This window comes from Petromyzon marinus, chromosome 66 (assembly GCF_048934315.1).
Source record: "Petromyzon marinus isolate PM22_M1 ecotype Great Lakes invasive population chromosome 66, UKy_Petmar_22M1.pri1.0, whole genome shotgun sequence".
NCBI lineage: Eukaryota > Metazoa > Chordata > Hyperoartia > Petromyzontiformes > Petromyzontidae > Petromyzon > Petromyzon marinus.
This window is the reverse complement of record NC_133732.1, coordinates 2,815,167-2,931,772: the sequence shown is the minus strand read 5'-3', so window position 1 is coordinate 2,931,772 and position 116,606 is coordinate 2,815,167. Positions and strand designations below refer to the sequence as shown.

Here is a 116,606-nt window from a genome sequence, read left to right as displayed (position 1 = left end):
ACGTGTCCAAGTCCCTCGTCACGTGTCCCAGTCTCTCCCTCACGTGTCCCAGTCTCTCGTCACGTGTCCCAGTCCCTCCCCCACGTGTCCCAGTCCCTCCCCCACGTGTCCCAGTCTCTCGTCACGTGTCCCAGTCCCACGTCACGTGTCCCAGTCTCTCGTCACGTGTCCCAGTCCCTCCCCACGTGTCCCAGTCTCTCGTCACGTGTCTCAGTCTCTCGTCACGTGTCCCAGCCCCTCGTCACGTGTCCCAGTCTCTCCCCCACGTGTCCCAGTCCCTCGTCACGTGTCCCAGTCCCTCGTCACGTGTCCCAGTCCCTCGTCACGTGTCCTAGTCTCTCGTCACGTGTCCAAGTATCTCCCCACGTGTCCCAGTCTCTCGTCACGTGTCCCAGTCCCTCGTCACGTGTCCCAGTCTCTCGTCACGTCTCCCAGTCCTTCGTCACGTGTCCTAGTCTCTCGTCACGTGTCCCAGTCTCTCGTCACGTGTCCCAGTCTCTCCCCTACGTGTCCCAGTCTCTCGTCACGTGTCCCAGCCTCTCCCCCACGTGTCCCAGCCTCTCCCCCACGTGTCCCAGTCTCACGTCACGTGTCCCAGTCCCTCCCCCGTGTCCCAGTCCCTCGTCACGTGTCCCAGTCCCACGTCACGTGTCCCAGTCTCTCGTCACGTGTCCCAGTCCCTCGTCACGTGTCTCAGTCTCTCGTCACGTGTCCCAGTCTCTCGTCACGTGTCCCAGTCTCTCGTCACGTCTCCCAGTCCCTCGTCACGTGTCCCAGTCTCTTGTCACGTGTCCCAGTCTCTCGTCACGTGTCCCAGTCTCTCGTCACGTGTCCCAGTCTCTCCCCTACGTGTCCCAGTCTCTCGTCACGTGTCCCAGTCTCTCGTCACGTGTCCCAGTCCCTCCCCCACGTGTCCCAGTCTCTCGTCACGTGTCCCAGTCCCACGTCACGTGTCCCAGTCTCTCGTCACGTGTCCCAGTCCCTCCCCACGTGTCCCAGTCTCTCGTCACGTGTCTCAGTCTCTCGTCACGTGTCCCAGCCCCTCGTCACGTGTCCCAGTCTCTCCCCCACGTGTCCCAGTCCCTCGTCACGTGTCCCAGTCCCTCGTCACGTGTCCCAGTCCCTCGTCACGTGTCCTAGTCTCTCGTCACGTGTCCAAGTCTCTCCCCACGTGTCCCAGTCTCTCGTCACGTGTCCCAGTCTCTCGTCACGTGTCCCAGTCCCTCGTCACGTGTCCCAGTCTCTCGTCACGTCTCCCAGTCCCTCGTCACGTGTCCCAGTCTCTCGTCACGTGTCCCAGTCTCTCGTCACGTGTCCCTGTCTCTCCCCTACGTGTCCCAGTCTCTCGTCACGTGTCCCAGCCTCTCCCCCACGTGTCCCAGCCTCTCCCCCACGTGTCCCAGTCTCACGTCACGTGTCCCAGTCCCTCCCCCTTGTCCCAGTCCCTCGTCACGTGTCCCAGTCCCACGTCACGTGTCCCAGTCTCTCGTCACGTGTCCCAGTCCCTCGTCACGTGTCTCAGTCTCTCGTCACGTGTCCCAGTCCCTCGTCACGTGTCCCAGTCTCTCGTCACGTGTCCCAGTCTCTCGTCACGTCTCCCAGTCCCTCGTCACGTGTCCCAGTCTCTCGTCACGTGTCCCAGTCTCTCGTCACGTGTCCCAGTCTCTCGTCACGTGTCCCAGTCTCTCCCCTACGTGTCCCAGTCTCTCGTCACGTGTCCCAGTCTCTCGTCACGTGTTCCAGTCCCTTCCCCACGTGTCCCAGTCCCTCGTCACGTGTCCCAGTCTCTCGTCACGTGTCCCAGTCTCTCGTCACGTGTCCCAGTCTCTCGTCACGTGTCCCAGTCTCTCGTCACGTGTCCCAGTCCCTCCCCACGTGTCCCAGCCCCTCGTCACGTGTCCCAGTATCTCGTCACGTGTCCCAGTCCCTCCCCACGTGTCCCAGTCTCTCGTCACGTGTCCCAGTCTCTCGTCACGTGTCCCAGTCTCTCGTCACGTGTCCCAGTCTCTCGTCACGTGTCCCAGTCCCTCCCCCACGCGTCTCAGTCTCTCGTCACGTGTCCCAGTCCCTCCCCACGTGTCCCAGTCTCTCGTCACGTGTCCCAGTCCCTCCCCACGTGTCCCAGTCCCTCCCCACGTGTCCCAGTCTCTCGTCACGTGTCCCAGTCTCTCGTCACGTGTCCCAGTCTCTCCCCCACCTGTCCCAGTCCTTCATCACGTGTCCCAGTCCCTCGTCACGTGTCCCAGTCTCTCCCCCACGTGTCCCAGTCCCTCGTCACGTGTCTCAGTCTCTCGTCACGTGTCCCAGTCTCTCCCCCACGTGTCCCAGTCTCTCGTCACGTGTCCCAGTCTCTCCCCCACGTGTCCCAGTCTCTCGTCACGTGTCCCAGTCTCTCGTCACGTGTCCCAGTCCCTCGTCACGTGTCCCAGTCCCTCGTCACGTGTCCCAGTCTCTCCCCCACGTGTCCCAGCCCCTCGTCACGTGTCCCAGTCCCTCGTCACGTGTCCCAGTCTCTCCCCACGTGTCCCAGTCCCTCGTCACGTGTCCCAGTCCCTCGTCACGTGTCCCAGTCTCTCCCCCACGTGTCCCAGTCTCTCGTCACGTGTCCCAGTCTCTCCCCCACGTGTCCCAGTCTCTCGTCACGTGTCCCAGTCCCTCGTCACGTGTCCCAGTCTCTCCCCACGTGTCCCAGTCCCTCGTCACGTGTCCCAGTCCCTCGTCACGTGTCCCAGTCTCTCCCCCACGTGTCCCAGTCTCTCGTCACGTGTCCCAGTCCCTCGTCACGTGTCCCAGTCTCTCGTCACGTGTCCCAGTCTCTCCCCCACGTGTCCCAGTCTCTCGTCACGTGTCCCAGTCCCTCGTCACGTGTCCCAGTCACTACCCCACAACCCTACCAGGCCTTTGCGTCGGCTCAGGCCAGGGGTTGGAGGGCCGACGATCGCCCGCGACAACGCGGCTCGCGGCAGCGGGGACGCACAGTCCTCGTCGCCTGCTCCAGCTGCGGTCTACGGAGACGCGCGTCTTCGGGCTGCCTGGCACCTCGACGTCAGGTCTCCGGGCCACGGCCTCCGGCTCCCCGATCACCCTCGGCGGACTCGGGCGAGTCGAGGCACCGCACACTGGGCCCTTGCTCTCACCTCGTGCACCTCGTCACGTCGCACATTCGCCGCGCATCGGGTGAAGGGGGGCCCGGAATGTCTCGAGACCGACTGGGCGCTCCGACCGGTTCAGCGGTCGGAGTTGGCCCATAGAGTTGTTGCTGCTGCCGCGGGGCCTCAGTCATTATTGGATCCATCGAGGGGGAGGGTCGCTTTTCGAACGCCGGTCGACACAGGGGCATCGGCAACCATCATTTCGGAACTTATTTACAATATTTTACCTACGAAATGCCGCTCCCTGTATCCGACTGACGTGCCATGTTTCGCCGCGAACAGAGGGTCGTTGGGCATAGTTGGCCAGATTAATGCCCAGATTCGTATCGGTGACGTGAAATTGACACGGCCCCCCATTCTAGTTTCCTCGTCCCTCGCCGTTCCGTGCTTGCTGGGAACAGATTTCTTGGGTAAAATGCCTATCAAAATTCTCATCGACCAGGGCTGCATCGAACTCCCCTCCGGCTGGCATTCCTGCCTTGCCTGCCCCCACTCGGTTGAGCACGGCCTGGGCTACCGTTCAGGCGTTGGCGTCCCGAACGGTGCGCATTCCTCCGGGTGCGTAGATGTTGGTTCCCCTTTCGGCTACGGAAACCTCTCGATTTCGGGGGCGACGGCGGGGGGTGTCCTGCCGGGTCCTTCAAACACTGTGGTTCGGGGGTTGGAGCTGGTCGGAGCACAGACTCTGGTGTCTTGCGACGGGGATCCATTCATCCAGGTCTTGAATGCCGGGTTGCGAACGACCGTCATACCGCAGGGTACCACCGCGCTCGCTCAGGCGATGCCAGCGCTCCAGGGGGATTCGGCCGCAGGCCACGTCGGAGCTGCGCCTCGGTCGCAACCGCGCTCGGACAAGGCCTGGCTCCATTGCCCCCCAGGTGCCTTTGACGACGTCACAACAAAAGTCGCTCGGGCCCTGTCGACATCGTCAATGGTCGTCCGCCCCCGGTGTGTTAAAGCTCGGTGGGGCAGGCGGTGTTGGAACGTCCACCCGTCGCGCGTCAAAACTCTTCACCGCGCCGCGCACTTCCACTTCACGCCACGCGCCGCGGTGGGGCCGGGTGCGTGATGTGTCCGACGAGCCGGGTTGCGTGCCCACGGTGCTCAACCCTCGGCACAGTCGTGCCGTGGCACCCCCAGGTGCCGCAGGAATGAAGTCTCCGCGGCCGTCCACGCCGGCTGCTCGCCCGCCCGGCCGGATTGTCCCCCCCCCCCATGCTGGGCCGGCCTCTGCCGAACCACCACGGAAGTCCCCCCGACGCTCACGGTGGCCCTGCGACGGGCACCCGGCTCTAAGACTCCGCGGTTTTCGTGACCCCCCCCCACCCCCACCCCCACACTCTCAGACGCACCACACCGAGAGCTTACCTTCGCGTCCGGCGGATCATCTCGGTCGGTGGCCTTCCTTACCTTTATCTTGCCTACGGGTTGGACGCGTTGTCGTTGCTATGGCTTGTGCGTGTGCTGGGGGGGGGAGGGGAGATGTGTGTGGTCGCGCGTGCACCATTTTGTGTATATATATAGTGTCAATTTTGTACAGGTGGGCTGGGGTATTTATGTTGGGATCTTGTTGTTGCTGTTTTTGAGGCACACGTACTTTCATTGTTTATTGCAATGTTCTTGGGGGGAGAGTTGGCAGCCGGGACAGCTGGGTGCTACGAGGGGGGGGGGGGGGGGGGTGATGTAGTGGCATTGTTGAGCGCGATCACCACAACTCTTAGCCTCCCCACCAGGCAGAGAGGCCGAGCCGGATAGTGAGATGAAGTCGGGCCGTTGAGCCGAGGTAATCCCCAGGGAGCATCGTGACCAGGGGTGCAGACCCCAGACCCCAAGGAGGGGGCTGGGTGATGACGTCACACTCCAGGAGGTCCCTCGGGAAGGTTTCAGAAGGAAGGCGTGGCTAGGGACAAAGTTGGCTGGGACTGTGTATAGAAGCCGGACCACCCCCTGAACGGGCCCGGCAGATGTCGTCCACTCGAAGATTCGAAGAAGCCACCCTGAAGACCTGGAACCGGGGCCGGACCCGAAGACCTTGGCTAGGTCGGGTCAGAATAGCCTCGCTAGGTTCCACTAGCCGGAGGACCCTTAGTGAGCGACTCTCCCAGCGTGTAGGGCATGCCAGTGTGGAGGACATACCTCCCTAGGAGATCCGGTGGAGGGGGCCGTAACCCCTTTTGTGCTAAGCTGTTATTGTTAAATGAACGTGTTGCCTCCAGAGAAGTCTCCATCTGTTTATACCCACTACATTAGTATACTACACTACACTGTGCACTATACATTACACAATACACTATACACTAGTGCTGTACTAGTATACTATACACTACAGAAGCGCCGACTAGTATACTACACTATACACTACACTGTACACGACTGTAGTGCTGTACTAGTATACTACACTATACACTAGTGCTGTACTAGTATACTACACTATACACTACACTAGTGCTGTACTAGTATACTACACTATACACTACACTATACACTAGTGCTGTACTATTATACTACACTATACACTAGTGCTGTACTAGTATACTACACTATACACTACACACTAGTGCTGTACTAGTATACTACACTATACACTACACTAGTGCTGTACTAGTATACTACACTATACACTACACTAGTGCTGTACTAGTATACTACACTATACACTACAGTAGTGCTGTACTAGTATACTACACTATACACTACAGTAGTGCTGTACTAGTACACTACACTATACACTACACTAGTGCTGTACTAGTATACTACACTAAACACTACACTAGTGCTGTACTAGTATACTACACTATACACTACACTGTACACGACTGTAGTGCTGTACTAGTATACTACACTATACACCACACTATACACTAGTGCTGTACTATTATACTACACTATACACTACACTAGTGCTGTACTAGTATACTACACTATACACTACACTATACACTACACTAGTGCTGTACTAGTATACTACACTATACACTACACTAGTGCTGTACTAGTATACTACACTATACACTACACTAGTGCTGTACTAGTATACTACACTAAACACTACACTAGTGCTGTACTAGTATACTACACTATACACTACACTATACACTAGTGCTGTACTAGTATACTACACTATACACTACACTGTACACGACTGTAGTGCTGTACTAGTATACTACACTATACACTACACACTACTGTAGTGCTGTACTAGTAACGAATCGGCCACGTTCTGTTCACGTGACAGGCCCCTTACTGGTCTGGCCGTGTCGGGTGGTGGCGGGTTTAACGACACGGGTACGGATGACATCGTTAAAGCACGCACTACCTGTTACGCTATGGGGGGTGGGGGGTGGGATCTACGTCTCTTGTTCTGTCGCTGTTGTTGTCGTGAGAGTAACGAGAGAGATGCCAGGCGACGAACATGCGACCGTTGTTTTTAATGTCCATAATGGATGGGGGGGGGGGGGTGGGGGGGGCAAACCACAGGTAGACAATGCAGCAACTCGCTATAAGGGGGGGGGGTGAGCCCCCCACACACAGACGTGGGGGGGGGGGGTGGGTGGGGGGCGGGAGGGGTCCGCGGCAAACCACAACCCCGTACCGTTACCGCGCGCAGTCCTACCCCTGGATAGACTCGGGGGCCCCCCCCAAAAAAATAAACAACAACCCCCCCCACCCACCCACCCACCTCTTGCTCCACACACAAAACCAGACACGTGACTACCCCCTCTTCTCGATCGGGCAGTTTTACATTCACGGCCGTGACGTCGTAGCGAGCGCATGCATAAACGTGACGTCACAATGGGAGCACGTGCCTGGGGGACAGGAGGGCGGGGTGTGGGCGGGGTGTGGGTGGGGTGTGGGCGGGGGGTGGGCGGGGGGGGGGCGAGGTCACATGACCCTCCACCCTGACGTCACAAAGGGAGCACGTGCCTGGGGAAAGGGTGAGGTGTCACATGACCAAACCCAGGAAGCGCCTAACCCACCCCACCATGCCACCCACCCACCATGCCACCCACCCACCCACCATGCACCCAGCCAGCCAGCCAGCCACCCACCATGTCACCATGGCTACTATACAGAAATTGTAAGTTTCGTTCTAACCCCGCGTCAAACTACTTTTAGCCAACCCATGCAGCCTATCGTTTGTGAATGATTTGTGTCGTTATCACCACTGCCTTGTCTCTGGCTCTCCTCACTCTCCTCTCCTCACTCTCTCTCCTCTCTCTCTCCTCACTCTCACTTCTCTTTCTCTCCTCACTCTCCCTCTCCTCACTCTCCCTCTCCTCACTCTCCCTCTTCTCACTCTCCTCTCTCCTCTCTCTCTCCTCACTCTCACTCCTCTCCCTCTCCTCACTCTCTCTCCTCACTCCCTCTCCTCTCTCTCTCCTCACTCTCACTCCTCTCCCTCTCCTCACTCTCTCTCCCCTCACTCTCCCTCCCCTCACTCCCTCCCCTCACTCTCACCACTCTCCCTCTCCCCTCACTCTCCCTCTCCTCACTCTCCCTCTCCTCACTCTCCCTCCCCTCAATCTCTCCCTCTCCTCACTCTCTCTCTCCTCACACTCTCTCTCCTCACACTCTCCCTCCTCACACTCTCCCTCCTCACACTCTCCCTCCTCACACTCTCCCTCCTCCCTCTCTCTCTCCTCTCTCTCTCCTCACTCTCTCCTCACTCTCTCCTCACTCTCTCCTCACCCTCTCCTCACTCTCCCTCTCCTCACTCTCTCTCCTCACTCCCTCCTCACTCTCTCTCTCCTCACTCTCTCTCTCCTCACTCTCTCTCTCCTCACTCTCTCTCTCCTCACTCTCCCTCCCCACTCTCTCTCTCCTCACTCTCTCTCTCCTCACTCTCTCTCTCCTCACTCTCTCTCTCCTCACTCTCTCTCTCTCCTCACTCTCTCTCTCCTCACTCTCTCTCTCCTCACTCTCTCTCTCCTCACTCTCTCTCTCCTCACTCTCTCTCTCCTCACTCTCTCTCTCCTCACTCTCTCTCTCCTCACTCTCTCTCTCCTCACTCTCTCTCTCCTCACTCTCTCTCTCCTCACTCTCTCTCTCCTCACTCTCTCTCTCCTCACTCTCTCTCTCCTCACTCTCTCTCTCTTCACTCTCTCTCTCCTCACTCTCTCTCTCCTCACTCTCTCTCTCCTCACTCTCTCTCTCCTCACTCTCTCTCTCTCCTCACTCTCTCTCTCTCCTCACTCTCTCTCTCTCCTCACTCTCTCTCTCTCCTCACTCTCTCTCTCTCCTCACTCTCTCTCTCTCCTCACTCTCTCTCTCCTCACTCTCTCTCTCCTCACTCTCTCTCTCCTCACTCTCCCTCTCCTCACTCTCCCTCTCCTCACTCTCCCTCTCCTCACTCTCCCTCTCCTCACTCTCCCTCTCCTCACTCTCCCTCTCCTCACTCTCCTCACTCTCCCTCTCCTCTTTCTCTCCTCTCTCTCTCCTATCTTCACTCTACTCCCTTTCTGTCTTTCCCTCTCTACGCTCTTCTGCCAAGGTGTAACAGGAGATCCTCCTCATCCAGAGCTCGCTACGGAACTTAATTTTTCTTTCTTTTCCAGAAGCTGACACATGGGGGCATCATTGCAAACCCTGAAATACAGCGAGATGGAGTGGCGGACTAAAGTCACTCATCATCACATTGAGACCCACAGACTCGCGCAGAGACTCACACTCACGTAGAGAGCCATAGACTCACGTAGAGAGCCATAGACTCGAACAGAGAGTGAGACCGTGCTAGTTCGTGAGTCTCTGTGTGAGTCCGTGGGTCTCTGGGCGAGTCTGAGTCTCTGCGTGAGTCTGAGTCTCTGCGTGAGTCTGAGTCTCTGCGTGAGTCTGAGTCTCTACGTGAGTCTGTGAGTCTCTGTGTTAGTCCGTGGGTCTCTATGTGAGTCCGTGGGTCTTTGTGTGAGTCCGTGGGTCTCTGTGTGAGTCCGTGGGCCTCTGCGTGGTGAGTCTGTGGGTCTCTGTGCGAGTCTGTGGGTCTCTGTGCGAGTCTGTGGGTCTCTGCGTGAGTCTGTGGGTCTCTGCGTGAGTCTGTGGGTCTCTGCGTGAGTCTGTGGGTCTCTGCGTGAGTCTGTGGGTCTCTGCGTGAGTCTGTGGGTCTCTGCGTGAGTCTGTGGGTCTCTGCGTGAGTCTGTGGGTCTCTGCGTGAGTCTGTGGGTCTCTGCGTGAGTCTGTGGGTCTCTGCGTGAGTCTGTGGGTCTCTGCGTGAGTCTGTGGGTCTCTGCGTGAGTCTGTGGGTCTCTGCGTGAGTCTGTGGGTCTCTGCGTGAGTCTATGGGTCTCTATGTGAGTCCGTGGGTCTCTGCATGAGTCTGTGGGTCTCTGTGTGATGAGTCTGTGGGTCTCTGCGTGAGTGAGTCTGTGGGTCTCTGCGTGAGTGAGTCTGTGGATCTCTGTGTGATGAGTCTGTGGGTCTCTGTGTGATGAGTCTGTGGGTCTCTGTGTGATGAGTCTGTGGGTCTCTGTGTGATGAGTCTGTGGGTCTCTGTGTGATGAGTCTGTGGGTCTCTGTGTGATGAGTCTGTGGGTCTCTGCGTGAGTCTGTGGGTCTCTGCGTGAGTCTGTGGGTCTCTGTGTGAGTCTGTGGGTCTCTGCGTGAGTCTGTGGGTCTCTGCGTGAGTCTGTGGGTCTCTGCGTGAGTCTGTGGGTCTCTGCGTGAGTCTGTGGGTCTCTGCGTGAGTCTGTGGGTCTCTGTGTGAGTGTGGGTCTCTGTGTGAGTGTGGGTCTCTGTGTGAGTGTGGGTCTCTGTGTGATGACTCTGTGGGTCTCTGTGTGATGAGTCTGTGGGTCTCTGTGTGATGAGTCTGTGGGTCTCTGTGTGGTGAGTCTGTGGGTCTCTGCGTGATGAGTCTGTGGGTCTCTGTGTGATGAGTCTGTGGGTCTCTGTGTGAGTGTGGGTCTCTGTGTGATGACTCTGTGGGTCTCTGTGTGATGAGTCTGTGGGTCTCTGTGTGATGACTCTGTGGGTCTCTGCGTGATGAGTCTGTGGGTCTCGACGCGAGAGACTTGTAGACACACATCAGCGCTCAATTTCTGGCTGAACATTCCGCATTGCTTGGGTAGCCTCCAGTAGGTGGACACGTGACTAGTTGTAGTCGTGGCTCTTTAATACGAGCCAGTAGTTGTAGTTCGTTACAGCTAGTGGTTTGCAATAGCTCGTCGTTATAGCTAGTTGTTAAACCTAATCGTTATAGGTAGTCGTTACAGTGAGTCGGTGCGTGTGGTGTGGAAGACGACAGGGACGAGGAGATGAAGGGGGGAGGTTTGCTACGGCAGAGACATCGAGAGGAGAGAGAGAGATGAGACAGAGAAAGAGGAGAGCAGAGAGAGATAAGAGAGAGATAAGAGAGAGATGAGAGAGAGATGAGAGAGAGATGAGAGAGAGATGAGAGAGAGATGAGAGAGAGATGAGAGAGAGATGAGAGAGAGATGAGAGAGAGATGAGAGAGAGATGAGAGAGAGATGAGAGAGAGATGAGAGAGAGATGAGAGAGAGATGAGAGAGAGATGAGAGAGAGATGAGAGAGAGATGAGAGAGAGATACGAGAGAGATACGAGAGAGATACGAGAGAGATACGAGAGAGATACGAGAGAGATACGAGAGAGATAAGAGAGAGATAAGAGAGAGACAAGAGAGAGACAAGAGAGAGACAAGAGAGAGATAAGAGAGAGACAAGAGAGAGACAAGAGAGAGATAAGAGAGAGATCAGAGAGAGATAAGAGAGAGATAAGAGAGATAAGAGAGAGCAGAGAGAGATAAGAGAGAGATAAGAGAGAGATAAGAGAGAGATAAGAGAGATAAGAGAGATACGAGAGAGATAAGAGAGATAAACTAACATCAGGAGGCATCAGGATCAGTGTTGTTACAAAAATCCTAGAAAAACAAAACTGTGGGTTTTCCTTTTTGCATTTGGGGGGGGGGGGGGGGACCCCCATTCTGGATTCCGAGCCGACTTTGCAGATACACCTTGCAGATGAAGAGACAACTTGGGCTGTTTTATAGATTTATAGATCCAGAGAATTGTGGATTTTAAAATTTAGGGGGGGGGGGAGGGAGTAAATATCACTACACTGCTGTGAAATCCCAGGGAAATGTGGACAAAAAATAATAATGATGAGTCGTGGTGATGATGATTGTGGTGATAACATTGATGACCATGGCGGTGATGATGCTGAAGATGGTATGACCATGGTGACGTTGAAAATGGTATGACCATGGTGATGATGTTGAAGATGGTATGACCATGGTGGAGGTGACGATGTTGAAGATGGTATGACCATGCTGATGGTGACGATGCTGAAGATGGTATGACCATGCTGACGATACTGAAGATGGTATGACCATGCTGGTGATGCTGACGATGGTATGACCATGCTGACGATGCTGAAGTTGGTATGACCATGGTGATGGTGACGATGTTGAAGATGGTATGACCATGCTGATGGTGACGATACTGAAGATGGTATGACCATGCTGACGATGCTGAAGATGGTATGACCATGGTGATGGTGATGATGCTGAAGATGGTATGACCATGGTGATGGTGACGATGTTGAAGATGGTATGACCATGCTGATGGTGATGATGCTGAAGATGGTATGACCATGCTGATGATGCTGAAGATGGTATGACCATGCTGACGATGCTGAAGATGGTATGACCATGGTGATGGTGACGATGCTGAATATGGTATGACCATGCTGATGGTGACGATGCTGAAGATGGTATGACCATGGTGATGGTGATGATGCTGAAGATGGTATGACCATGGTGATGGTGACGATGCTGAAGATGGTATGACCATGCTGACGATGCTGACGATGGTATGACCATGCTGATGATGACGATGCTGAAGATGGTATGACCATGGTGATGGTGACGATGCTGAAGATGGTATGACCATGGTGATGGTGACGATGCTGAAGATGGTATGACCATGCTGATGATGACGATGCTGAAGATGGTATGACCATGCTGACGATGCTGAAGATGGTATGACCATGCTGATGGTGACGATGCTGAAGATGGTATGACCATGGTGATGGTGACGATGCTGAAGATGGTATGACCATGGTGATGGTGACAATGCTGAAAATGGTATGACCATGCTGACGGTGACAATGCTGAAAATGGTATGACCATGCTGACGATGCTGAAGATGGTATGACCATGGTGATGGTGATGATGCTGAAGATGGTATGACCATGGTGATGATGGTGACGATGCTGAAGATGGTATGACCATGGTGATGGTGATGATGCTGAAGATGGTATGACCATGGTGATGGTGACGATGCTGAAAATGGTATGACCATGCTGATGATGCTGAAGATGGTATGACCATGCTGATGGTGACGATGCTGAAGATGGTATGACCATGGTGATGATGCTGAAGATGGTATGACCATGGTGATGCTGAACATGGTATGACCATAGTGCTGAAGATGCTGAAGATGGTATGACCATGCTGATGATGCTGAAGATGGTATGACCATGCTGATGGTGACGATGCTGAAGATGGTATGACCATGCTGACGATGCTGAAGATGGTATGACCATGCTGACAATGCTGAAGATGGTATGACCATGCTGATGGTGACGATGCTGAAGATGGTATGACCATGCTGATGGTGACGATGCTGAAGATGGTATGACCATGCTGATGGTGACGATGCTGAAGATGGTATGACCATGGTGATGATGCTGAAGATGGTATGACCATGGTGACGTTGAAAATGGTATGACCATGCTGACGATGCTGAAGACGGTATGACCATGCTGATTATAATCATGCTGGTGGGGGTGATGATAACGATGTTGACGATGGTAACAGTGCCGGTGATGACGAACGCGGTGGTGACGGTGGAGGAACCGGCGGTGACGGCGGAGGAACCGGTGGTGACGGTGGTGACGGTGGAGGAATCGGCGGTGACGGTGGAGGAACCGGTGGTGACGGTGGAGGAACCGGTGGTGACGGTGGAGGAACCGGTGGTGACGGTGGAGGAACCGGTGGTGACGGTGGAGGAACCGGCGGTGACGGTGGAGGAACCGGTGGTGACGGTGGAGGAACCGGTGGTGACGGTGGTGACGGTGGAGGAATCGGCGGTGACGGTGGGGGAACCGGTGGTGACGGTGGAGGAACCGGTGGTGACGGTGGAGGAACCGGTGGTGACGGTGGAGGAACCGGTGGTGACGGTGGAGGAACCGGTGATGACGGTGGAGGAATCGGCGGTGACGGTGGAGGAACCGGTGGTGACGGTGGAGGAACCGGTGGTGACGGTGGAGGAACCGGTGGTGACGGTGGAGGAACCGGGAGTGACGCTGGGGGAACCGGTGGTGACGGTGGAGGAACCGGTGGTGACGGTGGAGGAACCGGTGATGACGGTGGAGGAATCGGCGGTGACGGTGGAGGAACCGGTGGTGACGGTGGAGGAACCGGTGGTGACGGTGGAGGAACCGGTGGTGACGGTGGAGGAACCGGGAGTGACGCTGGGGGAACCGGTGGTGACGGTGGAGGAATCGGCGGTGACGGTGGAGGAACCGGTGGTGACAGTGGAGGAACCGGTGGTGACGGTGGAGGAATCGGTGGTGACGGTGGTGACGGTGGAGGAACCGGTGGTGACGGTGGTGAAACCGGTGGTGACGGTGGGGGAACCGGTGGTGACGGTGGTGAAACCGGCGGTGACGGCGGAGGAATCGGCGGTGACGGTGGAGGAACCGGTGGTGACAGTGGAGGAACCGGTGGTGACGGTGGAGGAATCGGCCGTGACGGCGGTGACGGTGGGGGAACCGGCGGTGACGCTGTGGGAATCGGCGACTCCCAAGCGGTGCAATGGCGTTGTCCTCTCGTGGTCCAACCAGGTTTCTGGACGCATCCTGACTGGCGGGGAATGGCGCAAGAGAATTTACGTGATAATCATCATCATCATCATCGTCATCATCATCGTCGTCGTCATCATCGTCATCATCATCATCATCATCGTCGTCGTCATCAACATCGTCGTCATCATCGCCATTGTTGTCATCATCATCATCATCGTCGTAGTAGTGTGGTGTTTGTTGTAGTTGTAGTAGTGTGGTTGTTGTTGTAGTAGTGTGGTTGTTGTAGTGTGGTTGTTGTAGTAGTGTGGTTGTTGTTGTTGTAATGTGGTTGTTGTTGTTGTTGTAGTAGTGTGGTTGTTGTTGTAGTTTGGTTGTTGTTGTAGTAGTTTGGTTGTTGTTGTAGTAGTGTGGTTGTTGTAATAGTGTGGTTGTTGTTGTTGTTGCAATAGTGTGGTTGTAGTTGTGGAAGTGTGGTTGTTGCCGTAGTAGTGTGGTTGTTGTTGTAGTAGTGTGGTTGTTGTAGTAGTGTGGTTGTGGTTGTTGTGGTAGTGTGGTTGTTGTTGTGGTAGTGTGGTTGTTGTTGTAGTAGTGTGGTTGTTGTAGTAGTGTGGTTGTGGTTGTTGTAGTAGTGTGGTTGTGGTTGTTGTAGTAGTGTGGTTGTGGTTGTTGTGGTAGTGTGGTTGTGGTTGTTGTGGTAGTGTGGTTGTTGTTGTGGTAGTGTGGTTGTTGTTGTAGTAGTGTGGTTGTAGTAGTGTGGTTGTAGTAGTGTGGTTGTTGTAGTAGTGTGGTTGTTGTTGTAGTAGCTGTGATTGTTGTAGTAGTGTGGTTGTTGTTGTAGTAGTGTGGTTGATGTTGTAGTAGTGTGGTTGTTGTTGTAGTAGTGTGGTTGTGGTTGTAGTAGTGTGGTTGTGGTTGTTGTAGTAGTGTGGTTGTGGTTGTAGTAGTGCGGTTGTTGTTGTAGTAGTGTGGTTGTTGTTGTAGTAGTGTGGTTGTTGTTGTAGTAGTGTGGTTGTTGTTGTAGTAGTGTGGTTGTTGTAGTAGTAGTGTGGTTGTAGTAGTGTGGTTGTGGTTGTAGTAGTGTGGTTGTTGTAGTAGTGTGGTTGTTGTTGTAGTAGTGTGGTTGTTGTAGTAGTGTGGTTGTTGTAGTAGTGTGGTTGTTGTTGTAGTAGTGTGGTTGTTGTAGTAGTGTGGTTGTGGTTGTCGTAGTGTGGTTGTTGTTGTCGTAGTGTGGTTGTAGTAGTGTGGTTGTTGTTGTAGTAGTGTGGTTGTGGTTGTCGTAGTGTGGTTGTGGTAGTGTGGTTGTCTGGTTGTGGTTGTTGCTGCTTCGCTTGCCATTTATGTTGTTGTTGTTGTTGCTATCCCTGCTGCGTCAAGGACGGCTGCAGTTGCAGCTGCAACTGGTGGTGGTGATGATGGTGGTGGTGGTTGTTGTTGTTGTTGGTTGTTGTCTCGTCGTTGTTGTTGGCCGTGTCAAAGTTGTTGCCACCGCCAGCCTTGGTGGTTGGGTTGTTGACCACGCGATCGGTTGTTGTTGCAGCTGGTGCTGCTACAGCTGGTGCTGCTGCAGCTGCTCTTGCTGCAACTGCTGTTGCAGCTGCTGGTGCAACTGCTGCAACTGCTGTTGCTGCTGCTGGTGCAACTGCTGTTGCTGCAACTGCTGTTGCTGCAACTGCTGTTGCAGCTGGTGCTGCAACTGCTGCAGCTGCTGTTGCAGCTGGTGCTGCAACTGCTGTTGCAGGTGGTGCTGCAACTGCTGTTGCAGCTGGTGCTGCAACTGCTGTTGCAGCTGGTGCTGCAACTGCTGTTGCAGCTGGTGCTGCAACTGTTGTTGCTGCAACTGCTGTTGTGGCTGCTGGTGCTGCTGCAACTGCTGTTGCTGCTGCTGGTGCAACTGCTGCAACTGCTGTTGCTGCAACTGCTGTTGCTGCAACTGCTGTTGCTGCAACTGCTGTTGCTGCAACTGCTGTTGTTGCTGCAACTGCTGTTGTGGCTGCTGTTGCTGCTGCTGGTGCTGTTGTTGCTGCTGGTGCTGCTGCAACTGTTGGTGCTGCAACTGTTGCCGCTTCGACTGTTGTTGCTGCTGTTGCCGTGGTGGTGGTGGTGGTGTTGCGGGTGAAGCTGCAGAATGACAGGCTGTAGTGGTTCGTGAACTGGGCGAGCTGACGAGTCAGCAGCTCGAAGCCGGCAACGGCCGGGGACGAGGCGGCAGACACGCGGCACGGAGATGTCTACACAACAACCACAACAACCACAACAACGGCAACAACAACCACAACAACGTCAACAACGTCAACAACAACAACCACAACAACAACCACAACGTCAACAACAACCACAACAACAACGTCAATAACAACCACGACACCCAAAACGTCTACACAACAACCACAACAACAACAACCACAACAACGGCAACAACAACCACAACAACGTCAACAACGTCAACAACAACAACCACAACAACAACCACAACGTCAACAACAACCACAACAACAACGTCAATAACAACCACGACACCCAAAACGTCTACACAACAACCACAACAACAACAACCACAACAACGTCAACAACAACCACAACAACGTCAACAACGTCAACAACAACCACAACAACAACCACAACAACGTCAACAACAACAACCACAACAATGTCAACCACGACACCCAAAACGTCTACACAACAACAACCACAACAACAATGTCAACAACAACCACTACACCCACGTCAACGACAACCACTACACCCACGTCAACGACAACCACTACACCCACGTCAACAACCACTACACCCACGTCAACAACCACTACACCCACATCAACCACAATCACAACAACCACAACAATGTCAATAACAACAACCACGACACCCACAACGTCAACAACAACCACCACAGCGAAAACGTCAACAACCACAACAACAACCACCACCATAGCCACAACCACCACCACCGCCACAACCACAACCACCACAACAACCACGTCAACAACAACCACAACAACAACCACCACAGCCACATCAACAGCCATCACCAAGCAGCAACGATGTTACTCAACAACAACTGCAACCACTGCAAGGTCAACAATGTCAACCACCACAGCCACAACGTCAACAACAACAACCACAACAACAACCACCACCACCACCACAGCCACAACCACAACAACCACCACAGCCACAACAACAACCACAACAACCAGCAATGATGTTAAACAACAACCACAACAACCACGACGTCAACAACCAAAAGGTCAACAAGCACCACAACGTCAACAACCACAACAACCACCACAGCCACGTCAACAACAACCACAACAACCACCACAGCCACCATCACGTTACTAACCAACCACAACAACCACCACCACCACAACAACCACAACAGCGTCAACAACCACCATTACAACTACAACCACCACCACCACGAGGTTACCCAACAACAATGGGACGATCAGCAACCACAATCAACGAGCTGCAACATCACTCAGTCAGTGAGTGTGTGAGTGTGTTTGTGAGTGAGTGTGTGTGTGAGTGTGTGTGAGTGAGTGTGTGTGAGTGTGTGTGTGTGAGTGTGTGTGTGTGAGTGTGTGTGTGTGAGTGTGTGAGTGAGTGTGTGAGTGAGAGTGTGTGAGAGTGTGTGAGTGTGAGTGTGTGTGAGTGTGTGGGTGAGTGTGAGAGTGTGTGTGTGAGTGAGTGAGAGTGTGAGTGAGTGTGTGTGTGAGTGAGTGTGTGAGTGTGTGTGTGTGAGTGTGTGAGTGAGTGAGTGTGTGTGAGTGTGAGTGAATGTGTGTGTGTGTGAGTGAGTGTGTGTGTGAGTGAGTGTGTGAGTGAGTGTGTGTGAGTGAGTGTGTGTGAGTGAGTGTGGGTAAGTGTGAGTGTGTTGGAGTGAGTGAGAGTGTGAGTGTGTGTGAGTGTGAGAGTGAGTGAGTGTGTGAGTGAGAGTGTGTGAGTGTGTGGGTGTGTGGGTGAGTGGGTGAGTGAGTGTGTGGGTGAGTGAGCGAGCGAGCGAGTGATTGAGTGTGCGAGTGTGTGTGTGAATGTGAGTGAGAGTGTGTGAGTGTGTGGGTGTGTGGGCGAGTGGGTGTGTGAGTGTGTGAGTGAGTGTGTGTGTGAGTGTAAGTGAGAGTGAGTGAGAGTGTGAGTGTGTGTGAGTGTGAGAGTGAGTGTGTGAGTGAGAGTGTGTGAGTGTGTGAGTGTGTGGGTGTGTGGGTGAGTGGGTGAGTGAGTGTGTGGGTGAGTGAGCGAGCGAGCGAGTGATTGAGTGTGCGAGTGTGTGTGTGAGTGAGAGTGTGTGAGTGTGTGGGTGTGTGGGCGAGTGGGTGTGTGAGTGTGTGAGTGAGTGTGTGTGTGAGTGTAAGTGAGAGTGTGTGAGTGTGTGAGTGAGTGTGTGAGTGAGTGAGTGTGTGAGTGAGTGTGTGAGTGAGAGTGTGTGAGTGTGTGGGTGTGTGGGTGTGTGGGCGAGTGGGTGAGTGAGGGTGTGGGTGAGTGAGTGAGCGAGCGAGTGATTGAGTGTGCGAGTGTGTGTGTGAATGAGGGAGTGTGCGAGTGAGTGACCTCGTTAAAGAAGAGGGTGGTGATGAAGCGACCGGGCTGGAAGACACGCGTCACGTGAGCGACGAGGTCGTCGTAGGAGTCCAGGGCGACGTTCGTCTCAAAGCTGACGTAGGAGAAGCCGGACTCAGGGGTGACGTGGATAGTCCAATACACACCCTAACACATACACACACACACGGTGACACACACACACACACGGTGACACACACACACACGGTGACACACACCCACACACACGGTGACACACACCCACACACACGGTGACGCACACACACACGGTGACACACACACGGGTGACACACACACACACACACGGTGACACACACGGTGACACAACAACAACAACAACCGCCATTCGCCACTAAGTGGCGGTGACGTCACCACGACGCTTGTGCCAGGCTATGTGCACCCTGAGGCCACGTGAAGTGTCGAACGCCCGCTGGCAGGAGGTCACGGGGCAGACCCAGGTGCCACGGGTCGACTGAGATGACTGGCTGATGCACCACCTGTGCCCCCTACTGTGCCAACCTGCTGTGCTTTAGCCACCCGGCGCTCCGCTCGCTGTTGTGAGCGTCGCTCCTCCCCCTCCGTTATTGTTGGAGGGCGACTGCCTCCAACTGCCCAGTAGCAGCGTCCTTCACGAGCCTCCTCCACAGAGGCCGATCTTGACACCGCTGGTACCAGTCATCGGCAAGTCCACTCAGCTCCACGTCCTCCTGTACCACATCACTCCATCTCTTCTCTAGCCCGTGCCGCGTCCGCTTTGCCCCCTCAATCCGGCCGAACAAAAGCTGTTTCGGCATGCGGTGGCTGGGCATGTGGGCTACATGACCCAGCCATCGCAGCCTTGCCTGCCGGAGCTCACCGATGGGACGTTGTCCAGATCTATCGAGGATTTGTGAGCTCCTCGCACAATCCAGCCTGGTTAAACCCAGGATGGATCGTAGGCAGGTCAGCCTAAATGTTTCTAACCGGCGAAGATGTTCCATTAGGGGGGTCCACGTTTCGCAAGCGTAGATAAGAGAGGGAATGACCGTGGCCGAGAAGACCTGAAGCTTAGTGCCGAGCGACAGACCAAGTAGCTTCCACACAGCGATACGCAACCGCTGAAAAGATATTGCCGCTCGACTGATTCGGAGCCGGCCATGAGCACACTGCCCAGGTATGGGAAACTCTCCACTCTATCCACAACTGCCCCATCACCAATTGTGGGTGAAGTGTCTGATGGTGCAAATACCCAGGCAGGTGCTTAGTTTTAGTGGGGCTGATGGTAAGGCCCCACCTCTTAGTGGCAAGCTCCAAGTTCAGCAGCAGCACCTCCAACTCCTCCTCTGAGGTAGTGGCAAATACCAGATCGGCATACATAACGTGGTTGACCAATAGGGAGCCATCCCTTGACCGCACCCGGGCATCAATCAGCCTCCCATTGTATCTGTACCAGATGGAAATTCCTCTGGTCGAGCCATCAAAAGCTTCCCAAACTACGTGGTCAAAGATGACATTAAATAATGTGGGAGCCAGAGGACATCCCTGTCGCACCCCAAGGTGTACAGGGAATGGCTCCGACTCCCTGCCTCATAGTTTTACCCGAGCCCGCTCACCATCATGAAGGTCCTTAATGATTGAGCAGAGTCTGGGACTCCGAAAGCATGAAGAACCCAGAGCCCAGGCCTACTGATGGTATCATAGGCCTTGACCAGGTCAATAAAGCAGAGATGTAGGTCTTGTTGGAATTCCCTACATCTCTGCTGTAGCAGACGGACAGAAAATATGGCATCTGTGCAGGACCGCCCTTTCCTGAAACCACATTGGGGCTCCGCAAGCCTCTCCTCAGCGTGCCTGGCAAGGCGATGTTGAATAATCCTTGCCAGGACCTTTCCCGGCACACTTAAGAGTGAGATGCCCCTGTAGTTGTTACAGTCTGTGCAGTCCCCCTTCTTAAAGAGGGGGACCACCAGGGCATCCTTCAAATCCTGCGGAACCCGTCCAGTGATGCAGACTGTTGTTATGATGTCATGTAGGGCTGTCCGTGCACAAATGCCACCCTCCCTCAGCATTCGCTTGGGAGATCATCTCTACCCAGTGCCTTTCCTGGTCTCAGACTCCGGATCGCCTTCAGTACTTCCTCAACAGATGGCACCTCAGCCAGCCGCTCACAGGGGGTGACTTCTTCCAATATTTGAGGCACTGCAGCCTCAGCAGGGTCATCCCCACTTTGTGCCATGATGTTTTCCAGGCTGAAGGATTTCCCCTCCCTCAGGACCTCAAATAAATGCTCAGCAAATCTGCAAACCTGTTCCTGGGGGTCGGAGATTGGATCATCATTCTTTCCCCTAATGAAGGTAATAGGTATGGTGCTGCAATTTACTTTTTGATGGAATTAAAGAGCGATTTGTGATCGCGGGCCACTGAGGCAGAATCCATCTAATCAGCAACCCGCGACCACCACCCTTGTAATGCCTCACAGCTCTCCGAACCTTCGAGCGAAGGCTGCGGTAAGCTTCCGCATTCTCTGACGTGGGATGCTGTAGATGAGTGGGCCTGTTGCTTTTTCTCAGCCAGCTTGAACACATCCTCTGTCAGCCAGGATCTCTGGGGAGGTCTGGACTGTGTACCCAAGGCAGCTATTGCAGCTGCCTGAGCCACAGTACTAAACTTCGCCCATTTCCCCTCGACATCAGGAGTGGGGGACGATGCCAACCCCAGCCGCTAGTGATGGTGAAATTCTCGTTTGAAACTTTCCTCAGCGAGCTGATACCAGGCCACTAAGGGTTTGCATGGGGTCCTGGGTCTACACCCACCACTGGAGTGGAAGAATGGCAGGTGCATCTTACAGATGACAAGTCGATGGTCAGTGGGCAGATCAGCTCCACGGTAGGTCCTGGTGTCAAGGACATGGGCTCGCATCCGCTGTTCCGTCACTATGTAGTCCAGCAGATGTTCTTGCTTGGACCCGGCATGCATCCACGATGTTGTGCGGATTGCGCCGATGCCGGAACAGCGTGTTGGTAATTACAAGCCCATGTACTGCACACAAATCTAGCAGCCTCCTGCCGTTGTTATAGAGCTGATCTGGCCCATGCCCTCCAATCACTCCAGACCAGGTGCCAGCATCATGACCAACTCGGGCATTGAAGTCACCCAACAAGATGACTATCCCGAGGGGCCACTTTAGCACGCACCTGTGACAGGAGGTCATCGGCCTTGCCTGCATCCCTCCACGGATGTTCATCTTCGCCTCTGGTTGATGGGAAGGCGAGCCCACAGTAGCCTGGGGCTTACAGCTTCCCACACCGCCACGCTCCCACCCCCCCCTTCATTCTTTTGTTCAAAAGAAGTGCCACTCCCTGTTGTGTGGAAGTCTCCTGCCCTGAGTAGAGGACTGTCCACCCCTCATGGTGACACACACGGTGAGATACACACACGGTGACACACACACACACACAAAACAATCAGTATTTATACTGCAAGAGGAATCCGATGAGCTTTAAAGCCCTGTCACAGATGTCACACACTCTGTACAACAGGGGGAGATCACACGCCTCCCCCAGCGTCTTCCTCCCTCTCCCCGTGTCTCTCTCTCCCTCCCCGTGTCTCTCTCCCTCCCTCTCCCCGTGTCTCCCTCTCCCCCCGTGTCTCCCTCTATCCCCGTGTCTCTCTCTCTCTCCCCGTGTCTCTCCCTCCCTCTCCCCGTGTCTCCCTCTCCCCCCGTGTCTCCCTCTATCCCCGTGTCTCTCTCTCTCCCCGTGTCTCTCTCTCTCTCTCCCCGTGTCTCTCCCTCTATCCCCGTGTCTCTCTCTCCCCGTGTCTCTCTCTCTCTCCCCGTGTCTCTCTCTCTCTCCCCGTGTGTGTCTCTCTCTCTCTCCCCGTGTCTCTCTCTCTCTCCCCGTGTCTCTCTCTCTCTCTCTCTCTCCCCGTGTCTCTCTCTCCCCGTGTCCCTCTCTCTCTCCCCGTGTCTCTCTCTCTCCCCGTGTCCCTCTCTCTCCCCGTGTCCCTCTCTCTCCCCGTGTCCCTCTCTCTCCCCGTGTCCCTCTCTCTCCGCGTCTCTCTCTCTCTCCCCGTGTCTCTCTCTCTCGCTCCCCGTGTCTCTCTCTCTCTCTCCGTACGTTGTCCGTGAGTCCGTTCATCGAGTATCCACATGGATCAAATAGAACTTCATCGATGATGGATCCGGGAATGAGGTCTGCGATTCCACTCATCTGCACAGAAACAAGACAGATCACTGGGTCACGCGTGCAGCACACGCATCGCACACGCGTCACACATCACACACAAACACCGTATAGCCTTAACAGACTGTAGGGGCAAGTGCTGTTAGCGAGTAGCAGCACTTATGAAGGCCGGCACGGCACACGAGGCGGTGGGTGGCCAGCACCACGCCCGGCCACCTTTGTCTCCCCAGTGGTAGCGATGTTTACTACACACTGCACCAGGCGCTCATTTGAGGCTGAGTCGACCTAGGGGAGGCCCAGGACCGGATCAGATAATCGTCAGTGCGTGTTGGCCGTGAGTGAGTCGCCAGGTTCGTAGCGCAGCGTAGCGCTAACCGCTGCACCACTACTCCCACACACACACAGTTACACACATACACAGCACGCCACACACACACTCAGCACGCTACACACAGCATGCTACACACAACAACAACCGCCATTCGCTACTAAGTGGCGGTGACGTCACCACGACGCTTGTGCCAGGCTATGTACACATTGAGGCCACGTGAAGTGTTGAATGCCCGCTGGCAGGAGGTCACGGGGCAGACCCAAGTGCCACGGGTCGACTGACTGAGATGACTGGCCGATGCAAACACAGCACGCGACACACACAGCATGCCACGCCACACACACAGTTACACACACACCACACTACTCACACAGAGCACACACACACCACACTACTCACACAGAGCACACACACACCACACTACTCACAGAGCACACACACACCACACTACTCACAGAGCACACACACACCACACTACTCACAGAGCACACACACACCACACTACTCACAGAGCACACACACACACCACACTACTCACAGAGCACACACACACACCACACTACTCACACAGAGCACACACACACATCACACTACTCACACAAAGCACACACACATCACACTACTCACACAGAGCACACACACACCACACTACTCACACAGAGCACACCACACACACAGCACGCTACACACACACACCACACTACTCACACAGAGCACGCACACACCACACTACTCACACAGAGCACACACACACACACCACACTACTCACACAGAGCACACACACACCACACTACTCACAAAAAGCACACCACACACCACACTACTCACACAGAGCACACCACACACACACCACACTACTCACAAAAAGCACACCACACACCACACTACTCACACAGAGCACACCACACACACCACACTACACACACAGAGCACACCACACACCACACTACTCACAAAAAGCACACCACACTACTCACAAAGAGCACACCACACACCACACTACTCACACAGAGCACACACACACACCACACTACTCACACAGAGCACACACACACCACACTACTCACACAGAGCACACCACACACACACAGCACGCTACACACACACCACACTACTCACACAGTTACACACACACCACACTACTCACACAGAGCACACACACACCACACCACTCACACAGAGCACACACACACACCACACTACTCACACAGAGCACACACACACTACACACTACTCACACAGAGCACACACACACCACACCACACTACTCACACAGAGCACACCACACACACACACCACACTACTCACACATACCACACACACCACACTACTCACACAGAGCACATACACACCACACTACTCACACAGAGCACACACACACCACACTACTCACACAGAGCACACACACACACACCACACTACTCACACAGAGCACACCACACACACACACCACACTACTCACACAGAGCACACACACACCACACTACTCACACAGAGCGCACACACACACCACACTACTCACACAGAGCACACCACACACACAGCACGCTACACACACACACCACACTACTCGAGCACACCACACACACACACACCACACTACTCACACACACCACACACACACACCACACTACTCACACACACCACACACACACACCACACTACTCACACAGAGCACACACACACCACACTACTCACACAGAGCACACACACACCACACTACTCACAGAGCACACACACACACCACACTACTCACAGAGCACACACACACACCACACTACTCACAGAGCACACACAGAGCACACCACACTACTCACAGAGCACACACAGAGCACACCACACTACTCACAGAGCACACACAGAGCACACCACACTACTCACACAGAGCACACACACACACACACACTACTCACACAGAGCACACACACACCACACTACTCACACAGAGCACACCCACACCACACTACTCACACAGAGCACACCACACACACACACACAGCACGCTACACACAGAGCACACCACACACACACACAGCACACTACACACACCACACTACTCGCACAGAGCACACCACACACACACACCACAACACACACACACCACACTACTCACACACACCACACTACTCACACACACCACACACACCACACTACTCACACACACCACACACACTCACTCACTGTGTGTGTGTGTGGGGGCGGTGTGTGACCTGGGTGACGTGCTGTGCCGTGATGCCCTTGCGCTGGAAGAAGAGGCTCATCACGGCCGGGTCCAGCTCGCTCATCAGCACCTCCAGCGTCTGGTCCGGAGCTCGCAGATGAGGAGATGCGGGGAGCGAGCGGTCCAGAGTGTACAGGTACCTGGAGACACGGAGACACAGAGACACAGAGTGTACAGGTACCTGGAGACACGAAGACACAGAGACACAGAGACTACAGGTACCTAGAGACACAGACACAGAGTGTACAGGTACCTGGAGACACGGAGACACAGAGACAGAGTGTACAGGTACCTGGAGACACGGAGACACAGAGACTACAGGTACGTAGAGACACAGACACAGAGTGTACATGTACCTGGAGACACGGAGACACAGAGTGTACAGGTACCTGGAGACACGGAGACACAGAGACACGGAGACAGAGACACAGAGTGTACAGGTACCTGGAGACACGGAGACACAGAGACAGAGTATACAGGTACCTGGAGACAGAGACACAGAGACACAGAGTGTACAGGTACCTGGAGACACGGAGACACAGAGACACAGAGACTACAGGTACCTAGAGACACAGAAACAGAGAGTACAGGTACCTGGAGACACGGAGACAGAGACACAGAGTGTACATGTACCTGGAGACACGGAGACAAAGAGTGTAAAGGTACCTGGAGACACGGAGACACAGAGACACGGAGACAGAGACACAGAGTGTACAGGTACCTGGAGACACGGAGACACAGAGACACGGAGACAGAGACACAGAGTGTACAGGTACCTGGAGACAGAGACACAGAGTGTACAGGTACCTGGAGACACGGAGACACGGAGACACAGAGACACAGAGTATACAGGTACCTGGAGACACGGAGACACAGAGACACAGAGTATACAGGTACCTGGAGACAGAGAGACACAGAGTGTACAGGTACCTGGAGACACAGAGACACAGAGTGTACAGGTACCTGGAGACACGGAGACACAGAGTGTACAGGTACCTGGAGACACAGAGACAGAGTATACAGGTACCTGGAGACACAGAGACACAGAGTGTACAGGTACCTGGAGACACAGAGACAGAGTAAACAGGTACCTGGAGACACAGAGTGTACAGGTACCTGCAGACACGGAGACACAGAGTGTACAGGTACCTGGAGACAAGGAGACACAGAGACAGAGTGTACAGGTACCTGGAGACACGGAGACACAGACACACAGAGTGTACAGGTACCTGGAGACACAGACACACAGAGTGTACAGGTACCTGGAGACACGGAGACACAGAGACAGAGTATACAGGTACCTGGAGACAGAGACACAGAGACAGAGTATACAGGTACCTGGAGACAGAGACACAGACTGTACAGGTACCTGGAGACACGGAGACACAGAGTATACAGGTCACTGGAGACACAGACTGAGACACAGAGACAGAGAGACACAGAGACACAGAGGCAGTGTACAGTTACCTGGACAAAGACACAGAGAAACGGGGGACGTGGACCCCCCTAATGGAGCATCTTCCCCGGTTAGAAACATTCAGGCTGGCCCTGCCTAGGATCCATCCTGGGTTTAACCTGCAGGCTGGATTGTGCGAGGAGCTCACAAATCCTTGAAAGATCTGGACACAGTCCCATCGGCGAGCTCCTCCGGCAGGCAAGGCTGCGTTGGCTGGGTCATGTAGCCCGCATGCCCAGCCACCGCATGCCTAAAATATATTTTGTTTGGCCGGAGAGAGTACGTGGAGCTGAGTGGACTTGCCGATGACTGGTACCAGCGGTGTCAAGATCGGCTTCGGTGGAGGAGGCTCGTGAAGGACGCTGCTACTTGGCAGTGCCAGGCTAGGTGCACCTTCAGGCTACTGGGGAGTTGGAGGCAGTCGCCCTCCAGCAACAACGGAGGGGCAGAGAAGCGACGCTCACAACAATGAGCGGAGCGCCTCGTGACTAAGAGACAGCAAGTTGGCACAGTAGGTGGGGGGGTATATAGGTGGTGCATCTCAGTCTGTCGACCCATGGCACCTGCTGGGTCTGTCCCGTGCCCTCCTGCCAGCGGGCGTTCGACACTTAAAGTGGCCTCAACGTGCACATAGCCTAGCACAAGTGCCGTGGCGACGTCACCGCCACTTAGTGGCGAATGGCGGTTGTTGTTGAACGTGAGTGTGCGTGCGTGTGTGCGCGAGTGTGTGCGTGAGTGTGTGCGTGCGTGTGTGCGTGTGTGAGTGTGCATGAGAAAGTGTGCGTGAGAGAGTGTGCGTGTGTGTGTGTGTGTGGGTGAGTGTGTGTGCATGTGTGTGTGGCCGTGTGTGTGGCCGTGTGTGTGTGCGTGAGTGTGTGAGAGTGTGTGCGTGAGAGTGTGGGTGAGTGTGTGGGTGAGAGTGTGTGCGTGAGAGTGTGGGTGTGTGTGCATGTGTGTGCGTGCGTGAGTGTGTGTGCGTGTGTGCACGTGAGAGTGTGGGCGAGAGTGTGCGCGTAAGTGTATGCGTGAGTGTGTGTGGGTGAGTGTGTGTGCGTGAGAGTGTGCGCGAGAGAGTGTGTGCGAGTGTGTGTGCGAGAATGTGTGCGTGTGTGCATGTGTGTGCATGCGTGTGTGTGGTGAGTGTGTGTGTGTGCATGTGTGTGTGCGTGTGTGAGTGTGCGTGAGAAAGTGTGCGTGAGAAAGTGTGCGTGAGAAAGTGTGCGTGAGAAAGTGTGCGTGAGAAAGTGTGCTTGAGAAAGTGTGCGTGAGAAAGTGTGCGTGAGAGTGTGTGCGCGTGAGTGTGTGCGCGCGAGTGTGTGTGCGTGAGTGTGTGTGCGTGAGTGTGTGTGGGTGAGTGTGTGTGGGTGAGTGTGTGTGGGTGAGTGTGTGCGCGTGAGTGTGTGTGCGCGAGTGTGTGCGCGAGTGTGTGCGTGAGTGTTTGCGCGAGAGAGTGTGGGTGAGTGTGTGTGCGTGAGTGAGTGTGTGTGCGTGTGTGTGGGTGAGTGTGTGTGCGTGAGTGTGGGTGAGTGTGTGTGGGTGAGTGTGTGTGCGTGAGTGTGTGTGCGTGAGTGTGTGAGTGTGTGTGCGTGTGTGTGGGTGAGTGTGTGTGCGTGAGTGTGGGTGAGTGTGTGTGGGTGAGTGTGTGTGCGTGAGTGTGTGTGCGTGTGTGTGGGCGAGTGTGTGCGCGTGAGTGAGTGTGTGTGCGTGAGTGTGTGTGGGTGTGAGTGTGTGTGTGGGTGTGTGCGCGAGTGTGCCAGCGCGCGTGACCGTGTGCGTGTGAAGGATCTCACCAGCAGTCCTTGTTCATCGGTCCCATACAGTAGGAGGCTCCTCCTGATCCAGACAAAGACACAGACACACACAGTTATGCACACAAACAGTTGCACAACAACAACAACCGCCATTCGACACTAAGTGGCGGTGACGTCACCACGACGCTTGTGCCAGGCTATGTGCACCTTGAGACCACGTGAAGTGTCGATCGCCCGCTGGCAGGAGGTCACGGGGCAGACCCAGGTGCCACGGGTCGACTGACTGAGATGACTGGCTGATGCACCACCTGTGCCCCCTACTGTGCCAACTTGCTGTGCTTTAGCCACCCGGCGCTCCGCTCGTTGTTGTGAGCGTCGCTCCTCCGCCCTCCGTTGTTGTTGGAGGGCGACTGCCTCCAACTGCCCAGTAGCGTCCTTCACGAGCCTCCTCCACAGAGGCCGATCTTGACACCGCTAGTACCAGTCATCGGCAAGTCCACTCAGCTCCACGTCCTCCTGTACCACATAACTCCATCTCTTCTCTAGCCCGTACCGCGCCCGTTTAACCCCCTCGATCCGGCCGAACAAAAGCTGTTTCGGCATGCGGTGGCTGGGCATGCGGGCTACATGACTCAGCCAACGCAGCCTTGCCTGCCGGAGGAGCGCACCGATACTCACCCCGACGCTCACCCCCACCGCACACCCCCACCGCACACCCCCACCGCACACCCCCACCGCACACCCCCACCGCACACCCCCACCGCACACCCCCACCGCACACACCCACTGCACACCCCACACACCTCACACCCCCACACACACCCAGAAGCCCTCCCTGCGCCTAGGGCCTCCAGGCGACTGCAGCCAATTGTAGCGCCGGCACCCAGAGCAGACACAGACCCCCCCAACCACCCCTAAGGGGTTTGTGGTGGTCACTTAAATGTCAATGTCAAGCCACCCGCCCGGGGTGAGCGGCACCAACCGGTTACAAATGTCAGGAATCCCTGAAAGAATTTACAGTGTCAGTAATGATGTGTGGGTCTCTGTGTGGTGAGTCTGTGGGCCTGTGTGGTGAGTCTATGGGTCTCTGTGTGGTGAGTCTGTGGGTCTCTGTGTGATGAGTCTGTGGGTCTCTGTGTGGCGAGTCTGTGGGTCTCTGTGTGGCGAGTCTGTGGGTCTCTGTGTGGTGAGTCTGTGGGTCTCTGTGTGGTGAGTCTGTGGGTCTCTGTGTGGCGAGTCTGTGGGTCTCTGTGTGGTGAGTCTGTGGGTCTCTGTGTGGTGAGTCTGTGGGCCTCTGTGTGGTGAGTCTGTGGGCCTCTGTGTGGTGAGTCTGTGGGCCTCTGTGTGACGAGTCTGTGGGCCTCTGTGTGACGAGTCTGTGGGCCTCTGTGTGACGAGTCTGTGGGCCTCTGTGTGACGAGATTGTGGGTCTCTGTGTGGTGAGTCTGTGGGCCTCCGTGTGATGAGTCTGTGGGCCTCCGTGTGACGAGTCTGTTGGTCTCTGTGTGTGTGCGTCAGCGTGCGTGCCAGCGCGCGTGTCAGCGCGCGTGTCAGCGCGCGTGTGTGTCAGCGCGTGTGTGTCAGCGCGTGTGTGTCAGCGCGTGTGTGTCAGCGCGTGTGTGTCAGCGCGTGTGTGTCAGCGCGTGTGTGTCAGCGCGTGCGTCTGCGTGCGTGCGTGCGCGTCTGCGTGTGCGTGTGTCTGCGTGTGCGTGTGTCTGCGGGTGTCTGCGTGTGCGGGTGTCTGCGTGTGCGGGTGTCTGTGTGTGCCTGTGTGAGTACCAGGCAGAATGTGCTCCAGGAATGCGGCTTCCTCCTGGAAGCTACGGTGAGGGAACTGCTGTGAGCTTGGCTTCAAGAAGTTCTTACGCGAGTAGAAGATCTCCTGACAGTGAGAACCCACACACACAGACACACACACAATGAACACACACACACACACAATAAACACACACACACACAATAAACACACACACACAATAAACACACACACACACACACGCAGACACACTCACAATCAACACACACACAGACAACAACAACAACAACAACAACCGCCATTCGCCACTAAGTGGCGGTGACGTCACCACGACGCTTGTGCCAGGCTATGTGCACCCTGAGGCCACGTGAAGTGTCGAACGCCCGCTGGCAGGAGGTCACGGGGCAGACCCAGGTGCCACGGGTCGACTGACTGAGATGACTGGCTGATGCACCACCTGTGCCCCCTACTGTGCCAACCTGCTGTGCTTTAGCCACCCGGCGCTCCGCTCGTTGTTCTGAGCGTCGCTCCTCCGCCCTCCGTTGTTGTTGGAGGGCAACTGCCTCCAATGCTCAGTAGCATCCTTCACGAGCCTCCTCCACAGAGGCCGATCTTGACACCGCTGGTACCAGTCATCGGCAAGTCCACTCAGCTCCACGTCCTCCTGTACCACATCACTCCATCTCTTCTCTAGCCCGTGCCGCGCCCGCTTAGCCCCCTCAATCCGGCCAAACAAAAGCTGTTTCGGCATGCGGTGGCTGGGCATGCGGGCTACATGACCCAGCCATCGCAGCCTTGCCTGCCGGAGGAGCTCACCGATGGGACCCTGCCCAGATCTTTCAAGGATTTGTGAGCTCCTCACACAATCCAGTCTGGTTAAACCCAGGATGGATCGTAGGCAGGCCAGCCTAAATGTTTCTAACCGGCGAAGATGTTCCATTAGGGGGGTCCACGTTTCGCAAGCATAGAGAAGGGAGGGAATGACCGTGGCCGAGAAGACCTGAAGCTTAGTGCGGAGCGACAGACCAGGTAGCTTCCACACAGCGTTACGCAACCGATGAAAAGATATTGCCGCTCGACTGATTCGGAGTGAGACCTCTGCTGTTAAACTGGAGCCAGTCATAAGCACACTGCCCAGGTATGGCAAACTCTCCACTTTCTCCACAACTGCCCCATCACCGATTGGGAGTTGTGGGGGTGGAGTGTCCGATGGTACAAAATACCCAGGCAGGTGCTTAGTTTTGGTGGGGCTGATGGTAAGGCCCCACCTCTTAGTGGCACGCTCCAGTCTCAGCAGCAGCGTCTCCAACTCCTCCTCTGACTGAGCAGCTATTATCAAATCATCAGCACACATAACGTGGTTGAGCAATAGGGAGCCATCCCTTGACCGCACCAGGGCATCGATCAGCCTCCCATTATATCTGTACCATATGGAGATTCGCCTGGTACAGCTATTGAAGGCTTCACGAACTACATGGTCAAAATAGATGTTAAATAATGTGGGAGCCAGAGGACATCCCTGTCGCACCCCAAGGTGTACAGGGAATGGCTCTGACCTGCTCACCATCATGAAGGTCCTTAATGATCGTGAGCAGAGGGTCAGGTACTCCAAAAGCACGAAGAACGACCCAGAGCCCAGGCCTCCTGATGGTATCATAGGCCTTGACCAGGTCAATAAAGCAGAGATGTAGGTCTTGTTGGAATTCCCTACACCTCTGCTGTAGCAGACGGACAGAAAATATGGCATCTGTGCAGGACCGCCCTTTCCTGAAACCGCATTGGGGCTCCGCAAGCCTCTCCTCAGCGTGCCTGGCAAGGCGATGCTGAATAATCCTTGCCAGGACCTTTCCCGGCACACTGAGGAGTGAGATGCCCCTGTAGTTGTTACAGTCTGTGCGGTCCCCCTTCTTAAAAAGGGGGACCACCAGGGCATCCTTCCAATCCTGCGGAACCCGTCCAGTGGTCCAGACTGTTGTTATGATGTCATATAGGGCAGTCTGTGCACAAACGACACCCTCCCTCAGCATTTCGCTTGGGAGATCATCTCTGCCCGCTGCCTTTCCTGGTCTCAGACTCCGGATCGCCTTCAATACTTCCTCAGCAGATGGAACCTCAGCCAGCCACTCACAGGGGGTGACTTCATCCAATATTTGAGGCACCGCAGCCTCAGCACGGTCATCCTCACTTTGTGCCACGATGTTTTCCTGGCCGAGGGATTTTCCCTCCCCCAGGACCTCACAGAAATGCTCAGCAAATCTGCGAACCTGTTCCTGGGGGTCGGAAATTGGATCACCGTTTTTTCCCCTAATGATGGTAATAGGTGTGGCGCTGCAGGTTACTTTTTTGATGGAGTTAAATAGAGATTTGTGATCACGGGCCACTGAGGCAGACTCCATCTCCTCAGCAACCCGCGACCACCACCCATCCTTGCAGCGCCTCACGGCTCTCCGAACCTCCGAGCGAAGGCTGCGGTAAGCCTCCTCATTCTCTGACGTGGGATTCTGTAGCCGATGACAGTGGGCCTGTCGCTTTTTCTCAACCATCCTGAACAACTCCTCTGTCATCCAGGGTGTCTGGGGAGGTCTGGACCGCGTACCCAGAGCAGCCATTGCAGCTGCATGAGTCACAGTCCTAAACCTCGCCCATTTACCCTCGACATCAGGAGGAGTCGGGGACGATGCCAATCCCAGCCGCAAGCGATGATGAAATTCTCGCTTGCAACTTTCATCAGATAACTGAGACCAGGCCACTTTAGGTTGGAATGGGGTCCTGGGTGTACACCCACCACCGGAGTGGAAGAATGGCAGGCGCATCTTACAGATGACTAGTCGATGGTCAGAGGGCAGATCAGCTCCACGGTAGGTCCTGGTGTCAAGGACATGGGCTCGCATTCGCTGGTCCGTCACTATGTAGTCCAGCAGATGTTCTTGCTTGGACCCGGCATGCATCCATGATGTTGTGTGGATGCGCCGATGCCGGAACAGCGTGTTGGTAATTACAAGCCCATGGGCTGCACAAAAATCTAGCAGCCTCCTACCGTTGTTATTGAGCTGATCTGGCCCATGCCCTCCAATCACTCCAGACCAGGTGCCAGTATCATGACCAACTCGGGCATTGAAGTCACCCAACATGATGACTCTATCCCGAGGGGCCACTTTAGCCAGCACCTGTGACAGGAGGTCATAGAAGGCATCTGACTCATCGGCTTTGCCTGCATCCCTCCACGGATGTTCATCTTCGGTGGGGGCATAAGTAACCACGACCACCACCACTCAACACACACACACACCGACACACACAGACACACCGAAACACACAGACGTGGCGCTAGTTGGTGGCGGCACTAGTCGGCGGCCCTAGTTAGTGCTAGTTAGTAGTAGTTAGTGCTAGTTAGTAGTAGTTAGTGCTAGTTGGTAGTAGTTAGTGCTAGTTAGTAGTAGTTAGTGCTAGTTGGTAGTAGTTAGTGCTATTTAGTAGTTAGTGCTATTTAGTAGTGCTAGTGAGTAGTAGTAAGTGCTAGTGAGTAGTAGTAGTTAGTGCTAGTTAGTAGTAGTTAGTGCTAGTTAGTAGTAGTTAGGGCTATTTAGTAGTTAGTGCTATTTAGTAGTGCTAGTGAGTAGTAGTTAGTGCTAGTGAGTAGTAGTTAGTGCTAGTTAGTACTAGTGAGTAGTAGTTAGTGATAGTACTAGTTGGTGCTAGTGAGTAGTAGTTAGTAGTGGTTAGTAGTAGTTAGTGCTAGTGAGTAGTAGTTAGTGCTAGTGAGTAGTAGTTAGCAGTAGTTAGTTAGTACTGAGTAGTAGTTAGTAGTAGTTAATAGTAGTTAGTGCTAGTTAGTGCTAGTGAGTGCTAGTTAGTGCTAGTGAGTAGTAGTTAGTGCTAGTGAGTAGTAGTTAGTGCTAGTGAGTAGTAGTTAGTGCTAGTGAGTAGTAGTTAGTGCTAGTGAGTAGTAGTTAGTGCTAGTTAAGTGCTAGTTAGTGCTAGTGAGTAGTTAGTTAGTGCTAGTTAGTAGTAGTTTGTGCTAGTTAGTGCTAGTTAGTGCTAGTGAGTAGTAGTTAGTGCTAGTGAGTAGTTAGTTAGTGCTAGTTAGTAGTAATAGTTTGTGATAGTGAAGTGCTAGTTAGTGCTAGTGAGTTAGTAGTTAGTGCTAGTGCTAGCTAGGTGCTGCTAGCTAGGTGCTAGTTGGTAGTTAGTCCTAGTTAAGTGCTAGTTAGTAGTAGTTAGTGCTAGTTAGAGCTAGTTAAGTGTTTGTAGGCCGACCTCGATGTGCGTGAGCCCCGCGTGGCTCTCGGCCAGCTGGAGCAGCGGGCCGAGGGCTCGGAGCAGCAGAGTGGAGCCACAGGTCTTGAGGATCACTCGCCGTGACGACACAAACAAGCTGCTCTCACTGTCAACAACAACAACAACCTGTCAACAACAACCTGTCAACAACAACCTGTCAACAACAACAACCTGTCAACAAAAACAACCTGTCAACAACAACAACACGCCGAGGGCTCGGAGCAGCAGAGTGGAGCCACAGGTCTTGAGGATCACTCGCCGTGACGACACAAACAAGCTGCTCTCACTGTCAACAACAACAACAACCTGTCAACAACAACAACCTGTCACTGTCAACAACAACCTGTCAACAACAACAACAACCTGTCAACAACAACAACAAGTCAACAACAACAACCTGCCAACAACAACAACAACCTGCCAACAACAACAACCTGTCAACAACAACAACAAGTCAACAACAACCTGCTGTCAACAACAACCTGTCAACAACAACAACCTCTCACTGTCAACAACAACACGCCGAGAGCTCGGAGCAGCAGAGTGGAGCCACAGGTCTTGAGGATCACTCGCCGTGACGACACAAACAAGCTGCTCTCACTGTCAACAACAACAACCTGTCAACAACAACAACCTGTCAACAACAACAACCTGTCAACAACAACAACCTGTCAACAACAACAACAACAACCTGTCAACAACAACAACCTGTCAACAACAACAACCTGTCAACAACAACAACAACCTGTCAACAACAACAACCTGTCAACAACAACAACAACAACCTGTCAACAACAACAACAACAACCTCTCAACAACAACAACAACCTCTCAACAACAACAACAACCTCTCACTGTCAACAACAACAACAACAACCTCTCACTGTCAACAACAACAACAACCTCTCACTGTCAACAACAACAACAACCTCTCACTGTCAACAACAACAACAACAACCTGTCAACAACAACAACCTGTCAACAACAACAACCTCTCACTATCAACAACAACAACAACAACAAGCTGCTCTCACTGTCAACAACAACAAGCTGCTTTTACTGTCAACAACAACAACAAGCTGCTCTCACTGTCAACAACAACAACCTGCTGTCAACAACAACAACAACATGCTGCTCTCTGTCAACAAAAACAACCACCTCTCACTGTCAACAACAACAACAACAACCTGCTGCTCTCACTGTCAACAACAACAACCTGCTGTCAACAACAACAACAACACGCTGCTCTCTGTCAACAAAAACAACCACCTCTCACTGTCAACAACAACCTGCTGCTCTCACTGTCAACAACAACCTGCTGTCAACAACAACCTGCTGTCAACAACAACCTCTCACTGTCAACAACAACAACAACAACATGCTGCTCACTGTCAACAACAACAAGCTGCTTTTACTGTCAACAACAACAACAAGCTGCTCTCACTGTCAACAACAACAACCTGCTGTCAACAACAACCTGCTGTCAACAACAACCTCTCACTGTCAACAACAACAAGCTGCTTTTACTGTCAACAACAACAACAACAAGCTGCTCTCACTGTCAATAACAACCTGCTGTCAACAACAAGCTGCTCACTGTCAACAAAAACAACCACCTCTCACTGTCAACAACAACACAGACACTGCTGGTGTAGCGGCTGCAGAAGTGGTAGTGGTAGTTGTAGTAGTGGTGGTGGCAGTAGTGGTGGTTGCAGTAGTGATAGTGGTGGTGGTGGTTGCAGTAGTGATAGTGGTGGTGGCGGTTGCAGTAGTGGTGGTGGTGGCAGCTGCAGTAGTGGTGGTGGTAGTAGTGGTGGTGGTGGTTGTAGTGGTGGTGGTGGTTGTAGTAGTGGTGGTTTCAGTAGTGGTAGTGGTTGTAGTAGTGGTAGTGGTTGTAGTAGTGGTAGTGGTGGTTGTAGTAGTGGTGGTTGCAGTAGTGGTGGTGGTGGTTGCAGTAGTGGTGGCAGCTGCAGTAGTGGTGGTGGTAGTAGTGGTGGTGGTGGTTGTAGTAGTAGTAGTGGTGGTGGTTGTAGTAGTGGTGGTTTCAGTAGTGGTAGTGGTAGTGGTTGTAGTAGTGGTGGTTGTAGTAGTGGTGGTGGTTGTAGTAGTGGTCGTTGTAGTAGTAGTGGTGGTTGCAGTAGTGGTAGTGGTGGTTGTAGTAGTGGTTGTAGTAGTGGTGGTGGTTGTAGTAGTGGTGGTGGTTGTAGCAGTGGTGGTGGTAGTGGTAGTGGTTGTAGTAGTGGTGGTGGTTGTAGTAGTGGTGGTTGTAGTAGTGGTGGTTGCAGTAGTGGTGGTTGCAGTAGCGGTAGTGGTTGTAGTAGTGGTAGTGATGGTGCTTGTAGTAGTGGTAGTGGCGGTTGTAGTAGTAGTGGTGGTAGTAGTGGTGGTGGCGGTTGTAGTAGTGGTAGTAGTGGTGGTGGTTGCAGTGGTGGTAGTAGTGGTTGTGGTTGTAGTGGTGGTAGTAGTGGTGGTGGTTGTAGTGGTGGTTGTAGTAGTGGTGGTGGTATTAGTGGTGGTAGTGGTGGTGGTAGTAGTAGTGGTAGTAGTAGTAGGGGTGGTTATAGTGGTGGTGGTTGTGGTGGTTGTAGTGGTGATAATAGCTGTAGTAGTAGTGGTGGTGGTTGTAGTGGTGGTGGTTGTAGTGGTGGTGGTTGTAGTGGTGGTGGTGGTAGTCCGGCAAAAACAACCCCCACCTCCTCGTGGTGCCGGACGGCAACGCTGTGGTGGGCAGTGCCGTGGGCGGAGGGCCAATTTAGATTTTTGGACATTCCCCTCATGGCGTTTGTGACCACCACAGCGGCCAAATAGGGGCTCTGGATTGATGCGAGGGGCTGGCAACCCCTCCACCTTCAATTAACGACCTTCGCTCGGAGGTTCGGAGAGCCGTGAGGCGCTGCAAGGATGGGTGGTGGTCGCGGGTTGCTGATGAGATGGATTCTGCCTCAGTGGCCCGCGATCACAAATCGCTCTTTAATTCCATCTAAGTAACCTGCAGCGCCACACCTATTACCATCATTAGGGGAAAGAATGGCGATCCAATCTCCGACCCCTAGGAACAGGTTTGCAGATTTGCTGAGCATTTCTGTGAGGTCCTGGGGGAGGGGAAATCCCTCAGGCTGGAAAACGTCATGGGGCAAAGTGGGGATGACCTTGCTGAGGCTCAAATATTGGAGGAGGAAGTCACCCCCTGTGAGTGGCTGGCTGAGGTGCCATCTGTTGAGGAAGTACTGAAGGCGATCCAGAGTCTGAGACCAGGAAAAGCCCCAGGTAGAGATGATCTCCCAAGCCTAATTCTGAGGGAGGGCAGCGTTTGTGCACAGACTGTCCTACATGGCATCATAACAACAATCTGGACCACTGGACGTTTCCGCAGGATTGGAAGGATGCCCTGGTGGTCCCCCTCTTTAAGAAGGGGGACCGCACAGACTAACAACTACAGGGGTATCTCACTCCTCAGTGTGCCGGAAAAGGTCCTGGCAAGGATTATTCAACATCGCCTCGCCAGGCACGCTGTGGAGAGGTTTGCGGAGCCCCAAATGTGGTTTCAGGCCAGGGCGGTCCTGCACAGATGCCATATTTTCGGTCCGTCTGCTACAGCAGAGATGTAGGGAATTCCAACAAGACCTACATCTGCTTTATTGACCTGGTCAAGGCCTATGATGCCATCAGTAGGCCTGGGCTCAGGGTTGTTCTTCATGCTTTCGGAGTCCCTGACTCTCTGGTAACGATCATCAAGGACCTTCATGATAGTGAGTGGGCCCGGGTAAAACTACGTGGCCAGGAGTCTAAGCCATTCCCTGTTCACCTTGGGGTGCGACAGGGATGTCCTCTGGCTCCAACATTATTTAACATCCGTTTCGACCACGTAGTTTGTGAAGCCTTCGATTGCTGTACTGTAGGAATTTACATCTGGAACAGATATAATGGGAGGCTGATCGATGCCAGGGTGCGGTCAAGGGATGGCTCCCTATTGCTCAACCACGTTATGTATGCCGATGATCTGGTGATTGCTGCTCATTCAGAGGAAGAGTTGGAGGCGCTGCTGCTGAACCTGGAGGAGCTTGCCACTAAGAGGTGGGGCCTAACCATCAGCCCCACCAAAACTAAGCACCTGCCAGGGTATTTTGCACCATTGGACACTCCATCCCCACAACTCCCAATTGGTGATAGGGCAGTTGTGTGTGGAGAGAGTGGAGAGTTTCCCTCCATACCTGGGCAGTGTGCTCATGACCGGCTCCGGTTTGACAGCAGAAGTCTCACTTCGAATCAGTCGAGCGGCATTATCTATTCATCGGTTGCATAACGCCGCTGTGTGGAAGCTACCTGGTCTGTCGCTCCGCACGAAGCTTCAGGTCTTCTTGGCCATGGTCATTCCCTCCCTTATCTGGTGGTTGTAGCTGTAGTGGTGGTAGTGGTTGTGGTGGTTGTGGTGGTAGTGGTTGTAGCTGTAGTGATGGTTGTGGTTGTAGTGGTTGTAGCTGTAGTGATGGTTGTGGTTGTAGTGGTGGTGGTTGTAGCTGTAGTGATGGTTGTGGTTGTAGTGGTTGTGGTTGTAGCTGTAGTGATGGTTGTGGTTGTAGTGGTTGTGGTTGTAGTGGTGGTGGTTGTAGCTGTAGTGATGGTTGTGGTTGTAGTGGTGGTGGTTGTAGTGGTGGTGGTTGTAGCTGTAGTGATGGTTGTGGTTGTAGTGGTGGTTGTAGTGGTGGTGGTTGTAGCTGTAGTGATGGTTGTGGTTGTAGTGGTGGTGGTTGTAGCTGTAGTGATGGTTGTGGTTGTAGTGGTGGTGGTTGTAGCTGTAGTGATGGTGGTGGTTGTAGTGGTGGTGGTTGTAGCTGTAGTGATGGTTGTGGTTGTAGTGGTGGTGGTTGTAGCTGTAGTGATGGTTGTGGTGGTGGTTGTAGCTGTAGCGATGGTTGTAGTGGTGGTGGTAGTGGTTGTGATTGTGGTAGTGATTGTCGTGGTGGTATTGGTGTTTTGTATTGGTTGTGGTTGTATTGGTTGTGGTGGTAGCGGTGGCCATGGTGGTCGTGGTGGTTGTAGCGATTGTTGTAGTGGTGGTGGTTGTGATTGTGGTGGTGGTTGTGATTGTGGTAGTGGTTGTGGTGGCGGTTGCTGACCTCAGAATGTAGGCGTCGTGCTGGTCAGTGTGGCTCTCACTCATGATGAGGCAGTGGATCGTCTTCATCAGCTCATCCAGACGGTGCCTAGACAACGCAGACCAAGACAAAGATCCCCCGTGTAGCCTTAACAGACTGTTGGAGCAAGTGGCTGTTACACATATACACACACACACACACCAACAACTGCCATTCGCCACTAAGTGGGGTGACGTCACCACGTCGCTTGTGCCAGGCCATGTGCACCCTGAGGCCACGTGAAGTGTTGAACGCCCGCCGGCAGGAGGTCACGGGGCAGACCCAGCAGGTGCCACGGGCCGGTACAGCCATAATGTAGGAGCCAGAGGACATCCCTGTCGCACCCAAAGGTGAACAGGGAATCGCTTCAACTCCCGAGCACGTAGTTTTACCCGGGCCCACTCACCATCATGAATGATCATGAGCAGAGAGTCAGGGACTCCGAAAGCACGAAAAACAACCCAGAGTCCAGGCCTACTGATGGTATCATAGGCCTTGACCAGGTTAATAAAGCAAAGATGTAGGTCTTGTTGGAATTTCCTACACCTCTGCTGTAGCAGACGGACAGAAAATGGCATCTGTGCAGGACCATCCTTTCCTGAAACCGCATTGAGGCTCCGCAAGCCTCTCCTCAGCGTGCCTAGGAAGACGATGTTGAATAATCCTTGCCAGGACCTTTCCCGGCACACTGAGGAGTGAGATGCCCCTGTAGTTGTTACAGTCTGTGCAGTCCCCCTTCTTAAAGAGGAGGACCACCAGGGCATCCTTCCAGTCCTTCGGAACCCGTCCAGTGGCCCAGACTGTTGTTATGATGTCATGTAGGGCAGTCTGTGCACAAACGCCACCCTCCCTCAGCATTTCGCTTGGGAGATCATCTCTGCCCGGTGCCTTTCCTGGTCTCAGACTCTGGATCGCCTTCTGTACTTCCTCAACAGATGGCACCTCAGCCAGCCACTCACAGGGGGTGACTTCCTCCTCCAATATTTGAGCCTCAGCAAGGTCATCCCCACTTTGCCCCATGACGTTTTCCAGCCTGAGGGATTTCCCCTCCCCCAAGACCTCACAGAAATGCTCGGCAAGTCTGCAAACCTGTTACTGGGGGTCGGAGATTGGATCGCCATTCTTTCCACTCATAATGGTATTAGGTGTGGCCGCTGCAGGTTACTTTTTTGACACAGTTCAAAGGTGATTTGTCATCATGGGCCACCGAGGCAGATTCCATCTCCTCAGCAACCCGCGACCACCACCCATCCTTGCAGCACCTCACGGCTCTCCAAACCTCCGAGCGAAGGGTGTGGTAAGCCTCCGCATTCTCTGACGTGGGATGCTGTAGACGATGAGAGTGGGCCTGTCGCTTTTTCTCAGCCATCCTGAACACCTCCTCCGTCAGCCAGGGTCTCTGGGGAGGTCTGGACTGTGTACCCAAAGCAGCCATTGCAGCTGCATGAGCCACAGTCCTAAACCTCGCCCATTTACCCTCGACATCAGGAGGAAGGAGGGAACGGGACGATGCCAGCCCCCAGCTGTAAGCGACGATTAAATTATTGCTGGCAACTTTCGTCAGCTAGCTGAAACCAGGCCATTGTGGGTTTGAATGGGGTCCTGGATGTACACCCACCACAAATACGCACAGACACACACCAAACACTAAGAAAAAAGGTCCCCCGTGTAGCCTGTGACAGACTGTAGGTGAAAGTGCTGTTAGTGAGTAGCAGTGCCTATGACGGCTACCGGCACTGTGGCAACACACAGAGGGGGTGGGTGGCTAGCACCACCACGCCCGGCCGCCTTTGTCTCTCCCCCAGCGCTAGCGATGTTCACTACACCACCACCGCTACATCACCACCACCACACCACTACTACACCACCACCGCTACACCACCACACCACTACTACACCACACCATTACTACACCACGACCACTACCACTACTACACCACCACCACACCACTACTACACCACCACCAAACCACTACTACACCACCACCAAACCACTACTACACCACCGCTACACCACTGCTACACCACCACCACCACACCACTGCTACACCACCACCACCACACCACTGCTACACCACCACCACACCACCGCTACACCACCACCACCACCACACCACTGCTACACCACCACCACCACCACACCACTGCTACACCACCACCACCACACCACTGCTACACCACCACCACCACACCACTGCTACACCACCACCACCACACCACTGCTACACCACCACCACCACACCACTGCTACACCACCACCACCACCACACCACTGCTACACCACCACCACCACCACACCACTGCTACACCACCACCACACCACTGCTACACCACCACCACACCACTGCTACACCACCACCACTACCACACCACTGCTACACCACCACTACTACACCACCACACCACTACTACACCACCACCGCTACACCAGGGTACTCATTTGATGCCGAGTCTACCTAGGGGAGGAGGCCCAGGGGTCTCTGCTGGGTTCGTAGCGCAGCGTGGCGCTGACCGCTGCGCCACCGCTCCTCGTCCACGACAACAAGACCCAGGATGTTTACGTCTTCACACACACACGGCAAAATAAACTAAACTATTTAAATTTTACCAGGGTATAAGCCCCCCGCTGAGCTGCCGTGTAGCTACTTTTTCAGAAGCGGCCTGGCCATCACAAACGATGGTAGCTCAAGCGAGTGGCGGCTTTTCATCATCAATCATCATCATCATGTGGACGTCTACAGCAGCAGACAAATGCGCGTGGTGACGCCGATTCTAAAATGTGTAGGGGGAAAAACATCGGAGGACCTGGACAAATATTCACGTGACCATCACGTGGAGAGTGAGAGAGTGAGATGCAGACGCCAAATATACAGCAGCAGCAGGCGGCATGGTCAGGGTCGGGATCGAACCTACAACCTCCTGTGTACCAGGCGAGGTAGTTAACATCTCCTAGCCACCATGGCGTCAGGGTCGGGGTGAGTGGGTGGGTGGGGGAGTGAGTGGTTTGGTGGGGGAGTGAGTGGGTGGGTGGGGGAGTGACTGGTTGGGTGGGGGAGTGAGTGGTTGGGTGGGGAGTGAGTGGGTGGGTGGTAAGGTGAGTGGGTGGTAAGGTGAGTGTGTGTGGTAAGGTGAGTGGGTGTGCGGTAAGGTGACTGGGTGTGTGTGTGGTAAGGTGAGTGGGTGAGTGTGTGTGGTAAGGTGAGTGGGTGAGTGTGTGGTAAGGTGAGTGGGTGAGTGTGTGGTAAGGTGAGTGGCTGAATGTGTGGTAAGGTGAGTGGGTAAGTGTGTAGTCAGGCAAGTTGGTTTTAAGGTGAGTGAGTGGGTGGTTTGGTGGTCAGGTGAGTGGATGGGTGGCAAGTTGAGTAGGTAGGTGGTTAGGTGAGTGTGTGATAAGGTGAGTGGTTAGGTGGTTCGGTGAGTGGTAAGGTGAGTGGGTGGGTGTATGGTAAGATGAGTAGGTGGGTGTGTAGTAAGATGAGTGGGTGAGCTGTTTATAGATGTCAGGTGCCCCAGGGATATGCAGGTGGGTAATTGGACAGACCAACAACAACCACACCCCATGTACACAAAGAAATATCCCCCTCGTGTAGCTTGTAACAGGCTGTTGGGGCAAGTGCTGTTAGCGAGCACCTATGAAGGCTACCGGCTCCGTGGCACACGAGGGGGTGGGTGGCCAGCACCACGCCCGGCCGCCTTTGTCTCCCCAGTGGTGATGTTTACTACACACCGCACCAGGTACTCATTTGAGGCCGGGGGAGGCCCAGGACGGGTTCGGATAATCGTCGCTGGTGGTGTTGGCCATGAGCGAGAATCGAACTCGGGTCGCCGGGTTCGTAACGCAGCGTAGCGCTAACCGCTACTACACTACCGCTCCCCACGCACACACACACACGTGCACACACACAGATACATAGAGACCCGTAGCCTAAACTAACCTCGGAGATCGAACGCACCAGAACTCGAACAAATCGGTGTTTCCGAACAATTTTGTTGCCCCGGTACACCGAACGAGAATCGGAGGGTCCCACGGGCAATCGCGTCCTGAAAGAACCCATTAGGCTGAGACTCGCGGTGGCCCAACAGCGTGCAAGACGCTGGCCCAGACAATAACACCACCACCACCACCACCACCTCATCACCACCTCATCACCACCTTACACTCAAGCCATCAACTCTCCTTACTACAGGTAAAGTGAAGTTCAATGTTCACTTATTTCATTTATTTATTGCGTTTCTTGTTTTTTTGCGTGATCTTACACGTGCAAGTACTGCGAACTTCGTGTAAAAATATTCTTGGTTCTTTCGGTAAAGTCACCACGTAGAAGGGAAACAATACGATAAGAAAAATATAAAACAATAAAATTCTCACGACGTTTCGACTGCAGCGCAAGCAATCATCATCAGGTGCGAAAACCACAGCAAGAAAATTTGAAAAAAAGTGGCGGTCATTTTTAACGTCGCGAGAATTTTATTGTTTTATATTTTTATTATTGTATCGTTTCCCTTCTACGTGGTGACTTTACCGAAAGAACCAAGAATATGAACCCCTGCAGTCACGAGAGCTTTAAATAAAAAAATAATTCGCGTAAAAATGCTTTATAAATGAGAGTTTACTTGTTCCTGGAACCAATTAATGTCATGTACATTAATTCTTATGGGGGGGGGGGATTAAATCGGTGTTCGAACGGCCTTCTGGAACGAATTAAATTCGATCTCCAGGCTACCACTAATTTTTACTTTACAAGGTAGGGCCCCAGACAAAGCTGCTGTTGAGCTCTCTTCAGAAGCGAGCTGCCCATCACAGACAATAGCAGCTCAACCGCTCAGCGTCGTCATCACGTGGACATTGATAGCAGCAGCCAAAATAATCTAAACGCATAGACACCCACAGAGATACACAGAGACCCATAGAGATACACAGAGACACACAGAGATACACAGAGACCCATAGAGATACACAGAGACCCATAGAGATACACAGAGACCCATAGAGATACATAGAGACGCATAGAGATACAGACCCATAGAGATACAGACCCATAGAGATACACAGAGATACACAGACGTACAGAGATACACAGAGACCCATAGAGATACACAGAGACCCACAGAGACCCACAGAGATACATAGAGACCCACAGAGATACATAGAGACCCATAGAGATACATAGAGACCCATAGAGATACACAGAGACCCATAGAGATACATAGAGACCCATAGAGATACACAGACCCATAGAGATACATAGACCCATAGAGATACATAGAGACCCATAGAGATACACAGACCCATAGAGATACACAGAGACACATAGAGATACATAGAGACCCATAGAGATACAGAGACGCATAGAGATACATAGAGACCCATAGAGATACACAGAGACGAATAGAGATACATAGAGACCCATAGAGATACATAGAGACGCATAGAGATACATAGAGATACACAGAGACGCGTAGAGATACATAGAGACCCATAGAGATACACAGACGCTTAGAGGTACAGAGACACATTAACTCAGTGTCTGTTGTTGTCGTTGATGTATCCTCAAATCTTGTAACTCAATGTTAACCCACTTCCCAATGTGGTATCGACTGCATACAAGGTATACTTATGTCATACCGATGACAGTACTATATTCTATCATTAAAAAAATATATATTTTTAAACATTCTTTTTTATATGCTATGTTTCGGCTTGGGTCTAATTGTCCACGCTCAACTGACGTTGGCTGTAAATCACCACAGTCCCTTACGTTGTGGCAAGCTTCGGGCCACTTCCTGGAGTCGTGGAGTTCTGCCATTACTAGGAGGGTACATTTCATTAAAGAGTTTAACACGTAGGCTTTCGCGACCAATATTATTCATAATAAAGGTTTTTGGGTTAGATCGCGTTATTTATAAACGTGTCGTAACCCTCCACCACCCGACACAGCCAAACAGTAAGAAGTGTAAATTTTGATTTAAAGCTTTCGTGACTGCAGTAATTCATATTCTTAGTTTTTTCGGTAAAGTCACGTTGAAGAGAAACAACAAAATAATAAAATATATATAAAACAATAAAAAATTCTCACGACGTTTCGACCATAACTCAAACGGTCATCTTCAGGTGTGTTGGTTTGCATAAATTTATTCTTAAAGGGCGCATTTATTTATTTATAAAAAACGTTAGCGCCACGCGCAGCGATTTGGCAGTTTACCCAGGACCAGTCCATCTATATTCTGAAAAGAGGAGGGGGGAGACGAAATTTTTTTAAAAAATAGAATATAGATGGACTAGTCCTGGGTAAACTGCCAAATCGCTGCGCGTGGCGCAAACGTTTTTTTAAATAAATAAATAAATAAGCCGTTTAAAAATAAATGTATGCAAACCAACACACCTGAAGATGACCGTTTGAGTTATGGTCGAAACGTCGTGAGAATTTATTGTTTTATATATATTTTATTATTTTGTTGTTTCTCTTCAACGTGACTTTACCGAAAAAACTAAGATTATAATAGTAAGAAGTGTGTCACGTTGGTTTTAAGGTGAGTGGGTGGTTTGGTGGTCAGGTGAGTGGATGGGTGGCAAGGTGAGTAGGTAGGTGGTTAGGTGAGTGTGTGATAAGGTGAGTGGTTAGGTGGTTTCGGTGTGTGGTAAGGTGAGTGGGTGAGTGTGTGGTAAGGTGAGTGGGTGAGTGTGTGGTAAGGTGAGTGGGTGAGTGTGTGGTAAGGTGAGTAGGTGGGTGGGTGGTAAGGCGAGTGGGTGTGTGGTAAGGTGAGTGGGTGAGTGTGTGGTAAGGTGAGTGGGTGAGTGTGTGGTAAGGTGAGTAGGTGGGTGGGTGGTAAGGCGAGTGGGTGTGTGGTAAGGTGAGTGGGTGAGTGTGGGTGGTAAGGTGAGTAGGTGGGTGGGTGGTAAGGTGAGTGGGTGAGTGTGTGTGGTAAGGTGAGTAGGTGGGTGGGTGGTAAGGTGAGTGGGTGAGTGTGTGGTAAGGTGAGTGGGTGAGTGGGTGGTAAGGTGAGTGGGTGAGTGTGTGGTAAGGTGAGTGGGTGAGTGTGTAGTCAGGCAAGTTGGTTTTAAGGTGAGTGGGTGGGTGGTTTGGTGGTCAGGTGAGTGGATGGGTGGCAAGGTGAGTAGGTAGGTGGTTAGGCGAGTGTGTGATAAGGTGAGTGGTTAGGTGTGTAGTAAGATGAGTGGGTGAGTACAACTAATTACTAATCTACAACTCATTACTAATCATAACCATTGACTGATTACCAATCGATTATATAATTACAATACCCCCCCTCCCGCCTCAAATCACTGCACCTGCATGAGTTAAATGATGACGTCACCTTGCTGCTGCTCTATTTCAGACCGGGAGTAAGTGGAGAGGGCTTTACCATTCTGGAGAATTGCCCGATGATGCTGGATGTAATTACCAGCGAAACGTCATACTCAAATTTTAAATTATGTTGATTCACTCTTCAACACACCGGTGGGCTAAAGTAGTGAACTATTTGTCCTTTGTAAATGTGACACTTTTTACTGTTTTGCCGTGTCGGGTGGTGGAGGGTTACGACACATTTAAAAATAATGCGACCTAACCCACAAACATTTATTATCATTAAAGAGTGTTTAAAAAAAGTTTCTTTAAATATTACTTTTTACTTTACCAGGTAACTACACACGGACCTAAGCAGTTAATTTACAGAGGCGAGTTGGCCAACATGTCCACGTGCTGCTCATCATCGCCACGTGGACATTTTAGCAGCCAAATCATCAACATAATCTAGGAAAAGTTACCAAACTTTAAAGTTCAATATTTTTTATTTTACCAGATAAGGCCCTGCTGAGCTGCTATGTAGGAGCTCAGTGAGTTCAAAATTATTGCAGCTCAACCTCGTAGCTGATAATGATCATCATAGTACAGAATATAGTAGTGTATAGTAGTGTACAGTAGTGTAGTGTATAGTAGTGTAGTGTATAGTGTCGTGTATAGTAGTGTAGTGTATACAGTGAGGGGAAAAAAGTATTTGATCCCCTGCTGATTTTGTACGTTTGCCCACTGACAAAGAAATGATCAGTCTATAATTTTAATGGTAGGTTTATTTGAACAGTGAGAGACAGAATAACAACAAAATCCGGAAAAACGCATGTCAAAAATGTTATAAATTGATTTGCATTTTAATGAGGGAAATAAGTATTTGACCCCCTCTCAATCAGAAAGATTTCTGGCTCCCATGTGTCTTTTATACAGGTAACAAGCTGAGTTTAGGAGCACTCTTAAAGGGAGTGCTCCTAATATCAGCTTGCCACGTGAACTCCGGGATAAAAAGGCTCAACTAATCGAGTCTCTCACCTTTCTGAAGAGATGCCGCGACTCTAAGGTAATACCAACCGCATTTACACTAACCTCTGCTGCTGCAACTTCTCTCAATGCCAATCACTCAGCCATTTCAATGATAAATTATATGCTAATTCCTTTGTCAAGGCGCTTTGTTTCTTCTCACACAGCTTAAAGGTCGCGATCTGAGCGTGGCTTTTTCACTCCAGCGCTGTCCTCCAGACAGTCTCGTCCCTTCACCTGATGAAGGCCGCTTGTGTTGTGGCCGAAACGTCGTGAGAATATTATTGTGTTATTTTATTTTATCAATTTATTATTTTATTCTCATTCTACGTGACTTTACCGAAAGAACCAAAGAAGATGGATCCTTGCAGTCACGAAAGCTTTAAATCGAGACTTGGAGATCTGCAAAGAGGAGTGGGACAAAATCCCTCCTGAGGTGTGTGCAAACCTGGTGGCCAACTATAAGAAAACTCTGACCTCTGTGATTGGCAACAAGGGTTTTGCCACCAAGTACTAAGTCATATTTTGCAGAGGGGTCAAATACTTATTTCCCTCGTTAAAATGCAAATCAATTTATAACATTTTTGACATGCGTTTTTCTGGATTTTTGTTGTTGTTATTCTGTCTCTCACCGTTCAAATAAACCTACCATTAAAATTATAGACTGATCATTTTTTTGTCAGTGGGCAAACGCAGTGTAATGTATAGTAGCGTAGTGTATATAGTAGCGTAGTGTATATAGTAGCGTAGTGTATATAGTAGCGTAGTGTATATAGTAGCGTAGTGTATACAGTAGTGTAGTGTCTAGCATAGTGTATAGCGTAGTGTATATAGTAGCGTAGCGTAGTGCATAGTGTATAGCGTAGTGTGTAGTGTATAGCGTAGTGTGTAGCGTATAGTAGCGTTGTCTATAGTAGTATATTGAATCGCGTAGTGTATAATAGCGTAGTGTATAGTAACATAGTAGAGTGCATAGCGTAGTGTATAGCGTAGTGAATAGTAGCGTTGTGTACAGTAGAATATTAAATAGCGTAGTGTATAATGTAGCATATAGTAGCGTAGCTTATCGGAGTGTCGCATCTGAAAGCGATGCGCAATGATGCAATGACCACCGCCTTTTTTCAATGGCTGAGCAAAAAGCCGATGCTATTGAAATATGACGTCTGCATTAGGTGGAGCTGTGTGTGTGTCTGTATGTCCGTGTGTGTGTCCGTCTGTGTGTCTGTGTGAGAGTATTAAAAATGTATGCGGCCAGGCATCCGCACGTGCGTGTGTGTGTGTGACTGTGTCAGAGAGCGTCTTAATTATTCATGCGTGTGCATTATGTGTGTGTAGGTGTCCGTCCGTGTGTGCTAAGTGTGGAACTTTTAGCGTGAGTGTTGTATGTGTGTCTGTGTGTGTTGTCTGTGTGTGTGTGTTGTCTGTGCATGTGTGTTGTCTGTGCATGTGTGTTGTCTGTGCATGTGTGTTGTCTGTGCATGTGTGTTGTCTGTGCGTGTGTGTGTTGGTCATGATGCTGGCACCTGGTCTGGAGTGATTGGAGGGCATGGGCCAGATCAGCTCAATAACAACGGCAGGAGGCTGCTAGATTTTTGTGCAGCCCATGGGCTTGTAATTACCAACACGCTTTTCTGGCATCGGCACATCCACACAGCATCATGGATGCATGCCGGATCCAAGCAAGAACATCTGCTGGACTACATAGTGACGGACCAGCGGATGCGAGCCCATGTCCTTGACACCGGGACCTACCGTGGAGCTGATATGCCCTCTGACCATCGACTAGTAATCTGTAAGATGCGCCTGCCATTCTTCCACTCCGGTGGTGGGTGTACACCCAGGACCCCATTCCAACCTAAAGTGGCCTGGTCTCAGTTATCTGATGAAAGTTGCAAGCAAGAATTTCATCATCGTATGCGGCTGGGGTTGGCATCGTCCCCCACTCCTCTTGTAGTCGAGGGTAAATGGGTGAGGTTTAGGACTGACTCATGCAGCTGCAATGGCTGCTTTGGGTACGCGGTCCAGACCTCCCCAGAGATCCTGGCTGACAGAGGAGGTGTTCAGGATGGTTGAGAAAAAGCGACAGGCCCACTGTCATCGGCTACAGAATCCCACGTCAGAGAATGAGGAGGCATACCGCAGCCTTCGCTCGGAAGTTCGGAGTGCCGTGAGGCGCTGCAAGGATGGGTGGTGGTCGTGGGTTGCTGAGGAGATGAGTCTGCCACAGTGGCCCGCGATCACAAATCTCTATTTAACTCCATCAAAAAAGTAACCTGCAGCGCCACACCTATTACCATCATTAGGGGAAAAAACGGTGATTCAATCTCCGACCCCCATGAACAGGTTTGCAGATTTGCTGAGCATTTCTGTGAGGTCCTGGGGGAGGGAAAAATCCCTCAGCCGGGAAAACATTATGGCACAAAGTGAGGATGACCCTGCTGAGTCTGCGGTGCCTCAAATATTGGAAGAAGTCACCCCCTGTGAGTGGCTGGCTGAGGTGCCATCTGTTGAGGAAGTACTGAAGGCGATCCGGAGTCTGAGACCAGGAAAGGCACCGGGTAGAGATGATCTCCCAAGCGAATGCTGAGGGAGGGTGGCGTTTGTGCACAGACTGCCCTATAGGACATCATAACAACAGTCTGGATCACTGGACAGGTTCCGTAAGATTGGAAGGATGCCCTGGTGGTCCCCCTCTTTAAGAAGGGGGACTGCACAGACTGTAACAACTACAGGGGCATTTCACGCCTCAGTGTGCCAGGAAAGGTCCTGGCAAGGATTATTCAACATCGCCTTGCCAGGCACGCTGACGAGAGGCTTGCGGAGCCCCAATGTGGTTTCAGGAAAGGGCGGTCCTGCACAGATGCCATATTTTCTGTCCGTCTGCTACAGCAGAGGTGTAGGGAATTCCAACAAGACCTACAACTCTGCATTATTGATCTGGTCAAGGCCTATGATACCATCAGTAGGCCTGGGCTCCGGGTTGTTCTTCGTGCTTTTGGAGTCCCTGACCCTCTGCTCACGATCATTAAGGACCTTCATGATGGTCAGCGGGCCCAGCTAAATCTACGTGGCTGGGAGTCAGAGCCATTCCCTGTACACCTTGGGGTGCGACAGGGATGTCCTCTGGCTCCCACATTATTTAACATCTATTTTGACCACGTAGTTCGTGAAGCCTTCAATAGCTGTACCAGGGGAATCTCCATTTGGTACAGATATAATGGGAGGCTGATCGATGCCCGGGTGCGGTTCAAGGGATGGCTCCTTATTACTCAACCACGTTATGTATGCCGATGATCTGGTAATAGCTGCTCATTCAGAGGAGGAGTTGGAGACGCTGCTGCTGAGACTGGAGTATGCCACTAAGAGATGGGGCCTTACCATCAGCCCCACCAAAACTAAGCACCTGCCTGGGTATTTTATACCATCGGACACAACCCCCACAACTCCCAATCGGTGATGGGGCAGTTGAGGAGAGAGTGGAGATTTTCCCATACCTGGGCAGTGTGCTTATGACCGGCTCCAGTTTAACAGCAGAGGTCTCACTCCGAATCAGTCGAGCGGCAAGATCTTTTCATCGGTTGCGTAACGCTATGTGGAAGCTACCTGGTCTGTCGCTCCGCACTAAGCTTCAGGTCTTCTCAGCCACGGTCATTCCCTCCCTTCTCTACGCTTGCGAAACGTGGACCCCCGTAATGGAACATCTTCGCCGGTTAGAAACATTTAGGCTAGCCTGCCTACGATCCATCCTGGGTTTAACCAGGCTGGATTGTGTGAGGAGCTCACAAATCCTTGAAAGATCCGGGCAAGGTCCCATCGGTGAGCTCCTCTGGCAGGCAAGGCTGCGTTGGCTGGGTCATGTAGCCCGCATGCCCAGCCACCGCATGCTGAAACAGCTTTTGTTCGGCCGGATCGAGGGGGCTAAACGGTACGGTACGGGCTAGAGAAGAGATGGAGTGATGTGGTACATGAGGACGTGGAGCTGAGTGGACTTGCCGATGACTGGTACCAGCGGTGTCAAGATCGACCTCTGTGGAGGAGGCTCGTGAAGGACGCTACTGGGCAGTTGGAGGCAGTCGCCCTCCACAACGGAGGGTGGAGGAGCGACGCTCACAACAACGAGCGGAGCGCTGGGTGGCTAAAGCACAGCAGGTTGGCACAGTAGGGGGCACAGGTGGTGCATCAGCCAGTCATCTCAGTCAGTCGACCCGTGGCACCTGGGTCTGCCCCGTGACCTCCTGCCAGCGGGCGTTCGACACTTCCCGTGGCCTCAAGGTGCACATGGCCTGGCACAAGCGTCGTGGTGATGTCACCGCCACTCAGTGGCGAATGGCGGTTGTTGTTGTTATGGTAGTGTATAGTAGTGTAGTGTATATTATCGTAGTGTCCTACTACTGCCTGTGCTTTTGTATCCCGAGTTTGTTGTTGTAACGTTCGGATACCCGCGAAGCCCCTAAACGGAGACCTGTAAATAACTGGACGCAGATTCCAAATACACAAAAGCAGGCGTCGTCATGATCAGGATCAAACCCATGACGATGTACCAAGCTAAGCAGACAACATCTCCTAGCCACCGACGTTCGAGAATTGTTATAAGTGGCTTGCTGCGCGGTGTTGCAGAGATAAAACGCTCGTTTATTTCACCAGGCCAAGCCCCAATGAGCTCCTCTTTTTACACGCTTTCATATAAACGCCGTTGTATCCTCAAATCTTGTAACTCAATTTTAACCCACTTCCCAATGTGGTATCGACTGCAAACTTGGTATACTTATGTCACACTGATGACAATACTAGATTCTATCATTAAAAATAATGTATATATTTTTAAACATTCTTATTTATATGTTATGTTTCGGCTTGGCTCTAATTTTCCACGCTCAACTGACGTTGGCTGTAAATCACCACGGCCCCTTACGTTGTGGCAAAGCTTCGGGGCCACTTCCTGGAGTTGTGGAGTTCTGCCATTACGAGTACGGTACATTTTATTAAAGCGTGTTTTTTAAAAAAGTATTTTAAAATATTACTTATTTGTAGAAGCGACCTGGTTTTCACAATGCCAAGCATCACAGCACTTACAGCTTGGGTTTAAGCAGCTAGCCATCTATCTACAGGAAACAAAGTTGCCAGTAATTTTTTTTATGAAAAACAAGGAATAGGTTTTATACCCTGACTTAAAGCTTTCGTGACTGCAGGAATTCAAAATCTTTGGGTCTTTTGGTAAAGTCACGTAGCTATAATCATAATGTAATCCACGCATTGTGAACCGCAAGTACAGTGTGGCTAATGGCGAACCACAAATACTGTGTGTGGTTGATGCAAACTTGATTTGTTTGAACATCTAAGGGTAAGAGTTATTCTTATTTTTTCATACTTTTATACTGGCAAGAAAGGTAACCCCATGTTACACACACACACATCTATCGCAACAAATCATCATGCACCGCATTAACCACACCACACAGGACTTGGGGCAGAAAGCATGCAAACAAAACACGCTCTGATAATAATGCGTGCACCCGTCTTTGAAAGCGATTGCCCTACACCAGAGATAAGCCTTCTTGTATGGCCTAGCATCTCTGCACCACCGGTGTTTTGTCAGGCCAGAGACCGAGCCAAAAAAGGTGAACATCGACCAAGACGATGCCAAGAATCAAGGCGCTTATAGCTCGCGCTCGAGCAGTTAATAGTGCCGAGTGGTCAACGCAGACTTTTTAATGACGTCTTGAACGAGCCGTTGTTCATTTGGCGTTTTAACATCTTAAAAAAAAACCACAACGTTATATTGCCACGGAGAAAGGCGGGGTAAGTGATAAAAGCCTAACTGTGATGTTTCATCATTGTTGATTACTGCCGGCTAAGAAGGGTCACACCGCAGATACAACCATGCACGCGACGTGTGGTCAAACGCAGGCTCGATGACGCTTTTTGCAACAGACACGTATATTTGGCGTTTGAACATCTCAGAAAACACGCAGCTCCCCTTGTATTAATGCCACAGAGAAAGGTGGAGTAAGTGATAAAAGCCGGTTGGTCATCGTTCACCGTTAATGATTGCTGCTGGCCAAAAAGGGTAACCGCAGCTAGGATTAATGCTCCCGATTGGTCATTCTCGCCTGCCGAGGAGAGAGGCTGCACCACGCAGGGAAGAGCGGTCCCAGAGGCTGATAGCCAAAGCAAAGTGCCGCAGGGAAACAGAGAGGGCATCCAGAGCTAACCTCTGAGGTGTGCAGGCTGCTTTAATGCTAAACGATGTGACCAGGCGTAAGAAGGCCCTGCGCTGAACTGCTATGTGGACAGGGACTCCTCGACTCACGAACTTTCAGAGATACAAACGAACCCGGTCACCCAATGTCCAGTTGCCTGTTCTGAACCGAGAGTCGCAAGTTCAACAGCGGCGCAATAGATGGCGGTGGTGGTTGTTCGGCGTTCGTTACCCAGCATTCCCAGCATTCTCGACTGGGCAGAAATCCTGGGCATGTATCTACATCTACAGAACATGAAGAACCAGAGGTATCTACATCTGCAGAACGTGAAGAACCAGTGACATCTACAGAACATGAAGAACCAGTGATATCTACATCTGCAGAACGTGAAGAACCAGTGGCATCCACATCTGCAGACCGTGAAGAACCAGTAACATCTACATCTGCAGAACGTGAAGAACCTGTAACATCTACATCTGCAGAACGTGAAGAACCTGTGACATCAACATCTGCAGAACGTGAAGAACCAGTAACATCTACATCTGCAGAACGTGAAGAACCAGTGACATCTACATCTGCAGAACGTGAAGAACCAGTGGTATCTACATCTGCAGAACATGAAGAACCAGTGGTATCTACATCTACAGAACATGAAGAACCAGAGGTATCTACATCTACAGAACGTGAAGAACCAGAGGTATCTACATCTGCAGAACGTGAAGAACCAGTGGCATCTACAGAACATGAAGAACCAGAGGTATCTACATCTACAGAACATGAAGAACCAGTCACATCTACATCTACAGAACATGAAGAACCAGTGGCATCTACATCTGCAGAAGGTGAAGAACCAGGCACATCTACATCTGTAGAACATGAAGAAACAGTGGCATCTACATCTACAGAACGTGAAGAACCAGTGGCATCTACATCTACAGAACGTGAAGAACCAGAGGTATCTACATCTACAGAACGTGAAGAACCAGTGGCATCTACGTCTGCAGAACATGAAGAACCAGTGGCATCTACATCTGCAGAAGGTGAAGAACCAGTGGCATGTACATCTGCAGAAGGTGAAGAACCAGTGGCATCTACATCTGTAGAACGTGAAGAACCAGCGGCATCTACATCTGTAGAACATGAAGAACCAGTGACATCTACATCTGCAGAACGTGAAGAACCAGTGGCATCTACATCTACAGAACATGAAGAACCAGTAGCATCTACATCTGTAGAACATGAAGAACCAGTGGCATCTACAGAACATGAAGAACCAGTAGCATCTACATCTACAGAACGTTAAGAACCAGTGACATCTACATCTACAGAACGTTAAGGACCAGTGGCATCTACATCTACAGAACATGAAGAACCAGTAGCATCTACATCTACAGAAGGTTAAGAACCAGTGGCATCTACATCTGTAGAACATGAAGAACCAGTAGCATCTACATCTACAGAACGTTAAGAACCAGTAACATCTACATCTACAGAACGTTAAGAACCAGTGGCATCTACATCTACAAAACGTTAAGAACCAGTGGCATCTACATCTACAGAACGTGAAGAACCAGCGGCATCTACATCTGCAGAACGTTAAGAACCAGTAGCATCTACATCTACAGAACGTTGAGAACCAGTGGCATCTACATCTGTAGAACATGAAGATACAGTGGCATCTACATCTGTAGAACATGAAGAACCAGTGACATCTACATCTGTAGAAAATGAAGAACCAGTAGCATCTACATCTGTAGAACGTGAAGAACCAGCGGCATCTACATCTGTAGAACATGAAGAACCAGTGACATCTACATCTGCAGAACGTGAAGAACCAGTGGCATCTACATCTACAGAACATGAAGAACCAGTAGCATCTACATCTGTAGAACATGAAGAACCAGTGGCATCTACATCTACAGAACATGAAGAACCAGTAGCATCTGCATCTACAGAACGTTAAGAACCAGTGGCATCTACATCTGTAGAACATGAAGAACCAGTAGCATCTACATCTACAGAACGTTAAGAACCAGTGGCATCTACATCTACAGAACGTTAAGAACCAGTGGCATCTACATCTACAGAACGTGAAGAACCAGCGGCATCTACATCTGCAGAACGTTAAGAACCAGTAGCATCTACATCTACAGAACGTTAAGAACCAGTGGCATCTACATCTGTAGAACATGAAGATACAGTGGCATCTACATCTGTAGAATGTGAAGAACCAGCGACATCTACATCTGTAGAACATGAAGAACCAGTGGCATCTACATCTACAGAACGTTAAGAACCAGTGGCATCTACATCTGTAGAACGTGAAGAACCAGTAGCATCTACATCTGTAGAACATGAAGAACCAGTAGCATCTACATCTACAGAACGTTAAGAACCAGTGACATCTACATCTACAGAACGTGAAGAACCAGTGACATCTACATCTGTAGAACATGAATAACCAGTGGCATCTACATCTACAGAACGTGAAGAACCAGTGACATCTACAGGAGATTCGACAACTTTTGAAGCCATTCCGCGTGCTTAGTGTACATGCCGTAGTACAACGCGTTTGTAATCGACGGGAGTGAAGTTTCGACTTGCCAACACAGAACCTCTGGAACCTGACTTGGTTGTAAGTAGAGAAACCTCGGACTCACGCAGAAACCCACAGACTCACGCAGAGACCCACAGACTCACCCAGAGACCCACAGACTCACACAGAGACCCAGACTCACACAGAGACCCAGACTCACACAGAGACCCATACTCACAGAGACCCACAGACTCACACAGAGACCCACAGACTCACCTAGAGACCCACAGACTCACAAAGAGACCCACAGACTCACGCAGAGACCCACAGACGCACACAGAGACCCACAGACTCACACAGAGACCCGCAGTTTGTTGTCATTCCCACCGCACCTCCGATCAGTGCGGTTGGCTGCATACAGCGCCAGAGGTTCAACACGCGTACATACGAATGGCGGCTGTTGTTGTTGTGTGTACACAGCAGACGTACAGGTGTGCTTGTGTGTGTGTGTGCATACACAGAACATGACTGGGGAGCGGTGGTGTCGTGGTTAGCGCCACACTGCGCTACGAACCCGGCGACCCGAGTTCGATTCCTGCCCATGGCCACCAACGCCGGTGGCAACGATCATCTGAAGCGGTCCTCGGCCTCCCCTAGGTCGACTCAGCCTCGAACGAGAACCATGATGTAGCGATGCGTGGTAAACATCGCCGCTGGGGGAAGCAAAGGTGGCCGGGCGTGGTGCTGGCCACCCCCCGCCCCTCTGCGTGTGCCACAGTGCCGATGGCCTTCCTAGGTGCTGCTTGCGAACAGCACTTACCCCAACAGTCCGTTCAGGTTTAACGTGCGGTGGCTTTCGCGGCCGGTATCATCGACAACAAAGGCGTTTTACGTTAGATCGCGTAAATGTATCGTTAATTTCGTAATCGTTGAGGCTCTGCTCTGCAACACACTACCGGCGTGGTGCCGTAGCAGGTGACGAATTGGCCACGCACGTTCTGTTCACGTGGCAGACCCCTCGCCGATTGGCTGTGCCAGGCGGTGGCGGGTTGAACGACACAACATTTACGTACGTACGCGATCTACACACCAAAAAAACTGTGGTATCATGGAGTCTGATCAGGCTATATGTGGGGGGGGGTCTTTCTCTGTATACACAGTGTGAGTGCAGGTGTGTTGTTGTGCGTGTGTATGTGTAGATTGGTTTGTAATGTACAGCATTGGGCAACGCTGCGTGCGTGGGCTTTGTACCCTGAAGACTAATTCCAATCCGGGGGATGATTTCGTCCGAAAATAACTTAAATTATTACACGGCCACCAACCCACACACACGCCAAGCAAAAAAACGACAAATATCCCCCGTGTAGCCTTCGGCAGACTGTTTGGGGCAAGTGCTGTTAGCGAGCAGCGCCTATGAAGGCCGGCACGGCACACGAGGAAGTGGTTGGCCGGCACCACGCCCGGCCGCCTTTGTCTCCCCAGTGGCGATGTCAACTACACCGCTACACCAGGTACTCATTTCAGGCCGAGTCGACCTAGGGGAGGAGGCCCAGGGATCTGTTCAGATAAATGGCCATCACCGCCGGTGTTGGTGTAAAGCCGTGAGCGGGAATCAAACTGGGGTCTCTGCAAGGGTCGTGGCGGTAACCGATGCACCACCGCACCCCTACGCTCGTCACGCACTCAAAGTGTCATTCCACACTCCAATAGACCCACGGACCAACACAGACTCGCGTAGAGACCCATAGACTCACGCAGAGACCCACAGACTCACGCAGAGACCCACAGACTCACGCAGAGCCCCACAGACTCGCGCAGAGCCCCACAGACTCATCACACAGACCAACACAGACTCGCGCAGAGACCCACAGACTCACGCAGAGACCCACAGACTCACGCAGAGCCCCACAGACTCGCGCAGAGCCCCACAGACTCATCACACAGACCAACACAGACTCGCGCAGAGACCCACAGACTTGCGCAGAAAACCACAGACTCACGCAGACCCACAGACTCACGCAGAGACCCACAGACTATCATGGAGACCCACAGACTAAACTATTTTAATTTTCTCTTTTTCATAAGCGATCTGGCCCTCACAAATGATCGCAGCTCAACCAAGTGGCCGCTTATCATCATCATCATCACGTGGAAATGCATAGCAGCAAGCAAAATACGCTGTGACGTCGGTTTTAAACGAGGGGAAAAAACGGAGGAAAAAAGAGAAAAATACACGAGACTACGGAGAGACATCAGGGTCTGGATCGAACCCACGACCTCCTGCGCACCAGGTGAGGTAGTTAACATCTCCTAGCCACCGTGACGTCAGGGTCGGGATCGAACCCACGACCTCCTGCGCACCAGGTGAGTAGACACTACACACACTACGGGAGTGCTGTACTAGTCGCGAATTGCCCACGCTGTGTCACGTAACACAAACCCCCATCACTAACTGGCTGTGTGTCCGGTGGTGGCGGCGGAGGTGGTGTTGGTGGTGGCGGTGTTTGTGGTGTTGGTGGTGGCGGTGGCTGTGTTGATGGTGGTGTTGGTGGTGGCGGTGTTTGTGGTGGCGGCGTTGGTGGTGGCGGCGTTGGCGGTGGCGGTAACGGTGTTGGTGACGGCGGCGGTGTTTGTGGTGATGGCGGCGTTGGTGGTGGCGGCGTTGGTGGTGGCGGTGTTCAACCGACAACGCGTTTCACGTTCACTCGGTTGGACCCAGCACAAAAAAAAAACCCCCATCACGGGTCAACACAGCCTTCGGAGCGGATTTGCCGGACCGGCGCAATCGACGACGACGATCAGCCGCATGTACACCTTTGTTGTGGTGGTGGTGGTGGTTATTCTTAGAGTGGGGGCTTCGTTGAAACGAGGTGTGAGGAGGGGGGTGGGGTGCATCGCCTGACCCCCACAATCTTTATTTAACCAGCCAGCTTTGTACCACGTGCCTCTCTCTCTCTGCCTCTTTCAAATCTGTCAACCCCTCAGACCAACTCAGAGCTTATTGGTCCACCCCATGCCCCCCTTATAAATCTCAACGTTCATCCTACAAAGTCCCATCACAAGGGAGACACACAAAACAAAAAGACAACATTCTTTGTTGTGTCGGTATTGAAACGGCTGTACGCCGTATGGATCTGAAAACTCACTTCCCTGTACAAGAATACGGGGAAAACCGTATGGGTTGACATGTGGGTGAGTGTGTATAGGTGGGTGAGTGGGTGAATGACTGTTTTTGTGAGTGTCTGTATGTGGGTGAGTGGGCGAGTGAGTGGGCGAGTGAATGAGTGGGTTGGTCTATGTGGGTGATTGGGTGAGTACGTGGGTGGGTGTTTTAGTGAGAGTGTGAGTGGATGAGTGAATGAGTGGGTGGGTGGGTGAGTGGGTGAATGAGTGTTTTTGTGAGTGTCTCTATGTGGGTGAGTAGGCGAGTGTCTGTATGTGGGTGAGTGGGTGGGTGAGTGGGTGTTTTAGTGAAAGTGTGAGTGGGTGGGTGAGCGAGTGGGTGTGTGGTAAGGTGAGTGGGTGTGTGGTAAGGTGAGTGGATAAGTGTGGCTAACTGCGTGGGTGTAGGTGAGTGGGAAGACAAAGGCGGCCGGGCAGGCATGATCCCTGGCCTCCCACCCCCTCGTGTTGCCACAGTGCAGTGACCTTCATAGGCGCTGCTGCTACTCGCTACGAACAGCCAATTGCCCCAACAGTCTGTTACAGGCTACAAGCGGGGGGGTGGTCTCTGTCTCGGTATAAACGCAAAGCAGCCACTGGACGGCTACGAGAGTGGGAAGCGGTGCTAGTAGAGATATGCTGCTGTGGAGGAGGCTCGTGAAGGACGCTGCTGCTACTGGGCAGTTGGAGGCAGTCGCCCTCCAACAACAACGGAGGGCAGAGAGGAGCGACGCTGAAAACAACGAGCGGAGCGCCGGGCGGCTGAAACGCAGCAAGTTGGCACAGTAGGGGGTCACAGGTGGTGCATCGGCCACTCATCTCAGTCAGTCGACCCCGTGGCACCTGCTGGGTCCGTCACGTGACCTCCGGTCCGTGAGCCTTCGACACTTAAGATGGCCTCAAAGTGCACATGGCCTGGCACGAGCGTCGTGGCGACGTCGCCGCCACTTAGTGGCGAATGGCGGTTGTTGTTATTGATGATGATAGAGATGATGGTGGTGGAAATGGTGGCGGAGATGATGATAGCCGGTGGTGATGATTATATGTGACCGTGTGCTATTTGTATCATTGTGTCTGTGTGTTTATCTGTGTGCCTGTTCGTGTGGTCATATAGCAGTTCGTGTACTGTTGCTGCTGCACATTTGGAGTCTGCGTCTCTCTCTCTCCGTGGTCGCGTGGATTTTTATCGGGGTCCTCCGGTTTTCCCTCCACGTTTAAAGACGTTCGTTTAGAGTGTTTGGTTGCTGCGATACATTTTCACGTGATGATGATGATGAGACACTTTGTTGAGCTGTCATTTGTGATGGCCACCAGGTCGCTTCTGAAAGAGCTACACAGCACCTCAGTGGGGCCTTACACCTTGGTAAAATAAAAAAACATTGTTGCGATTGTTAAATCGTCTCCCTCCCCGCGTCTCCCTCCCCGCGTCTCCCTCCCCGCGTCTCCCTCCCCGCGTCTCCCTCCCCGCGTCTCCCTCCCCGCGTCTCCCTCCCCGCGTCTCCCTCCCCGCGTCTCCCTCCCCGCGTCTCCCTCCCCGCGTCTCCCTCCCCGCGTCTCCCTCCCCGCGTCTCCCTCCCCGCGTCTCCCTCCCCGCGTCTCCCTCCCCGCGTCTCCCTCCCCGCGTCTCCCTCCCCGCGTCTCCCTCCCCGCGTCTCCCTCCCCGCGTCTCCCTCCCCGCGTCTCCCTCCCCGCGTCTCCCTCCCCGCGTCTCCCTCCCCGCGTCTCCCTCCCCGCGTCTCCCTCCCCGCGTCTCCCTCCCCGCGTCTCCCTCCCCGCGTCTCCCTCCCCGCGTCTCCCTCCCCGCGTCTCCCTCCCCGCGTCTCCCTCCCCGCGTCTCCCTCCCCGCGTCTCCCTCCCCGCGTCTCCCTCCCCGCGTCTCCCTCCCCGCGTCTCCCTCCCCGCGTCTCCCTCCCCGCGTCTCCCTCCCCGCGTCTCCCTCCCCGCGTCTCCCTCCCCGCGTCTCCCTCCCCGCGTCTCCCTCCCCGCGTCTCCCTCCCCGCGTCTCCCTCCCCGCGTCTCCCTCCCCGCGTCTCCCTCCCCGCGTCTCCCTCCCCGCGTCTCCCTCCCCGCGTCTCCCTCCCCGCGTCTCCCTCCCCGCGTCTCCCTCCCCGCGTCTCCCTCCCCGCGTCTCCCTCCCCGCGTCTCCCTCCCCGCGTCTCCCTCCCCGCGTCTCCCTCCCCGCGTCTCCCTCCCCGCGTCTCCCTCCCCGCGTCTCCCTCCCCGCGTCTCCCTCCCCGCGTCTCCCTCCCCGCGTCTTCCTCCCCGCGTCTCCCTCCCCGCGTCTCCCTCCCCGCGTCTCCCTCCCCGCGTCTCCCTCCCCGCGTCTCCCTCCCCGCGTCTCCCTCCCCGCGTCTCCCTCCCCGCGTCTCCCTCCCCGCGTCTCACCTGGGGATTTGTCTCAGGTCTCCGCTCTCCGAGTCTCCGCTGAACCAGATCTCCAGGAGCTTCTCAGTCCCCTCGAAGAAGTGGCTGCCATCACCTCCTCCTCCTCCATCACAGTCACCTCCTCCTCCTCCTCCCGCGTGATGGTGATGGGAAGGCGTGGGAGCGGGGGGAGCGGGGCTAACCTCGTGATGTTCCTGCATGCTGATGATGGTGGTGGTAGTGCTGGCGATGTGATACCGATGCCCTACCGATGGTGTTGTTGATGATGGTGGTATCGTTGGTGATGTGATAGCAATGCCCTACCGATGATGTTGATGATGGTAGTGCTGGTGATGTGATAGCAATGTCCTACCAATGGTGTTGATGACGGTGTTGATGATGGTGATGTGATCCCGATGCCCTACCGATGGTGTTGATGATGGTGTTGATGATGATGGTGATGATGATGGTGATGTGATACCGATGCCCTACCAATGGTATTGATGATGGTGATGATGACGGTGGTATTGCCGGTGCTGTGATGTCGTACTGATGGAGCCGATGATGGTGCTATTGCAGGCGATGCCTTACTGATGGCGCACTAATTTTTACGTTGATATTGATGGTGGTGGTGATATTCAGTTGCCGATTTTAATGATCCTGGCTACTGCAGTTTACAATGCCAATGATGATGCTGATGATTCAGCTGATTGGTTTGTTTTTCGCTTGCCGATTGCAGCCGATGTTACTGCTGCCGACGACGACGATGACGATCGTCAACCTATGATGGCACCCCGGGAGGAGAGCTTTCAGAGATTTCCGCTCTCTTAAATCGACAAACTTTGGTGGTACCGGGGAACTGACGAATGTCGGGGGGGGAGGGGGGTGGGGACTTTAATCGCTGGTGAGAGAACGAGAGAATCGAAAATTAATTGCAGGCTATCGAATGTTAAAACAGGTACAATTTTACACAAACTATATATGTGTGTAATGGGTTATACGTTGGCAACGGTAGGCTTAACGCAACGATGTTATTGCGGCCTTATACGCGGGTATCCAACTATAGGGTTGTTGTTATTGTTGTTAAAGGCCATCTTTAAATCATCTAAAGTATAAAAGGTGGTGGTGGTGGGTGGCACAATGTGGATGTCGAGTTTTGAAATGGGTACCCTGTCGAAATGAAGAATTGTAAAAAAAATAAAACTATAATAGAATTTTGATTTAAAGCTTTCGGTGACTGCAGGGACTCATTCTTGGTTCTTTCGGTAAAGTCACCACGTAGAAGGGAAACAATAAAATAATAAAAATATAAAACAATAACATTCTCACGACGTTTCGGGAGCAACACAAGCATCCATCATCAGGTGGGAAAGCATGGTCCGCTGCTGAGGCAGATTGTTTTAAAAGGTTTGAAATGGGTGTAGCCCAAGGGTCAAAAAGTGGCCGGTGCTAGTGATGTTAATATGAGCATGAGAGTGCATCCAAAAGAAATGTGAGCATGAGAGTGCAATCCAAAGGCATGAGAGTGCAATGCAACGGACATGTGAGCATGAGAGGTCTAAGAGAGAGGCATAGAGAGAGAGACACACAGAGGGTCGAAATAACAGCTGACATAGGCAGGTTGGATGGAAACACCACAGTCAGTAAAGACTATACCTGATTAATAACGTCCTTCCAATTATTGCTCAGTTTGTACCCATCCTCTCGGTTTAAGTTGTGTCTGTGTTTATATATCTGGATGGCTTCATGAACAAATCTCTGAAGGTAGCCAGTAGGTTTGCAGAGTACCTCCGCCTTGGAAAATTAAATTTCGCGTGAGCCCACTGCGTTAAAACAATGATCGGCAACGGCAGAGGTATTGGTCCTACCGTGTTTCAGATCTGCCTTGTGTTCACGGACACGGTCCGAGACATGTCGTTTCGTTTCCCCAATGTCACTGCTGCTGCAACCACAGCTCAGTTTGTAGACACCAGGGTATTGCATGTCAGGAATCACATCTTTTACAGATGGGATTAAATCACAGATTTTGTGTACTGTATTGAAACGAACCTGGATCTTGTGTGTTTAAAGATTTTGGAAATCTTTTTGGTAACCCCCTGCTATGTACGGTAAAGTGATGGTTTTGGTTGGATCCTCAGAAGGTTGTCCCCGCATGGCTGGGGAGACAGCTTTGCGGATTGTACGGTCCGAGTATCCGTTCATCCTGAGGGCTTGGTGTACGTGCTCCAACTCACTGGCTAGGTGGTGCTGGTCAGAGATGCAACAGGCCCTATGGTGTAGTGTGTTTTGATGAGGGAATTCTTCTGGGCTGGATGGTGGTGAGAGTCAAGCTTTAGATCGGCATCCATGTGGGTGGCTTTCCTGGAGACCGAATGTCCCAACGAGCCATCAGGTCTCTTCTCAATCAAAACATCCAGGAATGGAAGCTTGACATCTTTTTCCACTTCCATGGTGAATTTGATAGACGGGTGTATGGAACTGATGTGGTTGAGGAATTGATTCAGTGCTGGCAGGCCATGTGGCCTAATGACAAACGTGTTATCTACGTATCTCTTCCACAAGGGAGGACGTAGGGTGGATGTCTGGATGGCATCTGTCTCAAATTTTTCCATTAAAACATTCGCAAACCATTGGGGTAGCCTCATTTTGTCTGTAGAATGTACCATTCCAGGTGAAGTATGTGTTGGTAAGACAGTGCCTGACCAAAGTTGGTACATCTGGATTCAGTCCTTGTTGGACCAAGGCTTCAATGATTGCAATGGTGTCAAGTACAGGTACATTGGTGAACAGAGAGACTACGTCGAAACTGACAAGCAAATCATCCGGAGACAGTGAGATGTCCTTGATTAGAGAAACCAAGTGAGCCGAGTTAAGTACAGCTGAGGTGCACTTGCCAGTGAAAGGAAGCAGTCTCAGACAGAAATCGGGCCAGTTTGTAGGTGGGCGAGTTAATCGTGGAGACGATAGAATGGAGCGGGGTACCTATTTTGTGGATTTTTGGAAGGCCATAAAATCTGGGTGGTCTAGCAGCTGAAGGTTTTAGGGAGCTCTGCTTGGTCTGATCGATTAGAGAAGTCGATTGAGTGATGGGATCTCTGTTGATTTTGGTATAGCTGCCATCATTAAGGTCCTGAATTTTGTTGTTGTAAGTGGTTTTATCCATGATGACAGTGGTGTTGCTCTTGTCGGCTGAGAGGATGACAATTTAATCTGTTTTTTTTTTACATTTAGAGAGTTCAAAACGCTCGTCCTTGCTGATGTTGCTAATGGGTTTCTTAGCGTTTGAGGATAGCAGCGATTTCAGATCTAGCAACTTCACTTCTGTGCCCTCGTCTAGGAGGCCGCTTTCCTAGCTTACATTTACAAGCTAATTTCTCACATTAACATCAATAGCCCCGGCCACTTCTTTTTGACCCTTGAGCTACACCCATTTCAAACCTTTTAAAACAGTCTGCCTCAGCAGCAGACCCACGCTTTCCCACCTGATGATGGACGCCCATGTTGCGCCCGAAGCGTCACGATTCCTTTTATTCTATACCTACGTGACTTTACCGAAAGAACCAAAGAGTATGGATTCCTGCAGTCAGGAAAGCTTCAAATACATTTTATATATTCGGTAATTGCGGACCACACACAATGGCTTACTCTTGCGAATAACATCGGGGGGTGGGGGCGATCTTTAACGTGTCCACTGTAAAGCAGATGGCACGGGTACCGCAATATTAACCAGGGCGGCCGCTGGATTCAAACCACGAACCTCTCTGCAACAGGGGGCCATCGTACTGCGAGGGCCACGTCGCTGTGCAGTGTAAGGTGTCACCGAGTACCCAGGTATCGCTGGTCTACAACTTTTTAGATGTCTGCTTCAGAGATGAAATGTGCTGCGTATTATGTATTTTCACGTGCTAAATTCAAATATGAAAATAACTGATTGGCTACTGTTCACAAGATATTTAAGTTTTTACATTTTACGTCTATATTTAGTGTAGATAGAAGAGTTTTACTCATAAATTTTAAACCTAGGTCTTTTCATGTGTTTATGGTTGCTTTACATAATAACATGTCACCTGTCGTGTTTATGTAACACTTTAAAAATGAGCAAAAAGGTTATATGAATAAAATGTATTATGAAACAAAAGGCAAAAAACTATTATGTATAAATAAGTACATAGTTTAGTCCTTATTCAGTGTCTACTTGGCACTTCTTGGCTTGTCTCTTGTATTCATTACATGGAGCATCTCTTGTCACTGTCCAGCAATAGCCTGCTAGCATTGATGGGCTCCATTTGCCCTGATAGCGTTTCTCCATTGTTGCAATGTCCTGGGTGAAATCGCTCGCCATGCTCGTCGCTCACTCCTCCGCAGTTCGGTGGGAAAAAAATCTAGATGAGTGCAAAAAAATGAATCTTTAGTGACATGTTGCAACCAAGGATTTTGTTTGCCTTGGGGAAGTTTTCCACCAACTCCCTGTAGTTGTCTGCGTTGTTTTTTTCCCGAGAAAATTTGTTGCCACTAACTGGAAGGCTTCTCATGCCGTCTTTCCTTGCCACGCAGTTTACTGTCAAATGCATCATCTCGAAGAAGTTCACGAATCTGAGGACCAACAAAGACACCTTCCTTTATCTCAGCTTCACTTAACCTTGGACATTTTTCACAGAGGTACTTGAAAGCTGCTTGTGACAAAGTTCTTCATCAGACCCAGCTTGATGTGTAAGGGTGGTAACAAAATCTTCCTTGATTCAACAAGTGGCGGACGCTGAACACATTTCCTCCCAGGCTCCAATGACTGTCGGAGTGGCCAATCTATCTTGGTGTAGTGGGAATCTCTCGCACGACTATCCCATTTGCAGAGAGAACAGCGGCACTGTGTATCCAGTCTGCAGGCCAAGCAAGAGAGCAACAACCTTCAAATTGCCACAAAGCTGCCACTGATGTTGGTCAGAGTTTATGCACCTCAAAAGAACTTCATGACCAACTGCAATTGATGGCAAAACATTCGGTCTACAGGAAAGCCACCCACACGGATGCCAATATAAAGCCCAACTCCCACCACCATCCAGCCCAGAAGAATTCCCTCATCAAAACACTACACCATAGGGCATCTCTGACCAGCACCACCTAGCCAGTGAGTTGGAGCACGTACACCAAGCCCTCAGGATGAACGGATACTCGGACCGTACAATCCGCAAAGCTGTCTCCCCAGCCATGCGGGGACAACCTTCTGAGGATGAAACCAAAACCATCACTTTACCGTACATAACAGGGGTTACCAAAAAGATTTCCAAAATCTTAAAAACACAAGATCCAAGTTCGTTTCAATACAGTACACAATCTGCGATTTAATCCCATCTGTAAAAGATGTGATTCCTGACATGCAATACCCTGGTGTCTACAAACTGAGCTGTGGTTGCGGCAGCAGTGACATTGGGGAAACGAAACGACATGTCTCGGACCGCGTCCGTGAACACAAGGCAGATCTGAAACACGGTAGGACCAATACCTCTGCCGTTGCCGATCATTGTTTTAACGGAGTGGGCTCACACGAAATAGATTTTTCCAAGATGGAGGTACTCTGCAAACCTACTGGCTACCTTCAGAGATTTGTTCATGAAGCCACCCAGATATATAAACACAGACAACTTCAACCGAGAGGATGGGTACAAACTGAGAAATCATTGGAAGGACGTTATTAACCAGGTGACGTCTTAACTGACTGTGATGTTTCCATCCAACCTGCCTATGTCAGCTGTTATTTTGACCCTCTGTGTGTGTCTCTCTCTCTCTGCCTCTCTCTTAGATCTCTCATGCTCACATGTCCGTTGCATTGCACTCTCATGCCTTTGGATTGCACTCTCATGCTCACATTAACATCAGTAGCCCCGCCACTTATTTTTGACCCTTGGGCTACACCCATTTCAATCCTTTTAAAACAGTCTGCCTCAGCAGCGGACCATGCTTTCCCACCTGATGATGGATGCTTGTGTTGCGCCGGAAACGTCGTGAGAATGTTATTGTTTTATATTTTTATTATTTTATTGTTTCCCTTCTACGTGACTTTACCGAAAGAACCAAGAATATAATAGAATTGTAAACAAAAACAATAGAATTTTAAAATAAACTATGAAATTTTAAAAACCAAACGATAATTGAATTTTGATTTAAAGCTTTCGTGACTGCAGTAATTCATATTCTTAGTTTTTTCGGTAAAGTCACGTTGAAGAGAAACAACAACGTGACTTTACCGAAAAAACTAAGAATATGATAATTGAATTGTAAAAAAAAACTAATCAATTGGATTTTTTCGTGTGCAAATGAAACCTTGGGTACCGATCTGCCCCAGGGACCCCCGAAACAATTTGTAGGAGTACTCCTACAAATCCTAAAGAGTGTAGTACGATGATTTGTAGGAGTACTCCTATAGTGCAGCAGTAGGATGATTTGTAGGAGTACTCCTATAGAGCGCAGCTGTAGGATGATTTGTAGGAGTACTCCTATAGCGTGCAGCAGTAGGATGATTTGTAGGAGTGCTCCTATAGAGTGCAGCAGTAGGATGATTTGTAGGAGTACTCCTATAGAGTGCAGCAGTAGGATAATTTGTAGGAGTACTCCTATAGAGTGCAGCAGTAGGATGATCTGTAGGAGTACTCCTAGAGTGCAGCAGTACGATGATTTGTAGGAGTAATCCTATATATAGTGGGATGATTTGTAGGAGTACTCCTATAGAGTGTAGCAGTAGGATGATCTACAGTACTCCTATAGTGTAGTAGTAATAGGATGATTTGGAGTACTCTTATAGTGTAGTAGTAGGATGATTTGTAGGAGTACTCTTATAAAATGTAGTAGGATGATTTGTAATACTCTGACGGTGTTGTAGGATGATGATTTGTAGTACTCCTATAGAGTGTAGGATGATGATTTGTAGGAGTAATCCTATAGAGTGTAGGATGATGATTTGTAGGAGTAATCCTATAGAGTGTAGGATGATGATTTATAGTACTACTATAGAGTGTAGGATGATGATGATTTATAGGAGTACTATCGAGTAGTAGTAATTGGATGATGATTTATAGGTATGCCAATTCCATTGTTAATGGGTTTTTATTGAATGAGACGCTTCGCTAAATGCAAATTAATGTAGAAAAACCAACGCCTTGTTGTGTAGTACGATACTTATTAGTTTGCAAAGTAAATGGCTAAATGTTTAAGTTATTCCGTCGAATTAATGTGACGTTAGTGGAACGTAGTAAACTTGCGTAACGTTGCATACGAACGTCGCCTGAACGTTCACTTCACAACTTTCAAATTGAAACCGCCGCGTTATCTCTGCTGTGTGCTGCGTGTGTTCCGTGCTGTGTGTTCCGTGCTGTGTGTGCTGTGTGTGTGCTGTGTGTGTGCTGTGTGTGTGCTGTGTGTGTGCTGTGTGTGCTGTGTGTGTTCTGTGTGCTGTGTGTGTTCTGTGTGTTATTTGTGCTGTGTGTGTTCTGTGTGTTGTGTGTGTTCTGCGTGCTGTGTGTGTTGTGTGTGCTGCGTGTGTTCTGTGTGTTCTGTGTGCTGCCTGTGCTGTGTGTGTTCTGTGTGCTGTGTGTGTTCTGCGTGCTGTGTGTTGTGTGTGTTCTGTGTGCTGTGTGTGTTCTGTGTGCTGTGTGTGTTCTGTGTGCTGTGTGTTCTGTGTGTGTTATGTGTGTTATGTGTGCTGTGTGTGTTCTGTGTGCTGTGTGTTCTGTGTGCTGTGTGTGTTCTGTGTGCTGTGTGTTCTGTGTGTGTTCTGTGTGTGCTGTGTGTGTTCTGTGTGCTGTGTGTGTTCTGTGTGTTCTGTGTGCTGTGTGTGTTGTGTGTGTGCTGTGTGTGTGCTGTGTGTGTGCTGTGTGTGTGCTGTGTGTGTGCTGTGTGTGTTCTGTGTGTGCTGTGTGTGTTCTGTGTGCTGCGTGTGTGCTGTGTGTGTGCTGCGTGTGTGCTGTGTGTGTGCTGTGTGTGTTCTGTGTGTGTTCTGTGTGCTGCGTGTGTTCTGTGTGCTGTGTGTGTTCTGTGTGCTGTGTGTGTTGTGTGTGCTGTGTGTGTTGTGTATGTGCTGTGTGTGTTGTGTGCTGTGTGTGCTGTGTGTGTGCTGTGTGTGTGCTGTGTGTGTTCTGTGTGCTGCGTGTGTTCTGTGTGCTGTGTGTGTTCTGTGTGCTGTGTGTTGTGTGCTGTGTGTGTGCTGTGTGTGCTGTGTGTGTTCTGTGTGCTGTGTGTGTTCTGTGTGCTGTGTGTGTTCTGTGTGCTGTGTGTGTTCTGTGTGCTGTGTGTGTTCTGTGTGCTGTGTGTGTTCTGTGTGTTATGTGTGCTGTGTGTGTTGTGTTTTGTGTGCTGTGTGTGTGCTGTGTGTGTTGTGTTCTGTGTGTTCTGTGTGCTGTGTGTGTTCTGTGTGCTGTGTGTGTTGTGTTCTGTGTGCTGTGTGTGTGCTGTGTGTGTTGTGTGTGTGCTGTGTGTTCTGTGTGTGTTGTGTTCTGTGTGCTGTGTGTGTTCTGTGTGCTGTGTGTGTTCTGTGTGCTGTGTGTGTTCTGTGTGCTGCGTGTGTGCTGTGTGTGTTGTGTGTGTTATGTGTGCTGTGTGTGTGCTGTGTGTGTTCTGTGTGCTGTGTGTGTGCTGTGTGTGTTGTGTTCTGTGTGCTGCGTGTGTGCTGTGTGTTGTGTGTGCTGTGTGTTATGTGCGCTGCGTGTGTTGTGTTCTGTGTGTGTGCTGTGTGTGTTCTGTGCGCTGTGTGTGTTCTGTGTGTGCTCTGTGTGTGCTGTGTGTTCTGTGCGCTGTGTGCGCGCCGGGTGCGTAAGATCTGAATGGTCTCTACATTATCGCTGGTGATAATAATTATAATTATTGATGGTGTTAATATTTATCGATGGTGGTGATGGTGATGCTTTAACTGTCGCGCATTGACGCGTCTCTTGCCCTGGATATTAACTACTCAGATTAAACTACAAATGTCTGTGACGGTGGAGTGGTGGTGGTGTAGTGGTAGTGTTGTTGTGGAGTGGTGGTGTAGTGGTAGTGGTGGTGTAGTGGAGTGGTGGTGTAGTGGTGGTGTAGTGGAGTGGTGGTGTAGTGGTAGTGTTGTTGTTGTAGTGGAGTGATTGTATAGTGGTGGTGTTGTTGTTGTGGAGTGTAGTGGTGGTGTTGTTGTGGTGTAGTGGTGGTGTTGTTGTTATAGTGGTGGTGTAGTGGTAGTGTTGTAGTGTAGTGGTGGTGTAGTGGTAGTGTTGTTGTAGTGGAGTGGTGGTGTAGTGGTGGTGTTGTTGGTATAGTGGTGGTGTAGTGGTAGTGTTGTTGTTGGTATAGTGGTGTAGTGGTAGTGTTGTTGTTGTAGTGGAGTGGTGGTGTGGTGGTGGTGTTGTAGTGGTGGTAGTGTTGTAGTGGTAGTGTTGTAGTGGTGTTGTTGTGGTGGTTGGTGTTGTAGTGGTGGTGGTGTTGTTGTAGTGTTGTAGTGTAGTAGTAGTGGTGGTGTTGTTGTAGTGTAGTAGTAGTGGTGTAGTAATAGTGGTGGTGGTTGGCGCCTTGCCACCACCGAGTGAATGAAACGCGCAGTTCAGGGGGGCCCCCATCGATTGGCCATCTCACACACGAAACGATCGAATTTTTTTGTTGTTTGGAGGGAATTTGACGATGACGACGGAGAGCGATGATAGCGACGAAGTTAAAGCTTTTGCGTGTCCGTTTATCATTTTTTTTTAAAAAGCGCACGGAATATCACGAGTCTGAGGTAAATCATCATCCGTCACCTCCTCCTCGTGTTGATGGAGGCCTCCTCCTCCTCCGCCGATTCTCTGCTGCTGCTTTGCTGTGGTCGGCCCCCCCCCCTTGTAAGTCGCTGCCGCCGCTGCTGCTGTAGCCGCCGCTGCCGCCGCTGTAGCCGCCGCTGCCGCCGCTGTAGCTGTAGCTGCTGTAGTGGCTATTGGTTAGTGGCTGGTGAGGCCCCGCTAGCTAATGTCGTCGGCCATGCTGTGTGAGGCACGGCCGCCTTCAGTGAGGGGGGTCGCCTCGTGGGCGACCCGCTTATATAGTGACCCGTGGGGGGGGAGGGGGGGGGTGTTGAGCGTGGTGACGTCACCACGCTTAACACCCCCCCCCTCCCCGCTACCTCGCCTCCCGCCTCTATTCAGCGTGGTGACGTCGGCACGCTCACCTCCCTACCTCGCCCCGCCTCTCTTCAGCGTGGTTACGTCACCACGCTCACCCACCCCCCTGCCTCGCCCCGCCTCTCTACAGCGTGTTTACGTCACCACGCTCACCCACCCCCCTGCCTCGCCCCGCCTCTCTTCAAAACCCCCCCTACCTCGTCCCGCCTCTATTCAGCGTGGTGACGTCAGCACGCTTACCTCCCGACCTCGCACCGCCTCTCTTCAGCGTGGCGACGTCACCACGCTGAAGAGAGGCGGGGGGGGTGGAGAGGTGCGAGCATGGTGACGTCACCACGCTCGCACCTCTCCACCTCGCCCCGCCCCCCGTCCTTCAAACCCATCGCCGATATTAAGGTCACCGGTAGGGTCACCCAGCGCGCGCAGTGTGCGTGGTGACGTCACCGGTAGGCCGCGTAACCCAGTGTGTGGTGGACGTCACCACGCTGACCTCCGCCGTGGTGACGCAATGACGCCGGTTTTGCGACGCGATGACGTCACACGCAGGTTCGCGCCAGAACATTCGGCGCGCGATAGATGTAGGAGGAGAGGGGGGGTGACGTCATAACTCAGTGACGTCACCTCCCGCGCGCGCGAGATTTGCGTGGCGACGTCAATCGCGTTGCGGCTCAACGTTTTTTTGCTCCGCGCGGTGACGTCACGAGGAGGGGCCAACGATATCACAAGGAGGCGCCAATGACGTCACAAGGAGGCGCCAATGCCGTGACGTCACGGGACTGGGAGGGCGCAGTTGCAACCAGCGCGATGACGTCATAGCTGAGGGTTGTGTCCACTATTATGAGCTCAACATCATCATCATTCCAATGCAATAAGAGCCGACATTGGGGGCCGTCCATAAATAACGTCACGCGATTTTGGCCGATTTTTGACCCCCCCTTCGTCACATGACGTCACAAAAAGTCAGACCCCCCTCAAATATGACGTCACAAAGCTCTGCCCCCCCCCCCCCACAAAAAATTAAACATGCTTAAAATCGCTTTTAAACTATTGCCATTGTAGTGGCGCTGCACTGATGTTGCAGGAGAAAACATTTATTCAAAAAGTCTATTTAATTTAGTAGAACATGTTGCCTATATGTATTTAAAGTTGCGCATTTTGATGTGACGTCACATTTCTCATACCTCCCCCCCCAACTCGTCACATATCGTCACAAATGTCTGACCCCCCCCCCCCCAGGTGCGTGACGTCATTTATGTACGGTCCCTTACATAAGAGATGTTAACTACCTCGTCTGGTACACAGGAGGACGTGGCTTCATTACCCACTTGACGCCTGCTGCTGCTGCTGTATATTTGGAGTCTGCGTCTCTCTCTCTACCTATGGAGATGATAACTACCTCACCTGGTACGCAGGAGGTCGTGGGTTCCATCCTGATCCTTGACGTCTGCTGCTGCTGCATATTCGGAGTCTGCGTCTCTCTCTCTACCCATGGAGATGTTAACTACCTCGCCTGGTACACAGGAGGTCGTGGCTTCGTTACCAACCTTGACGCCTGCTGCTGCTGTATATTCGGAGTCTGCGTCTCTCTCTCTACCCATGGAGATGTTAACTACCTCGCCTGGAACACAGGAGGTCGTAGCTTCGTTACCAACCTTGACTCCTGCTGCTGCTGCATATTCGGAGTCTGCGTCTCTCTCTCTACCCATGGAGATGTTAACTACCTCGCCTGGTACACAGGAGGTCGTGGCTTCGTTACCAACCTTGACGCCTGCTGCTGCTGTATATTCGGAGTCTGCGTCTCTCTCTCTACCCATGGAGATGTTAACTACCTCGCCTGGTACACAGGAGGTCGTAGCTTCGTTACCAACCTTGACTCCTGCTGCTGCTGCATATTCGGAGTCTGCGTCTCTCTCTCTACCCATGGAGATGTTAACTACCTCGCCTGGTACACAGGAGGTCGTGGCTTCGTTACCAACCTTGACGCCTGCTGCTGCTGCTGTATATTCGGAGTCTGCGTCTCTCTCTCTACCCATGGAGATGTTAACTACCTCGCCTGGTACGCAGGAGGTCGTGGGTTCCATCCTGATCCTTGACGTCTGCTGCTGCTGCTGTATATTCGGAGTCTGCGTCTCTCTCTCTACCTATGGATATGTTAACTACCTCGTCTGGTACACAGGAGGTCGTAGCTTCGTTACCAACCTTGACGCCTGCTGCTGCTGTATATTTGGAGTCTGCGTCTCTCTCTCCCCGTGGTCGCGTGGATGTTTTCCTACGAGGTCCTCCGGTTTTTTATCCCTCCATCACGATAATTATACCAAAAGGTTTAACAGATTATTACCCTTTTGCTGGCAAGAAAACAGGAGGCATTCATCTCGATTTGAAGCTTTCGTGACTGCAGGAATCCATGCTCTTTGGTTCTTTCGGTAAAGTCACGTGGTAGGTAGAAAATAAAATAAATCACGACGTTTCGGGCGCAACACAAGCGTCCGTTATCAGGTGGGATAAGCGTGGTCCTGCTGCTGATGCAGACTGTTTTTTTTTAATTTAACAAATGTCTGACCTACGTGACTTTACCGAAAGAAATTTAACTGCCTCTACGGGGAGGGATTCCACACATCCTTAAGATCATTCAACAGACTTCGGGATAAGAAGGCTCAACTAATCGAGTCTCTCACCTTTCTGAAGAGATGACGCGACTCTAAGCTATCCGTGGTGCTAAAGTTGAGGGCGCTTTGTTCCTCTCACACAGCGTAAAGGCCGTGATCTGAACGTGGCTCTTTCACTCCAGCGCTGTCCTACCAGACAGTCTCGTCCCTTCACCTGATGAAGGCCGCTTGTGTTGTGGCCGAAACGTCGTGAGAATATTATTGTGTTATTTTATTTTATCAATTTATTATTTTATTCTCATTCTACGTGACTTTACCGAAAGACCCAAAGAAGATGAACAGTCACGAAAGCTTTAAATCGAAATTTACCGAAAGAACCAAAGAGTAAGGAGGCATTAAGATGTTCATACACCAAGTAGATTATACCTTTTGCAAGCAATAAAGGACCCGCAATAACCACACACGGGGACTTGTGGTGACCATGGCCACCCACCCCCTCGTGTGCCGTGCCGGCCTTGATAGGTGCTCGCTAACAGCACTTGCCCCGACAGTCTGTCCAGGCTACACGGGGGCATCTTTATCTGTCTCTGTGTGTGGGTGTCTGTGTGTGTTTGTGGGGAGTGATAGTGTAGCGGTTAGTGCACTGCGCTATGATCCTGGCGACCCGGGTTCGATGCCCGCTCACGGCCAACACCAGTGACGATTATCTGAACCGGTCCCGGGCCTCCGCTAGGTCGACTCAGCCTCAAATGAGTACCTGGTGCGGTGTGTAAACATTGCCACTAGGGAGACAAAGGCGGTCGGGCGTGGTGCTGGCCACCCACCCCCTCGTGTACCGTTCTGGCCTTCATAGGTGCTCGCTAACAGCACTTGCCCTTACAGTCTGTTAAGGCTATATGGGGGATCTTTGTCTATCTTTGTCTGTGTGCAATGAGTGGTGGCTTCTTACTCGCCGTAACAATCTACAAGCTCGCACTGGGACTCGAGGTGATTGAAAAGACGAGTTTTTTATTTTTATTTTCAAGCCCTCTGGTTCTCTCGGTAAAGTCACGTAGATAGAAATAAATAAATATATATAATTAAAGACAACACGAGACGTTTCGGTCGCAACACAAGCGTCCGTCTTCTGGTGAGAAAAGTATCTGCTGTTGTGACTTTATAGAGCATTCTCTTGTTTTTTTTCGGTAAAGTCACGTAGAAATAAGAAATAGTAATAAAATTACATAATAGCATACGACGTTTCGATTGCAACGCAAGCAATCATCGTCAGGTATAGAAGAGCTAAATTTAAGAGAGAATGGAAACTCAGAACCGCAGATACATACAGACACCCAAGTAGAGGGCGTTAACACAGAGACACAAAGAGAGACACAACGTACGGAGCACAGAGAGACAGGGTCTCTGTGTCGAGGCCTTAGCACGTAGGGTAGACAAAGAGAGATGGAGAAGCACATCAAATCGAGCAAGTAGAGGAGCCAGGCACATGCCGCTGCAGCGTGGTGATGGGGGAAAGGGGCACAAAAATCAGATTAGCATGCCCACGGGGACTGTGGAGAGAGACAAGACACGTACACGTAGACACAAAGGCAGAAACACAGGTAGAGACAACACAGAGACACAGAAAATTACTGAAAAAAAAACCAAAGTAATTCCTGCAGTCACGACAGCACCAAATCAAGTTTTGATTTTCTTTGGTTCTTTCGGTAAAGTCACGTAGAATGAGAATAAAATAATAAATTGATAAAATAAAATAACAATAATATTCTCACGACGTTTCGGCCACAACACAAGCGGCCTTCATCAGGTGAAGGGACGAGACTGTCTGGTAGGACAAAGTCACGTAGAATGAGAATAAAATAATAAATTGATAAAATAAAATAACAATAATATTCTCACGACGTTTCGGCCACAACACAAGCGGCCTTCATCAGGTGAAGGGACGAGACTGTCTGGTAGGACAGTCTCGTCTGGTAGGACAGTCTCGTCCCTTCACCTGATGAAGGCCGCTTGTGTTGTGGCCGAAACGTCGTGAGAATATTATTGTGTTATTTTATTTTATCAATTTATTATTTTATTCTCATTCTATGTGACTTTACCGAAAGAACCAAAGAAGATGAATCATTGCAGTCACGAAAGTTTTAAATCGAAATTCAAGTTTTCATTCTCTTGCTGTGGTTGTCCCACCTGATGATGATGATGATCGCCCGCGTTGCGATGATCGAAACGTCGTGATTTATTTTATTTTACTTCTACCTACGTGACTTTACCGAAATAACCAGAGAGTATGGGGGGGAGGGGAAGGCGTTTTGTCGAGTCGTGGCTGTAGGAGTTCACGGGGAGAAGGGGGGAGAGTTTGTGGCGTGCAGGGAAGGGTGGGGGCTGGAGAAATTATCAAGGAGCTCGAATTAGTGGGTGAGTGAGAATCACAGCAGTTAAAACTTGACGCGGTTTATCACGTCCTTCAAATGATCGTCTCAATCTGAATCCATCTTCTCGATTAAAGTTGTGTCTGTGTTTGTATATCTGGATGGCTTCGTGAACAAATTCTCTGATGGTGGCCCGCGGGTTTGCAGAGCACCTTCGTCTCGGAGAAACAACGTCACGTGTGCCCACAGCGTTGAAACAATGATCCACCACCGCCGAAGTGTTGGTTCTGCCGTGTTTCAAATCCGCTTTGTGTTCGCGAACCCGGTCTGAGACACGTCGCTTCGTTTAAGCGATGTAACTGCTGCCGCAGACACGACTCGGCTTATAGACACCAGGGCATTGCATGTCCAGAATCGCATCCTTCACCGATGGGATCAAATCACGGATTTTGTGTACTGTATTGAACCGAAATTGGGTCTTGTGTTTGTTCAAGATTTTGGCAATCCTTTTGGTGACCACTGCTACGTATGGTAAGCTGATGGTTTTTATTGGGTCCTCAGATGGTTCTCTACCCATGGTTGGGGATGCAGCTTTGCGGATTGTGCGATCAGAATATCCATTCTTCCTGAGAGCCTGGCATACGTGTTCAAGCTCACTGGCTAGGTGGTGCTGGTCGGAGATGCAACGGGCCCTATGGTGTAGTGTTTTGATGAGGGAATTCTTCTGGGCTGGATGGTGGTGGGAGTCAGGCTTTAGATAGGAATCCGTGTGGGTGGCTTTCCTGTAGACAGAGTGTCCCAACGAGCCATCAGGCCTCTTCTCGATCAAAAATCCAGGAATGGTAGCTTGCCATCATTTTCCACTTCCATGGTGAATTTGATAGACGGGTGTATGGAACTGATGTGGTCGAGAAATTGGTATAGTGCCATCCGGCCAGATGACGAAGGTGTCATCTACGTGTCTCTTCCACAAGGAAGGACGTCGGGTGGATGTCTGGATGGCGTCTGTCTCAAATTTCTCCATGAAAATGTTCGCTACCACTGGCCATAGGGGAGAGCCCATTGGGGTACCTTCATTCTGTCTGTAGAAAGTACCATTCCAGATGAAGTAAGCGTTGGGAAGGCAGCGCCTTACCAACGATGGTACATCAGGATCCAATCCCTGTTGGATTAGGTCTTCAATTATTGCAATAGTATCAGGTACGGGTACCTTGGTGAAGAAGGAGACTACATCGAAACTGACACGCAAATCCTCCGGGGAGACAGTGATATGTCCTTGATTAGTGAAACCACGTGGGCCGAATTTCGATTCAAAGCTTTCGTGACTGCAGGGATACATCTTCTTGGTTCTTTCGGTAAAGTCACCACGTAAAAGGGAAATAATAAAATAATACAAATAAAACATTGTAAAATAAAATCTCACGACGTTTCGGCTACTTGTGCTGTGGCCGAAACGTCGTGAGAATTTTATTGTGTTTTATTTTTATTATTTTATTATTTCCCTTCTACGTGACTTTACCGAAAGAACCAAGAACAACTGGGCCGAATTAAGCACAGCTGAAGGCAGTCTTGCCCGTGAAGGGAAGCAGAGTCTCAGACAGAAATCGTGCCAATCTGTAAGTGGGTGAGTTGATGGTGGATACGATAGGACGGAGTGGAGTACCCTCTTTATGGATTTTTGGAAGGCCGTAAAATCTGGGTGGTCTCGCAGCCGAAGGTTTTATAGAGAACTGTTTGGTGCGTTCGATTAGAGAAGTCGAATTAGTGATGATTTTATTTTGATTTAAAGCTTTCGTGACTGCAGGGATTCATATTCTAGGTTCTATCGGTAAAGTCACCACCACGTAGAAGGGAAATATTAAAATAATAAAAATATAAAACAATAAAATTCTCACGACGTTTCGACGGAAACACGAGCAATCATCATTGCTTTTGTGACTTTACCGTTTTATATTTTTATTATTGTATTGTTTCCCTTTTACGTGACTTTACCGAAAGAAACAAGAATATGAATCCCTGCAGTCACGAAAGCTTTAAATACATTTTTTACCGAAAGAACTAATAATATAGTGATGATTTTGTTGGTTTTAGCAGCCAGGCTATTGGTATGGTCTCTGTTAATTTTGGAGTAGCTGCCATCATTGAGTAGGTCTTGGATTTTGTTGGTGTATGTGGTTTTATCCATGATGACGGTGGCATTGCCCTTGTCTGTTTATATTTTTATTTTTTAATTTAGTTTAACACGCAGTAGGCTTTCACGACCAACATCGCGTGAATATAGAAACGTGCCCTCAAACCCGCCACAGCCAAATTCAGTAAGGCTTCGTCACGTAAACAGAACGCTAGTCTTTTTTTACAGCGTAACGTGAAAAAAAGAACACTTATTTCCAAATCGTTACGAGTTGAACAAGGCTTATTCTTGGTTCTTTCGGTGAAGTCATGTAGATAGAAATTAAAAATAAAAGCAAAAAACCCACGACGTTTCGATCGCAACACAAGCGGTCTTCTTTGTTGTGGGTTTTGCGTTCATTTTTGATCTAATTTAATTTTTATTTTCTATCTACGTGACTTACCAGAGAGAAACCGAGAACATGAATTATTGCAGTCACGAAAGTCTCAAGTCAAAATTGAACAAGGCTTGTCGAACCGCAACACATTTCGTGGCACCGACCACGCACGGGAGGGCATTTAAATGCAGAGCGTTGTTCTGGTGCTACCCGACTTCGCGAACACCGTTCCACTTTACGAACGGCTCACGGTAACGAGTTCTGTTCGTAACCCGAGGGCTGCTCCGTACCTCTCATTTGTATTGCAAAACACAAACCCCGCAGACGTGCGGGGTTAGGGGAGAAGCAATTCGCGGCTCGTTGGGAAATTCCACATTCCCATGGCAGGGGTGATTACAATTGACATGGCAACCGCTGACAATTTACTAGGCCGCGGTGGCTGATGTTAACTACCTCGCCTGGTGTACAGGAGGCCGTGGGTTCGATCCCGACCCTGTCACCACGGTGGCTAGGAGATCTTAACTACCTCGCCCTGTGTACATGGAGGTCGTGGGTTAAATCATAACCCTCACACCTGCTATATATTTGGGGTTTGCGTGTCTCTCTCTCTGTGTCCCCATGGTGGTCGCGTGGAGTTTTGTATCCGGGTCCTCCCTTTTTTTTCCTCCCCAGACTTAGAATCAAATGTCACCGCACGTTTAGAGTTATTTGGCTGCTGCTATAAAATGACAACGCGACGAGAAGCCGAATTTGCCGAGCTTTCATCTGTGATGGCGAGATCGCTTCTGAAAAAGAGCTACTACGTAGAAGCTCAGCGGGACCCTCGGGGTTTAGTTTAGGCTCCTTATACCGCATGGCTTCTGCCTTGGACACTGCGACTGCTGTGGCCATCGGAGAGTGAGCAACTACCTCAAGTTGAAGCTACTTATCGTTAAAAATATATCACACCCTCGACGTTATCCGACAAGAGTGCAAAAAATTCAACCCTCTCAGCGGCTGATGAGCGCATTTTAACCCCTTTACCGTTGCGATGGCGTGCGCGTGTGTACGACATCGGGTTTTTTTCAATTCAGTGCCGATGACGTGCAACGTAACCACGAAGCGTGACGTCACCGCTCCAAAAAACAAAGATCCCCCCCCCTGTGTAGCATGTAACAGACTGTGGGAGCAGGTAGCTATTGATAGTGAGGAGCAGCACCTATGAAGGCTACCGGCACTGTGGCACACGAGGGGGCGGATGGCCAGCACCACGCCCGGCCGCCTTTGTCTCCCTAGTAGCGAAGTTAAATACACCGCCACACCAGGTGCTCATTTGAGGCTGAGTCGACCTAGGAGAGGCCCAGGACCGGTTCAGATAACACTGGTCAACATTTTTTTAGCGATGAAATGTGCTGCAGAATTCAAATGTGACAATCGAAACAACTGATTGGCTACTGTTTCCAAGATATTTAAGTTTTTACATTTTACGTCTATATATATTGTGTAGATAGTAGAGTTTTACTCATACATTGTAAACCTAGGTCTTGTCATGTGTTTATGGTTGCTTTACATGATAACATGTCACCTGTCCTGTTTATGTAGCACTTTAAAAAATCAGCAAAATGGCTACATAGATACAATTTATTATGAAACAAAAGGCAAACAACGATTATACATATGTAAGTACACAGTTTAGTCCTCATTCAGTGTCTACCCGGCACTGAATTGTGCAGTCTCTTGTATCGCTGTCACTGGTGTTGGCCATGAGCAGGAATCGAACTCGGGTCTCTGCCGGAGTCCGTAGCGCAGCGTGGCGCTAACCTCTTCACCGCCGCCTCCCCCGATCAGCGGCCGATAAAGTGCGGTTGCGATGACGTATGCACACACACACACACACACGTGCGTACACGTGTGTGTGCGAGTGCATCCATTCCGATGACGTGGTACGTACACGCGTGCACATTGTTAAAATTAAATCGGGAGAAAAACTGAAATGAAATAACTGTGATGTTTTTTTCTTTCCACTCGCAAAATCAGCATCCACCATTTACTTGCCACTAGGGGTAGTCTCTCTGTGATCCTACAAAGTCATTGGCCTCTGCGTTACCCAGGCAACCGTCATTGGCCTCTCCGTTACCCAGGCAACAGTCATTGGCCTCTCCGTTACCCAGGCAACCGTCATTGGCCTCTCCGTTACCCAGGCAACAGTCATTGGCCTCTCCGTTACCCAGGCAACCGTCATTGGCCTCTCAGTTACCCAGGCAACCGTCATTGGCCTCTCCGTTACCCAGGCAACCGTCATTGGCTTCTGCATTACTCAGGCAACTGTCATTGGCCTCTCCGTTACCCAGGCAACCGTCATTGGCCTCTCTGTTACCCAGGCAACCGTCATTGGCCTCTCCGTTACCCAGGCAACCGTCATTGGCCTCTCCGTTACCCAGGCAACTGTCATTGTCCTCTCTGTTACCCAGGCAACCGTCATTGGCCTCTCCGTTACCTAGACAACTGCCATTGGCCTCTCCGTTACCCAGGCAACCGCAATTGGCCTCTCCGTTACCCAGGCAACCGCAATTGGCCTCAGGCGTTCCGATGTCTCCCATGAGCACCTTGCACTCCTGTCTCGTGTCCCGTCGCCCCGCCTGGGTCAGTGCGTCAGCTGCGGCTGCAGCTGCGGCTACATCGTTTCGGGCCCGGTAGCCAAAGCAGCGGCCCACGACACGACTCTGACGGAGTGGGTAGCATAGGCGCGATGGGCACAGCACCGCTGTCAGAATGGTGAGAACAAGGAGGGTGACCGCAGCTGCCACAATCCCTGCGACTGCTGCCGGCGACAGGGGAGTGCCACGTCCCTCATTACCTGCGTCGGCACACACACGGGCACATGCACGCCCACAAACACGCGCACGCATGCACGTAAACACGCAAAAATGCACACATGCACAAACACACGCACACATGCTTGCAAGCACGCACGCGCACGCACACACCCACAAACACACGCAAACGCAAGCAAGCAAACAAGCAAGCACAACAACCGCCATTCGCCACAAAGTGGCGGTAACGTCACCACAGTGCTTGTGCCAGGCCATGTGCACCTTGAGGCCACGTGAAGTGTCGAACGCCCGCTGTAAGGTCACGGGACAGACCCAGCAGGTGCCATCGGTCGACTGTGTTTTAGATGCCCGGCATTTCACTCGTTGTTGTGAGCGTCGCTCCTCTGCCCTCCGTTGTTGTTGGAGGGCGACTGCCTCCAACTGCCCAGCAAAGTCCTTCACGAGCCTCCTCCACAGAGGCCGATCTTAACACCACTGGTACCAGTTATCGGCAAGTCCACTCAGCTCCACATCCTCTTCTACCACATCCTTGTGTGGAGCGACAGACCAGGTAGCTTCCACACACAGCGTTACGCAGCCAATGAAAAGATAATGCCGCTTGCCTGATTCGGAGTGAGACCTCTGCTGTCAATCCGGAGCCGGTCATGAACAAACTGCCCAGGTATGGAATACTCTCCACTCTCTTCACAAATGCCCTATCACCAATTGAGAGTTGTGGGGGTGGAGTGTCTGATGGTACTAATACCCAGGCAGGTGCTTAGTGGCACGCTCCAGGTTCAGTAGCAGCACTTCCAACTCATCCTCTGAGTGAGCAGCAATTACCAGATCATCGGCATGCATAACATGGTTGAGCAATAGGGGGCCATTCACTGACCGCACCCAGGCATCGATCAGCCTCCCAATGTATTTGTACCAGATGGAGATTCCTCAGGTACAGCTATTGAAGGCTTCACGAACTATGTGGTCAAAATAGATGTTAAATAATGTGGGAGCCAGAGGGCATCCCTGTTGCACCCCACGGTGAACAGGGAATGGCTCTGACTCCCGGCCACGTAGTTTTACCCGAGCCTGCCCACCATCATGAAGGTCCTTAATAATTGTGAGCAGAGGGTCAGGTACTCTGAAAAGATGAAGACCAACCCAGAGCCCAGGCCTACTGATGGTATCATAGGCCTTGACCAGGTCAATAAAGCAGAGATGTAGGTCTTGTTGCAATTCCCTACACCTCTACTGTAGCAGACGGACAGAAAAATATGGCATCTGTGTAGGACCGCCCTGTCCTGAAAACACGCACACACAGACAGACACACACGCGCACGCACACAAATGTCTGCCAGGTAGTGCTGTGTGGGTGAGCGCGTGGTTCATGCCAGCGTTGGCGCACGAGGGGGTCCCGGCTATCTGTCTCCGTAGCGCCCAAGTGGTTACACACGGTACTACGTCCTCGTTTGAGATGGAGTCGACCGCGGGGTGGGGGGGGGAGGGGAAGGGCAGGGGGAGTTCAGCGCTGGATTTGAGGTCAGGTCACCACCGACGTGGGGCTTGGCCGTGAATCGAACTCAGGTGGCCGAGTTTGTAGCGCGGTGCACTAAGCCCTGCAATCACCGAGACCCACACGTGTCACCGTCGGCCATGATCAATCCACTGCTGGATGAAGGTCATCTGTATCTCCCATGAGTCTATAATCTGTCCAGCTAACCTGCACTCGAGCCGATTAAATTAATTGCTGTGACGAGAGGTAAGAGTGACGATGTGTAGAGTGACGAGAGATGAATCACACGCGAGTGTGCGAGACGCGTGTGTGCGTGCATACGTGCATTACCGGTCAGCGTAGCGCAGACAGCGTTGGCGATTTCGCTGCACGGGGATGCCTCAACGTCGCACCTGCGCATGCACACACGGACAACGATCCTCACCACCACCACCACCTCCCATGTAGCAGCCTCTAACAGAGTGTTCGAGGCAAGTGGCTGTTAGTAGCGAGTAGCAGCAGCAGTGCCTATGAAGGCCACCAGCACCGTGACACACGCGGAGGGGGTGGGTGGCCAGCACCACCACGGCCGGCGGCCTTTGTCACCCCAGTGGCGATGGTTAACATAGCGAGCAAGTGGGTGGGTGGGTGGGCAGGTGAGTGGGTGAGCCAGTGGGTGGGTGGGTAAACGAGTGGGTGGGTGCATGAATGAGCCTGCGAGTCGGTGGGTGAGCGAGTGGGTGGGTGGATGATCGATTGGGTGTGTGGATGAACGATTGGGTGGGTGGGTGAGCGAGCGGGTGGGTGAGTGAATGAGCGAGTGGGTGGGTGAACGAGCGGGTGGGTGAGTGAATGATTGGGTGGGTGAGTGAACGAGCGAGTGAGTGAGTGAACGAGCGGGTGGGTGAGTGAACGAGCGGGTGGGTGGATGAATGAGCGGGTGGGCGGATGAACGAGCGGGTGGGCGGATGAATGAGCGGGTGGGTGGATGAACGAGCGGGTGGGTGGATGAACGAGCGGGTGGGTGGTTGAACGAGCGGGTGTGTGGATGAACGAGCGGGTGGGTGGATGAACGAGCGGGTGGGTGGATGAACGAGCGGGTGGGAGGATGAACGAGCGGATGGGTGGATGAACGAGCGGGTGGGTGGATGAACGAGCGGGTGGGTGGATGAACGAGCGGGTGGGTGGATGAACGAGCGGGTGGGTGGATTAATGATTGGGTGGGTGAGTGAATGAGGGAGTGGGTGAGTGAACGAGCGAGTGAGTGAGATGAACGAGCGGGTGGATGGACGATTAGGTGGGTGGATGAACGAGCGGGTGGGTGGATGAATGATTGGGTGGGTGGGTGAGCGAGTGGGTGGGTGAACGAGCGGGTGGGTGAGTGAACGAGCAGGTGGGTGGATGAGCGAGTGGGTGGGTGGGTGAGCAAGCGGGTGGGTGAGTGAGCAGGTGAGCGAGCGGGTTGCCGACCGACTCACCGCGTGCAGTTGTTGCATTTGAACCCGGAGCTGTAGGAGCCGGCAGGACATGGGGAGCACTCACTCAGGAAGTCCATGTCACTACCTGAGACGCACAAACACGGGAACACTCAACTCCAGCTGCTGCCATCGCTTTACCGTCCAGAAAGAGACGGAGGGGAGGACAAAAATAAGTGCGATACCTATGGGACCTTTTTGCCAGTATCAAAGTATGAAAAATTAAAAAAATAAAAGCTTTTACCATTTCTGGCAATCAAACGAGTGGCTGGTGTTAACTGCGACAAAGGGGGAAACCTGTTCTTATTTATCATAATTTGATACTGGTAGAAAGGGTATCCCATGTTAAAGCTGCTGCTCACCCAGAGTTATAAATTATCTGATATGTGGCATTGTCCTGGTACTGTCCAACTTTTGTCGTCGTTCTCTGCTCTGACACAGCTGGTGAGACTGGAGCCATAAGGAACAAGGCTGCTGTTTCTGGTGTGGGCCAATCCGTTTCAAAGACGATGCAGAGATTATTACCAGACCATGTCTGTTTGCATGTTCACCACAAGTGCCGTGTGTGGTTAATGCAGGCTTGATGATGCCGTGCAATAGGTGTGTGTGTGTCTATTTGGTGTTTATGGGGAGCCGTAGTGTAGCGGTTAGCGCTACGCTGCGCTATGAACCCAGCGACCCGAGTTCGATTCCCGCTCACGGCCAACACCCAGTGACTGTTTATCTAAACCGGTCCTGGGCCTCCCGTAGATCGACTCAGCCTCAAATGAGTGCCTGGTGCGGTGTGTAAACATCGTCACTGGGGGAGACAAAGACGGCCGGGCGAGGTGCTGGCCACCCACCCCCTCGTGTGCCGTGCCGGCATTCATAGGTGCTCGCTAACAGCACTATACAAGGGGAATCTTCGTTCTTTGTTATTTGGTGCTTGAACATCCTTTGTTATTGCCATCTTTTTGATAATAATTATTGTCTTCAAAAAGCGACTTTACAAAACACTCGTGGGGAGACTACAGGTGCAGCATCGCCCAAGACGGTTGCCGCTGCGCTGCTTCTGTGGCCGTCTGGAACGCTCTCTTCCTCCATCCGATATTCAGGAAGCCACCGGGGAAATCAATGCTGCCACTTTTAAATCATCATCCAAGAGCTGACGCAGAGAAACTGCTGTACGCTACACTACGCTAAACACTGCCGTACACTACACTACGCTTAACACTGCTGTACACTACATTACGCTAAACACTGCTGTACACTACACTACGCTTAACACTGCTGTACGCTACACTACGCTAAACACTGCTGTACACTACACTACGCTAAACACTGCTGTACACTACACTACGCTAAACACTGCTGTACACTACACTACGCTAAACACTGCTGTACACTACACTAGTACACTACACTACGCTAAACACTGCTGTACACTACACTACGCTAAACACTGCTGTACGCTATACTACACTAAACACTGCTGTACACTACACTACGCTAAACACTGCTGTACACTACACTACGCTAAACACTGCTGTACACTACACTACACTAAACACTGCTGAACACTACACTACACTAAACACTGCTGTACACTACACTACACTAAACACTGCTGAACACTACACTACACTAAACACTGCTGTACACTACACTACACTAAACACTGCTGTACACTACACTACGCTAAACACTGCTGTACACTACACTACGCTAAAGACTGCCATACACTACACTACGCTAAAGACTGCCATACACTACACTACGCTAAACACTGCTGTACACTACACTACGCTAAACACTGCTATACACTACACTACGCTAAACACTGCTGTACACTACACTACGCTAAACACTGCTGTACACTACACTACGCTAAACACTGCCATACACAACACTAAACACTGCTATACACTACACTACGCTAAACACTGCTATACACTACACTACGCTAAACACTGCTATACACTACACTACGCTAAACACTGCTGTACACTACACACGCTAAACACTACTCTACACTACGCTAAACACTGCTATACACTACACTACGCTTAATACTGCTGTACACTACACTGCTATACTGATACACACTACACTGCTGTACACTGCACTGCTATACTACACAATACACTACTGTACTATACACAACACCACTTTACCCTACACTACTATACTAAATTGAAAACTCATTTCTTTAGAACTGCTTTTTGTATTTAGTTTGTTGTCCTTCTCCTGCACCTCCAATTAGCGCGGTTGGGCTACGTACCGTGCGAAAGAAGTTCTACATACACACACAGCGACTCAAAGTGTGTACTATGCCAACCTGCTGTGCTTTAGCCACCCGGCGCTCCGCTCGTTGTTGTGAGCGTCGCCCCTCACCCCTCCGTTGTTGTTGGAGGGAGACTGCCTCCAACTGCCCAGTAGCGTCCTTCACGAGCATCCTCCACAGAGGCCGATCTTGACACCGCTGGTACCGGTCATTGGCAAGTCCACTCAGCTCCACGTCCTCCTGCACCACATCACTCCATCTCCTCTCTAGCCCGTGCCACGCCCATTTAGCCCCCTCTATCCGGCTGAACAAAAGCTGTTTAGGCATGCGGTGACTGGGCATGCGGGCTACATGACCCAGCCAACGTAGCATTGCCTGCCGGAGGAGCTCACCGATGGGACTTTGTCCAAGTATTTCAAGGATTTGCGAGCTCCTCACACAATCCAGCCAGGTTAAACCCAGAATTGATTGTAGGCAGGCCAGCCTAAATTTTTCTAACCGGCGAAGATGTTCCATTAGGGGGGGTCCACGTTTCACAAGCGTAGAGAAGGAAGGGAATTACTGTGGCCGAGAAGACTTGAAGCTTTGCGCATAGCGACAGACCAGGTAGCTTCCACACAGCGTCACACAACCGATGAAAAGATATTGCCCCTCGACTGATTCGCAGACCTCTGCTGTCAAACCGGAGCCAGTCATGAGCACACTGCCCAGGTATGGGAAACTCTCCACTCTCTCCACAACTGCCCTATAACCAATTGGGAGTTGTGGGGTTGGAGTGTCTGATGGTACAAAATACCCAGGCAGGTGCTTAATTTTGGTGGGGCTGATGGTAAGGTCCCACCTCTTAGTGGCAAACTCCAGGTTCAGCAGCAACGCATCCAACTCCTCCTCTGAGTGAGCAGCATTTACCAGATCATTGGCATACATAACATGGTTGAGCAATAGGGAGCAATCCCTTGACCACACCCGGGAAACGATCAGCCTCCCATTGTATTTGTACCAGGTGGTAATTCCTCTGGCATAGCGATTGAAGGCTTCACGAACTACGTGGTTGAAACAGATTCCCTGTCGCACCCCAAGGTGTACAGGGAATGGCTCTGACTCCCGGTCATGTAGTTTTACCTGGGCCCGCTCACCATCATGAAGGTCCTTAATGATTGTGACCAGAGGGTCAGGGAATCCGAGAGCACGAAGAACAACCCAGAGTCCAAGCTTACTGATAGTATCATAGGCCTTGACCAGGTCAATAAAGCAGAGATATAGGTCTTGTTGGAATTCTCTATACCTCTGCTGTAGCAAAAGCACAGAAAATATGGCATCTGTGCAGGACCGCCCTTTCCTGAAACCACATTGGGGCTCCGCAAGACTCTCCTCAGTGTGCCTGGCAAGGCGATGTTGAATAATCCTTGCCAGGACCTTTCCTGGCACACTAAGGAGTGAGATGCCACTGTAGTTGTTACAGTCTGTGCGGTCCCCCTTCTTAAAGAGGGGGACCACCAGGACATCCTTCCAATCCTGCAGAACTTGTGCAGTGGTCCAAACTGTTGTTATGATGTCATGTAGGGTAGTCTGTGCACAAACGCCACCCTCCCTCAGCATTTCGCTTGGGAGATCATCTCTGCCCGGTGCCTTTCCTGGTCTCACACTCTGGATCGCCCTCAGTGCTTCCTCAACAGATGGCACCTCAGCCAGCCACTTACAGGGGGTGACTTCTCCCAATATTTGAGGCACCGCAGCCTCAGCAGGGCCATGCCCAGTTTGTCCCACGATGTTTTCCAGGATGAGGGATTTGCCCTCCCCCAGGACCTCACAGAAATACTAAGCAAATCTGCAAACCTATTCCTGGAGGTCGGAGATTGGATCACCGTTCATTCCCCTAATGATGGTAATAGGTGTGGCGCTGCAAGTTACTTTCATGATGGAATTAAAGAGCGATTTGTGATCGCGGGCCATTGAGGCAGACCCCATCTCCTCAGCAACCCGCGACCACCACCCATCCTTGCAGTGCCTCACGGCTCTCCGAAACTCTGAGCGAAAGCTGCAGTAAGCCTCCTCATTCTCCGACGTGGGATGCTGTAGATGATGAGAGTGGGCCTGTCGCTTTTTCTCAGCCAGCGTGAACACCTCCTCTGTCAGCCAGGGTCTCTGGAGAGGTCTGGACTGAGTACCCAATGCAGCCATTGCAGCTGCCTGAGCCACAGTCCCAAACCTCGCCCATTTCCCCTCGACATCGGGAGGCGTGGGGGATGATGCCAACCCCAGCCGCAAGCGATGATAAAATTCTCGCTTGCAACATTCACGAGCTAGCTGAGACCAGGCCAATAAGGGTTGAATGGGGTCCTGGGTATACACCCACCACCGGAGTGGAAGAATGCCAGGCGCATCTTACAGATGACTAGTCGATGGTCACTGGGCAGATCAGCTCCACGGTAGGTCCTGGTGTCATGGACATGGGCCCGCATCCGCTGGTCCGTCACTATGTAGTCCAGCAGATGTTCTTGCTTGGACCCGGCATGCATCCGTGATGTTATGTGGATGCGCCAATGCCGGAACAGCGTGTTGGTAATTACAAGCCCATGGGCTGCACAAAAGTCTAGCAGCCTCCTGCCGTTGTTATTGAGCTGATCTGGCCCATACCTTCCAATCACTCCAGACCAGGTGCCAGCATCGTGACCAACTCGGGCATTAAAGTCACCCAATAAGATGACTCTATCCCGAGGGGCCACTTTAGCTAGCGCCTTTGAAAGGTCATAGAAGACATTTGACTCATCAGCCATGCCTGCATCCCTCCACGGATGTTCGTCTTCGGTGGGGGCATAAGTAACCATGACAACCACTCCTCACCTCTGGTTGATGGGAAGGCAAGCCCAGAGTAGCCTGGGGCTTACAGCTTCCAACACCTCACTGCCATGCTCCCATGCCCACTTAATAATTTTGTTCAGAAGAAGAGTTACTCCCTGTTGTTTGGCAGTCTCCTGACCCGAGTAGAGGACTGTCAACCCCTCATGGTGACAGGAGCCAGAGCCGGTCCACCGGACCTCCTAAATACCTCAGAGATCCAGGCGGTACCGGTCCAGCTCCCGACAGAGGAGTGGCAGCCTCTGCTCCGCAGTGAGCGTTCGAACATTCCACGTGGCCATCCGTCGTGGCTTTTTGCTGTTTCTGGAGGAACTCTGAGGCCAAGGATTCAGTCTCCTGGCTCCACCAAATGGGGTTTGGCCAGGAGATGTCATAGACGCCTGTTCTCCCGGGGCTTCCGGCACAAGCTGATTAGGATATATTTTTTGTGGTTTAGTGCGCACACACACACACAGACACTCAAACAAAGCCATGCACACACACAGACACACACACAGATACAGACACAGATACAGACACATACACACAGACTCACATTTCTTGGTGACCTCATGACCTGGCCGGCAGTTGGGGCAGCACCAGAACCTGGAGCCTTTTTCGATGAATAAAACCTTGTAGGTGCCCTCCCCACAGCCGCACCTGTCAGCCAGATTGCACCATCGTGCTCGAATATATCATCATCATCATCATCGTCGTCGTCATCGTCGTCATCGTCGTCATCATCGTCATCACCACTGTGGGATGTTCAGAGCGTGTAGCCTGTAATAGACTGTCGGGGCAAGTGGCTGTTAGTAGCGAGCAGCAGCAGCACTTCTGAAGGCCGCCAGTACAGCACACAGAGAGGGGGTGGGTGGCCAGCACCACCACACATTCCCCACGGCCTTTGTCTCTGCAGTGGCGATGTTTACTATGCGGTCCCTACAAAGTCACCAAACAAGATGATTATCCAGCACCTGGGAAGGAGGTCAAAGAAGGCGTCCGACTCAGCCGTAACCTGCATCTAAACGTATTGGCAGTACACCAGTGGTGTGTGTGTGTGGCATATACAGTTGACTCTCGATTATTCGCATTTGCAGTTTATCCGATTTGTGGATTAACTGCAAGCACCTGAGATTTTGACATAAATTAACAAAGCGTGGATTTCACTTTAAGCCCAAATTGTGTGATTCTTGGAAATGTCCGTTACAAGTCACACACGCTCCGGTTAATCCGAAATCCACGCGATCGCCCCTACAGTACAGTAGTTGCCATATCTTTACAATGGTGGGGCAGAGTTTGATTGACGTCTGATTGGCAGTTGCTCTGCCGTCATCCACTCGGTGGGCCGAGTCTCGCGCTGCCCGGGAGGAAGCCAGGAAATTATCATCGCTGAGCACGCGCATCATTGATAGATCGACCGGTCGTTAATCATTCGTTCTAAATCGAGTCAATCGAAATCGCCAGCTGCGCTTCGTTTGGAGCGATTTATTTCGTGAGCTATGATTCACGAAACTGTGCGATGGCAGAGGAATGGAAGTTTGTCACTTTAACTTAAAAAAATCAGAAACTGGATATTGTATACGTACATTGGACGACATAACTTATGCCGACATTAGTGGTTTTTGGCATAGAGAATTCTGCAGATAATGGTTGCATTTTTAGATTGCCCGTGATGTTTTAATTTTCCACTAGGCCGTCTTCCCTGTCATAGGTGTGCCCAGGCGTACATATAAGAGTTTTTTTTATAGTGTTAAAGGCTATATGGGAGGGGGATCTTTGTCTTATAGTAGTGTCGCCGGAAGCATGTGACGGGTGCTTTCAGGAGGTGTGTGTAGACTCTGCGTGTGTCCGTGTGTCCAGGTGTGACTCGGGGAGCGGTGGCACAGCGGTTAGCACGCTGCGCCGCACCACAAACCCGCAAGAGACCAGAGTTCGAATCCCGCTCACGACCACCAACACCAACAGTGATAGCGATTGTTTGAACAACCGGTCCCTGGGCCTCCTCCCCGAGGTCGACTCCGCTTGAAATGAGTAGCTGGTTCTATGCATAAATATCGCCACTTGGAGGAGGCAAAGGCGGTTGGGCGTGCATGGTGCTGGCCACCCACCCCCTCGTGTTGCCACAGTGCCGGCCTTCATAGGCGCTGCTGCTACTTGCTCACAGCACTTGCCCAACAGTCTGTTACAGGCTACACGGGGGGCGGGGGAGCTTTGTCTTTGTGTGCATGTATGTGTGAGTGCGTGTATGCTTGTGTGTATGTATGCGAGTGTTCGTGGATGCGTGTGTGTGAGCGTGCGTGTGCGTGCGTACGCGTGCGTGTATGCGAGCGTGCGCGCGTGCGTGCATGCGAGCGTGTATGTGTGCGTGTATGTTAATCGCACCCAACACTAATCGACGTACCGCGTGTCTTCCATCGGCGAGCACGGTCCAGTCACGAGCTGCTTGTAAGCTGGAAGGAGGATTCGGCACAAAAATCGCAGCGTTAGCTCGCGTAGATACAAATGCGTCATTAAACCCGCCGCCACCACCCAACAGGGCCAATGAGTAAAGGGGGTTTGTCACGTAAACAAAAATGGCCCAATTCGTTACGAGTGTAGTGACGCAGTTCGGAGACAGTGGGAGACACCTTTAATTCTCAGGGGCCGTCCATAAATGACGTCACGCGATTTTGGACGATTTTTGACCCCCCCCCCCTTTGTCACACATCGGCACAAATATCTGACCCCCCCCCCCGCCCAGGTGCATGACGTCATGCACCTACACACAATGGGGACTATACCAATCCTACGTGGGTGTACACTATATATATACACTACAAACACAACCGTCTATCGTCGGCAGGCTGTCGAGCTAGCGGCGCCCAGCGATGGTGAAGACGGCAACGGCGATGGTGGCGAGACAACGGCACGGCGAGGGGATCCGCTTCCAGCAACAGCCCCGAGCTCTCGCTCAGGGCTCCCCTCGAATGCTCCCGGCGTGGCCTCGCTCCGCCCTGGCCACGCCCCCCTTCTAGAACCTCCTAGCAGGTTCCCGGGGCTTCCTGATGGACCCCTCCATGAACTCTGCTCTAGTTGTCTTCCCCCCCGTGTATACCGTCGTCCTGCTGACGTGTTTACTGCCGTACACTGCAGTTACTACTTTCAGTCAGCAGCTAGCGCTGTTTCTCTACGCTAGTGCAGCACGAACCGCTAGTGTTGGAGAGTAAACCCACTAGAACATTGACAATTCGAGTGCAGTGACGTTTCGCCAGTAATGACGACATCGCATCTATCCCTCTGTTTAAGACCAAAACAGGAGGGAGGATTTCTCCACAAACTCTGTGGCTTGTCGCCTGATGATGCCGATTGTCTTTGTAATCACCAGCGAAACGTAACAGTACTCGAATTGTAAATGTTGTAGGGGTTTAATCTCCACTTTTATATTCATGCGATCTAACCCAAAAACCTCCGTAACCTCCATATTTAGTACAGTAAAACCTTGGATTGCGAGCATAATTCGTTCAGCACTCGCAATCCAAAGCACTCGTAGGTCAGTTGTGATCACGTGACGCTCGGCAGTACAAAGCGTGTCTACACGTGCACTGCTGCTCGTATTTCAAGACCCTCGCTCGTTTATCAAATTAATATTTATTACAAATTTTTGCTTGTCTTGCAAAACACCCGCAGACCAAGTTACTCGCAATCCAAGGTTTTACTTTTTATATAGATACGAAATGGTGTGCGCCCATTTTAGTCCGTATATCATTCAGGGCCCGCGAGCTGTTTTGGACGCCTTAAACGATTTACTTATAGTGGTCGCGGCTTAGCACCAACCAGGCACCGCTTTCAGACGCCTTGCAGTGCACAGTAAGCTACGTCCACCGGTGGGAGAGGGCATGGAATTGTTTTCCATCGTTCAGTTTGGGTGCCTGCAAATCACTGCACTGTGTGGCGTCGTTTTTATTTTGCCCGCCTGCTCTATACATACACGTGTGTGTTGAAATTTGTTCGTGGTGAACCATAGCCACCCACGCTAACCGGAGGGGGTGGAGGCAGAACAACAAACTGTGGGTCTCTGCGCGAGTCTGTGGGTCTCTGTGTGAGTCTGTGGGTCTCTGTGTGAGTCTGTGGGTGTCTGCGCGAGTCTGTGGGTGTCTGCGCGAGTCTGTGGGTCTCTGTGTGAGTCTGTGGGTGTCTGCGTGAGTCTGTGGGGTCTCTGTGTGAGTCTGTGGGTCTCTGCGTGAGTCTGTGGGTCTCTGTGTGAGTCTGTGGGTCTCTGTGCGAGTCTGTGGATCTCTAGGTGAGTCTGTGGGTCTCTGCGCGAGTCTCTGGGTCTCTGTGCGAGTCTATGTATGTTGAACTTCTGTCGCACCATACGTAACCAACCGTGCTAATCGGAGCTGCGGTGGGAAAGGGCAACAAACTAAACACAACAACAAGTGGTGCTAAAGAAATTAGTTTGCCAATCTAGAGGCTGATTTTCAAAGTGCATAGCTCCAAGTGGCTTCCTAACATTCGAATGGAAGAGCGTTCCAGACGGCCGCAGAAGCGCATCTGCAAGCGCCGCGCGACGATGCGGCGACTGCCATCTTTTGTTCGACAGCAGAGCCAAAAGCCGCCACAGCTGCCGGCGAGGATGGTGAGCGGAGTTCGGGTGACCGATGGTTTATAGCCCCTTGACGAGATCAGCAGCGAGGTGTGGACGTGGTTCATTTGCGGCAACCACCTTGTGCGTGCAATGAGCGCGACCTCATAAAACGCATCCCCCCTCGGCAACTGCAAGCCAATGAAGCTCATCATTAGACCTCCTTTGCCGGTACCAAAATATAATAATAGGGTTTTTCCACTTTTTTCTGGCAACAAAACTGAAACCTCACCCCGAGCCCTCATCACTTTGATAGTGGCATTGTCTTTGAGCTGTGTAACGCCTTTTGGCGTCATCTGGTCGAGCACCAATTGGGTCGAGGCTCAAAAGAAATCCGTCCCTTGGAATGGACCAATCAGTTTCAAGGACAATGCCACATATATTATCATAGTATGTTTTTTGTTTGCATTTTGACTGCAGGTATTGTGGTTAACGCAGTAAACATGAATCCTCGTAAAAAAGGTTTCAGTTTTGTTGCCAGAAAAAAAGGAGAAAAACCTCTATTATTATCCAATGAAGCTCGGCAAGCACCAGACGGACCTACGGTCAGATCTTGCAGCAGTGCCCCCCAACGCGACGTTACGAGGCAGAAACGCCCACGGAGCAACCGATGGCGTTACCTTTGTTGCAATGCTTGCAGGGCATGCACCTGTGGACGCTGCTGTGCACAGGGCTGTAGGAGTTCTCTGGGCAGGGCTCGCAAACAGTGGGAGATGTGGCGTTGCACGGGCTCACCCTGAGCTGCCCTGAAATGAAACAAAAAAACAAGCGCCGTACAGGAACCTAAGGGCCCCTTCTTCAACTACCTCTCCTCTGGTGGACATTGATTCTTAAGGGCATTCATGAGGGCATTTAAGCACTCCCCCTTCTCCGAGAGGTGTATCGGAGCTTAGGGGGGTTGTGGAGCTACCTAAACAGTTTATTGAAACGTGCGGTTTACATTGCACCGCAATCCGTGATGTGTGGGTTTTGTGCTGGTGTCACAAGCCCCTCTGGTGTCCCCTCGTTGTTGTGTCGTCTACCTGAAATCAGTTTGTTCATAATTACAAAAAACTTTGGGAGAACAAAAATTCTCCCCGCAGGAAGGCCGACGGGCTAATTGGGTGGGGGGCAGCATGGGGTGATTGGGGGTGGTCGAATGCGCAAACTCGCGATCATCATTCATTTTTGGTTAACGGTGGTACGGCGATCGTGTAACGACGCAATACCCCCCACTCCGATCCACAAATACAAAGGAGACATCATAGGCTCACGCAGAGACCCAGAGACTCGCACAGAGACCCATAGACTCGCACAGAGACCCATAGACTCGCACAGAGACCCATAGACTCGCACAGAGACCCATAGACGCACACAGAGACCTAATGATTCGCACAGAGACCCAAAGACTCACACAGAGACCCATAGACTCGCACAGAGACCTATAGACGCACACAGAGACCTATAGACTCGCACAGAGACCCATAGACTCACACAGAGACCCATAGACTCACACAGAGACCCATAGACTCGCACAGAGACCCATAGACCCGCACAGAGACCTATAGACTCGCACAGAGACCCAGAGACTCACACAGAGACCTATAGGCTCGCACAGAGACCCATAGACTCGCACAGAGACCCATAGACTCGCACAGAGACCCATAGACGCACACAGAGACCTAATGACTCGCACAGAGACCCAGAGACTCACACAGAGACCCATGGACTCACACAGAGACCCATGGACTCACACAGAGACCCACAGAGTCACACGGAGACCCATAGTTTGTTGTCCTTCCCCCCGCACCTCCAATTAGCACGGTTGGCTACGTATGATGCGAAAGAAGTTCAACATACATACGTACTACACTGCACACTACACTACAACACATACCACCTGACAGAGACCAATTAGCAATGTGACTTTTATCCACTTCGAAATTCAACACAAAACTCAAGTTTCCTGTTACTCTTTGCAGGCTTTGAGAGTGTTGTTTGTCCAAGTTTCTCCTTTGGTATTCCCTAGAGGCGGCGTTTCTCAAACTATTCGTTGGTCTGTGGCCCACTCTCCAGGTGCGGATGAAGGATCTTGCATTCCCTAGGCACTTCTGTTTCGTTTGGCCTTCAGTGAAAACTTTCCAACGGTTGGAACTGCCGCCCCATGTGTACAACTACTTCGACCGCTGTCACTGCGTATGTCTCACGCGGTACTTCGTCCAGCCGCTGGACAAGATGGCGTGCCTGCCTGACATGCCCACTATTGAGTCTGTGCCCTCGTTCAATGGTTGTGTGCCGTAGATAAGCAGATTTGATTAGAAACACTGTGCCTATCCTTGCTATCTATATATGTAAAAGGCTAAGTTGTGATTGTTGTGCGTCTGTTCAAAATGTTTAGCGTACTTCCCGACAGGCAACAAACTTGAAATTTGCCATGTGGGTACTTTTCAGACTGTACACAATGCAACAATAAAAAAAAAATACTTCTGTATATTTTTTTTTTGGGGGGGGGGGGGCGCAATAATGGATATATTTTGCACGCAAATGAGCGGTGACGTCACATCTCTGTCATGTCACCCGCATGCGGCAGCGTGACGCAGTGTGCCTGCTGACATCACGCACCCCCCCCCCCAAACCCTCCGCGAGTAAAGTGCCATACAAATGTGTTGCAGGTCGAAGGCGTTCTTCGCGCAGCATTGCTTTATTATTTGAGTCGTTTACTGCCGTACGCACCCTGAGAGTTTTGTGTGTGTCTGCAGCAAGCGCGTGTATGTGTGTACCTGTGGAAGCGCACGCGCATGTGTGTGTGTGTGGGGGGGGAACGGTAGAGTCGTGGTTAGCGCTACGCTGCGCTATGAACCCGGCGATCCGAGTTCGATTGCCGCTCACGGCCACCACCGGTGACGATCATTTGAACTGGTCCTGCGCCTCCCCTAGGTCGACTCAGCCTCAAACGAGTACCTGGTGCGGTGTGTAAACATCGCCACTGGGGAGACAAAGGCGGCCGGGCGTGCTGCTGCCCACCCACCCCCTCGTGTGCCGTTCCGGCCTTGATAGGCGCTCGCTAACAGCACTTGCCCCTACAGTCTCACAGGCTACACGGGGGATCTTTGTCTTTATCCTGTGTGTGTGGGGAAGGGTCAGTGACTGTGTAGCGGTAAGCGCGCTGCGCTACGAACCCGCCGACACGAGTTCGATTCCCGCTCACGGCCACCACCGGTGACGATCATTTGAACCGGTCCTGGGCCTCCCCTAGGTAGACTCAGCCTCAAACGAGTGTGTGGTGTGTGAACATCGCCACTGGGGAGTCAAAGGCGGCCGGGCGTGGTGAATCCAAGTCCCGGGGCGAAGCCGGGGTAGTACAGCATGTCTATAAATATATCAATTCAAGCAAGATATCTTGAGTTATATTTTCTTAGCTTACAAACAAAAAAACACGGTCAACATTTTTTTGTTCCTAGGCCCTTTAAGTTTTCGTAGGCCCTAGGCACAGTGCCTACAGTGCCTATTGGATAATATGGCCCTGACACTCTCAGACGATGCAAACATTTCAACTGACCAACCAGACAACCAGTCAGCCCGTGCCTCCAGCCCTGGTGACAAAACACATTCACCCATCTCTCTATCTCTAAATACCAGCAACTAACACAACATGATTCGTATTGCCGGGAGATAGATGTTAACTCCCTCGCCTGGTATGCAGGAGGTTCTAGATTTGAAGCTTTCGTGACTGCAAGGATCCATGCTCTTTGGTTTTATTCGGTAAAGTCACGTAGGTAAAAAATAAGATAACAAAAAATCACGACGTTTCGGCCACAACACAAGTGGCCTTCATCAGGTGAAGGGACCGGACTGTCTAGAGGACAGTGCTGGAGTGAGGAGAATGAGTGCAATACTCCGTCACAAAAAGCAAATATTTATTTCCCCTTAATGTGTTTGGAAATGGACCCAGTATATCCAATACCACCAGCTCGTTCACCCATGATACTGCGATCGACTACAGGGGAGTCTGTATGGGTTGGGAAGGAGGGTTCCTTTTAGCACAATCTTGACAACGATTTACGCACTCTCTGACATCCCCAGAAGGTCGTGATCACGACCTTCGTGATCTGAGCGTGGCTTCTTCCACTCCAGCGCTGTCCTCCAGACAGTCTCGTCCCTTCACCTGATGATGGCCACTTGTGTTGTGGCCGAAACGTCGTGATTTTTTGTTATTTTATTTTTTACCTACGTGACTCTACCGAATAAAACCAAAGAGCATGCAGGAGGTTGTTGGTTCGATCCCAAAACCTGACACCTGTTGTATATTTGGAGTCTGCGTCTCTCCCTCTCTTCCCGTGGTCGCGTGGATTTTTTTCTCCGGGTCCTCTGGTTTTTCTCTCCACATTAAGAATCAACATCGCGCATTTAGAGTATTTGGCCGCTAAACATGTCCACGTGATAAGCCACTTCCTTGAGCTGTCATCTGTGACGGCCAGGCCGCTTCTGAAAAAGAGCTACACCGCTCAGTGGGGTCTTATCTGGTAAAATAAAAACAGTTCAGTTTATATGCTTGGTTCTTTCGGTAAAGTCACCGCCACGTAGAAGGGAAACAATAAAATAAGAAAAATATAAAACAATAAAATTCTCACGACGTTTCGACTGCAACACAAGCAAGCATCATCAGGTGTGAAAACCACAACAAGAAAATTTGAAAAAAGTGGTTTTCACACCTCATGATGATTGCTTGTGTTGCAGTCAAAACGTCGTGAGAATTTTATTGTTTAATATTTTTATTATTTTATTGTTTCCCTTCTACGTGGCGGTGACTTTACCGAAAGAACCAAGAATATGAATCCCTGCAGTCATGAAAGCTTTAAATCAAAATTTAAAAAGTTCAGTTTATAGTTTAGATCCGGTTTGGGAACAGAGGTCTCACTCCAAATCATTCGAGTGGTATTATATTTTCGTCGGCTGTGGAATGCTGTATGGAAGCTATCTGGCCTGTCGCTCCAAATGAAGCATCGGGTCTTCTCGGCAATGGTCATGCCCTCCCTTATGTATGCTTACGAAACGTGGACCCACTACTATTGGAACATCTTCGCCGGTTAGAAACATTTCGGGCTGGCCCTGCCTACGATCCATCCTGGCTCTTTGGTTCTATTAGGTGACTTTACCGAATAGAACCAAAGAGTATGGATCCTTGCAGTCACGAAAGCTTCACATCTAGGATCCATCCTGGGTTTAACCAGGCTGGATTGTGCGAGGAGCTCACAAATCCTTGAAAGATCTGGACAGTCCCATCGGTGAGCTCCTCAGGCGGGCAAAGGCTGCGTTTACACAACACAAAAGACAAAGATCCTCCCGTGTAGCCTGCAACAGAATGTAGGGGCAAGTGCTATTAGTGATTAGCACCTACGAGGGCCGACACGGCACACGAGGGGGGTGGGTGGCCAACACCACGCCCGGCCGCCTTAGCCTTCCTTTGTGGCGATGTTTACACACCGCACCAGGCACTCATTTGAGGCTGAGTCGACCTAGGGGGAGCACCAGGACCGGTTTCCGACAATCGCTACCACCGGTGTTTTGGTATCAACCAACGAGTGGGAATTGAACTCGGGTCTCTGACGGGTTCGTAGCGCAGCGTAGAACTAACCGCAGCACACAGACACAGACACACCACACTTGGCGCACCCACCTGGGAGACACTTTTCACAGCAGGTTTCGTTGGACAGGTACTGGGTAGTCCAGTGGCAGCGAGACGCCGCCGTGACAGAGCCAATCAACACCGACCATACCTGACACAGCCACCAAAGATTCCCCATGTAGCCTGTAACAGACTGTCGGGGGCAAGTGTTGTTAGCGATTAGCAGCACCTATGAAGGCCGGCACTGTGGCACACGAGGCAATGGGTGACCAGCACCACGCCCCGGTCACATTTGTCTCCCCGGTGGCGACGTTGACTACACATCACCGCGCCAGGTGTTCATTTGAGGCCGAGTCGACCTAGGGGATGAGGCCCAGGACCGGTTCAAATGATCGTCACTGGTGTCCGAGTGGGAATCGAGCTCTTGTCGCCGGGTTCGTAGCGCAGCATACTAACCGCTACACCATCACCACCACCACCAACCAATCACCACATGCTCCCATGTACATAGAGATACCATCATCATTATCACGATCCATGGGCAGATAACCCCTAGTAAGTTGCATCCACTACTACAGTCCGTCATTCGTTGTTTCCACTTTCCTCTCTGTCATATAGTGCCGATATGCTGAAGTAGTGGCCACTGTCTTAGTAGTGTATATTGCAGTGTATAGTGTAGTGTATAATGTAGTGTATTGTAGTGTATAGTGTAGTGCATAGTGTAGTGTATAGTGCAGTGCATAGTGTAGTGTGTAGTGTAGTGTATAGTGTAGTGTATAGTGTAGTGTATAGTGTAGTGTGTAGTGTAGTGTATAGTGTAATGTGTAGTGTATAGTGTAGTGTATAGTGTAGTGTAGTGTATAGTGTAGTGTATAGTGTAGTGTATAGTGTAGTGCATAGTGTAGTGTATAGTGTAGTGTATAGTGTAGTGTATAGTGGTGTATAATGTAGTGTATAGTGTAGTGTATAGTGTAGTGTATAGTGTAGTGTATAGTGTAGTGTATAGTGTAGTGTATAGTGTATAGTGTGGTGTATAGTGTAGTGTATAATGTAGTGTATAGTGTAGTGTATAGTGTAGTGTATAGTGTAGTGTATAGTGTAGTGTATAGTGTAGTGTGTAGTGGTGTATAGTGGTGTATAGTGTAGTGTATAGTGTAGTGTATAGTGTATAGTGTAGTGTATAGTGTAGTGTATAGTGTAGTGTATAGTGTAATGTATAGTGTGTAGTGTAGTGTGTAGTGTAGTGTATAGTGTAGTGTATAGTGTAGTGTATAGTGTAGTGTGTAGTGTAGTGTATAGTGTAGTGTATAGTGTAGTGTATAGTGGTGTATAATGTAGTGTATAGTGTAGTGTATTGTAGTGTATAGTAGTGTATAGTGTAGTGTATAGTGTAGTGTATAGTGCAGTGTATCGTAGTGTATAGTGTAGTGTATAGTGTAGTGTATAGTGTAGTGTACCATAGTGTATAGTGTAGTATATAGTGTAGTGTATAGTGTAGTGTATAGTGGTGTATAATGTAGTGTATAGTGTAGTGTATAGTGTAGTGTATCGTAGTGTATAGTGTAGTGTATAGTGTAGTGTATAGTGTAGTGTATAGTGTAGTGTATCGTAGTGTATAGTATAGTGTATAGTGTAGTGTATAGTGTAGTGTATAGTGTAGTGTATCATAGTGTATAGTGTAGTGTATAGTGTAGTGTATAGTGTAGTGTATAGTGTAGTGTATAGTGCAGTGTATAGTGTAGTGTATAGTGTAGTGTATAGTATAGTGTATAGTGTAGTGTATAGTGTAGTGTATAGTAGTGTATAGTGTAGTGTATAATGTAGTGTATCGTAGTGTATAGTGTAGTGTATAGTGTAGTGTATAGTGTAGTGTATAGTGTAGTGTATAGTGTAGTGTATGGTGGTGTATAATGTAGTGTATAGTGTAGTGTATAGTGTAGTGTATAGTGTAGTGTATAGTGTAGTGTTTAGTAGTATATAGTGTAGTGTATAGTGTAGTGTATAGTGTAGTGTGTAGTGTATAGTAGTGTAGTGCTTAGTAGTATATAGTGTAGTGTATAGTGTAGTGTATAGTGTATTGTGTAGTGTATCGAGTAGTGTATCGTGTAGTGTATAATAGTGTAGTGTATAGCCTAGTGCCTTGCGTAGTGTATAGCATAGTGTATAACAGGATAGTGTATACTGGTGTAGCGTATAACGTAGTGTATAATAGTGTAGTGTATAATAGCGTAGTGCATATAACATAGTGTATAGTAGTGTATAGTGGTATATAGTGTAGCGCGTCGTGTATCGTGTACTGTAGTGCAGAATGGTGTAGTGTACCGTGCAGTGTATAGTATATACTAGTGTACTGTATAGTGTAGTAGTATACAGTGCAGTGTATAATAGTATATAGTGTAGTGTACAGAGTAATGTATAGTGTCATCTATCTAGAACACCACTAGAATTCACATCACTCACCACACAGCGCTCAATCCCATCTAGAACAGCACTAGAATTCACATCATTCACCACACAACTCTCTATCCCATCTAGAACACCACTATAATTCACATCACTCACCACAGCTCTCTATCCCATCTAGAACACCACTATAATTCACATCACTCACCACACAGCTCACTACCCCATCTAGAACATCACTAGAATTAACATCACTCACTACACAGCTCACTATCCCATCTAGAATACCACTAAAATTCATATCACTCACCACAGCTCACTCGGCCTTTACGAACACCACTAGAATTCACATCACTCACCACACAACTCTCTATCCCATCTAGAACATCACTAGAATTCACATCACTCACCACACAACTCTCCATCCCATCTAGAACACCCACTAGAATTCACATCACTCACCACAGCTCACCAGGCCTTCAAGAACATCATCAGCACTCACCAGGAGAGACAGCTGATGTATGGAGGATACCAGCGGTATCAAGGCGCCCTGCACCCTCTTGGCATCGCCTCCGCCCAATCTTTTGCTAAACCAGGAAGAAGAAAAAAAATCACACACGCGGGTGAACTTCAAAGTACTGTAGCGTTTTCCAGTATGCATTCTCTCGCTGTTTAACCCGCAAGTAGTCGTAGGCTTTGGCGAGCAATATAATCCATAATGGAGGGTTTACATTACTTAAGTACGTGACTGAAACCTTGGGTTGTGGGGTTTACTCTCCAACATGGAACCGGTTTAGTGAAAATACTTGTGCAAACTATTAATTCTACTTTTCTTATTTCTGGGTGGTATTGAGCTTCATGCTGGCCCAAATGTAAAGAACTCGTATAATTCTGCAGATTTTTCTGGCAGAAAAGGTGTTGGTGTTCTGCATGTCAACATCAGAGGGATTGTGACTAAATTAAGTCAACTAAAACTAGAAGTGGCAAATCTTGACCCAGACATTTCTTGCCTAACAGAAACATTTCTCACTCCTGCCGTCAATGACTTGCAGATTACGATTGACAACTACAACCTTTTTCGGCTTGACCGAGGATCTAAAGGAGGTGGAATTGGCATATATGTTCGTAATACTATTGCATGTTCACCAGCTCACTCCTTGTTTAAAAAATGTTGCTTTGAAGGTTTGGCTCTCAGAATAACTCTCCCAAATAATCAACAGATATTGGTAGTGTGCTGCTGTAGACCGCCTTGTGGGAAGGATGTTGAAGCTGCATCGGCACTGAGAGAGCTTTTTGGGGGCCTCCCTAAAGGTGAAATAGTTTTAGTGGGTGATCTAAATTGGAATTGGCTAAACCCGCCGGCCGTGGCCACAAATTTTACAGATGAATTTAACCTGTTTCAATTAATAAATGTCTCCACAAGACCCAACCTAAAAAATCCGGGACAGTCAACTCTACTTGACGTCCTATTGACAAATGCCCCTCACAATTTCGCACTGACTGGTGTTCTGGGTAATAACCTTAGTGATCACTCCTTCATTTTTGGGGTGAGATCATCAGCCAGACCCAAAGCCCCCCCTAAAATTGTTGAGAAGCACTCTTTGAGGCACTTCAGCACTCAGGCATTTACAAATGATGTGCTTCACTCGGATATTGATAAGGTCTGTGATATCCCCAACCTGACTACGGCTTGGGAGACTTTCAGGTACACGTTTCTCCAAATTCTTAACAAACATGCTCCGTTGGTTAGATTTAAAATAAAAGGCAACCGCCCACCATGGTATGATCCTTTGATTACAAAGCTAATGAAAACTAGGGACAAGGCTTGGGCATGTGCTCAGAAAAGTAATTTGGTAAATGACTGGCTAGAATACAGGATTTTAAGGAATAGATGCGTGAAAAAAATACGGCATGCAAAAAATGCCTACTTTTCCTCCACTCTCTTGGAATCACATGGAAATGCCAGGATTTTTTGGTAAACAATCAAATCTATCGAAAAGGCATCCAAAACAGACAATCTGCCCATTGAGCTTAACCGAAATGGGGAATATTTTTCAGATCCCCAAAAAATAGTTGACAATTTTAACCTTCATTTTTCTGAAGCTGGTAATCTTTTTGATAATGTATTGGGAGTCACCCCTGCTCCTGCAAATTCCTACACCCCTGTCCAATCATTAAACGAATTTAGTTTCCAACCAATCCACGAAAGTAATGTTCTGAAACAACTGTCCTACCTCAAAAGGTCCTCCTCTACCGGAGCAGATAGTTTTCCCGTCTTTGCTCTACTAACTGTTGGTCACCTAATATACAAACCTATAGCCCATATTTTCAACCTGTCCATCAAAGAAGCATCAGTTCCTCTAGAATGGAAACATTCCTATGTCTGTCCACTTCACAAAGGGGGCCCTAAAGATGATCCCAATAACTACCAACCTATCTCAATTTTGTCCCCATTGATGAAAATTTTTGAAAATTTATTGAACTACCAAATTAGCAGTTTCCTGTCCACCAACAATATACTACATCTAAAACAATCTGTGTTCCGAAAAAAATACAGCACCACATCTGCTGCATTAGACTCTTTGAATCAAATTTACAATAGCCTTGATAATAAGCAGTACTGTGCCTGTCTTTTTCTTGACCTGTCCAAAGCTTTTGATACAGTAGACCACAACACCCTGCTTAGTAAACTAAGTTGCCTCGGTTTTTCCGAGAATACAGTACAATGGTTAAAAAAATTACCTCTTTTCTCGCACCCAAACAGTATTCACAGATGGTTGGAGGTCAAACAGTGTTAAGATAACAAAAGGGGTTCCACAGGGTTCCATCCTCGGCCCCCTCTTGTTCTCTCTTTATGTCAATGACTTGGGCACTGACCCTGGATCATTCCAGGGTAAATCTTTTTGCAGATGACACGATACTGATTTAAAGCTTTCGTGACTGCAAGGATTCGTCTTCTTTGGTTCTTTCGGTAAAGTCACGTAGAATGAGAATAAAATAATAAATTAATAAAATAAAATAACACAATAAAATTCTCACGACGTTTCGGCCACAACACAAGCGGCCTTCATCAGGTGAAGGGACGAGACTGTCTGGAGGACAGCACTGGAGCGAACACAGCCAAGCTCAGACCGCGACCTTTAAGCTGTGTGAGAAGAAACAGAGCGCCTTGACAAAGGAATTAGCATAAAAATTAGCATTTAATTGGCAGAGTTAGCATGATGAATGGTGTAGAGGGGGTGAACATGTGCAGACCGGCGAGGGGGGGAGGGGGAGTTTACATATTGATGGTGTGAAAGGGGAATTTAAGCTGCTGCGAAAATTTGGGATACCATTACTTGAAAAAATATACTGTACCATTGAAAATTAGTTTAATGTTTGGTTCGGATAATTTAGCATTGAAATAGCTGCGTGATTAGCTTGTGACTGGTCACAGAAATGGCTATGTTAAAGCCACAGCCTACACATCCACAGAGGCACCTAGTACAAATCAAAACATGAGAATTTAGCATTGAAATAGCTGAGAGATTAGCCTGAACCTTAACCTGTAAATAATCCAAGGTCATCTCTGAACTGTGCTCCTAACACAGATATTCTGCGTTGACTTTTCCACCTGAAGATGGAAGCTTGTGTTGTCTCCGAAACGTTGTGATTTATTTTCTTTCATTTTGTTTTATTTTATCTACGTGACTTTACCGAATGAAACCAAAGAGTCTGACTGTCAACTTCAGAGAGAATCCCACACCAACACGCAACGGAATGGTCAACTTCAGAGAGACTCCCACACCAACACGCAACGGAATGGTCAACTTCAGAGAGAATCCCACACCAACACGCAACGGAATGGTCAACTTCAGAGAGAATCCCACACCAACACACAACGGAATGGTCAACTTCAGAGAGACTCCCACACCAACACACAACGGAATGGTCAACTTCAGAGAGAATCCCACACCAACACACAACGGAATGGTCAACTTCAGAGAGACTCCCACACCAACACACAACGGAATGGTCAACTTCAGAGAGAATCCCACACCAACACACAACGGAATGGTCAACTTCAGAGAGACTCCCACACCAACACACAACGGAATGGTCAACTTCAGAGAGACTCCCACACCAACACACAACGGAATGGTCAACTTCAGAGAGACTCCCACACCAACACACAACGGAATGGTCAACTTCAGAGAGACTCCCACACCAACACACAACGGAATGGTCAACTTCAGAGAGACTCCCACACCAACACACAACGGAATGGTCAACTTCAGAGAGACTCCCACACCAACACACAACGGAATGGTCAACTTCAGAGAGAATCCCACACCAACACACAACGGAATGGTCAACTTCAGAGAGACTCCCACAGAAACACACAACGGAATGGTCAACTTCAGAGATAATCCCACACCAACACACAACGGAATGGTCAACTTCAGAGAGACTCCCACACCAACACGCAACGGAATGGTCAACTTCAGAGAGAATCCCACACCAACACACAACGGAATGGTCAACTTCAGAGAGAATCCCACACCAACACACAACGGAATGGTCAACTTCAGAGATAATGCTGGTAGGAAACGTAGTGGACTGGAAGCCCAAACGGGATTAATTCACAGGAGGCAGGGGATTAATTGTGTATGTCTGTGGATGTCTGTCCACGTGTATCCGGACACCCGGATATATATAACAAATGCGCTCCTAGTGGGCATTACTGGTAGGAAACGTAGTGGACTGGAAGCCCAACCGGGATTATTCACAGGAGGCAGGGGATTAATACAAATATCCGTACATAATTACTTCAAAATTTCCTACCAGCCCCCTCCGCAGGAATGTGTTCCAACACACAACGGTGATGATGGACAACTTCAGAGATTTTGATTTAAAGCTTTCGTGCCTGCAGTAATTCATATTCTTAGTTCTTTCGGTAAAGTCACGTTGAAGGGAAACAACAAAATAATAAAATATATATTATATATATATATCCCTTCAACGTGACTTTACCGAAAGAACTAAGAATATGAACTTCAGAGATACCAATATGTAACACGATATTGATTTGAGGCTTTCGTGACTGCAGCAATGCATACTCTTTGGTTCTTTCTGTAAAGTCACGTGGTAGGTAGAAAAAATAATAATTGATCACGACGTTTCGATCGCAACACAAGCGACCGTCATCAGGTGAGACATTCAGAAGGTAAACTGCTGAAAGAGGTCCGATTTTTTAAAATATTTTTTTTACCTACGTGATGTTACCAAAACAAGCAATGAGTACGATGTAACACAATTTTGTTCCTGGGAAGTAAGTGTTATTTCTTAATTGCTTATGCCTTAAAAGGTATAGAAAGTGGCTATTATTCCGCGCAAATTTTGCCTTTTTGGCAGTGATATTTAGCAATTTACCTACTTACAATGAGAAAACTGGCGTATCTGTGTCTTTTCGTTCACCCAAAGTTAGAAAAATAACCCAACATATTAATCAAATTTAGCATGTATTCATACTTTTTAGGCAGTAAAACCTTGGATTGTGAGTAACTTGGACTGCGAGTAAAGTCACGTAGGTAAAGAAAAAATATATATAAATAAATTAAATCAATACGTTTTAATTGCAACATAAGCAATCATCATCAGGTGCGAAAATCACAGCTAAATGTTCGTTTACTAAAGTAGTAAAAAATTGTTTTTTTTGCTAAAGTAGTAAAAAATTGTTTTTTTTACTAAAGTAGTAAAAAATAGTTTTTTTACTAAAGTAGTAAAAAATAGTTTTTTACTAAAGTAGTACAAAAATTTGTTTACTAAAGTAGGAAAAACATATTCTTGGTTCTTTCGGTAAAGTCACGTACAATATTATTGTTTCCCTTCTACGTGACTTTACCGAAAGAACCAAGAATATGAACAATAATATTGTTTCCCTTCTACGTGACTTTACCGAAAGAACCAAGAATATGAATCCCTGCAGTCACGAAAGCTTTAAATAAAAATAGTAAAAACACGTTTGTTTTCTAAATAGTAAAAAAAAATGTTTGTTTACTAAAGTAGTAAAATTTTTTTTTACTAAAGTAGCAAAAATTTCTAGCTGTGATTTTCACACCTCGTGATGATGATTGCTTGTGTTGCAATCGAAACGTCGTGATTTCATTTTTTCTTTCATTTAATTTTGTCTTTACCCACGTGACTTTACCGAAAGAACTAAAGCGTATGGATCCTAGATTTAAAGCTTTCGTGACTGCTAGGATCCATACTCTTTGGTTCTATTGGGTAAAGTCACGTAGGTGAAAATAAAATAACAAATTTTTTTTTTACAAAAAATTACGACGTTTCGGCCACAACACAAGCGGCCTTCATCAGTGATCACGAAGGTCGTGATCTGAGCGTGGCTTCTTCCACTCCAGCGCTGTCCTCCAGACAGTCTCGTCCCTTCACCTGATGAAGGCCGCTTGTGTTGTGGCCGAAACGTCGTGATTTTTTGTTAAATTTTTGTAAAAAAAATTTTTGTTATTTTATTTTCACCTACGTGACTTTACCCAATAGAACCAAAGAGTAGAGTATGGATCCTTGCAGTCACGAAAACTTCAAATCTAGAATGGGAATTTTTTTTAAAAAAAAAAATATTAATTTGATAAACGCTTTGTACTGCCGAGCGTCACGTGAGCACAACTTATTGTAGGAGCGCTGTGGATTATAAACACGTTTGCCGGAACGAATTATTGCACGCTATCCCAAGGTTTTACTGGGTAAGCAATTGCGAAGTAACACTTACTAACTAACCAGTAACACGAATAGTGTTACATAGTGTTACATCATCATTCCCAACCAACCCCCCACCGCGGCCTCACCTGTTGATGCGTCTCCGATCACCCAACGTGTGAACACCGCCACCACCACCTGCATCACCTGCATCACCTACCACGCTGCAAAGTCGCTTCATGGTTGATGATGATGATGGTGGTGGTGGTGACGATCGGCGTTTGAGTGTTAGAGCGATGGTGTTGTCATCGATGTCTCTCTCTCTGCAGCCGCTACTGCCGCTGATGAGGATGATACCGCTGTTCATAATGAGTCACCCAGCGCGTGCGCGGTGTGGGTGGTGACGTCACCCGGTAGGACGAGTCACCCAGCGCATGCGCGGTGTGCGTGGTGACGTCACCCGGTAGGATGAGTCACCCAGCGTGTGCGCGGTGTGCGTGGTGACGTCACCCGGTAGGATGAGTCACCCAGCGCGTGCGCTGGCATGTGTGGTGACGTCATCCGGTAGGACGACACGCCTGGCTCCTCCCCCTTCTCTACCTATATAACCCCTGACCACACGCATCTCTCTCCCACTTCAGCTCAAATGTTCTCGCTGTGGTTGTCCCCCCTTATTATGATGACGGCCGCTTGCGTTGCAATCGAAACGTCGTGATTTGATTTGTTTTATTTTTCTACCGACGTGATGACTTTACCGACTGAGCCAAAGATCCCTGCAGTCACGAAAACTTCAAATCTCGATTGTGTTTTTTTGAAGTTTGCGTCTCTCTCTCTTTCTCTCCCCGTGGTCGCGTGGATTTTTTTGCCTCCAGGTTCTCCGTTTTATTCCCCGGCATCACGATAATAATACCACATGGTCTACCCTACAGCACTTATAAAAGACGTACAAATAGCTAATTTAGCCTCTCTGGCAAGAAAACAAGAGGTATTAAGATGTTCAAACACCAAATAGGTAATTTCTTTTGCACGGAATCAAATTTACTCAGGGGCGGAGCCACAGGGGGGGATGTGGGGGGGGCTCAGCCCCCCCTGAAATTTTGGGAAAGTCGGTCATCGGGATAACCGGATATCCGGCTGCTGCAAAATGCTGCAGGCTGCCACCTCGTGCTGCCCTGCAAGCTGCCACCTCGTGCTGCCCTGCAGGCTGCCACCTCGTGCTGCCCTGCAGGCTGTCACCTTGTGCTGTCACCTCGTGCTGCCACCTCGTGTACTGTCACCTCGTGCTGCCCTGCAGGCTGCCACCTCGTGCTGCCCTGCAGGCTGCCACCTTGTGCTGCCCTGCAGGCTGCCACCTTGTGCTGCCCTGCAGGCTGCCACCTCGTGCTGCCCTGCAGGCTGCCACCTCGTGCTGCCCTGCAGGCTGCCACCTTGTGCTGCCCTGCAGGCTGTCACCTTGTGCTGCCCTGCAGGCTGCCACCTTGTGCTGCCCTGCAGGCTGCCACCTCGTGCTGCCCTGCAGGCTGCCACCTCGTGCTGCCCTGCAGGCTGCCACTTGTGTGCTGCCCTGCAGGCTGCCACCTCGTGCTACCCTGCAGGCTGCCACCTTGTGTGCTGCCCTGCAGGCTGCCACCTCGTGCTGCCCTGCAGGCTGTCACCTTGTGTGCTGCCCTGCAGGCTGCCACCTTGTGCTGCCCTGCAGGCTGCTACCTTGTGTGCTGCCCTGCAGGCTGCCACCTTGTGCTGCCCTGCAGGCTGCCACCTCGTGTGCTGCCACCTCGTGCTGCCCTGCAGGCTGCCACCTTGTGCTGCCCTGCAGGCTGCCACCTCGTGCTGCCCTGCAGGCTGCCACCTTGTGTGCTGCCCTGCAGGCTGCCACCTTGTGTGCTGCCCTGCAGGCTGCCACCTCGTGCTGCCCTGCAGGCTGCCACCTTGTGTGCTGCCCTGCAGGCTGCCACCTTGTGCTGCCCTGCAGGCTGCCACCTTGTGCTGCCCTGCAGGCTGTCACCTTGTGTGCTGCCCTGCAGGCTGCCACCTTGTGTGCTGCCCTGCAGGCTGCCACCTCGTGCTGCCCTGCAGGCTGCTTGAGCGGCAGCCTTTCGAACTTATCGAACTTATTAGCCACGTCGGCGGCTCCGACCTATTAATAAACTCCGCGTTCAAATCCAATAAAATGTGTTTTATACATTTGTGGCGCCCATTGTAAAACATAAACACGCTGAGATATCTCAGAATATTGAAGTCAGCAACCCCCCAAAGTCAAAATCCTGGCTCCGCCCCTGAGTTTAATCCATTAGCCACACACGGCACTTGTAGTGACCAAGCAAAAACATTGCTCTGACAATAACCTATGGTGCATTGTCTTTTAAACTGATTGGCCTACAACCAGAGGCAGCAGGAGAAGCCTTCTTCTTTGGTTCTTTCGGTAAAGTCACGTAGAATGAGAATAAAATAATAAATTGATAAAATAAAATAACACAATTTTATTTAATGAATTTATTATTTTATTCTAACACAATTTTATTTTATCAATTTATTATTTTATTCTCATTCTACGTGGTGACTTTACCGAAAGAACCAAAGAAGATGAATCCTTGCAGTCACGAAAGCTTTAAATCGAAAATGAGAAGCCTTCTTTATGGTCCTCCGCTAGTATCTATTTGTTGTTTGAACATCTTAATACCCCCGTGTTTTCGTGCCAGAAAGAGTAAAACCTATTCTTAGGGGCCGTCCATAAATGACGTCACGCGATTTTGGACGATTTTTGACCCCCCCCCCTCGTCACACGACGTCACAAAAAGTCAGACCCCCCCCCTCAAATATGACGTCATAAAGCTCTGCCCCCCCCCCCCAAAAAAAAACATATTTAAATTTTTAAAATAAAACATGCTTCAAATCGCTTTAAAGTATTGTCATTGTAGTGCGTATTTAATGTGGCGCTGCACTCTGATGCTGTAGGAGAAAACATTTATTTAAAAAGTCTATTTAATTAAGTAGAACGTTGATTTAAAGCTTTCGTGACTGCAGTAATTCATATTCTTAGCTCTTTCGGTAAAGTCACGTTGAAGGGAAACAATAAAATAATAAAAAATATATAAAACAATTAAAATTCTCACGACGTTTCCACCATAACACAAACGGTCATCATCAGGTGTGAAAACCAACGGCAAGAAACATTTTAAAGAAGTGGCGGCCCGCATTTATTAATTTATTAAAAAAGATGTCTTTATTTATTTTTTAAAAAACGTTAGCACCACGGGCAGCGATTTGGCTGTTTGTTTAGAAGGACGAGTCCATCGTCCTTCTAGAAAAAAAATCGCTTTAAATCGCTCTAAACAAACAGTCAAATCGCTGCCCGTGGTGCTAACGTTTTTAAAAAAATAAACACATTTTAAAAAAGAAATAAATAAATGCAAACCGCGACTTCTTTCAAATGTTTCTTGCCGTTGGTGTTCACACCTGATGATGGTGTTGCAGTCGAAACGTCGTGAGAATTTTTTACTGTTTTATATATATTTTATTATTTTATTGTTTCCCTTCAACGTGACTTTACCGAAAGAGCTAAGAATATAAGTAGAACGTGTTGTCTATATTTAATTACAGTTGCACAATTTGATGTGACGTCACATTTCTCACCCCCCCCCGTCCCCCTCGTCACACATCGTCACAAATGTCTGACCCCCCCCCCCCAGGTGCGTGACGTCATTTATGGACGGCCCCTTAGTTTTCAAACTTTGATGAAAAAAAAATGTTATCCCATGACATAGCTGCTCACCCCGAGTTATAAACGCTCCTCCAGTTGTTTTTTCCTCCATCACGATAATAATTATACTAAACGGTTTAACAGTTTATGGAAGAAAAGTGGTCATTTGCCCCTTTTCTGGCAGGAAAACAGGCGGTATTAAGATGTTCAAACACCAACTAGATGATACCTTTGAGGCCGTCCATAAATGACGTCACGCACCTGGGGGTGGGGTCAGACATTTGTGACGATGTGTGGCGAGGGGGGGAGCGGGGTTTGAGCAAGGTGACGTCACATCAAAATCCGTAACTTTAAATAAATATAGAAAACACGTTCTACTTAATTAAATAGACTTTAAATTTTGATTTAAAGCTTTCGTGACTGCAGTAATTCATATTCTTAGTTTTTTCGGTAAAGTCACGTTGAAGAGAAACAACAAAATAACAAAATATATATAAAACAATAAAAAATTCTCACGACGTTTCGACCATAACTCAAACGGTCATCATCAGGTGTGGCGGTTTGCATTAATTTATTTTGAAAACGGCATATTTATTTATTTATATATATAAAAAAATAACGTTTGCGTCACGCGCAACGATGGCAGTTTGCCCAGGACTAGTCCATCTATTTTTGAAAAGAGGAGGGGGGAGACGAAATTTGTTTTTATGTATGCTGTCTGAAAGCCACTGTAAGCGTGAACAATCAATCAAGAAGTGAAATGATTTATCAAATCTTTCCAATGATTGCTAAGATAGAATCCATCTTCTCGGTTGAAATTGTCTCTGTGTTTGTATATGTGGATAGCCTCATGAACGAATCTCTCATGGAAGCCAGATGGCTTACAAAGAACCTCCGTCTTGGAAAAGTCAATGGCATGTGAGCCTACTGAATTAGAACAATGATCTGCTACGGCCGAGGTGTTGGTCCTACCGTGTTTAAGGTCTGCTTCACGTGATCTGGTTCCGTCTGTAAAAGATGTGATTCCGGACATACAATACCCTGGTGTCTACAAACTAAGTTGCCTCTGTGGTAGTAGTTACATTGGAGAAACCAAACGCCATATCTCGGACCGCATTCGTGAACATAAAGCAGACCTTAAACACGGTAGGACCAACACCTCGGCCGTAGCAGATCATTGTTCTAATTCAGTAGGCTCACATGCCATTGACTTTTCCAAGACGGAGGTTCTTTGTAAGCCATCTGGCTTCCATGAGAGATTCGTTCATGAGGCTAACCACATATACAAACACAGAGACAATTTCAACCGAGAAGATGGATTCTATCTTAGCAATCATTGGAAAGATTTGATAAATCATTTCACTTCTTGATTGATTGTTCACGCTTACAGTGGCTTTCAGACAGCATACATAAAAACAAATTTCGTCTCCCCCCTCCTCTTTTCAAAAAATAGATGGACTAGTCCTGGGCAAACTGCCATCGTTGCGCGTGACGCAAACGTTATTTTTTTATATATATAAATAAATAAATATGCCGTTTTCAAAATAAATTTATGCAAACCGCCACACCTGATGATGACCGTTTGAGTTATGGTCGAAACGTCGTGAGAATTTTTTATTGTTTTATATATATTTTGTTATTTTGTTGTTTCTCTTCAACGTGACTTTACCGAAAAAACTAAGAATATAAATAGACTTTGTTAATAAATGTTTTCTCCTACAACAGCAGAGTGCAGCACCACATTAAATACGCACTACAATGACAACAATAGTTCAAAGCGATTTGAAGTATGTTTTACTTTTAAAATGGAAATATGTTTTTTTTGGGGGGGGGGGCAGAGCTTTGTGACGTCATATTTGAGGGGGGGGGCGGGGGTCAAAAATCGTCCAAAATCGCCCGACGTCATTCATGGACGTCCCCATAGCTGCTCACTTATAAACGCTCTGATACGCGTGGCATTCTCCTTGTACTGTTCACCTTTTGGCGCCGTCCTCTCGCCTGACGCTGCTGGTGAGACTGGTCCGTAGAGAACAAGGCTGCTGCTGCTGTACCTGGCGTAGGCCAATCCGTGCATTATTATCAGAGCAATGTTTTGCCTTGCATGTTGGCCACAAGCAGTTCTTGATGACGCCTCGCCAAAGCTACGCTCTATTTGTGTGTTTGAACATCTTAACACAACTCCTGCTGAAAGGGTAAACACCTATGATTATTTTTTTTATACTCTTTGGTTCTATTGGGTAAAGTCACGTAGGTAAAAAATAAAATAACAAAAATCACGACGTTTCGGCCACAACACAAGCGGCCTTCATCAGTTGAAGGGACGAGACTGTCTGGAGGACAGCGCTGGAGTGAAAAAAGCCACGCTCAGATCACGACCTTTAAGCTTCACCTGATGAAGGCCGCTTGTGTTGTGGCCGAAACGTCGTGATTTTTGTTATTTTATTTTTTACCTACGTGACTTTACCCAATAGAACCAAAGAGTATGGATCCTTGCAGTCACGAAAGCTTTAAATCTAGTATTTTTTTATACTTTGATAGTGGCAAAAAAAGTCCCATGGGATGTAAAATAAATTTATAAACTCGTTAATTGTAAAGCAATGCGATTTACAAGGGTAGGTTGAACACAGAGTAATCGGGCTTTCGCGACCAATATTATCCGTATTATATTGTTGTTTGCTTTAGATTGCGCCAAGTATCAGTGTGTCATTAAACCCGCCGCCAGCGCATGAGTTAATGTTTGTCACGTAAACAAAGCATGGCCAATTGGTTACTAGTTCAGCAGATGACGCCAGAAGGCGTCATCATCTGGTCGAGCACCAATTGGGTCGAGGCTCAAAAGAAAGCCGTCCCTTGGTGTGGACCAATCAGTTTCAAGGACAATGCATCATATATAATCATAGTGTGTTTTTTGTTTGGTTGTTGCGTGTTGGAGAGTT

General features: G+C 50.2%; 2 protein-coding genes across 4 annotated transcripts; both read right to left on the bottom strand.

Moving 5' to 3' along the window:
• Positions 1-11,064: 11,064 nt before the first annotated feature.
• Positions 11,065-72,212, bottom strand: AMD1 (adenosylmethionine decarboxylase 1). 2 transcript variants are annotated; one of them, XM_076054408.1, is made up of 11 exons: positions 71,947-72,212; positions 62,219-63,098; positions 39,606-39,692; positions 34,468-34,594; positions 30,234-30,336; positions 28,494-28,536; positions 25,237-25,387; positions 22,629-22,721; positions 18,523-18,678; positions 15,304-16,199; positions 11,065-14,029 (listed from the first exon to the last, which is right to left on the bottom strand). In XM_076054408.1, the coding sequence occupies exons 2-10, from the start codon at positions 62,416-62,418 to the stop codon at positions 15,327-15,329; spliced, it is 1,833 nt and encodes a 610-aa protein (XP_075910523.1). In that variant the 5' UTR covers positions 62,419-63,098; positions 71,947-72,212; the 3' UTR covers positions 11,065-14,029; positions 15,304-15,326. The 2 variants fall into 2 exon arrangements, with proteins under 2 accessions (XP_075910523.1, XP_075910522.1); XM_076054407.1 differs by having other exon boundaries at positions 11,065-14,025.
• Positions 72,213-79,473: 7,261 nt separating this feature from the next.
• On the bottom strand, positions 79,474-110,416 carry LOC116956594 (uncharacterized). Of its 2 annotated transcripts, none has more exons than XM_032978303.2 (9): positions 110,120-110,416; positions 103,777-103,861; positions 100,923-101,022; positions 95,887-96,012; positions 93,044-93,092; positions 91,199-91,302; positions 85,545-85,629; positions 84,418-84,479; positions 79,474-82,618 (listed from the first exon to the last, which is right to left on the bottom strand). In XM_032978303.2, exons 1-9 carry the CDS (start codon positions 110,335-110,337, stop codon positions 82,011-82,013), a joined length of 1,437 nt encoding a protein of 478 aa, XP_032834194.1. In that variant the 5' UTR covers positions 110,338-110,416; the 3' UTR covers positions 79,474-82,010. The 2 variants fall into 2 exon arrangements, with proteins under 2 accessions (XP_032834194.1, XP_032834193.1); XM_032978302.2 differs by having other exon boundaries at positions 100,923-101,064; positions 110,120-110,415.
• Between the last annotated feature and the right edge of the window lie 6,190 nt (positions 110,417-116,606).

Bases quoted from the DNA above. Each gene is read 5' to 3' on its own strand.
- AMD1 (XM_076054408.1), bottom strand. From the start codon at position 62,418: ATGCAGGAACATCACGAGGTTAGCCCCGCTCCCCCCGCTCCCACGCCT. The intron at 22,722-25,236 runs GTCACACACCGC...GTTTCTGTGCAG, and splicing joins CGGCACAGCACGTCACCCAG to ATGAGTGGAATCGCAGACCT. The intron at 18,679-22,628 runs GTACGGAGAGAG...TGTATGTGTTAG, and splicing joins TGAACGGACTCACGGACAAC to GGTGTGTATTGGACTATCCA.
- LOC116956594 (XM_032978302.2), bottom strand. From the start codon at position 110,337: ATGAACAGCGGTATCATCCTCATCAGCGGCAGTAGCGGCTGCAGAGAG. The intron at 96,013-100,922 runs GTGGGTGCGCCA...GTTTCATTTCAG, and splicing joins CTGTGAAAAGTGTCTCCCAG to GGCAGCTCAGGGTGAGCCCG. The intron at 93,093-95,886 runs GTAACGCCATCG...TCCTCCTTCCAG, and splicing joins CTGCAAGCATTGCAACAAAG to CTTACAAGCAGCTCGTGACT.